The sequence below is a fragment of the Uloborus diversus genome, chromosome 3, assembly GCF_026930045.1.
Source record: "Uloborus diversus isolate 005 chromosome 3, Udiv.v.3.1, whole genome shotgun sequence".
In the NCBI taxonomy this organism is placed as follows: domain Eukaryota; kingdom Metazoa; phylum Arthropoda; class Arachnida; order Araneae; family Uloboridae; genus Uloborus; species Uloborus diversus.
Window position 1 is genome coordinate 207,053,704 of NC_072733.1, and position 141,678 is coordinate 207,195,381.

The 141,678-nt window shown below is 33.7% G+C and overlaps 1 protein-coding gene across 1 annotated transcript; it reads right to left on the bottom strand.

Annotated features, from left to right (window-relative positions):
• Window positions 1-61,536: 61,536 nt before the first annotated feature.
• LOC129219401 (nipped-B-like protein) lies at window positions 61,537-120,881 on the bottom strand. Its single transcript, XM_054853790.1, has 8 exons — window positions 120,579-120,881; window positions 101,363-101,514; window positions 95,930-95,988; window positions 94,974-95,057; window positions 89,518-89,619; window positions 85,370-85,461; window positions 80,648-80,713; window positions 61,537-70,681 (listed from the first exon to the last, which is right to left on the bottom strand). Exon 8 carries the CDS (start codon window positions 70,611-70,613, stop codon window positions 64,008-64,010), a length of 6,606 nt encoding a protein of 2,201 aa, XP_054709765.1. The 5' UTR covers window positions 70,614-70,681; window positions 80,648-80,713; window positions 85,370-85,461; window positions 89,518-89,619; window positions 94,974-95,057; window positions 95,930-95,988; window positions 101,363-101,514; window positions 120,579-120,881; the 3' UTR covers window positions 61,537-64,007.
• Window positions 120,882-141,678: the final 20,797 nt, after the last annotated feature.

The following is a 141,678-nucleotide window of genomic DNA, read 5'->3' on the forward strand; positions in this document are numbered from 1 at the left end:
GTGCTTTTAAAACTATTGTTACTTTTTTGCACAAAGGTATCGTTTGCTATTGTTACTTTGTTACACAAAGGTGTTTATTCATTTCAAATGTTAGAAGTTAGATCTTTCTTTCATCGCATGAACTAGATGAAGAAAGTGGACTCTATACACCTATATATTCCAACAAATCTTCGAAAGATTTCCAGAAATACTACTTAAATATTAGGGGAGACTTGGGATACTTGATCCCTAGGGTACATGATCCCACAGCCAAAAATGTACCAAAGTCGTTAAGTAGAGATTTGAAACCTGACAGTGTTACACGAGGGCAAATCAAAAAGTCTTTGCGCCTATTTTTATTTTAGCCAAAACACGGGTGTGAATACAAAGCAAACATATACATTCCCAACAGTGACAGTTCCTTGAACCGTACCAGCCGTATCTGCTTTTTGCTCGGAAGAGCGGAACTACTATTAGCCCAGCCAATGATGGCAAAAAAATAGGCTTTGTCGCAACTAATTTAGAGAAAGCTGAATTTTTGCAGGATGTTAGCAGACCAAGTATACACTAAAAAACCACAACGTCCCGACCCCCACCCCTCTTGCTTTCCTCCCCACCCCCTCCGAAACATTGCAAGAGCAGTGCTATGATTAAACATTTTCGGGTCGCAACTAATTAAGAGAAAGCTGAATTTTTGCAGGATGTTAGCACATAAAGTATATACTAAAAAAATACAAAGTCTCGAGCCCCACCCCTCTTCCCTTTCTCCCCACCCCCTCCGAAACTTTGCAAGCGCAGTACTATGATTATACACTTTTAGTGTAGCAACTAATTAAGAGAAAACTGATTTTTTGCAGGATGTTAGTACTTAAATTACATACTAAGAAACACAAAGTCCCGACCCCTACCCCTCTTGCTTCCCCCACCCCCAACCCTTCAGAAACATTGCAAGAGCAGAACTATGATTATAAACTTACAGCTCAAAAATTAATGATGTTGTCGTGGAGTTCCCTTTTTTATTTAATTCCTGATAATATTATAAACTAGTGGTGCCCAGCCTACGGTACGCGGGACACATCCGGCCCGCGAAGCTGATCCGTGTGGCCCGTTGTTTTAAAACGTTACAACTCGAAGAGTGCGATCAATGTCCATGTTACAAATTAGGAGCCAAATATTTAGAAATAAGTTTCTGATAAACAGGTTGCATTTAATAAAATAAGCATCAATGATAACAACAATTATTGATTTGCATTTTTTTTCTTTTCCGTATTTTCCCATTTCATTTAGAAAAGAGTAAAATATTTTTAAATTTTATATATGCCCGCGAGAACGATTTTAGTATGATCCGCGGCCCTCGGGAAGAAAATGTTGGGGATCACTCTTATAAACAAATTATATTACATACACTTTTTATGTAGCTAGCTCAGTTTCACCATTTTAATAACTTAATCATATACAGAAAACTCACTACAAAAAGTAACTTCAGCAAATTATAGCTTTTTATCTATACGTCTTGGGAAGAAATGTTTGGACGAAGTTTATAGTTAATAATGTAATGACAGTCATTTAATTGAAATGGAGCAACAGTATAATGACGTTCATTTTAAGTTTTACTACCATTGTACAATTTTTTGTCACAAAAGTTTATAGTTCGTTTGTGTCGCCGATAGTAGTCTACAAAATAACGGTCAATGTTTGGCTAACTATTGAAGTCTTGCATTAAATAAATCAAGAATACAATAAAACCTGTCAAGCTCACCACCCTTGTAAGTTAACCACCTGTCTAAGTTGACTGCTTTTTTCAGGTACAGAATTAGTCCTATATCATATAAATTAACCTCTATAAGTTGACCACCTGTTTAAGTTGACCACTAAAATAGTGCACCGCAAGTGGTCAACTTTCTTAGGTTTCACTGTAGTATATTTCAACTGATTATTTCCTCGCAGTGGATATTATTAATGCTTAGTATTACTTTTGGTTATTATTTTTTAGTCTTTTATAAGGAGTCATCTTCTAATATTTCGTTGATTTGGTCCGAAAATATTGTTACAGTGCATTCCACTACAGTGCCCACACATTGACGTGCAATCGAACCAAGCTTTACGACAGATACTGTTTGTAACTCATAATGTTTTACAATTGCAAGATATTAGTCAGAGAAATTCAGTTACAGCAGAAGTAATCGCCATGAGCTTAGGAATCAGTCTGTTGCTTGAAGTAAATTGACAACCCGACTCTTCTGAGGGAAGTTTATAACCTAACCAAGTTTGAATCTGGTGGTAAACCCTAAAAAGATGTTGACGTGCGGCGTCTGAAGTTGGTTAAAGTTTTGCTTAATCAAAATTTGACTTTAGAGACATTTTTGCTATTACTTGCTTGTACACAAACTTTTATTCAAACTTGGTTAGATTTTAAACTTCCAGCAGAAGAATGGGGTTGACAATATACTTCAAGCAACTGACTGACACCTAAGTCCATGACAGTTACCCCTGCTCCAAGTGAACTTCTCCTACTAATAATCTTGCAGTTGTAAAACATTGTGTGTTACAAAGCTGTAGCTGTCGTAAAGCTGGGTTCGATTGCACGTCTATTTGTGGACACTGTAGTGGAATGCACTGTAACAATATTTTTGGACCAAACATTTTGCAGACTATCAGCGACACAAACGAACTATAAACTTATGTAACAAAATAGTGCATTTTCGTTGTGAAACCTTAAAGTGAACGTAATTACATTGATGCTCCATTTCAACTAAATGACTATTGCAGATCATCATTGTATTATTATCTATAAGTTTTGTTCAAACATTTCTTCCCAAGACGTAATGATAAAAAGCTGTTTGTTGAATTTTTTTTTTTTTTGTAGTGAGTTTTCTGTATGTGATTAAGTTAGTAATATAGTGAAACTGAGTTATCTACATAAAAAGTGTATGTAACGTAATTTGTTTATAACAGTGGTCCCCAATCTTTTTCTTCCCACAAGGGCCGAAGATCATACTAAAATCGTTCTCGCGGGCTGGAGCACACATAAAATTTCAAAATGTTTTACTTTCTTCTAAATGACATGGGAAAATACGAAAAAGGAAGGAAAATTGCAAAAAAAAAATTCTTATCATCACTTGATGCTTCTTTTGTTAAATGCAACCTGATTTTCATAACCCAATTTCTAAATATTTGGCTCCAAATTTGGAACATTGTCACCAATCGTACTCTTCGAGTTGTAGCATTTCACAAAACAGCGGGCCACGCGGATTAGTTTCGCGGGCCGTAGATTGGGCACCACTGGTGTCTCATATTGTTAGTAGTAAATAAAAAAAAAGGAACTCCTCGGTAACATCATTAATTTTTGAGATGTAAGCGTATAATCGTAGTATTGCTCTTGCAATGATTTGGAAAGGTTGGGGGTGGGAGGGGTCGGGACTGTGTTTTTTTAGTGTATACGTTATGTGCTAACATCCCGCAAAAATTCAGTTTTCCCTACATTAGTTGCGACACAAAAAACGTATAATCATAGTACTGCGCTTGCAAAGTTTCGGAGGAGGTGGGGAGAACGGCAAGAGGGGTAGGGGTCGGGACTTTGTGTTTTTTTAGTGTATACTTTATGTGCTAACACCCTGCAAAAATTCAGCTTTCCCTAAATTAGTTGCGACACAAAAAACGTATAATCATAGTGCTGCGCTTGCAAAGTTTCGGAGGGGGTGGGGAGAAAGGCAAGAGGGATGGGGGTCCGGACTTTGTGTTTTTTTTGGTGTTTGCTTTATGTGCTAACATCCTGCAAAAATTCAGCTTTCCCTAAATTAGCTGTGACACGAAACCTTTATTGACTGGGCTATATCAGTCATTTAAGATGACGGTTGTTCTTCATACGTCCGCAGTTTATCAGCAGCGAAGTGTTATTCGTTTTGTTCGGAGCAAGGTACAAAAGCCCGTAGCAATTCACAGGGAAATGTACCTACAGTTCAGACTCACTCCACTGAAGAAGTTTCTGGCACTACAGAGATTCACATGTGGCGAAGAAGCCAAGAACGCGGTCCGACGATACATGGGTTCCACAGGCAGCCGGAAGAGTTCTGCAACAGGGGGATCTCTACTTTAGTCCCGAGATGGGACAAATGTCTGAACCGGTGTGGTGACTATGTGGAGAAATAGTGTAAGTGGTAAAGTTTACTACGCATATTTGTAAATACCTGTAGGGTGTTTTTTTTTTTTTGCCAAATAAAAAATAGGCGCAAAGACTTTTTGATTTTCCCTCGCTAAGTTATACTTGTACATAAAAACTGGCAACATTTTGTTTTTTTCAGCCATTTTGTTTTAGCTCAAGAAATAATTATCTGCATGTGTCAAAGTCAACTTTTTTTTTAGGAAAGCATTCAGAAGTTCACATTATTCGTTATATACAGCTTAAAAAAATACCGAAGTGTAATTTTAAAGTATAGACAGTCTTTAATAATTGAGACATATTTTTAGCAAATTGCCACTGATTGTTAATAATAGAACTAGTATGCTTAAAAATCGCATATTAGGGATACTTGATCCCTTTGTTTAGAGGGATACATGATCCCAGGCAAGAAGTATCCATATGACAATATAAAACACAATGAAATTAAAATAACTGTTGTTTACTTAGTTGACCTTAACTTTAAGCATTCAAAATTATGTTAACATAAAAAAAATTCATCGCAGTATGAGTGACAGATTTAAACAATCACTACAGCAAATATGCTAAACAATAAAATATCACTTCGCCACATAACACCTCAAAGATCTAAACATAAACTAATTCTACTGATGAATTATGTTTTGATCGGCCAAATGAGTTTGGGTAAATTGAAATAGAAGTCAAATCTTTGTTTGAGGAAAGAAAATGATTTTGCTATAGTTAAAATTTACAACAAAAAAGCGAGTTGCCCGTTATGTAAACTCAGTAGAATGCAAAGTTGGATTTCTAGAGTTTGTGAAATAAGTTTTCTAAAGTGAAAAGATAATATGCTTAATCTATCTATTTTTTCTGAAAAAATGTGTAAAGCTGCACACATCCGCTTGGGTTGTGCTGAACATTTTGAGAACTACGACAAAAGAATTGTTTGCATTTGACTTTTCAGATTTTGAAAACATATGCTAGGCTTTCTTTTCTTCTTTATAAGTACACTGATACTTACATTTTTCTTCCGTCTTTTTTTTAAATTAATTCAATTGATAAAACTCTTAATTTTATTATTGTAAGACAAGAAGCAAATAAGTTGATTTTTGTACTAGTCATCCATTTTTCTTTTTATTTCTTGTAATATTAGCTTCATTACGCTACTTTAAAAAATTTTTAGTTTTATTTATAAAATATATTGTTTACAACTGTATTGGAGAATAAGTAACTGATCAAAAGCATCATAAGTTCATTAAAGTTGTGTACATTTTTTTTACAAATGTCCTAGTGGTATTTAAAACAATGATATTTTTTGTTCACATTATTATAATCTAATAAATAAAATTAGAAATAGTGTTATTTTTTACAAACATTATGTAAAAAACTGAAATCCATAAATGAATTGAGTGAAAAGTCAGTGTATTTTCTCAGTGGGATCAAGTATCTCCCATGAAACGATCGTGTATCCCTTGATATGGGGATACATGATCTCTTTATGAAATTATTGAAAAAAAATATTTTACCAAAACTCTGTTTTATTCCAACTAAAAACAATACTGTCAGATAGAGGAAAAAATTACCTTTGTTCACGTACTTAAAAAAAACTGATAATTTGCAGCAGAGAAAAAAAATTGAAAACTAAAGTGGGTATCAAGTATTCCCAGTCCCCTCTACTTTGAGACTCATTTTGATTAGTAGAACTAATGCATGTAATATTTTTGCAAAACGTGTTTTACTCATCCATAGATTCATTTTTTTTAAACAATGACAACTGTTCTCTCTTGTTATGGTTTGACACATTTATTGTCATCAGAATAGCCCCCAACTCATAAAATTATACGTTTTTGGTTATTCAATTATACACTTTAAATCCTCAATATTCCTTATAGACATTTTTTATGCCTTAATATCCGAACTTGGAACGATGTCCCAAGTTTGGAGCGTATTTGCAGTTTCTCAAATTTATGAATAAAAAAGTTCAATTGAATTAGTTGGGTGGAAATGAATTTGTCCAAATAAGGCACAGGTACATAGCCGAGATGAATTGTGAAACAAATTCAAACGCATGCAGCTCAGTTAGAGTAGGTAACCAAAGTTATTTCCATACTTAAAAATCGCATATTTTTACGAAATTTTCAAAATCATAAAAATAACCCATAAACCTGATGCATCAACGTTCAATTCACTTAGTCTCGTACGATAACTATTCATTTATTCTGTAACATCATTTATTTCTTACTGGTGAAATACCAACAGATGTACCAGCCCTCAAAACTAATTCGGCAAAAAGTCCCAAGTTAGGGTACTGTCCAAAGTCTGAGCACTTGATTGTAGTTAAAATTTCGTAATATTAACGAAACATTTTCAATCTTTAAGTACGCAACATTAATGTAAACTACAAAAACCAGCCAGTAAACGTATCATAAATCTTGTGCTCTTATTGTAACACTTGACAATAAATCTGTTTAAAAAGTGGTTTCGTGGAGAACTTAAATTTTCTCCAACGCTCCCCCCCCCCCCCCCGAGTTGTTTCACTTTTATTGCCGGAATGCGGCACGTTGAATTACTCTTTCTTTGCAAAAGAGAAACTTTCCAAAAACACTTCCAGCTTAAGGTAGATGTAGCTGGTTTCGTTTTTGAGACGTTTTATATTAAAACCATCGGCACTTACTATAAACGTACCACGGGAAAAGTAACCCAAAAAATTCGTGTGCCGAAAAATACAAGAAAAATCAGTACGTAGTCCGAGGAAGAGAATTCTTGCGCATTGACCTGTCTATCGGTAGAGTCATTTCTACAACATCAGTACACGGGTCCTGAAACTTCAACTATGGTAAAACGAGAACGAAAACACATCCTTTTGATAGAATCATTTGCTGGAAACACAAAGCAACAGGAATTGTAACAGTAACGGAAATGTCAACCCTATAACCATCATATCAACTTAAAACTTCAACACGCCTGCGATAAGAAATCACTGCACATGTTTTTGAGAAGAAAATAAAAATTGCTAATTTCATTATGATTCCACTACTCGTGTTGTGCCCAAAACAGAATCACCCAAAAACTATTCAGTTCTTTGATCTGTTCCTGCCAAGTTCCTTTCGGACACTTGATTAGAGCAACAGTTTTTCACACCAAAGATTGGGAATTGAGTACCTGCTTCTCCGTTTTCTGATTTTTTTTTTTTTTTTTTTTTTTGAGCAATCACGATTGCTTATTGCTTTCATTTGACTGTTTTTGCCGTCCTCTATCATTTTATTTTCCCACATCCACCCTCCGCACCATCACCGTCGACCGGCTCCTCACGATGCTGCTCCTATAGCGAAAGCCATCTCCAGGTTGCGTCCATGTCCTACACACACGCGCATACATACACAACTACACACACACATACACACATGCATACATACAGACACCTACACATACATACACAAAAACATACACACACGCATACACACAACAACCCACACATTCATGCCTGCACGCAGACAAACACATATGCCTACACACTCATACACATATCCCGCCCCACGCACACAAACACTCATACACACAACTACCCACACACTTATGCCAGCACACAGACACAAACACACATGCCTACACACACATACCCCCTATACACAAACACATACCCCCACACACAAACACACACTTTTTTTTAATTATACGTGTATTATTTTTTAATAAAATAATGACAGCACACGTTTGTCATTACTATATTCTTGTAAAATTAATAGCGTTGAACATAGTTATTGCGCATTAATAATTAGAGAGATTAATTTCCAGAAATTCAACTGCAAATATAAGACTTATGTATTCTCAGGATAAAAAAAAATATTTGCCAGTAATTTCTACTGCGAGCAAAAACAGCTGGTGATGGTTCGAAATTCTCAATATGATCACTAACTTATTTCTTTTAAGCAATGCTCTATTCATCGTGCTTTTATTTATAATGTCTTACGGTTTCGACATTACTGATACAGTATTTTCTGTAACAATTTGATATGTACCAAAATGTCTGTAAAGCCCGGTTAATGAATAAACCTTAACAGAATTTTACATCATGTCATTCCGTTCAACTGCTTCTGGCCAGATCAATAAAACCTCAAGAACTATTGATACTGATTTCTGTCTCGTGTCTAGATTTCAATAACGTAAGCAAACTAAATCTAATTTTCTTTCAGATTTACAACAATGAAGGTTTATGTGCTAAAATCAGCTTTTAACCACAGAACTTTTATACATCTTCTAAAATGCGCCCACATCACAAATGTCCCGTTACTAAAATTTTAAGTTTCCAATTTTTGTCTTCAGATTAAATGTTCCGAAATTTACATCGATTTCATAATGCAGAAAACAGCCTTATTTGTTTTTTCAGCTATTAGCCATGTTAGTTACCAACTCTTAATTTGAATTTTTTTTTATCTTCCACTGTATCAGACAGACTAAAAAAACAGTTTACTGGGTAAAAAGTTTCGGTACCAGTTTAACTATTAACGAACTAAAATGCATTAAATTTCGCTAATTTAAACTACTTGGAATTCAACATCTATCCCGTATTTGCATTAAGATTTTTAGAATCAATAATTTCAGAAGCCCTTTGCGAAAATTTCGAAATAATGTTTAAATTCCTTTGCGGAAATTTCTAAATAATACTTGAATTCCTTTACCTTACACAACACTGATATTCACACACGCGATAAATATTCTTTCCTCAGCGTAACTATTGCATAGAAATTTTCTTCGTGAAAATTGCTACGTGACATTCCAAAGTGATTTTGTGTGTAATTCTACCTTTCAGCTGTTGAACACATATTTGATAGGTTTTATTTATATTGCGCTTCCCATTCCAGGAAATATGGCACTTAGCATTAAGATTTCTTTTTAACTTAAATACTTTTTACACACTTTGAATTTTATTAGCTTATTTACTCGCCATGACATTCTGAATTTCAGGTGAGTCTGAATAATTACAGTCAGATTTATATTCAGAAATTCGCTCGTCAATTAACGTGGTAAATTAGTTTCCTGTGCCGATCAGCTGCATTTCTAAATTAGTGTCATAAAATTTACTTTAAGTATCTCATTTTCACAAATTTTAGTAAAAGTAACTTCTTTACATCTGCTTTTGAAATATTAAGAGTATTGGTAGCAAACTCAAATAAAATCATTTCTTGGCTTTGATTTTAAGGCATAATGTTAACTATATTATTTGCTTTACAACTAAAATTTCTTTCTGATCCAAAACATTCAGTTGTATTAAACAGCGTCAGATCAAACAGAGGAATTTTTTTTTAATCTCAGCCTTGTGTAACATTGTAAAATATAAATAATAACCACTTACCTCGCTGCATGCATTTCTTTAGATTCAAAGCTTGACATTGTCCTGCAACTCCGACAACACTGCTTTTCGGTTAATACTTTCCATGGATCTGCGTTTATGAGAACGCAAACATTTAACACAAACACTCACACAAAACGGCATTCAATAAACTCAACAACACATATTAAAATGGTAACTGGCTAAAGGAAAAAGTAGCGGCAGTCCAATAATCGAGACAATGTTAATAATTTTGAAGTATTGCTGTACTCCGCATAAAGTTAGGACTATAAGTGTTGCCATTGCAAAAATCGACAGCGGTAATCTTCTTCGTGCTTATTGCACAATTTTTGCTTGAAGAGGTCTACAATCTAAGTGTTTCACCTACCTTATATATGATAAATAAGGTATATGGCATAGAATACATACAGAATGGTTCCATATGGTACAGAATAGATATAGACAACACATGAAAGAGTTTACAGCACAAAGAAGGGAACGTATGTCCGGGGCGAGGATGGGAGTCGAACCTACCGCCTCAAGTGTGAAAAGCAAAAGCAAAAAAAAATTTAACAGTCAGTCGTTTAATTATAGACAAAATTGCTAAGCAAGCTTTTCAAATCATTCGTTTCCAATACGGGAGACGTAAAGCAGAAATTGTTAATTTTCAAACTAAGATCGATTTTAAACTGCAATTAATTGTAGACGAAATTCCTATCAAGAGGCTACAAAGTTAACGTGCTTCAATTCACTCACGGACGATCCGGCATATTCAAACCATAATAATTAATTTCTAAACCAAAATTTGAAATCAATAATGACCTATACATATGTGCGTGTGTGTTTATGTATGTATGTGTTTTCAAAAACATTTTATCCCTGCCCCTTCTCCTATGCCAATTTTTTCTATTACAAAAATTTCTAACATTAGCCATAATCATTTTTGACTAATAATTTCCTAGGCATTCTTTGCTACGTTAAAGCAAGTAATTATAAACTTAATGGTTAAAGGTGGCGTTATGAGTGAAAGTTTAGTCCTTAATGCTTCAAATATAATGACATGATATAATAGATGTGTTTTGCGTGGTATGCTTTGTCTGTTTTGAGACATCCCAACCAAAACTTCAGTGAACCAGATGAACCAGGTACGAAGGCGTCTCAGTGGTGATTACTGGTCCGAAGGCAGAGAGGGGACAGCAAGATTTAAGATAGATAATATTCTTCATCTCTAAAGGTTGTCCTCTATGATCATCTATTCGTAAGCGCCATGTGATGCCAGGTACATGAAGCGTAGCATGCAAATAAACAAAATCTAAATCCAACAAAATCGCAAGCATAAAAAAAGCGTTTATTAGAAAAAGAATCCTATTTTTGAGATGTATTATCCATTGAACTGGTACATGATACTATAGGAAAACCTCGTAGACAATAATTTCATATCTTCCTAATTCTTTCTCCTTTATGATTACACATTTATTAATGCGGAATGATCTGGGGAGGAGGAGAACTGAGTTTCCATAGCTTACCTGTTGAATCATCGCAGTCTTTAGCTTTATATAACAGGTATTCATTGGACATTATACGCGGATTTGAAGAAAATATTAACCTCACACCTTGGAAATTGACTCGTCAAAATCCCCTGACAAGTGAAGCAAGGGAATACAAAAATTAACTAAAAATATTTCGGCTTTTGTTATATAACTCAGTCCTATTAATTATCCTAACGTATGGGTCAATCTACCGTTGTGCTTCAAATAATGTTTATCGAATCATGTGCAGCTTATTATTTAAAATTACAAACATGTTAGGTGTACTTACGTAACTACGTATTTATGTAAACAATTTTTTCCTACGTATTTACGTAAACAACTCTTTTATTTTACTACTTATTAATTTATTATTCATTTATTTATTGAGCAGTCAAAATTGTTTATTACTTTCACTATACTTTGGCGTTAGCTCCTTTCATTCACGTTGTGATTGGTAGATGACGAGTCGTATGATCCATTCATATTGCTTGAAAAATTATTTTCTGAAGGCTTTATGTAAACTCGTGACGAGTGAAAGTCACGGAAGCTAAATTATTAAACAAAAAAATCGCTTGTTTGGTATAACTATTGTCGTCTCTTTTTTTTTTTTTTTTTCCCCATGTAAAAATTCAATATTCATACAAACTTAACGTTTCTGCTACCTCTTATTTTATTTTTGCTTTTTATTTTATTTTATTTTCATTTTATTTATTTGTTTATTTATTTATTTATTTATTTATTTATTTGATTAAAACAATCGTTATTTAACACATATGTACCATCGCTAAAAAGGACAAAACTATTTTTTTTTTTTAAATTAAGACGTATAGTTTAGAAATTTATCTGTCGCCTCTTAGTTGGACAAGTACCTTTCAGAAAACCTTTTCAGCATTTATATTTATCCCACTAATTTATGCACTAGGTCAACGGAAAAAACTTTCCGTGTGTATGAGGCAAAGGGAAGTAAGGGATGTAAGTGAACAACTTCAAGTTTTTAGTAAAACGCGTTTAAAGATAAGGTCCTACGTAGGCTTTCACTGTTTTTTTTTTTTTTTTGAGCAATCACGATTGCTTATTGTTCTCATTTGACTGTTTTTGGCGTCTTTTGATTTTTCCCACCGCCACCCTCCGCACCATCACCGTCGACCGGTTCCTCACGATGCTGCTCCTATAGCGAGGTTGCATCCATGTCCTACACACACGCGCATACATACACAACTACACACACACGCACACACACAAACACACATACACCTACACACACATACACAAACACATACCCCCCCCACACACACACACATTCATACACACAACTACCCACAAACTTATGCCTGCACACAAACACAAACACACATGCCTACACACATACACATACCCCCTACATACAAACACACATACCTCCCACACACAAACACATGCGCCTACATACACACACTCGTGATTGCGAAAAACATAATTTGAATTCAAGATGACAAAATTTAAATTAATTTTTTTTTATAAATCATACTGTATAACAGAACCTACCAGGGTTACTAGTACCATCTCTTGCCCCAAGATAGAAGAGAAGTTTACCTGCCATTTTTACTAGTTATCTCCAAATTTTTAATTTTGCCACTTACATCCCTTTCTCACTGCCTCCTATGGTGCATGAAATAAAAATTCTTCGAAGAGTATCAAACCAATCCGGCATAACTTTATTTAAATATTCATATATATTGTGTTTGGCTTGCAAAACATAGTGTCGCATTTTGTTTCAAGAAGTTTTGGAAGTTTTACTTTCAGATGGCACAGGTAATACATGTAATTCTTCATCACAAAACGTACTAAAAAGTAATATACATATCAGGAAACATCTTATTCCTATTCAGAGTCACAACTGACTACAACTGTATTTATGTCGAGGACTGCATACTAAGTGCCTTGCCTCCATTATTTTATATACCGATAGATGGCAGCACCATCACCGGATCGAACAGTTAATGTGAATTTAGAACTAGTCCAGGAGCTAATAGCTACCTGGTGCTTGCACCCCCAGAGGTATCGTTTCACTTGGAGGACATTGAGACTACGAGCATATTTAACGTCGCCCAGTCCCCTTTAATGACGACGGTGGGTCTTCGACCATCGAGGTTCGAACTCAGGACCCTCCGGCCCCGAATCCGACACTCTACCGATCGGGCTACCACGGCCTATCAGGAAACATAGAAAACTCTTTTAAACCTACATTACAGTGTGCTTTTTCAGTAGTAAATTATGCTTACCTCTTTTTCTTTTTTTTTTTTTTTTTTTTTTTTTTTAAATCTGGATCAGTATCGTTATCATCATCATTATTAATGAACAGAAAATTGCCCGTCAGATATGGCGGGTAAAAATTGCTTCTGCATTTGAACGAAGCAATTGCCTGTTTGATGATATTTTGATAGTTGAAATTTTAACCCCAACTCCTGTGGATTAACCGTAAACTCCAGTAGATAGCGTTCATTGTTGACCCCTTTTTCGTTTCTTCATTCCCCTGAAATGACACAGTCTCAGCAGTAAAACAGTTAAGTTACCGGATCCAGTTCAGCCTCGTCTTAATAAAGCCTTTCCCTGCATGTTAAACGTTATCAAAACATATTATCAAATTATTATGCCGAGGGCGAGCATTCATTGCTGATGACGTCAGGAGCGTTACTCGATTATTGGCTATTATATAAATGAGGATCGTTGTATATTTGGCTTTGAGAGCACAGACATCACTTTAATCTTCAAAATCAAAATATTTCATGCTTTCACACAAACTAAGTCAATAAATCTTGTACTGATAATTATTTTTCTTCGTCTGTTGTCTAAAGCAAAAATTAATTAATTTTAAAAAAAGGAAATTTTAATTTTTGGCACCTTGAATTCAAATTATGTTTTTCGCAATCACGAGCGTGTGAGGCGTGTGTGTGTGTGTATTTACTCGCGCGTTTGTATGCATGTATGTATGTACGCGCGCGCGCGCGCGTGTGTGTGTGTAGTGTATGCTTGTGCGTGCGTGTGTTTGTAAGCGTTCGTATGTCTGTAGGCGTTCGTGTGTGTGTGTGTGTAAACGTTCGTGTGTCTGTAGGCGCTCGTGTGTTTGTGTGTGTGTATGTACGCGCGTGTGTGTAAGCGTTCATGCGTGTAGGCGTGCGTGTGTAAGTGTGTGGGATATGGACGCAACCTGGAGACTTTGCCCGCTAGAGGAGCAGCATTGGGAGGGGCCGGTAGACGGTGGTGCTGCAGAGGAAAGCGGGGGAAAAATCAAAAGACATCATTCAACAGTCAAATGAAAACAATAAACAATTCCAGATTGCTCAAAAATAACAATAATTTCCGAATGCAACCATTTAGTATATATTGTATCTGAACTTCTAATATGTTACTCCCATTCGCAAAAAGTAATCTATATATCAACAAAACATAATGCTACTGAGTAATAAAAATCTTCTAAACTTATTATGACACGTTTTTATTTCTAAAACCTGTCCTGCGTACGCTCATTTCTAAGTATGATTATAAAAAAAAAATAAATAAATAAATTCGTCTTTCAGTTAACAATAATTCAAGAGTCAGTGTCCTGCTATTAGGACACGTATTCATTTGCCCCTAATCTGGAACAGTGAAAAAGTTTCAGCAGTTTTAGCAAAATCTATACCGAACTTCAGGGAAAGAAATATGATGACATTATTTTATTCATGCATTATCAAAAATAAGTTATAATGTTTAAAATGTACATTAAAATGAAGGAAAATGTTCTTGTCAGTAACACGTGTATTTAAAGAGGTATCTCTCTAGAAACCCTCTGATCAGATCAGACTTATATATATATATATATATATATATATATATATATATATATATATATATATATATATATATATATATATATATATATATATATATATATATATATATATATATATATATATATATTAGGGTGGTCCTTATTTTTGAAGTTGTAGATATTTTATACGACGCCCCCTCAATTTGTTCCATTATACAAATAATTGATCCATGCGAAATTTTAAGTCAATCCATGAATATTAACACGTGCCCCTAGGGCCCCCTTTTTTGAGTTTTGAAGAAAAAATTGCGGATTTTCTCATGTAAAAATATTCCGAGGTTTCATATTTAAAGTAATTTTGAACATCAATAGATGTTGCTACTTCCAGACCAACCATTCTCTCACTTTCATTCTGTAAAATTTTACATATTACATAGGGTTCAAGTACACCAATGGAATTGGGACAGGCATACCGCTATTTGCGTTTGTTTCAAACCAAGCGGCAGGGGAACATTTCTTTCCACCAACATGGACACAAGGGATTCTAAAGGCCATTTATGAATGATTTTTGACAACAACAAGTTGCCTCCTCCAGGCTTTGGGTGTGTTGATTTAGAAATTTTTCTGTGTCTGTAATAGGTTGGGCAAATAGGGTCACTAGGTTTCCATGCTATAAATATAAGTAATAACAATTATATTTTAATTCGCTGTTCTTTAATTATATACTTAAATGTTTATACATTCTTATAATTTAAATTTTGAAAAATCCTCGATTACCTTATTACCATAAAAATAAACTCTATTTTCCTTATCTAAAATATAAATTTTAAAAAATTCCAGATCGGAATGATGTAAAAATCTATACTGTAAACTGTTTTCTATTTTAGTACATAGTCCTTTATTATCATCAAATTCCTCTTGCATTTCACAAGATTTAGAAACCGAAATGGGTATCTATCCTAACCTGTTGAGCCTTTTTTTTTTCTATATCTGGTGTACCACAACGCAAAAAAGCTTGACAACTATTGAGATTTGCTCGCATTTCATCAATGTTATACAAATGCCATATTAGGGACAAAGATGCTGCTCATTTATTAACAGCCTATGTAGATGCAGTAAATTTAAATCCAAATAACCTTATGATCAATCGTACATCCCTTAAGCGAGCAAGAGAAAATCTTCGAGAGGTAAAATCAGATTTCATGAATTTAAATTTAGGTTTTTAATTTATTCCCTGGGATACAAAGCTATATCCAGATGTAACTGAGAAAAAACGCCCGATAGGCTTACCATGATAGCTTCAGGTTCCAATGTTGAACAGCTACTCATAATTTCTGAGATTTTTCTTCAGTTGTATATATATCTTAGATGATTGCTCTTTATTGCTAACTGTTCAAGCTGTCGTGTTTTATCCAGCGGCTTACAATACCGGCCGTATAAATTATGCATGTAATTTTTTAGAGCAAAAGCTGAACGGTGATATATTGCATTTTGTATTGCTATCATCATGCACTTGAAATCGTACTGCAGAGTGTCTTTAAAGAAGTTCTTGCCTTTCTTAGTTCTAGACTCGATATTCCATTATTTAAGCGCTTCAAAATTCAAAAATTACACATACCACTTAAATTCTAAAAGAAGAATTTGATGACATATTATTGTTCATAGAAAGCGGAATTAAGAAATATTACAGAGAATTCTCATAACGTGTAATAATATTTCTTTGTGAAGTCCTCGCTCCTACAGGGATAGGTTTTCGGAAACCTGGAGCTTATCTGTGAGCCAGATGGGTGGCAAAAGGAATTTATTGTTTGAATATTTATATATTTAGGAAACAATTTAAATTGACCTTACATGAAGAGATTGCCCGTAAATGCTGTTTTACAGTTAAATGTTGTATGAAGATATAGTTTTTCGCAGCAACCCTTTTCAGGCCTTTCAAATTAATATAAAGTCTAGTATCTAAGAAACCTGCAGCGCACAAAATGATGACAAACATGCAGCAGAAGCAGTGATTTAAAAATTCATAAATCACTTATGGTACTTAGAGGATGAACTAGTAGCTTTGTCCGTATTGAATGAAGGAATTAACTTTGAAGATAGGAAAAGACTACTTCAAAAAAGTGCTTGGTGAATAGGAAGACGTGTCTGATGACTGTATAAAAAATTTCTAATAACAGTAGATGATTTGGAATACTTTCTTAGTAAAGATCTTCCTCTTTATAGAATCAATTACAAGTCAATAAAACTGTTTGATAAGTTACAAACACCAAAAGATGTTTTCCTATTTGATCCGGATTCATGACAAAATGAAGGAAACTATTTAAATGGAAGAGATGTCGTTAAAATGCTGAAAGTTGTGAATGATACAACTGAAAGAGGAGCAAAATTAATAGAAGAATTTCACAATCAATTTACCAAATATGAGTCACAAAAGCAATTTAGTATTTTACAGGCACTCCAAGACTCTCAGAAAAAAATGCACACAATTGAGATACATTAAGAAAAGCGTACGATTGAGGTAAAGTTTCTAAAGCAATATTTCATTTTTATTCAATGTAAAATCTTTAGACGCTATAAAGTAATTAAAAAGATTAATTTTAGTGCTACCTCGCTGTAAAAATATTTTGCAAACATAGGAAAAACGATGTACGGGGTCTGAAGTAAAAACTCAAAGATTTGTGGGAAAATTATCAAAAGTGTTAAAGTTCAACGTCCTAGGGGCACGTGTTATTATTGACCGATCGAGTTCAAATTTTGCACCGATTACTTTTTATTATAGTGTCACAAAACTAGGTGGCGTCACTTGTTGAATTCCGAAAAAAAAAATTTCCCATATAAATAAGGACCACCCTAATATATATATATATATATATATATATATATATATATATATATATATATATATATATATATATATATATATATATTGAAAACAAAAGGAAGACAAAAATTGAAGTAGAAGTTCTTTCAGCAAAACATCATAAAATTTTCATATTCCGGAGTACGTTTCTCAAATATGATTGAATAGGAACGGTACAAAAATAATGCACTATTAGTAAGATGCCAGGCGCAAAAATGTTCTACTACAACTTTCAGAAACGCGAGCAATCATCGGCATAGTTAATCAGTTGTTAATCAGCATAGAAATTCAGAAAGAGGAAAAAGAACATTTTAATAGAAAAAAAAACATGTTTTCAAAACCAGGCAGCAATCCTAATTGCGAAAATTTTAATTTGTCAGTGACAAATTTATTTTTCCTCCTCACATACTCTTGAAACAGCAGTGTGAAAGATTTTCAGATTTGCGGAAATGCACTTCCTTCGCCAAGAGAGGGGAGTAGTTTTTTTTTTTTTTTTCGTTTCTCTGTGCATATAATGTTAAAGAGGTAAAATCCGATTTTTAGACTTGCAAGATACAAGCTTCATAGCTTTCAAATCCAAAGTCTGAGCAGATTACGTATCCCAATCATTGGTCACGCGTTTATGCGAAACTAGCGCATCCGACCTCGATTTAATACACCTCTATTCTGAGAATGACGAATAAGAACATGTTAAGAATTTATCTGCGAAACAGGCACAAAATATTCAAGTGCAATTTCCATTTCGATTTCGATTTCGATTTCGAGTCTCAACTGACTACAACTGTATTTATGTCGAGGACTGCATATTAAGTGCCTTGACCCCATTATTTTTTATACCGATAGATGGCAGCACCATCACCGGATCGAACAGTTAATGAGAATTTAGAACGAGACCAGGTGCTAATAGCTACCTGGTGCTAGCACCCCCAGAGGTATCGTTTGGAGGACATTGAGACCACGAGCATATTTAAAGTCGCCCAGTTCCCTTTAATGACGACGGTGGATTTTCGACCATCGAGGTTCTGACTCAGGACCCTCCGGCCCCGAATCCGACACTCTACCGATAATTTCCATTTAATGGACTTTTTCCACCCTAGCACTGAAAATATTTCACTTCTTTTGCATATTTTAGGTTAACTAAAAATTGATCCATGAACTTAATCCTTCAATGTTTTAGCAGCGCTATATCATGTGCACTTAAAAAGTTTCCGTTTATATACGATAGTATAGCAAAACTTTGGTAATGTGTTGATTAAGCGAATAATTTTACTGCTTGGTACTTTTTCAAAAAAGTAATTATAATTTTAAACTTTGTAAGGTTTAGTACAAGTGGAAAACAGCATTCTTTCATATTTTAACTTTTTTTTAGTAACTACTGCAACTGAATATTGTTTGTTTGCTTTGTGATTGAGACTAAGAGCGTCAACGTTCACCAAACGTATTCTACACTATATGAAGAATAGTTTTAGGAGGCTTTCAAAATTTCACATTTTTGAAGATTTCTCAAGAAGTCTTAACAAAGCAATAAGAGAACTGCTGTCATTGATTTGTCGAATCAAAAACAATTTGTACTATGTGTCATCTTAATTTCGAAAGAGTATAAAACTTTTAAAAAGTTTTGTTTGCCTATTTCTGTCCTGATTTTTTTTTGTACTTCCAACGACATCTTAGAAGACTTCAAAATGCAGAATTTTAAATCTATTTTTCAAAATTTTCCCCCAGGTTCCCCCACAATTGGGATATTCTACGCTCCACTTAAAAGAGAGTTCTGACTCCCCCTCTTAAAAGTCAATCCACAAAGGATATCAGGAAAAACACATCAAAAACACGATCAAAAGTTTGAAGTATTGCTGTATGTATCACAGGAAAGAGACAAATATAGTAAAAGGGGAAAAATTAAAAATTGCCTTTTACACCACCGAGAGAAACGTTGGTCAAACTACAAAAGGGGACTCATACCTGAAATAGCTTAGGGCCCCGTTAAGTCTAAATCCGGCCCTGACCTCATTTGCTTGAAAAAATCATATTTTGTGAATAAAATTGATGCATATGTTATCAGTTTGCACTTAATCCTTCAATAGTCACAGTAATACACCTTTTCAGCACCAACATTTCCCCTGGTGGCGATTTTTTGTACTATTTTTTTTTTCTTAATTTCAGAAATCAAAATCCCATGGTCTATTGTGTATGCCAATGAAATTTGGCAATGTTTCGTCCAATACTTCACTCCCTAGAGGGCTCTGAACACCTCATGTTATTTTATAACCACCCTGTATAAGGGAAAAAAAATATCACTTAAAGTTTAAAACAAACTGACACAAATCATTTTATAAATTGTATGTCGCATTAGTACTTCAAAAATGCGATTATAATCATCGCAAGAATAAAAAGAAATACCAAATAGTGGTAGATAGTTTAAATTCCTTCACCGGTTTAAAAGAAAGAAAAATTCATTTTAGAATTGCACCTCATGCAAGCAGTTTTTATTCAGTTTCAGGTAAAACTCAAATGCTTGTTCAAAGTATATGGATTTTCTAATTAATGTTTTCAGGTTTCATACTTCGGTGCACTTGGTTGGAGAAACAATAAACCCATTTTGTTAATTGTATGATTTAATTAACGAATATGAAGTAGCAGTTAAAAGATCAGGAAACCGGAAACTGTCGTGCTCTTCTGGCGCCATCTGTGCATGATTTGTCAAAACAAAACGTTATGTCGATAGGAAGTTTTTTCTTAAGAATGCATCAAAGGTCTGAAAGGAAAGTGCCACTTTTAAAATTTGGTTTTCGTTTGAGGTTTGTGCATCAAAATTCAAAATCATAATATTGTTGCAAAAACTATCAACCCATTTTATTTATCATCTTATAGTGAAAATGAGATTCTACTTTTTTAGTTGCTGCTGCAGGCTAACCGTGCATTCAGTACGCTAAACTTGAATGGGGTAGGTGCAGGAAATTTTTTTAGAGACAAGTGTAGTTTTTGTTTTTTAGCCGTCAAGACACAAAAGCTCATCAATTGTAACCACAGGAGTTTTTTAAAAAATTGCAAAAACAGAGGTGGCAATTGCCCCCCCCCCCCCTTCCGTCGGGGAATCTCTTTGCTTTTTCATTAATCGTGAATGATGAAATTTTTCTCGAGAGTGAACTCAAAAATAAATTTTCAGAAAGTAGAAGTAAAAAAAAGGAACAAAAAAAACAGTCCCTTTCGAAGCCACCCACCTTGCAATTTAGCCCGAGTACGATACGTCGCAAATCACTGTCTGGACAAAGCGTTGTCCAGATGGTAACAAAGAGATGCCTAGTAAGCTTCAGGGGTAACTACGTGTTTTTAAATTTCTGTCTATCGATGAACTGGTTTTGACACTTTAGGGTGATGTTAACAGCATGGTGATTACCGATGGATGGCTCACAATCGTCACGAGGGGGTCATCAGGGAGAAAACATGCATTGGAGTTTTTCCTTTTCTTATACAATCCGCGAAACTGCTTCAGCATGTCAAAGTGCGCAGACACTGTCGCGTTTTCAAGTACTAAACTGTAATAATAAAAAACGGTAAATAACTGCAATTATCACTCAGAAGTTTGAAAGTAAGCCATTAATATAGTTATGAGGAGATAACATTTCCGGGCTTATTGGCCGTGGTCTAATTGGAGTAGAAATTCCAGACGTTTCGGCTTGCTTTGCTGCAGCCATCATCAGTGGTTTGAGTTTGGTGAGACTGAAGTGACTCATATCAGTCTCACCAAATTCAAACCACTGATGATGGCTGCAGCAAAGCAAGCCGAAACGTCTGGAATTTCTACTCCAATTAGACCACGGCCAATAAGCCCGGAAATGTTATCTCCTCATATTGACGCAAGCCGTGAAAGCCTTAAAGAGTAATTAATATAGTTATTTACAATTTCTCTAAATATTGTTGGTTCATTCTGCAACAAAACATATAGTAAGCGATCATCTGACGTTATCCAAAGAAGTTTAACGAAATTGATTTAAGGTTTCATTTTTTTAGTGTAATGATGTCATGCTGGGAAATGCTAAACGCGGGAAAAAATTACATGGATTAACATGATAAAAGCGAATAAATGTTTAAAATTTTAAATTTTTTTTTTTTTTTTTGTTAATAACTCATATTGATCTTGTTTGTCGACTGCAGAATAATTTTGTTGAAAATAGAGCAGAAATGTGATGCATCGAGTTTGGGCTATTGTTGGAAAAAATATCGAGAGGGGGAAGGGGGGAGATGGACCTTTTTGCAACATTAAAAATAGTATTAATAAAGTTTTAAAAGCAATAAAAAAATATGTTTTGTTTCCAAATTTCAATTTTTCAGACGTTATCGTATATAGTCAAAACTCATGTTTCTAACGTTAAGTATGGAAGTCTGCAAAATGCCTCAGACACTCCGCTGCAATCAACAGATCGTTACGAATCCAACTCAAAAGTCAACATGGTCAATCAAACCAACTTACTGGTACCAGACTGATTCTTACAGAATTCCTTTTTTAATTGCAAGTGCAAGCTATATTCTATTTTATTATTATATGCATATATATATAGTGCAAAAATTGTGGAAAAAAGGGCCACATTTGTGTAAGTGTATTTTTAGGTAAGAAGTCGGTGTTAGATTTTTTTTCCCCCTCCGTAGGGGAAGTGAATTAAAAACTGAATTTTGAAAGTAAAACAGATTTCAACTGTCAGGATTCATTCATTGATATTCACAACAATATAAGCATTTCTTTAAAAACCACAAATGTTATTTGTAGGTTTTTGGCTAATAACACGCAGTTTTTCATTAAAGCTTACGAAACTTTCAGAAAACTTGACAGCATACAAGAGAGGCATGATACTAAAATTTTAAATAAAAATGTTAAAATTTTTATAAAATATGTACTTTTAAAGCAATTAATTTATCCCTGCGCATGCGCAAAAGATAACAATTGACACTTTCATCATCTCATACCCAACTAGATTCCTCAACTCATAAAAAAATTTCAGTTCAATATGTCAATAATTTCGAAAGTTATCAGCATACTAATGAGCCGAATTTCAATAACTCTTGGATAGGCTACGCATCGCGAGGGATCGTTCGCAAATAAGTTGTTTTTATCATGACTCACACTGAACGATTGCAAGTAAATGTTACAAACTTGGGAACGACCCCTCACGCTTCGTCGCCTACCCAAGAGTTATTGAAATTCGGCTCATTAGATCGCTGATAACTTTCTGAATTTTTAAGATCTTGAACTGGAATTTTTTTAAGGGGACAAGGGACCTTATACATTCGGAAAATCAACCAAATTTCACAAAAATTGTTTTTGCGCCAAAAAAATAGAGCTTAGTACCAGCTTTGATAATCCATTTTCATTTTTGCGATATTATGATTTTTAGGCATTTTATTTACATTTTTAAAAAAGGGGGCGTGGTATTTAAAGGGATAAAAGTATCAGCTGATTTTTGTTTACACGTTTTTAATCATCATTTTTGGCTCGAAATGCTCCCACCGCATTATTTTTCACTGTATCGCTTCAAAATTTTTTGAGCACATTAACAGTCTTATACTTCATAAAACTGGGCATTACTTTACCCAAATACAAAAATTTACTATTTATCCGCTGTTAGCAAAGTAGCATACGTATTAAAAAAACGTAAAATTCTATTCATAATATGCTTTTTTTGTTTTCTAGTTTATATACGCACATAGATTGAATTCAATGCCCATTTATGTTCATACGGATAAACTACATCTGGAAAAAAAATATTGTTGGTTTTCGTTTACATGAATTGCGCCTGGAGTGTTTTCAATTCTGCCCATGTTGCGTTCCATATGCCTCACAAAACACCTTTTTTAACCCTAAAATTTTTAAATTAACATTTAAAATGTCTAATATTGATATGAAAATATTATTTTTGTTCTATTACTTCAAATACATGGTGTAAAATTATAAAATTGAAAAGTAAAATTCAAAAGTCCCTTGTTCCCTTAAGAGTTGAAAAAGTTAGTTGGGTTTTAGATTGTGTAAGTTTTAAATTGCTATCTTTCGCGCAAGCGAAGTGAAAAGTTAACTACTTTAAATGTCCATATTTTATCAAATTTTTAACATTTTAATTTCAAATTTTAGTATTATGCTTCTCTTGTATGCTGTCAAGTTTTCTGAAAGTTTCGTAAGCTTCGATGAAAAGCTTTGCGTGTTAGGAGCTAAAAACCTCCAAGTAAAATTTGTAGTTTTTAAAGAAATGCTTATATTTTCGTGAATATCAGTGATACCGTCTCAAAAGTATGAAACATGACTGCACGTAGTAAGCTAATTAATTTCTGAAAATTACAGCTTATTCTCATCAGCTATTTACAATGAATTATGAACAAAAAATTTTTGCTTTCTTCTGTTTGTTATTGAACACCGAAACGCAAAGGTCATAAAAGTTTCAAAGCAATTGGTCTTATATTTCTTGAAAATCCTTAGAAATGTGAATTTTTAAATATATATATATATATATATATATATATATATATATATATAAGGTAGGTGCGGGTATTAAGGCCTGTCGGGTAATAAGGCCTAAACAGCGAAAATATAATTTAAAATGGTTGTAGCCACTCAAAAACGCTATCGTAGATAGTTTACACTCCCAGATGGCTCTTCAAACTGGTCGCAACGCCATGCTCAGTTGTTTTGACCAGCGAGCCCAGATTCATTTTCACGGAACGCTTGTAAGACACGAATAATAAAAAATCGTCGGATTGAAATGTAAGTAATTTTTGGAATGTCATACTTTTATGCATAGTTTTGCGGTACAGTTATCTGTCTTGAATGCTTCTATCGGTATTTCATGTCTGAGTAAAATAATATGATCGAATTATTGTACTTTTTTGTATTTTTTTAAATTCGACGTCAGCGGCTAATAAGGCCTACGAAAAATGACCGTAGGCCTTATTATACTCCTTTTTTTTTGTAACGTAGTTTTTCAGCTGTGCATCTTATTTTGAACCTTTCTCAACATGGTATGAGTGTTTATTAGTAATTGCGGCTGTTTGCGACTTGGTTCATTCTTATTTTAGTGCCTACATCACGATGCCCCCCAAACGAGCACTGTGGTCTGATAATGACTTAGTGTCGGCTATCCAAGCTGTAAGAAGAGGTATGCTGAGCTCATATAAAGCAGCTGTGAAGTATAATGTTCCCAGGAGAACCATTAGAAACCATCTCCAGATCGGAAGTTTGAAAAAAACACTTGGTAGAAAACCTATTCTCAGTGATGACCAGGAAGCTGATCTTTTCATCAGAATTTTGAGGTTTGCTGAAGTAGGGTTGCCTGTGACACCACGTATTCTCCGACGCTTGGTTTATAAATTTTGTGAGCTTAATAACATAAAGCATAATTTTAATAAACTTGCTAAAGTTGCTGGTAAAGATTGGTTTAAAGCATTTATGAAAAGACACCCAGAAATATCTAGACGAAAAGCTCAATTTATGAACACGACCAGAACTTAAAAGCTTAACAAAGTTATTTTTAATGATCACTTTAACAGACTGAATGAAATTTATGATAATCTGGACTTGAGAAGTCATCCTGAAAGAATATACAACATGGATGAGAAAGGGAAAAAATATACAACATGGATGAGACTTGGTACTGCTATACCACCAATGATAATATTTAAAGGCAAACACTTGAAGGCAGAATTATATGACAATTTGCCACCGGGTTCTTTAGTAGAAAAATCTACAAAGGGCTATATGACTAATAAACTTTTTACAGAATTTCTAAGGCACCTATCTAGATTTAAAAGTGCAAAAAAGTCCCTTTTAATATTTGATGGAGCGGCTTGTCACCTAGACTTAACAATCGTTAAAGTCGCAGATTCTCTCTATATATCATTATACAGTTTACCTTCGAACACCACTCATGAACTCCAACCCCTTGATAAAGTCGTCTATCGATCATTTGAACACCACTGGGATGCAGAAGTTTTATCATTTATGGAACTAAACCCAGACAAAAAGCTCACCAAGGCACGGTTTAATGTTATTCTTTCAAATGTCTGGTCTAAATGCATGACACATAGTAACATTACAAGCGGCTTTAAAGTCACTGGTTTGTATCCATTGAATCCACAGGCTATTTCAGAAACAGCTTTTGCTCCGTCTGTATTAACAGAAATTCCAGCTCCCGAAGCAGACAAATTTCAAGAAAAAAATTCGTAACCTCGCACCTTCCTCACGCCAATAACCCCAAGCCTTCCACATCGACAGCACACGATGAAATAATTAATAGTACCCCAAACAAACCTCCTGGAACGACGTACGGCATGGTTTACGGTTCTAGTTCGGACGATGAAGAGGACAATGTACCACTAGCTCAACTAAAAAAAAAGCATTTCAGGAGCTTATGCGTACTCCAGTGAAAAATACTGAAAAAACATCAATTTTAAGAAGAAAATCTATTAATTATCGAGGAATTAAGGTCACCAAAGAACCGTTTGAAGAATATAGAAAAGAGAAAATAGCAAAAAATGACGTCAACCCTCAAAGAAAGACGATAAAAAAATACCAAAAAAAAACGATGCTAGTTGGTACTGTCACGCTTGTAAGGAGGATAAAATGATTGACATGAGGCCCTGTTCAAAATGCAACAGGTGGTATCATGAGCAATGCGTCGGTTTGACAGCCGATGACGAAGATATTTTTGAATGCCCTGACGGCTGTTATTTTTTTTTTTCTTTTTTTTTTTTTTTTTTTTGTTATTTTGAAGATTTTCAGCGCGAGTAATGCTTAAGGATATTACAAATTATCTCAATTACCAACGTTAATAGCTTATTTTAATTATTTACGAGAGTTAAAATATTAGGCCTTATTACCCTACCGTAGTATAATAAGGCCTAATTGCAAGGTTTTTTTAAGTAATTAATTTTATGTTTGTTTTCGGCAAGAAAGGCCGTTTTTGGTTATGTTCTTGCAGTAATTGAATGGTTCTTTAATTAAATTTGCAATTTGCTGATTCGGATCCTTTTCTTTCCATTTTATTCCAAATCTCCCTTAGGTAAGCCTTATTACCCGCACCTACCTTATATATATATATATATATATATATATATATATATATATATATATATATATATATATATATATATATATATATATATATATATATATATATATATATATATATATATATATATATATATACTCTGTCGCAAAAAAATATATGCACCCAGAAGAAATTGAGCTACACTCACGAAACTCGGCAGGCATGTAGTGTATAAGGAGATAAGAAGATGATTAAAACTTCAGAATAAAAGATAATTTTATTAAGCAGTTACAGCATGCAAAAGGTTAGAAATCAGTAGGTAGTAAAGCCACCTCTGGCAGCTATACAAGCCGAAACACGACGTGGCATCGCATTAATTAAGTCACTTATGACCCCTTGCGTAAGATCATGCCATAATCTTTGCAACTGCGTCGTTAATTCCCCTGTGTCCCGGGATGGCCGCAGTTGCCTTCCAAGCACGTCTCAGATATGCTCTATTGGCGAAAGGTCCTGTGACCTGGCAGGCCATGGGAGTACGTCATATCCCTGAAGACAATGTTGAGAGAGTCAAGCAGTATGTGGATGAGCATTGTCCTACTGATAAATGGCACCTGGGCGACTTGATAGTATAGACAGAACAATCGGCGTTAAAATGCTGTCCACGCATCTGAGAGCTGTCAAAAAGCCTTGGAGAACAACTAGAGGTCATCGTGTGTCCCGAGAAATCGCTCCCCACACTGTCACACCTTGTGAAATGGCTGTATGCCGCTCGACAACAAATGCCGGATCGGAGCGCTGTCTGGTGCGCTTCCACACACGTGTACGGTAATCATCAGCATTGAGACTGAATCGGGATTCATCGCTGAAGATCAGATCTCCAGTCTGTTACACTCCAAGCTGCCCGAGGTCGGCAAAAATCCAGTCGATACTGCCAGTGATGTGGGGTCAGTAGCAAGCGTCTTAATGGACATCGGCCCCTTAAGTCAACTTCGGCCAGTTGTCTCCAAATGGTTTCCCTTGATACCACCGGGTGCCTGGAAGGAGGTAAGTGGCTTCGAATCGATGCTAGCGACGTTGTCGGTGCCGACGTGACCGCTCTTCTGATTGCGTTCATTTGTGTTCCTTTAACGCCCTGACCCTCCGCGACGGTAGACTCTCCCATCCATGATCCACTGTTGCCAACATCGAGCAACTACCATATTACTCCGACCGAGGTGGCGGCCGATACTCCTGTTTGACGGACCTGCTTCTCTGAGGCCTATAATACAGCCCCTATAAACTCCGTCAGCTGTTCGTACTGCCGCCGGGTACGTCTTAGAGGCATCTTAAGTCACAATACAGTCTTCTGAAGTCAACAGATTCGATTGAGTATCTCTACGGCACAAGATCTCATGCTTTTAAACTCTCCCATCTGTGCAACTCACATGCTCATAGCGCGCTTAGCCTTGTTTCATTGGCGCTGAAATTTTAATCATTTGCATATCGGCTATCAAACTGCATTTTTGCCGAGTTTCATGATTGTGCCTCTAATTCCTCTAGGTGCATATATTATTTTGCGACAGAGAGTATATATATATATATATATATATATATATATATATATATATATATATATATATATATATATATATATATATATATATATTAGGGTGGTCCTTATTTATATGGGAAAATTTTTTTTTCGGAATTCAAGAAATACAGTATATTTTTATGTTAGGAGTAATCGAGGATTTTTCGAAATTTATATTTTAAAAATTAAAAGTTGCATAAGCATTTAGGTATGTTTATAACTAAAGAACATCGAATTAAAATATAATTGCTATTACTTATATTTATAGCATTGAAACCTTGCGACTCTATTTGCCACACCTGTTACATACTCAGGGAATTTTGTAAATCAACACCCCCAAAGCCTGGAGGAGGCAATTTGTTGCTGTCAAAGATCATTCATTAATGGCCTAGGCCATTCATTAATGGCCTATAGAATCCCTTGTGTCCATCTTGGTGGGAGGATACGTTCCCCTGCCGCTTGGTTGGAACAAGCGCAGAAAAGCTTGACTTAAAGGCCATTGGTGTACATGTACCCTCTGTAACATGTTAAATTTTACAGAATGAAAGTGAGAGAATGGTCAGTCTGGAAGTAGCAGCACCTGTTGAGGTTCGAAATTACTTTAAATATAAAACGTTAGAATATTTTTACATAAAAATGAGAAAATCCGCAATTTTCTTTTCGAAACTCAAAGAAGGGGCCCCTAGGGGCACGTGTTAATATTCATGGATTAACTTAAAATTTTGCAAGGATCATTTATTTATATAATGGAACAAATTGAGGATGCGTCGCGTAAAATATCTGCAACTTCAAAAATAAGGACCACCCTTATATATATATATATATATATATATATATATATATATATATATATATATATATATATATATATATATATATATATATATATATATATATATATATATTTAACTCATACAATTCGCGTAAACCTTTGCGTCAGAGAAATAAATTTATGTGAATTTATGTGTGTTTAAATGTGAAGCAATTGTGTACATTACAGTTTAAGATAGTCTTCATACATGACCGAAATTTAATTTTCAGCAGTAAGCGGTGCTATTTGATAATTTCAAAACAGTTTGTGCAACTTACAGGATTCAGCGCATTCTCGCCCTCTAAAAAATTATTAACACACATTTTGCGTTTCTTTAAATTTGTGATTGGTAAATAGTGAGTCACATGATGCATTGTTGCTACTTTCAAACATTTTGGAATTTTACATTAAGTGGTAGAAAGTAAGAAAAATTGAGAGAGATCCAAGACATTGTGATGAAATCTCACAACAGTAGTTTTAAATGTTTGAAGTTAAAAACGAAAATAAAAAGAACTATGTTATGAGATTCACGATGCATGATAGTTAAATTTAAATAAAATGGAAAAGGTTAGCTAAGGTGTCACTGCAAAATACCACCTTAGTAAAAAGTTTGGAAGGTTTTTTTTTTTTTTACTTCGGGCGCAGAATTCGGATTTCAAACAATTGAAAATATGAGGATTTAAACTAAAAATGTCTAACATCAAGCAGTCAAATGTGCAAATTGCAGAGAATCATTTCCTTTTCTGAAGTAATTAATGTAACAAAAATTAAATATCCAGCATTAGTAATCAATGTTGTTCATGAAAATATTTTTTTTTGTTTACGTTTTTTACTTAACAAAAAAATCAGCTTACAAAAATGTTTTTTTTTTTTTTTTTTTTTTTTTTTTTCCCACCTTTATAGAGAAGGCTGGGACTTGAAGAAAAATTGAAGTCATAGTGTAACTTGCGTTAATGGCGCCATCTACGGATGGTCTGTCAAAACAAAAGCTTTCAAATATGAAATGTATACTACACAAATCAGTGTTTGGAAAAACTACATTTTTTTTTTGTAGCGAACTACAACTACTTTGTTACAAATGTAGTTAACTATAACTACAACTACTTTTTCTAAAATGTAGCAACTACAAACTACTTTTGAAATGCAGTCGCTAATTCGCTACTTTTCAACAAAAAAAAAAGTTAATAAGTAAATAAAGAGGATACACACTAGGCTGTCCCACAAAAAAATTAAAGTCAATTTTTCACGTCGCATACTCTCTTGTATTTTTCCTCCTATTATCAAACCAATTGTAAAAAAAAAAGTTTCCCATACTTTGAGCAACGGCAATCCGTGCCGACTTGCGTCTGAAAGTATAAACCAGCACTTGTATTCCATGCCAAATCCGAAAAAGAAAAACCCTATAACCCACACCCCAAAAGCACCACAAAAACATTTATCCAGATTAGAAACATTTAAATGTCCCACACTTGGCATAAAATATATAATTTTTTCAAAATTTGATTTTTATCTGTTTAGCTTTTAAAAAAATGCATATAAATTCAAAAGAAATATCAAGTTAAAAAAATTTTAACGAGCACTTTCAGATCAATATTTGCAAATGAATAATAAAAAAAGTAATATATTTAAAATGAAAACTTCAACTTAATCTTGGAATCCATATCTTTGAGCACTATGTGAGAGATTTAAACATTGCAGCAGAGCAAATATTTCTATTTGACTTTACTTACCTATTTTACTGTTTTTCAACTTGATAATTTCGTAAAACTTCATTTTTAAAAATAAGTATCCAAAAATAATCAATGTTTTGGAAAAATTATAAATTTTGAGCGAAGTGTGGGATTCCTAAATGTTTTTGAATTTGAATAAATATTTTTTTGGTGCATGTAGGGTACATGGGGGATAACGTTTTATCAACAGAAATTTCGAGTTCCTAAAAAGAAGTTTTTTTTTGTCTGTGTGTTTGGCCTTGCTGGTTCACACTTACAGACGGAAGTCGGCACGGATTGCCGTAGTTCAAATTATATGAAACTTTTTTTTACAATTGTTTTGACGCAAAAGGAAAAATATAAAAGGTTGTGCAACTTGAAAAATCAACTTACGAGTTTTTTGAGACTCTAATACACACACCGTAAGGGGATATAATATTGCTAAGAACTGTCTATATTCAGTAAATTGCCGCCCATTAGCTAGGGCTAAAGCAGAAATACGTGAAATACACCGCCAGCTCAGTCATTTCCAGCCGAGGACTGCAGTTTCGTGCTTATTAGCACTCATCAGCCCGGCATAGGAAAGTGACTGAGCCGGAGATGGAAAACCTCTTAAGGAAGCCAAGAGTGCGAAACAAACTGGTAGCTAATATGGAATTAGCAGACCAGACGAGTGACCGAAGCAATGGTTCGGTTCAACTCGAAGATTGAACGCGAGGCAAGGTATATTCAGTAAATTGCCGCCCATTAGCTAGGGCTAAAGCAGAAATACGTGAAATACACCGCCAGCTCAGTCATTTCCAGCCGAGGACTGCAGTTTCGTGCTTATTAGCACTCATCAGCCCGGCATAGGAAAGTGACTGAGCCGGAGATGGAAAACCTCTTAAGGAAGCCAAGAGTGCGAAACAAACTGGTAGCTAATATGGAATTAGCTGGAAATGACTGAGCTGGCGGTGTATTTCACGTATTTCTGCTTTAGCCCTAGCTAATGGGCGGCAATTTACTGAATATACCTTGCCTCGCGTTCAATCTTCGAGTTGAACCGAACCATTGCTTCGGTCACTCGTCTGGTCTGCTAATTCCATATTAGCTACCAGTTTGTTTCGCACTCTTGGCTTCCTTAAGAGGTTTTCCATCTCCGGCTCAGTCACTTTCCTATGCCGGGCTGATGAGTGCTAATAAGCACGAAACTGCAGTCCTCGGCTGGAAATGACTGAGCTGGCGGTGTATTTCACGAACTGTCTATATTGTCTATTAAAGTGAAACCTGTGTAAGTTGACCACTCGCGGTGCACTAGTGGTCAACCTTAAACAGGTGGTCAACTTACAAGGAGAGGTTACGGTCTCGGAAATTCAGATCGGGATGAGATTTGGCAGATTAGTAGTATCCCTTAAGGGTACTCTCAGGGTAAAGTAATAAAGCGCACTAGCCATAAAATTCCGAGAAAACAGCCTTTAAAGATTTACGCGCAACTTATTAACTAGTAGAGATTGTCCGTAAACAAGCGTCCGGCGGTCATGTGGGCAGCGCGCTGGGCTTCCATGCTGTCAATCCGGGTTCAAATCCACTGCGAGTGTTTTTTTTTTTGTTCATTTATAAAGTAACTGTTACAGCTTTGTACAATTTGAATTGAAGATAATGCGAAATTTTTAAACACGTAAAGCACTTGAATAGAGAAAATGGAGATAAATTAAATCGATACAAGTTAAAATTTGAATTACAACGGCTACAAAATTACTGTGGAGCTTAATTTATAGATGATTTTTAACAATATAGTTGTTATTTATATACATACACCAGAATGATATTTATCATAAAAACATGGAAAACAAAAACTGTTTTGATATCTCGCACAATTTATAAAGGAAGATTGCTTACAGGATCAACTTTTTTGTGAAAGAGTCGTTGGAAAACATACTTCATTTACATTCAGGAAAATTTCTCTTTTGTCAGAATGTTTAGAAGTATACCAGGTATATCGAATCATTTTATCAAAAATTGGCGATGACAGTTGATGGACAATTGATTGTATTTTTATGCAGTCTTCACGGGCATTTATTTCTCTATTATTTTCAACGAGAAACGCGCAATTATGTATATTTTTTATTAAATTCTTTACCTGTCTATAAAAATTGACGTCGCAAGGTTGAACAAGTGGAGTACATTTTGGTGGAATCCCTTTAACTGAAAAGTTGGAGATTTTTCATCATCCTGGAAAATTTGGTCGTATAGTTCAGGTTTTGTTTGTCCTCCCGAAGAGTCGATAATCAATAGAAATTCTTCCTTTCCCACATAAAACTTCAAGCAAACGGTTTAAAAATTCGATGTATAGTCTTGTCGTTACCTTTCCTGATTTCGAAGATGTTATTATGACATTTTTATATTTTTGTTAGTATTTATCAATTGTTTTTTGAATTCGGGGGCCAAAAATACCAGTTGCTTTATCTAAAAAAACAAATACAAAGGGCAGAACTTTTCCAGACAGGGTAAAAGAATATTGAGCTGTATATGAATGCATTACTCTATTCATGTCGTGCCTTTTGACGAAAATAGTTTTACTTCCCTTTCGAGCCAAAGTCCTGTTGTACGCCGACTGATACTGACATCCTGGAAAAAGGAAATGGGAATTAAAATATTTTGTCAAAATCAGGCGCGGATCCAGAGAGAGGGTTGTGGGGGGGGGGGTCATGACCCATCTTTTAAATGACCAAATATAGAATAAAATTGCATTTTTGGGACATATTTTGAAAAAAAATTTCCCATTTCGCACAAAAATTACCCTTTTACCCCTCCCTTTCCGAAAATGACCTCCTCCTAAACCAGAAGCTGGATCCGCCCTTGGTCTGAAGATTGTAAAATAAGTTTTTAATAACTTACCAGTTTGGTCAGCATTGATAACATAATCGTTTTTGAAATTCGGTATCAACTTTAACGTCTGGATTACAAAAGTGTCTGCAGAAGCCAAAGTTTCTTCGATCGTCGCAGTTTCTCTTTTTGAAACAAATTTTGTGACTTTTCGCTGACGAATGGCATGCTTCCTTTTGAAATTTTTTTACCCAACTGTCAGATGTTTTAAATTCAAAATCTGTAAACTGTCGTGCTGCTGCTAAAGCCCACTGTTGCAAGTTCCGAGTAGTAACTTGTTGATAATTCTCTCGAGCTTCTAGAAAACGATCATATGTCCAAGAATTGATTACATCGTATTGATCTAATAGATTTCCTCCATTTTTTATTTCTTTCTCCCATTGCGATAAATATTCTTTTTTTTTAACCTTTTTTTTGTAAGGTTTGTAGATTCCATGAGGGGTGAGCCGTTGCTGTGTTCACAACTTTAATTTTGTAATCCAAAGGAAGATGCTCTACCTCTCTTCTTTTTTTCTCTTTTGGTTCGTATTCAGCTGATGAGCTTTGAATTTCGACTTGCTCAAAAGGTTCCTCCTCACAGTTTTCATTTTCATGAGCAAGTTCGTCATCAGTTACAAATATTTTTTCAACCAGCATATCCATAGTACGTTCATAAATTTCTTCGCCCATTAACACTGCTTCATGAGAAATTGAACTTGATGATTCTGCTGCAATCAAATGGTTTTCAGTAAGCAAGCTCTCGTAATAAACGACCGCATCTTTTAATCTCTGCTTCAACAATTCCTTGTGCAATGAATGTTGATCCATTTTGCCAACAGATTTTATTTGTTTCAGGATTACTTCAATAACCGACCATTTCGATTCACAATATTTTAAAAACTGAAATCCTTTTTCACGGTATAGAATGTTCCAGTCTAATATACAGTACAGACGATAAATAAATTTAATGATGAAAACAAATATGAACATTGCAAACAATAATAGATGGAAAATAAAGAGTTGAATATTCAATGAAAAATACAGCAGACGATAAATTTACAAATAACAGAATCAAGGAGCAAAACCATTGCTCGATAAGTACGGTTAGGTTTTTTTAAAATTTGACTACCTGCTTATATGCAATAAAACAACATTCTTACTCATCCACAAAGAAACTGATTATGTTTTTATTGCAAAAATCATTTACTTCGTCAAAGTTTATAATATCTAAAAATGTGTAATCACTTGTTTGTGAGAATAGTAAATAGAGTTTTGCAAACTGCAAAAAGCGGTAATAGTCACTTTATAAATGAACAAAAATGAAAAAACTCGCAGTGGATTTGAACCCGGATTGACCGCATGGAACCCCAGCGCGCTGCCCACATGACCACCGGGCGCTTTTTACGAACAATCTCTACTAGTTAATAAGTTGCGCGTAAATCTTTAAAGGCTGTTTTCTCGGAATTTTATGGCTAGTGCGCTTTATTACTTTACCCTGAGAGTACCCTTAAGGGATACTACTAATGTGCCAAATCTCATCCCGATCTGAATTTCCGAGACCGTAACCTCTCCTTGTTAGAGAGGTTGATTTATATGATAAGGGCTAATTCCGTGCCTGAAAAAAACGGTCAACTTACAAGGGTGGTCAACTTCACAGGTTTTAATGTATGTCTTTCTTTTCCAGAAATGTCCTTTATCAATGTATGTGTAAATGTCCTTTATCAATGCAAATGCTCGTATTTATTATAAGCCGGGCAGGGCAGTTCAATATCTTCCTCTTCTATAAGAGAAAGATATTGATATCTTTAGTTTTCGCTATTTTCGCGTGCCCGTCGTAACCACGAAAATTTAGGCCTCGCGAAACATTTTTGTTTCTCAACTTTCGGCCTGTTCATTTGAAATTCAAGAAATTTTCAACTCGCAAAATCACCAATAACTTCATACCTAAGTAAGTGCTTTTACAGTATTGGAACAATAATCTCTTTGAAATCTAAAACGTTCATCCGCGGCGCATTCTCAGCAGCTAGAAAAAACAAAGGAGTTACAAATTGGCAGTTATCGCTAATTCATATATTTTTCTTAAGTCAAGCTCTATTCAATACAAATATTCGCGAAAAATGAAAATTACGATGGCAAATAAACTAGTGGCGTCAAACAGATAGAATGTAAGGCATCAAAATGATATGTCTGAGGTTACTGGAGTACCAAGCTGTCAACACTTCACCTTCCCGGATTTCCTTTGCCTTTCACTCACGTTAGCGATTTTCACCGGAATTACATCCTTAGAAGGATCCACAAGCGTAGATGCTACCAGTACTCTTTTTGGATTATTGCTTAGGTTAGGGTATTCGATGAGGCCAAATCGGAAACTATTACTTTCTTCAATGGAGTCAGGTATTAATGATTCTGTTCTAGAGGGTATGGTGAAGTCCTTTTGTGCTATTATTTGATGAGCAGATTTTACGTCATTTTCTTCGTGGAAAACGGCTATGTCTGCTCTCATCGAGTGCAGTTCATTTGTCTTGAAGTCAAGGGTGAAGTCATATTTCTTTAAAAAGTCCAGTCCGAGAATAAAGGGGCTCGTGATATCAGCAACAAATGCCGTATGATGGTAGGTGGCATTCCCAAACACAATAAAGTTCACATTACCTTCAATCTCGATTTTGTCACCGGTCACAGTCTGGAGGGTAACGCAGGGCGGCGTCCATAGAATTTTGAGTCCAAATTGACGAGCCACATCGGTTCTAATGATGGTAACATTGGCTCCTGTGTCCACAAGCACTTGGCAGGGAAAGCCACTTACATATGCGAAAATGAAAAGTCCATTACTTTTGCCACTCGTCGGGGAAATCTGGAAAATTTTTGGGATGGGGCTCATTCGAATTTGCCGACCTCCGTCCCGCGAGATTGCCATGACTTAGTTTCCCTGGACCTGGGAGGGAGCGATGCTCTTCTCTCTCGTTTCTATGCACAATTTCTTCTTAGGTGGCCTTCTCCGCCACATTTCCAGCATTTCAGGGTTTGATTCTTTTGGAACTAAGAAGCTTTATTGATCGTAATGTTTCTCGCTATCTCTGATTTGATTCTCAAGTTCGGCCAACCGTGACGACACCAGATCAGATTCATCAGCTTTCACGCCGCTGATTGAATGGCGATCCTTGCGGGTTGCTTGCTGGGCGGCCTCGAATTTCATAGCATACACCACGGCAGACTTCAGATCTTTAACGCCCGCCATCCGGAGAGCTTTCTGGATTTCAGGATCCCAAACTCCGTCGATGAAGTAATTTAGAGCCAAGTCGACTCTAACTTCTACAGGGCAGTCACAGAAAGCCGGATAAGACAGTCTCCAGTTACATAAACTCCGATAAGTTATAATATACTTTAACTATTCCTATAAGTTACAACATAAAATACTTACTATGAAGATTGATTTAACTTAAAAGTATATTATAAGAGTTACAAATAAACTCCTATAATATACTCCAATAAGTTAAATCAATCTTCATTTAGCTTTTCACGGAATTAATTGCTTCCAATAATTTCTTCATCTGATCCTCCATTTCGCGAGTTATCACCATTAACTCAGGTCCAAATACAAATAGTCTTTATGAAAAAATGTCCAAGGTCACAGTTATTCCAAGAAAGTCCTGAAGAAGCCCCACGTTGGGTGTCAAAATTGTTACGAGTTCGGTGCAACTTCAAACTTTCTTTAAATGACGACACAGTTCTTGAGAAAACACAGGAGATTTATTAACAACTTTGTGCAAGAAATATCGTTAACAACTAATAAATTAACCATAGCAATTAGGCAAATATCAATTAACACCGTAAACTCAACGGTAACACACGTATTTACATCAAAATACACAAAAACACAGTGCAAAGGCTAATACACACTTTCCAGAGCAACGGCTGAGAACGATACTCCACACTTAGAAAGCAAACTGACTCTCTGCCCCATTCACAGGACTCCCGGCGTTATATACCCAGCAAAGAAATATCCAGAAAATCCTACCACGTTCTAACAATTCCTCATATTTTCTTTTTATTCATTCACGAATCTTATCAATCAGAAATGGGGGACCGTATTCTTCATTTAAATGTAAGGCGGATTTTTATTCATTGTAAGAAACTATTTACAGGTTACGTTACTAAGATAATTTTAGATGAAAGATAATGGAATAAACGCCAAATTTAGCCAGATTACTACAAATTAATCATTAAAATAATTACTCTTTACAGAACTTGTAACAATATGTAAGATTACAAAAGCAAAATCATCTTGCCTACGGATTAATATCACACTGTCAGATCAATATCCTGACATTTTCCTGTGACAATATGTATGTAAGATTACAAAAGCAAGCAAGTTATGTATGTAAGATTACAAAAGCATCATATTGCCTAGAGATTGATTTCACACTGTCATTTCAATATTCTGACTGTTTCCTGCCATGACAATATGTATGCAGCATTACAAACGCAGCTTACCTTGATATTTTCCTGATATTATGCTGCATACACCTTAACAGTCAATACTGTGGCAGTCCGCTGACAGCGTAAAGGGAGGAACATGACTACACTGAGGCAGCATTGAGGCAAGATGATTTTTCCTGATATGTCAACCTTTATGCAATACGGATGCAAGATATTTTGCTTACTGGAAAATTTAAACCCTTGTTAACCGCTATATTTTCCCTCAAAAGATGTTATTGGCGGCGCGTGTAAAGTGGTGTAAGTCACAAAACGCTGCATTTCATATCTCGCCAAATTTTGGTCGCACTAATGTCAAACTTTTACTGTTAGAATTATTTTTCAATGGAGATTATTTCCTTAACTATAAGTTAGGAAACCTAAAGGCAGTAGAAAAAGTTAAATTTTGCATTTTTTGACGAATTTTATTTATCGCTTCAAACTTTCAATATCTTAACTTTACATCTGATTTTGAATATTTTTACATTTAGAGGTATGCATCTAGGACTAACAATTGCGAAAATAGAGGTACTGTAGGTTTAACGGGAGCATCCTGTATATAAGAACATGGCAAAGAACTGAAATGGAATTTATGCAAAATTTATGCAGGAAGTTTGTATCTTGAAACTGATGCTGGTGTGAACTAATTTCAAAGCTAATAACGTTTTTCTGTTCCGCAATTGAGAAAAAAATCAAAATAGATTTTACTGTGATTGAATGCATCATTGTAATGCGAAAAACGTCGACAATGGAAACACGTTTACTTCTGCAGCATTTTTCATTGTGTATAAAAGGCTTCTAAAGGTAGGATTGTTTCATGCAACACATATGTAACTCGGAAACCCTGTAAACACCAAGTCGCTGTCTTTCACCAAGACAATCCGAATCCGATCCATCCCCGGCTTGGGTCATGGGAATGAACCTACCACCTCTCCTATGATGAATGAAAATTATGATGATTCATGCAAGAAGGTGGGAAGATGAGGGAGAACATTGTAAGTATCTGACCTAAACTCTTACATTTATACCCTGTTAAACAAGGCTTCTTAGTATTGTGAAAAAATCACTTGTTTCCAAGCACATCATAAAATTAGCTCCGAAACAAAATGAGTTCTGAAAACTTTTGAAATAGTATACTCTTCTCTCAAAAAAGATTCAACACGTTCTCAGTTTGGAGACACCACTTTACTCAAAACTGATACAACGAGTGCTTATCACTGAGACCCGACTTTTCCAAAACTGATACAACGAGTGCTTATCACTGAGATCCGACTTTTCTAAAACTGATACAACTAGTGCTTATCACTGAGACCCGACTTTTCCAAAACTGATTCGAACTGTACCCATTTTTAAATGACCATAGTATCATATAAGGCACCGAGAAGCAGAGGTATGTACGTGAACATTTCCAAGTTTTGAGCAAAACGCGTTTAAAGATAACGTCCTACGTAGGCTTTCATTGATTTTTGCTTCTAAATCTGCAATACCTATCAGAGCTACTAGTACTGTCTCTTGCCCCAAGACAGAGGAGAGGTTCCCCTACTATTTGTACTGGTTATCTCTAAATTTTTAATTTAGCCACTTACATCCCTTTGCTTCTCACTCCCTCATATGAGGCAGTAAGAAGTAATGGTATGAATGTGGACTTTTTAAAGTTTTGAGTAAAACGCGTTAAAAGTTCAGATCCTAGATAGGCTTTCATTGAAATTTTTTTCTAAATCTTGCTGTATAGCACCACCCACCAGAACTACCTCCTGCTCCAAAGCAGCGAACTATCCTAACATTTGCGCTAGTTTTCTCGATTTCTTTAGTTTTGTCACTTACATCCCTTTGCTTCTCACTGCCTTATATATCATATAAAAAAGCCAAATCCTATAAAGTTTACATTCATAACTTCTCTTTGTGCACTGGTAAAAAAGCATTTATACTGACGTCTGAACAAAATATCAAGCGCAAAATCCATACACTACCTACTTTATTTGCCAATAAATAGAACATAGCGGTACAGCCGGTTTTTTACTTCCATTTGCAAAAAAGGAAGTATTGTATTCGCGAAAAATAATTTCACTCAAAAATTTGCCTTAATTTCCATTTGGCCCACCCCCGAATGAATGTTGAGTTTTTTTTTCAACTTGACCACACGTGGCTAAGTGCCTAAGAACGCATAGACACCCGAAATATCCATTTTGATAATCCCCGAGGTAATTACAACGAGTTTTCTCGTGACGTCCGTATGTACGTATGTATGTGCGTATGTGTGTATGTACGTATGTATCTCGCATAACTCAAAAACGGTATGTTTTAGAAAGTTGAAATTTGGTACGTAGACTCCTAGTGGAGTCAAGTTGTACACCTTCCTTTTTGGTTGCATTCGAATATTCCAAAGGGGTTCTTTTACTTCTTTTGGGGGGGGGAAGTCATTGTAAATTTCAATGAAAACTCCAGTGTGTTATAATTTGGGAAAGACTTGGCGATATATCGCCAAGCTTTTGGTCTCCAAGTTTTGTCGCCCACTTGGCGACGAATTTAGCGAGATTTTTTTTTTTTTTTTTCAAATCTGGTTTCATTTTGGCCACTATTGGCAATATTTAGAGAGTTCACCATTGAATCACATTAAAATGTCCAATATTGGAAAAATTAATCTGTATAAACGTTTTTTTTTTTTTTTTTTTTTTTTTTGCTCCGGTTCGCAACAAAGAACAAACTTGGGGTAAAAATATTTAAAGTGTTTCTTTGCTTAATCCTACTACTTCGAAAATGACTTTATAAGTCATGGAAATGGAATAGGAATATTTCATTATTTTTCCATATTATTGAAGCATAGAATATATGAAGCATAGGCTTCAATATTGGCCAAAGAAAATAAATAATAAAATATTGTTTAAACAAATAGATCGCAAATTTCTTTTTGAAAACATTGCAAATGACCAACGAGTTCCGGATCTTTGAATGAATAAATAAAACATAGCGGTAAGATGGGCACACACATGTGAACAATTGTTTTCATTCCTTTATTTTTCAAAAAATATTGTCACTTTATCAGCACAGAAGGTCTCCAAGATTGATTAAACTTTTCTTTGTGTCATGGAATTTTTTGAGATTTTTAAAAAATATATATGTTTTCAATTGTTCATATGTGCCCTTAATGGGGGGAGGGGCATGTGTTTGGAAAAACTTGTCCAAACTTTGTCCAAGACGCTTACCCGATACTCATGACTTCAGCACCTTTTTTTTATTGTTATTGTAATATTTATTACAATTTTCATTATTCAACGTAATTTCCAGTTAAAGCAGGATTAAGTTGTTGCGTGTTTATTTTCGTTACAAATTGAAACTGATTTTGTAGCGAGATAGAGAAAAGTATAGATTTACTATGTTTAAATAGTGTCGAATTGTCGAGTTTTCTGATACGGGGCAAAGGCTTAAAGTTGTCGCTCTTACTCATCTTCCTTCAAGTTTTTATATCGAATTTTAACCAGAAACACACACAAACACACACACACACACACACACACACACACACACACACACACACACACACACACACACACACACACACACACACACTCATACACAGAAAAGCGGTAAATTTGCCATCCCCCCCCCTCAAAAAAAAGTTGCCGCCCAAGGCATGGCACCGGCTTGTCCCCCCCCCCCCCCCGTCCCCACCCCAACATCCGGTACTGCAAGGAAGAACACTTATTTTGTTCCCTCTTGAAAGTTTGTAACGTCGGTATTTAATCAACTGAAAACTGTATAATAAAAATTATAGATGAACTTCTGTATGAATCACGGCGAAGGGAAGGGGAGGGGAGGCTTTGAAAGTTCCTACCGATTTTATCCTTTACTCCACATATTAGAGTTTTTCAAAAAATAAAGCTTTTAGCAGAGGAAACTATCCTTAGTACTCCCTTGAATTTACCGATCTTTTATTCCCAAAAATCAACTTTTTACATTCTCGAATTTCCGCTGAGAAGGAGGTGATAGTCGAAAGTTGAGTTTTTAGATTACATTAAAAATTTCATTAACTTTCCTCTACTTAGTGTCAGTCAAGTTTATTCCTTTACCAGAATCTTGATTTTACTGCATGTCCTAGACATTTTACTTTGAAAAGTTTTAAATACCAATAGATGGCAGTGTGTTGCTTACGGTAAAAGTAAGGTTCACAAGAATGAACTCATTCGGTTTTGAAAACGGTCGGCTTGCTTGTTAATGTGTAATGCAGGGGTGCCTACCTATGGAGGGGCCATGACGAAGACTGCGGCTGGCATTGAAATTTTAAAGGAGGGGGTGTTTTTAGGGGTATTATCTCTCTTTGGAAGGAGGGGGGCTTCGTGGCATTGGGGGGGGGGTGAGCCCTATTTGCTCTCACCCCCCCCCCCTCCCAATGCCACGAAGGGGGGATGAGCACCCCTTGGTAATGCATGAATTTTGTAATCTCTCAGACATTTTATTTTCTTTCAGGGGTTACGATCTCAAATGAGTGTAAAATGTCTCGCCAGTTTATTGTTCAATTATTTGTTTCATGAATTTCAGGATTACAGTAACTTTGTTCACTAAGTGATGCTGTTAAACCTAGAAAGAATATGCTCGGGACTTTAACTCAGAATCTGTAATAGTCTGAGTTCCCCTTAACCTGATACATAAATGAAAGCTAAATTGCATTAATGTTTATATTTTTGTGTTTGGGATTCAGGTGCGGATCTAGAGGGTGGATTAATTAGGGTCATGACCATCCTCCCCCGCCCCCCCCCCCCCTGAAGTGACCAAATATTGCCTAACACTGTATTTTGGTGACCTCCAAAAAATCGTCTCAGGCCCCCCATTTGCGCACATAATTGCACTTAGACCCCCTTTTCCCGTTCTGATAATGAGCCCCTCCAAAACCTGAAGCTGGATCCGCCTCTGTTGAAACTAGAGACGTTAAATTCCCAGTAAAAAAGGGGAAATAAAAATTTTTAAGGAAAAATAAACTTTTTAAATGTTTTAAAACGCCTCATTTTTACTTCACGACACTACATTTCTATTATTTATGGTATTGCAAAGAATACTGTAATGTAGGAACAACCATTGGCGTAGGAAAGGGGGTAGTCCCAGGGTTTGGACCCTCCCTTGAAGCTCAAAATTAAGCTGCAATAATTAAAATTAAAGTTATTCCATTCCACTTAAAATACTTTTTTCATCATCTAATCAATTTAGCGTATGTAATGTTGCGTATGTAAAATTAAAATCAAATTACCTCTGCTTCAACTAATGTTTCTAAGTACCAGAGTTGGCTGATTTTAGGCAGAACACCCCCTTTGAAGAATTTCTAGCTACGCCACTTGGAACAGCGATATCAACAGTTTCAAAAATATCATCCAAACAGCAACTTCAGAATTATTGGGTGATGCCACTAGTTGTGAACAATGTTGTCAATTTTTTATTTTCTGAAATAAAGATTGAAAAACTGATTCGCAACAGAATTTGCTAAAAGAGGGCAGCTTTCAAGGGCACCCATATGGGGGGCAAGAGGGGGCTTAAGCCCCCCCCCCCTTTGAAATTAGAACTAGCTTGCTTTTAGTACTTTTTTATTTGCAAAAATGTAAAAACATTTCTTCTCCAGCAATTAATGAATGAGTTATTGAAAATTTCAAACTTTAGTAACTCTAAATCTGTACTGAAATCGGTTTCTATGTCTAAAATATCCTGCTAAACCATGAGAAAAATATCTAAGCCCCCCCCCCCCCCACCCCCTTAAAATTTTGCATATGGGCGCCCTTGGAGCTTTGGAACTTGGCGCAAAGTTAACCTGTACGAGTTTATCACTTTTTTACAAGTGAAAAACAATGGGGGCGGTTCCTCCTCAGAAATAGAAATATGTGTCATTTTACAAAAAGTGGGAAAGTTTATATTTCACACAGATATTTTATTCTACACTGATATATTTTTTTTCTGTTTAAGTTCTAAAAAAAGCTTACTTCCGTATTCTTTTGTACTTCTTTAGCACTAAAATTTAAAAATTTAACTTTGTAAAAATTAGAATTTTTCCCTATTAAAAATATAATTTTTCAGTGGAATATCATTGGTATTCCCCGCCTCATGGCTGTTATTCTCATATTCGAAAACAATCTACACAAAAACTGGTTAGAGATTTCAGCTCCGTTTTTTTAGCAATAAAAATGTATTTGTCTTAAGAACCTTTATCACAAAAGAATTTCTAAGCAATGTGAAAACATTATTTCAAAAAACGAGTGTAAACATTGTCCAAGGATTATCAGTCTTCCAGATGGCAGGAAACTAAACGTTTTTTTTTTTTTTCCTTAGAAATTTTGCTTCAAAAAGTGGCAACGCAACTGGAAAAGAAGCATGTTTGTTTATTAATTCTGATACAACTGTGAGCTTAAGTTCTTTGTGCTTTTTCTTTATTGATGACAACTGCAACTTCATTTTTAGGTAAGTGTTTTTTATTCCCTGTTTCTAGAAAAGACAACTCTTGTAGCTTCTAGGAAACCAGTAAAATATAAATATAATTATATTTTCATTTTTGACGATAAAGTGATAAGCCTTACACTCTTATAAGTTCTTAATAGAAGTTAAGCCTGAAGAGCTTCTAAAATTAATTTCCGAGACCAATTTTTATGCTCTTTTTTCATGGGTACGACTTTTATAGAAACGTGTGACTAACTGAAAGACCTTGGATGATAGAAGGGTAGGATTGTTTATTTGCATTTGTAAAAACCAACATTTAGAATATTTTTTTTTAACTTGATGGGTTTTTTTTTAATTAACAGATTAAAATATGTCATTCACCGTCATAACTGAAAATCACAATTACAAAAATACGATTGGGTAAATAATTGAAATCTACTTAAGTCATGTTTTAATTACGTAATCTTAAAAGTACTTTTTTTTCAGATTTAAAAAAAAAAAATCTTTCTTTTGAAACTAATGCATTACAAACTTTCCCGTTTTTGTAGAATCACACATTTTTCTCAATATTACATTTTCAGCACACTTAATTTCCTTTTTAATCTAAATTATATCTGTGAATATAACTTGAATAAATAATAATTATATCGGGAGTTTCTTTACTGATGACCTGCGATGCGACTCGCTTGCAACATGCAATGCTCCCACGATTTTTTTTTTTTTTTTTTTTTTAAATTAAGTTTTAGAACGTGATTTTTTTTTTCTTTTGGACACGGGGCTTATAGAAGTGAAGCCGATACTCTGGTTTTACAGCAAAAAATAAGGAAAAAAATTAAGAAGAAATCCAGAAAAGAAGATCGTTTTTGGTGTTTTTTATTTTTTTTTTTATTTATTTTTTTTTAACGAGCCTCCCAACTTGCAACAAAAATTCATGCTTTTTGAATTTAAACCTCTCTAGCCGCTTGGAAGAATGTTAACAGTTAATAAAATGCTTTCTCCCCCCCCCCCCCCGAAAATAAAAAGAATGGCAATGAAACTGTCGAAAACTGAAAAAAGAAAGTGGGAAGCACTATCTCCATGCCGAAGATAGTGTGTGATCTGAGCATGCGTCCCTTTTTTAACGGGACAATCTCATTTTTAGGCAACCTGTCCAGTTGACCCAGCACATTGTGATGGGACGCAGAAATGTCCCATTTCTAAAAGTTAGCAACTACTCAAGCAAATTGAAAAAAAAAAAAAAAAGAAAGAAAAAGGGTGAGAAACTTGGGCACAGATGATAAAATATAGAGCGACAATAAAATTAGTCTCATAAAGGAAAAAATAACAGTAACTAATGGAGTAAAGTAAACCCACGCGATTAGTGTGTAGAAAGTGGTTACCATATTTGGCAAATATTTTCAAATTTGGCTTGACTTATAAATCCCGCTCGACAAATTAAAAAGAAAAAAATTCAAAGTAGCAATTATTATATCACCTTAAAAATTCTTTTAGTAAAAATACGAGGAATGTGTATTCAAGTGTGGTTATACATTCAAAACTTTTAAAATTAAGGAAAGTTGGTGCAGTTCTCACTCATGCCAGCTATTTTTGGCTAATTTTAAGTTGTGTTTCGACGATTTTTAAAACTTTTCTTCTGACAACCCTGATTTGAGACGGGAATAGAAAAAACAAAGTGTCAAAGTTTTCATAATCGGTTTAATTATTAATAATGGTTGACTAAGTATATTATTGTATGTGTGTCTGTTGAAATCTGAGGTACCGTTCTTCTTTTCAGTCTGTTCGTTTCCATTCTTTACAATAACTTAATTAATCCCGATGCATGAACGTTCATATTGCGGCAGATATCAAGTCTAAATCTTGTTTCACTTGCTGTAACATGTCACGATCTATCTTAGAAACTGCGATTGTGATCTTTTGTCGTAAATCTTGCAAATCACGTGGCCCAAGGGGCACGAACTCACGATCTTTAGTGTAACACCACAAAAAAAAACCGCTTGGAGTTAGGTCCAGAGAGCACGGTGATTGTCGTCCACAGAAGGTGATTTATGTCATCAAAACCTCGTCAAATTCAACCGCTAGGAACCTCGTTATTGAGGAAATGGGGTACGTCTGTCAGATTCTGGGGCGCCCTATCTTATTTGAAAATGAAAGACCACATTGATGTGATATGTTGCAGCGAGTGAAACAAGAATTAGACTTAAGACTTAAAATCTTCCCGATTACTAAAGGTTCACTTATCGAACATTTGGGAAACAAAACTTGTTGTTTCTTTATTAAGTTTTCCAAGCACTCAAGGGGAGGGGGGAATCGCCACAAAACCTGATCACTTCGCAGCACCCCTAGACAATTCTTGCAGCACCCAGTTTGAGAACCTCTGTAATACCCCTACTAGCAAAATTTCTGGCATCAACCTTGACAGATCTTGATATTATACTGACGACGTCAATATTGACGCGTTTCATACTGCGTAAAGGTTGCATAAAGATTAAAAAGCAATATTGCAATAACAACACGTATGCAACATTGCATTCATCTTAAAATACCAATATTGATATTACCTTACAATATCAACATTGCATACATACCGACGCCGTCAAGATGGTATTGATTTCATGCTGTCGCCGTCTAGGTAATTAGTACACAATAGAACAGGTGGACCTTCGTTGATACTTGCGCATGCGCACAGTTCTTTATATTCAGCTTTCCTTGTATTGCTGGCATGTAATTTTCCTCCTTACATAAGCAAGGTCATCTTGCCTAGAGACTGGATTCATGCTGTCATGACCAAGGGCGGCAAATAGGGGGGTCAAGAGGGGACGGTCGCACCCCCAAATTTTTTAAGCAGAATGATAGAAAATGGGTGAATTCAATTTATGTAAATCGGAAATCAATGTTCATTTTAAAAAATCTCGCTGGTTCTCAGTAAATATTTGATGAAACTCGACGCATTCCCAGACTAGAAAAAGTGTTTTTCGTTATTTGGATGATGACTTAAATTCATGAAGTATTTTCCGGCCTTTTCAGAACATAGAAAAGTGATAGAGAACCATGGTTAATTTTAACTAAAGAAGACATTTCGTCATTTTGGCTAAATATTTCATACTTGTGTGCCAACTGTAACGATGGCATGTTCAATATGAGTGGCTCGTGCAAAGTGGTGTGGCTGCATGGTTTTCACAAGAAAGGTCCTTGATATTATTCAATAAATTTTACGCTCATTTTTTAAGTGTATATTTATTTGATGAGTGTTTATCTTTTTCTTCTACTAGAAACACGTTTCAGGTGCTCAATGCATTATATGCTTTCATAGAAACTTCTTAAAAATGCATATGATTATTGAATTTAAAAAAAAACATATCAACAAATATCTTTTATGGCGCTCTATAAGTATACAATCTCGGAGTGACAGAAGATGGTCTTCACGAGTTAAAACCATAAAATTTTTTCTCTATAACTTCAAAGCAGTGATTTGACGATTGGAAGATTTATTGCAAAACGATTCTTTCAATGGTGAAAAAGCTCATGCCCTTTACCATGTATGACTTTGTTTGAATTTTTATTCAATTTGTTTGTATTGAGGAAAGTTTTTGAAAAATGCTTTACTCTATCAAAACATTTCAATCCACTACCCTTAATTTTCAGACTATTCAAACCACAGTTCCATCTACAATTGATCTGTGCAGCATACTACCATAGTTCAATCTACAATTGAAACTGAAACTAGATTTCATATAGATGCATATTTCAATCAATCGTGAAACCTTTCAAAAAATTCTTCCTCCAAGCCAATTTTAAAAAGGTGCGAAAAAAAAAAAAAGTGACGAAAACCCACACACACGATGTAAAGTCAAACATTGTTTTCTTAATATTTTGTATGAAGTAATCAATTCAGTTTCGAATGAAATTAACACAAGATTTGATGATATTTTTTTTGTATGGTTGGCTCTATATTATCTGGATTGGATGTTGAAAACAAAAAATAAAATGTTTCAATTTTGAGTAAAATTTTTAGCACGAGGCAAGAAAAATTACAAGCAATATACCGACAGACCGGTTATCACATCCAGAGACTGCAGTTTCGTCCTTGTTATGGACTCATCAGTCTGGAATAGTGAATAACAGAGCTGGATGCAGAGGACATCTCATTGAAGCTGAGAGCGCCTATGAGACTAGATTATTCAATGATGTAAAATTAAGCCCTTCACAATTTTTGAAGTTGCCTGGGTGATTTTGAAGAGCAAGATATAAAAAGTGTTTTCATACATAACTTTGTTACTTCAATTATTTTTTTAACTTTTCCTATCAGCTCAGCTAGTAGAGAAAGATTTCTTTGTCTCAGGAGGTTAGAGAATTATTTTCGAAACACAATAGGCAAAAAAATATTCTATTTAGTTGTATTGGTAAAACAGCACGACACTGGGCACTGACAGATTAGTAACACGATTTCCTGCTCTTCCGAATTCCAAAAATCATGCATTAAAACTTTTCCAAGAGGTATAAAAACTTTAGTATCGAGATGTTTTGTGCGATAACGTATTAGAAAATGAATCAAAATTTTACTTGTTTCCAAACACAAATTTTTATTCATAGTAAACCGATTTTATGACCACTCCCTGTTAGATAATGGGTGTTTTGTACCACACTGTAGTAATACATATTTAACAAAACTCGACCCCCCAAATGAAATGCTGAAATGCCGCCCCTGGTCATGACAACATCTTGATATTTTCCTGTCATATAATTATGTATGCAAGATTACAAAAGCAAGATCATCTTGCCTACAGCTTGATTTCATGCTGTCATGACAACATCTTGATATTATCCTATCATATCAATACGTATGCAAGATTACAAAAGCAAGATTATCTTGCCTAGACCTTGATTTCATGCTGTCATGACAAAATCTAGATATTATCCTGTCATATCAATACGTATGTAGGATTACAAAAGCAGCCTACCTTGATATTTTCCTGATATTATGCTGCATACACCTTGTCAGTCAATATTGTGGCACCCGGCTGAGAGTATAAATGGAGTAACATAACAATACTGAGGCAGCATTAATTCAAGATGATTTTTCTTGCATGTCAACCTTTATGCAATACGGATAGGCAAGATATTCTGCTTACTGGGATAAAATTTCGACTTGGAAAATATTACGTAAGAAGGCATTTGCCCCCCCCCCCCCCAAGTAAGAGTATGTAGAGATTTTTTGACCCCCCTCCTCCTCGGGACCCTTACGTAATCAATGAATGGCCCTTTACACTTCTGGACAAAACTATAGTAACCACCTGCTTTCTACATAGTTGAATGGTGTGCTGAAAAAAGGAGGTAGCTTCAATTTCAATACTTTTAAAAGGTTTGCATTAGAGCATAAAACACCAATCAACATTTTTCATTTTCATACTTTAATAACTCCCCTTGTACAGTAATACAAAAACATGCAAATTAAAAAATTTGAAAAATGCGATTGGGTGTTTTAAGTTTGAATGCGGATCTTTTGAAGATTCAAGATACCTCTTTTTTGTAGCATGCCCCTCAATTCATGTCCGAATGCGTTCCTTACCCTTACTCGAACGGGCAATAAGAACTAAACACGAATCTCAAAAACTGTTTAGTAATCCCAAAACATTTTACACAAAATACCTGAAAATGGGTAGCCAAAACTTTGGCTACCACTAAGTAAGAACACATGTGGGACAAGAAAAGTTGTCAAACAGGTGAGATGTTTATTGAATTTTTGCATCTACCCCAGCAACGACCTTTGGCAAACGTATTGGAATTGATTTGTATGAATTCCTTTCATGAATTCTTTATTAAACTTCTCTACACATCTCTCCAGATTATGAAACAGTTTTTTCTAGTCTTCGTACTGTTTATCTATATACACAATCTCCTAAATTAGATATCACATATTCTCAATGACGTTCAGATCGGGGAAGCGGGTTGAGCAATCTAAAACAGGAATTTATTGAACGAATTTCAAGCACTCCAGCACATTTTTTGCAGTCTCGCCCTGTCTTGATGCCAAATCCATATGATAGCCAAGTGCGAATCCAGCATCTGGTTGTATAGGGGCCCCCAGTAGCGTAGCGTGGGGGGGGGGGGGCAAAAGGGGCACTCGCCCCGGGCGGCACTTTGCTAGGGGCGGCAAATTCTGTAACACTAAATTAACATCGAATTGCGAATTTCGTATCACAAAAATCATAAATCAACATCAAAAAGTTTTTTTATTTACTCCAGTCTTGTTTCATATCAGGAATTTTTTCTCGTTGAGACATGCATGCGGATTATTATTACTAGCGCTGATGTAGGAAGAAAAAAAGGGAGAGGACAACCTCGTTGGAGAGGATTATAGATCACAAAGATCGACAAGAGTCAGGGGCAGACTGGGTCCCCCGAGAGGGCGCCAACCTTGACAACCAAAGGGCACAAAAAAAAAAAAAAAACACGAAGGCGGTCAGTTTGAGGGCATAAAAAAAGAAAGAAAGAAAACACGTTTGAGAACACGCACACGTTCGAGAACACAAAATGAATCAAGACTTGAAAAAAGTTTTTTCCAACTGAAATGTCATTTTTCAATATTATTATTTTGAAAATACGTGTATTTTTCGCATAGTTGTTATGGAATGCATAGTTCTTTACGTTTTTCGGGGCCGCAGGCCCAGGCGGCCTGTGCGGTAATCAGCCCCCGCAGATACTCAACAGCTTTCATGACCTGTTGTACCACAACAAAGAGTCCCATAGCCACTCATGAGAACTTTCTCCAATGCATATAATACTGCCACCACAAAGACAAGCCAGTGTATACAGTCGAGTCCCGACTTACGCGAGGGATGCGTTCCAAGACACCTCGCGTAAGTCGGAATTTTGCGTTGTGGATCAAGGTATGTTTAATATTTTTTTTATAAGCATACCCAATTGTTTCAGACGTTTGTAAACATCCTTCATATTGTTTCAAACCATTTATTAACTATATATTGCAGTATCTTTTACAAAGAACCGACTTTTTTTGTATTTTGGAAAAAGCGTTATTATTTGACATAAAATTCTGTAATTTAGCACAAAATCAATGATTAATTGGGGAGAGAAACTTAAAATAAAGCAGTATGGGGTACTTACAGTATGTACACTACAGCTTTATTATAGCACTTAACAGTATAGATATAGTAAATATATTTATAATTTAAAAAATGAAGAAGGTTTATGCAGCGCGATCAGAATGATATCAGAATGTATTTTATCAACGTTCATATGTAAAATGGAAAAAAATAGTTAAGAATCGGAGCGGTTATTTGTATAAACTAAAGCAAAGCGTTGTCTAGACTAATACAGTGGGTGAACTTCCGCTTTCAGTGATGCTAAAGGGATGAAAGAACTTCCGCTTTCAGTGATGCTAAAGGGATGAAAGAACTTCCGCTTTCAGTGATGCTAAAGGGATTAAAGAATTTCCGCTTTCATTGATGCTAAAGGGATGAAAGTCCATTCACAAAACCAATATTTAGTGTCAACGAAGCCCATTCTAACTCTCCACCGCTCTTTTCCGAAAAATTTCATGTTGCAGGCGAGTAATTTGTGTCCGCACTAAAAAATTCATTATTCATGAAAAACTCGCGTTATAGCCATTTCGCGTAAGTCGGATCGCGTTGTAGCGGGATCCGACTGTAATCTGCTATGTGCTGTATATGAGGTGACCAACTGTTCGCTGGGAAGATGGCGTACCCTGACTAGACCATCGAAGCGATTATCGAGAAATGACGATAAATTCGACTAGAGCATCGTTTCCCAACCGGTGGTTCGCGAGAGAAGGGGGGTTTTGCGAAAATAATAGTGTAATGGCGGAATTTCAACATGCTTGCTTAAGATGAGTTCAAGCGGTTTTTTGTTCTTTTTTTATTCATTTGTTTCTGGCACATTCGATCCTCTTAGCATGAAAATGTTGCTTATTTCCTGACATATGTAACATTTAAAGAATTCAGTCTGTCATTACAAGGCGCGAGTTTTACTGCTTTCATTGAGAATGATATAGAATTGAATCCCTGCCGAAAAAGCTCCACTTTTAATACAATGTATTCAGATGAAATAATATCAATGCTTTGGTTTTCTTAGAAGCTTAAGAAAAGTCGATTTAACTTGATGGAAACATTACATGAACCATATGCAAGAGATTGAAACACCTTTAGTTAATTTTCGATGATTAGTTTCTGTACCATTTGAGTGCGACGAAGAGCTAGCGCACTTCTCTTGGTATGCCTTGAAGTTCGCTCGCGATACTATTCGTTACTATATTTTTAACACTACATAGACAACAATTTGCTTCCAACGTTATTGTTAAAAAAAGTGAAGGAATGGCTATCAACCTAAAAAGGAGACAGGAAGTGCGAAAAAATAAGTTCCTTAAGAAACTTTTCCCACGTGAAGTTTGCGACGGTGACAGGTACGCAGTAAAAAAAAAAAAAAATCAGCGGAATTAAATCATGCAACATAATTTATGCTGTATGTAAAAAAGGGATTCATGAAATTTGCAGAAATGTTCACGTGTAAGAAGTGAGCTTAAAAATAATTTTGTCGGCAAAAAATACTTCTGGTGTAATAATTAGAGTTAGTTATAAGCGTTTCTATAATTTTTCAATGTACGTATTTTATTCTGCACTTTTAGTATACCGACCAAAAAATAGTTCAGTATTCAAACGATTAAAGAATACGACGCAGTATAACTTTTATCAAACAGCTAGACTCGTTGTCTTTTTCATGAAGACATAAATTTAGAGACCTATCTAAATTTACTAAACGTAAAAAGATCATTTAGTTAATCTGAGACAGTTCTTTGAAAGGTAATTTTAAAGGTTATTCATCAACCGAAGTCAGATTTAGCTTTACAGATTAATGTAAACCGGCGAATTTACAGCTGTTGAGACCGTCGCAAAGCAGTTTTGGAGCCTAGAGTTGAACAGAAATATTTCACAAATTTTTCAAGTTCTTTTTACAATACCCTTCAGTGACCTCATACTCAAGGGGGCCTCTCGCGACTGCGATAATTGCGACATGGTAAACCGCTATTGTAAACGTACTAGTGATGGGCATAATAGAGATCTTTTGATAATCGAGATCTCGGGAATCGAGTACTTCTGATAATCGAGTGATTGATAATGGAGATCTTTTCAAGTCGATCACTCGAGTGATTGATAATCGAGATCTTTTGAAATCGAGTACTCGAGCGATCGACTTCTCGAGATCTTTATAATCGAGTACTCGAGCGATCGACTTCTCGAGATCCTTATAATCGAGTACTCGAGCGATCGACTTCTCGAGATCTTTATAATCGAATACTCGAGCGATTGACTTCTCGATATCTTTTGAATCGAGATGTTTTTAATCGAGATCACGAGATGTTTCAAATCGAGATCTCGAGACGTTTGAATCGAGTACTCAAGTAGATCATTTTCTGAGCTTTTCCAGAATTAAGTTGACTGCTACAGGGGTGCCCACTAAAAGGGGGAGGGGGGCATGGTGCAGCCTGCGCTATTGGCCGGTTTTTTCAGAGTGTTATTTCATTTTCGGGATTGGTGGGGGTATGGCGCAGCCAGTGCCACTAAAATTTTTAGGTCTAGTTTTTTGTGAGGGTTCTTTAAATCTCATTTTCGGAAGGGGGGTGGAGCTCTTTCTAGACGGATGCTCTGTAACATTTGAGAGGGTGCGCAATATCGCCCTGCGAAAAGGGGTGGAGGGGATACCCTTGACTTTTGGAACAGTTGAATTCCCGAGTTGTTTTGGCAGGAGTGCGCTCGAAATAGGAATGTGCCATTAAGCCTATCATTTAGGGGTATAATAAGGGGCGAACCCTCCTGGCTTTTAGAAGTTATTGCATTTATTGCTTGTCAACACTACTGTTAGCTTGTCAGAAACTAGGAGCTCGGCATTTGGACGACCCGGCTTGGAATAGTATACCTTTTATAAGTTTATGGGTAGCGGCTAAAAACTGGCAACGGGGCCCTTGACTCTTGGTGGCCCTCAGGGGATTCCCCGTAGCGATTGAAGTGATGCGCTATCACCCCCTCTCCCTTCCATCTCAATCTGTACAACGGGTTGATTTCTCAATTTTTAACTTTTTTACATTCATTTTGAGTGATTTATTCGAACGGCTATGCATTTAAACTGATTCTCAGATATCAAGTGATTATTTCGAATGGTTTCGATCTCTCAAACATGAAGTTAATAATGTAAACAAGTAGGGGAATCGTTGCTCTGCGCAAAAGACTCATTTATTCTTGTTTATTGCTTTGCCTTTTTTTTTTTTTTTGTGTTCTTAGAGTTATATTAATCTGACTGATACATGAGGTGGGATGGTAAAATATTTCTGGCTGCGTTTTCCAGAAGATTGGGATTCCCGGCGCAAGTGTGACGGGGGATTAGCAATAAAGGGGGAGGATCTACAGTAAGGGTGCATTTCTCTCTCCGATGGTTCATTCTTTTCACCCCGGTTGCCTATTTTTTAAAAGATGCTAGTTTTTCACCCTAGTTAGAGGTGCCATTTCGGCTCCGTATTAGGTGCCACTGGTGAACAAGCGTTTCACCCCTGAAAGGTGCCGAATGCAACCTGTAGTTTTAACAGTGTAGGCAGGGCCGTGTCCAAGGGGAGGGTTTTAGGGGTTAAACCCCTCCCATTGGGGGAAAATAATGATAAAAGCAATATGAAGAAAATGATATTTAACTTAGTTATAGTGTTAATGTTTATGTTAGTGCTCTTTTTTTAAGTCATTTTCTTTGATTTTTTTTCTGCAATTTACGAGTGCCCACTCTTCAACTGAAATTATATTTTAGAAAACCAGTTGCAAAAGAACCACTGAATAGACTGACAATACAAAACATCCAATAGGAATATTTTTTGGTATACAGCATGTAAAAAAAAAATATTTGTGCGAAATTTTTAATACCTTTTGCAATATGCAATGGTGTTAACAGATAAAAAGGCTTGTTTCTGAAGAAGCTGTAAAACAACATTCTATCTACTAGTGAAGCCGGAATTTGGGGAAATAGGGGAGGGGTCACAAACGTCCCTACATGTATATAATACTATACTTGTTATCTCTTCCTAGGAATAGTAATGCGCTTTAAAATCAATGGCTCTGGCCCCTAAAGTACTCCATTGCTTGATTATAACCATAAAACAGGAATGAATTATTTGGTACAAGAGGTGTTTTCAAGCCACTGCGAGAAATGATTTTTTAAAGATCCTGGACACGGGTCTGAGTGTAGGTATGAGTGAATCTTGGATACCTTCCACTGAAAGTCAAAAGGAAATCCGTAAAAGTTCAGAACTTAGCTTTAATACTGAAGCTGGCGGAGTAGTGTCTGAGGAGCAAAATACAAACTTCATGAAAATGGAAGCTGCTCTTCCATTGTGGCTAAAAGAAGTCAGAAAGAGGGGTGTTCCCACACTGCATATACCATCATCTTCATCATTTTAAAAATTATAATTAAGTTTACAATATCTACTGTTCAGTGCTAGTATAATGCAGTTATGTACTTAATGTAAGTGCCGTACTGTTTTAATTCATTTATCTCATTGATTATTGATTCTGTGCATCATAACAGTAATTTATGTTAAATAGTAACGCTTTTTATAAAATACAGAAAAAAGTCAGTTCTTTATGAAAGATACGGTAATATATAGTTGATAAACGGTTTGAAACAATTTGAGGGGTGTTAAGACATGTCCGAAATAATTGGGCATGCTTATAAAAAATTTCTAAACGTACTTTGTTTCACAACGCGAAATTTCGACTTGCGCGAGGGGTCTTGGAACGCATCCCTCGCGTAAGTCGGGATTTGACTGTATTTTCTTGCACAATTTACTGCAATTTTGCTATTTAGCTGCAAACGAACTAGTTTGAACCATTAGATTATCAAATTTCGATTGGTTGCAACCATCCTATTAGAAAATAGTAGGCAGCAAAAGTGTTTGCTAAAAGTGCTATTGGTTAAAGAAAGTTTTGAAAATTAGTAAAACAACCGGTCAGCGCAGGCAGCTATTAACAGGAGAGAATTTCAATTATCAAGCCAGCTGGTTGCCAATGATAGATTTTTCTTCTTTAGAGGCCGAGTTATACAACTGGTCGACAGCGTTAAAGAAATGTAAGGAATGTTCGTAAAATTAAATATGCTCGTGGTCTCAATGTCCTCCAAGTGAAACGATACCTCTGGGGGTGCTAGCACCAGGTAGCTATTAGCTCCTGGTCTAGTTCTAAATTCTCATTAACTGTTCGATCTGGTGATGGCGCTGCTATCTATCGGTATAAAAAATAATGGAGGCTAGGCACTTAATATGCAGTCCTCGACACAAATACAGTTGTAGTCAGTTGTGACTCGGAATCGAAAAATCGATGTTCGTAAAAAAAAAAATGCATGGGGTTAGCAAGAGTTCAAACGTCGCTGAGACGCCTTTATTCCACGACTCCGACTCAGTAGCTTTTGGCCATGATTAACATCATGTGTGCAATGGTGGATTTCAAGCAATTTTGCCTAACACAGCATTACATCAAACATTTATCATGTGTATTTTTGAATCTTCTTCATGGCTGCTCGAAAATTGCGACATAGTAAATCCGTCATTGGCATGCGAGTGTAAATTCATGAATAGAACAGTGCCTTTAGCAGTAAGTTACCGCCCCTAAGCCATTGCTAAAGTAGAACTACATGCAATACACCGGACAGCCAAGTTATCACATCCAGGGACTGCAGTTTTGTTCTTATTAGAACTCATCAGTCGGGATTAGTGAATGAACTAGCTGGAGGCAGATGTCATCTCATTGACGCTGAGAGTGACAACAAACTTGTAGATAAAGTAAATTTATCTCACCAGCGAGTGTCCACAGCATAGTGCGGTTCGACTGGTGAATTGAAGGCAAAGCTTGGGTATTTAGCAGTAAGTTACGCGCCAAGCCAGGGCTAAGGCAGAACTACATGCAATACACCGGACAGCCTGGTTATAACATCCAGAGACTGTAATTTCATTCTTATTTGAACTCATCTTTGTAGATTATTGAATAACCAAGCTGGAGGCAGATGTCATCTCACTGTTAGCACTCTCAGCTTCAATGAGCTGACATCTGTCTCCAGCTTAGTTATTCACTAATTGACACTGATGAGTTCAAATAAAAACGAAATTGCAGCCTCTGGATGTTATAACCAGACTGTCCAGGGTACTGCATGTAGTTATGCCTTAGCCCTGGCTTAGGGGCGGTAAATTACTGCTTAATGTCCAAACAATGCCTTCAATTCAAGAGTCGAACCGCACCATGCTGCGGACACTCGCTGGTGAGATAAATTCACTTTATCTACCAGTTTGTTGGCACTCTCAGGTTCAATGAGATGACATCTGTCTCCAGCTTGGTTATTTACTAATCCAGACTGATGAGTTCTAATAAGAACGAAATTGCAGTCTCTAAATGTGATAGCCAGGCTGTCAATAGGCTAAATGTGTACCCCGGTGTATTGTATGTATAACTGCCTATTTGTGTGTCTGTTTAGCGGCGTACAGAATAAGCAACTTACGACGCTGCGCTTTTCGTTGCTGGAATTTTTATTTAACTTCTGAATTCATTTGTTTGAATATGTTAATTTATAATTAATTTTTATAGACTAATTGTCGCAGCGCTTCTCATTATTTGAATTTCAACCACTCCTTTAATTTCCATTCAGAAAAAATGTTTCGCATTTAAATCTTAACTTTTGACAGTTTAACAGATTCTAAGGGTCGGCTAAGTTTGGTTATTGATTCAGCCTCCATTCCATATTTTTTGCAAGTTTGGTTAAACATTTGTGCTATTTATTTATGTTATAATTTTTCTTGATTGTTTCTTGTTTTTCAACGTTTGTATTTTTATGTACTCATTTTCATGTTATGACTTGTTTTTTTAAGGCTAAATTTAGAAGAAAAAAAAATCTCGACTTTAAAGTGTTTTCGTTTTTTCGTCTTTTCTATGTTTTGAGTTCTTGCTTTTGGATTTTATGGTTATTATTGAATTTACCTCTGTTAATTTTTAGGTGTTGTGTGGTTCTTTATTTCTCGCTTTTTCTCTCGCTGCACTGTAATTTGGACAATTTGCTCTTGTCTCTGTTAATCTTGGTGATTGAAATACTTCTCATCCTTTTAGTCCCTCTCATCTTAGAAAAATGTTTTTCTTCCTTCATTATTAAATGGTCAAATTCCTCTGCTAACTCTTCATTGGCTGGTCTGAAAGAAGATAGATTGTGTATAAATGACTTTAAACTTCTGTTTCGTCTTGCTTTTGCCGGGGTGTATTTATGGGGGCTGAATGATTTAGAAAAAAAAATCTATGAAATATGTATTGTTGTATAGATTGCGTTAGAAACTCAAAACAAAAATAGCTTTAACGAGACATACTCTTACCGATGAATCATTGCTTTTTTCTTCTGCACTTGCACTTAGCAGAGGTCGGAATGAAAATTTAAAAGTTAGGAAACAATTTTGATAAAATTTTATTACATCAAATATCAAGGCTAAAAAAATAAATAAAAAAGTTATTCTCAGCATATACTTCGTTTCTGTTTCATTTATTCCGACTCCCCCCCCCCCCCCCCCCCCGAAAAAGACGCTTCTTCGATTTTTTTTTCTGGAAAATCTGGAGCAATCTCAAGTTTGATCGTAAAATATATAAATTTATTGCGAATGCCTTCTTTTTTTAGAATTTCCTTACTTCAAAAGAAAGATGTCAAACAAAAATTGTCACACACATATATAGAAAGATATCTCCCTACTTCCAAACATTTTAGTGGTTGTCGAATTTCTCCCGACTTTTCTTCAACCACTTTCATTTTCTTTGATTATTGTAGGTTTTGCTGGTACGTCATCCTTGTTTTCTGCTATTTTAAATAATTACAGTGAGTTTTGTATTTTGGTTCAGCAAAATGTTACTTTTATTAATTTATATTCATTTAAACTCATTAATATTCCCATGAACAACATCATGCGTACACTGCTACTCTTGTGCTCATTTTGTAGAAGTTGAGTAGGTAGAAACAGGGAATCTAACTGTAAAACTGTTAATCATCTGATGTGATTTACTGAGTAATTAGAAATTTCCTCAATAACATAATTCTGGTTTATTCATAAAGGAATAAAAAAGCGAAAGAAATGCAGGGGGAAACCCTCAAACGTCTTATGTAAGCAAACACTTTTTGAATATGTTTTCATATAACTGAAACATTTTCATTCATTAAACCCAGAATTTGACAAGAACGAAATTTTAAAACATTAAAATGACTTGAAATTTGGTAATATACTGATAAATGAAATGAACTTTATATAGTATTTTAATATCCAAAGAAAAAAGTAAATATTTCAATAAGGCTAATCATTGGACTCAATCATTCCCATAGTTCCAATTGATTTTAATTTTAGAATTTAACAATGCATCTAAGACTTTCTTACTTTATTTTTAGTTCATTTACTCACTTCTTTTCTTCTTTCCAACTGCACTCTAGTGAGAAAATAGGGTTGACATTTAGAATGCAGCTTTCTTTTGAAACAATGAAAATTTCTGCATTTAATGCATGTGAAATAAAATGCATAACCAGACCTAATACATTATTATATAATTAAACCTCAATGAAACATTTTATTTAGAAATTAAAATCTACCTCATAACTGCTCTTTGCAGCAACTTCCTAGAAAAGAGAAAATAAATAAAACCTGTCTCAAAGACAAAAAAGGGAACACAAAAAATAAGTTATAAGCAAGCAAATTTACACACATACATTTACAAATAACTCTATATATATATTCCCAAATGATATAACCTATTGTATTTAGCTATAACTGATTTATCTGTGGCTTAAAAGTAAGAAAAATATGCTTTCAAAAAATTACCTGTAAGACATTTTTTGAAATTATGCTGCAAACTTTTTTTTTGTACTATACCTGTATATGACAATATTATACATTCTTAAAACAAGCACAATCAGAAATGTATTATATTTTTCTACCCAAGAAAATAAAACATAATTGAAAACTCAATTTAAACCTTTATAAAATCAAAACGTCTAAAACTGTCTGTTTTGAAGACTTTTCAAACAGAAGAAATTTTGAATTGTAGCCGACCCTTTTGAGAAATAGCCAAGACAATATTTTCCCCTTAAAATGAAAATTACTTGGGGGGGGGGAGAGAATTCGCTCATTTTAAAATTGAATGCTGATATTAATTTTGTTAATGTCATGCAATGTAAAACTTCATTTCTAATACCTACCAGTACTACTATGACTATACAAAAGAAAATATTTTCTGTTCAGTGCATATTTGAATGAGAAAGACAAGCATTTTCCCAGTTATTTCTAAACAAAAAGTAATTCATTGAATAAGGGTGATCATGATTATCAATTTGTCATATGACAAATTGTACAGATATTTGTAAATGCAATGGGCAAAGTTACTTTTGACTCATGTTAGAGCACTGCAGTTGTTTTTAATACGAAGGTTTTAATATTAACAATTTCTTCACATAATTGCTTAGCACTTTTGCAAGCTGACGACCAAGTAATAACGCTCAGAAGAGTAATTTTGATCTGAACATAGGTAAATGCAAAAAAAAAAAAAAAAGAGTTCATGATGGTTTCAGGATATGCTTATGAGATTTGATGTAATTCCCCTCTCCCCTGTTTGATTTGAGGGAGAAAAAAACATTGCTTTTCCACCTGTGTCACATTATTTCTCACATAACACTATACTTGCTTTCATATCAAATGTATTTATTTTGCTATTAAAAAAAGAACATTAGCAATGGTTTTTCCACTTCCTTTTTACCATATCAATTATTTTTTTATTTGTGAAAAATTTCCTAGAAAAAAATTAGGATGTTTTGAAACCAAACGTAATGTATAAATACTACTTTTGCAAAGTTGCAACTGATATGCTTATTAAGTGACTGAGCATATCCGTAAATAATTCTTGTTTTTGTTACATATTTTATTTATAGAGCAAAAATTACACTGCTTCTCTTTTTTTCCCTTTTATTAAAGTACAGTGGCCGCATATATGAATCATGTTTGTTCCAAATAGTTTTGGTTCCATAAAGCGACTGATGCAATAAAGCGGCTAGTTCAATAAAGCTGGATTTTGTCCTGTTTTTGTCGATTTGATTCATTAAAGCAGTCGATTCAATTAACCACAAATTCAATTAACCGGTGTCCGCTGTATATGAAACGTAAAATATGTGGTAATTATTGAAAGAATACAGAATAAAATTTGAATATAAAGTCTTCGGTAACATATTTATTTGTACACACAACTGTTTTTGGAATTTGTTTAGTCTGTAAAAATTGCACTTTTTGCACTAATGTGAAAAAAAAAGTAAAATAAATAAAAAATTGTATGCTAGTATTAGGAGCAAATTAAATTAAAGCAAAGGCAGAGGCTCAAAACAAGTATATAGTTAACAGAAACAAATGACGCCTTCAACAAAATTTTTACTGGGGGGGGGGGAGTTTTGAAAGGCATGCAAAACAAAAAAAAAAAGGGGGAAAGCTTAAGATAGCCAAAAAAAAACCCTTAATAAATATTCAACAAACTTAGTTACAATTTTACTTACAAAAGTAATATTTTAGTCCTGTAAAAGAATATTTTCTTTGCCAATAATTAAAATACTTACAGCATTATTTATTAATTCGAACATGAAAAATGTACATAAACTTTAAAAAATTCATGTGAGTATTATTAATTTAAAATGTTTGTACATGTATGTATAAAGAGACATCTTTGTTATGAATGCAAATTTTCTATAGACACAAAAGGAGAATTTAAAACTAATTTGTTAAATTTTTCCATCAACAGAACTTATTTTTGTACAGAAAAATACATTAAAAAAAGGAAAAAAAATAAATAAAATATTTTAATCTTGGTCATTATATACTTAATCTACAACAAATAGAATAGAGAGTATCTTCGATTGCTTTCACATTCATGTACAAAACTTTGTTTGCACACGAAGAGACATTATAAAAAGAAATAAATAAAATAATTAAATATCAATAATTATATTCTACAACAATTAGAACAAACTCGGATATTTCCATTAGTTTTTTACATTCATGTACAAACCATTTCTTGCACATGAAAAGGCATTTTGAACAGAAATAAATATTTTTTAATATCAGTCATTCAGTGCTTTCTTAATCTACAACAAATAATAAAACCATTTAAATTCATTTGTTTTTACACTCATGGCCCGATAATTTGTACATGAAATGACAACACAAAAAGGAATAAAATCTTCTATTAGTCATTATTACGCAAAGGAAATAAATAAAATCTTAGTCATTATATGCAGAAGAAATAAATAAAATCTTAGTCATTATATGCAAAAGTAATAAATAAAAACTTGTATGATTCGTCATTATAAAGCTTTGTCAATCTACAACAAAATTTTTGAGCATCATTGTTTGTGTGCAAAAGAGTTTTGTACACCAAAATAAATTATGGGAAGAAATAAATAAGGTACATTTGAGTGCTGATCATTATATGCTTTTCAATCTGCAACAAATAGAATGAAGTCGAGTTATCTTTTTTTTTTTACATTAACAAACATGGGACTTTTTGTCTTTGTTATCTAATATTCATCTTCAAAACTGTTAAAACTTTGAAACATAAAACAAGTTTTTTTTTCTTTTACTTTATCTACAAAAATACCAATTCCTGCCAATAAAGGTCTCTTTGGTAGAGTCACATTTTACAAAGTCATTGCATGATCTGCTTGGCAACTGGCAGGTTAAATGTTACTTTATACATGACCTGGTGAGATAGTAATGAGTTTTTAATCAATGGCTAACTACTTTCATCACAAAATTAAAAATAACTTATCTTACCCTTAATTACAACAAAGAAGCAAGTATTTAACATTAAAATTAAAAGAAAACAAAAATGTATGTAACAAACTTCCTAACTGCTTAGTACAAAAAAGGCAAGTCAAATTTCTTCACATAAATGAATTAAAATATAAAAAAGGAGTATTTAAAATGTGTGCAGTTTTAATTTTACAAAAGTGGATTAGTGAAGATTTAACTTGAAAACAGAAAAGAATATATGGCATATATTAGTAATTTTGAGTGAATTAAATAACTAAATGAAAAAAAAAAATGCTGCCAAACTAATGAACAGACTTTACAGGTACATAAGCACATCATTTTGATGTCATCCCATAAAAAAGGTCTTAAAATTCTGTAATTATTTAAACAAATAATCAATAATAAATAAGTTACATCAATTTATATTTTATAATAATACCCACACCTTCTACCAGATAGGCTATTCAAAAGCACTGTTAAAAATATCGTAGAATGTGTGAGTTTACAGTTTATTTCTTTCTCACTCAGCACAATATTTTCCTTGGCAATGGGCCTGGAGCTGGAAGGTCTTTAATGTTAGCCGTTACTCCACAGCTAAACATTATGCACAAGATCACTATGTGCAATGCAGAGGCTTGCATGGTTAAAAATTATGGACTGAGTTTCACTGCATGTCCCATCACGAAGAATCCATGTAATCTGGATCACTATTAGAATCGTCTGAAGCTGAGTCTATCACCCGTTTCCGCTTTTTTTTGTGCTTCTTTTTAACCTTTTCTTTTGGTATTTTTGGAGACTTTCTGTTACTCCGACTGTGAGGTGGCGATTTAATTTTCTTTGATATCACAATCTTTGTTTTTTCCACAGGAAGCTGCGCTGAAGAGTCAGTATTTTCATTAACTGCAGTCTTATCTACAGAATTTGTAGCAACTGGTGCAACATTAATGGACGCTACAGGTTTAGCCTGATTGTCCTCATCCTCATCATCATCCGAAGGATCAATTGTCAACATCAATTGCTTGAAATGGATATATTGTTGAACAAGTTCTTCTTTACCTTTGTCATCCAACTTTCCTTCAAATTCTTCACTTTTAATGAACTCCAACACAGTCTCTGGATTGAACCTCACATGTCCCTTGCGATTTAAAGGCCTTTCGTAGACCTTTGCGGATTCATTTGGTGAGTATTGCTGTATTTTATTATCAGTAAATCCATACATTTCCTTTAGAGTTTGTTTCAAATACAGAAGTAACACACAGCCTTGAGAGGCAATAATACATTCTTGCAGAATAGTTGTATCTTCAGGAAATCTCTCCAAAATTGCATCTACATCATCATCATCATCGTCAAAATCATCCGTTTCAGGATGAATGGGGGTCTGTTCATTTACCTGATTGGATTGCTTACTCACTAGCGATTCCCGAAAAGTTTGCAACAGATTGGAACCAGAAACGGAAAGCATTATATCCAACTGATGCATTATAAAGAGAGGCTCGTCTTGGGCCATGTATGGAAAATATGCAATATTATCTGCTATATACAAAAGCTCTGTTAGTGGTGTTCTTGCTTGCTCATCAAATAACTTTAATAATGAAAACAGAAAAGCCCTTCGACTCTGCCGTGTTGACCGCATCACAGAATATAAAAACCCATTTCGACTGACAGGACAATCAGAACTCCGGAAGCCTCGAAGAATTTCAGTCTGATTCTGTATTACCTGCTGCATTTTGTAAGACATTCGTACACCCAGCATAGCCTTCATTTGAATAAACCCGGGATATTTTTTCTCAATCTCTTGAAGTAATTGATCAGCTTTGGTTCGAATTATAGGGTCATCATCAGACCCTAAGCATACTAAATAAGGTACAATTTGCACTGGATGAACCAACCCTTGGCCAAGAATGAGCTGAATCACTTGCAGAGAAGCTTTGCGTACAGCTATTTCTGTATGTAGAACACATTCTAAAATTTGTTTTAAATACACTTGTATGACAGTGCTAGCCATACCTGATGTAACATCTCCCATTTCTTTTAAATCTTCAGATTTTGACGTTTTACTCCATTCCGCATCCTTAAGAATCATTCGCATTTCTTCTTCTACTAAGTAATTGGTTATATTTTTCAAAACCTGGCATTTCAAAATATATGAAGCAACAGGAGAAGTCAGAAGGTAATGATATAAAGATTTTACTTCAGGTCCAAGCATGAATTCGTAATGCCGGATCATGATGAAACCTAGACCCGTTAAAGCCTTTAAGCGTATGTCTTCATCTACATGCTGATTAAAATATAAAATACCTTCAAAAACACGGTCTTTTAGTGAAATCTGCCCATTTTGTTCAGGGCCAGCATCAATAGTATCAAAATCAAAATGCCGGCAAAACAAACCAACTGTATAAAGTGATCGAAGTAATTTTGGAACCATGCTTTTAAGTATTTCATTTTCAGGATTTTTCTCATATCCTTTTTTGCAAACTAAAAGAACAACAAAAAATTTATGAAAGCAATCTTTAACAAGCTGATAATTGTGAGTAACTCTATTAACAACAGCACCAAGGCAACTAACACAGCTTGGGAGTAAACCAATATGGTGACGAAGAATAAGTTTGACCATATCTTCTTCAATCTGAGCCAGAAAAGATTCACTTGGATGTTCAATTAATGGTACAACCAATTCCAAAGTTTGAGCAACATTTCTAAGAATAATGAAATCGGACTGAGTATTACATTTCATAGTAAGGTAGGGTTGAATTGTAGTAGCATGTGGAACAACAAAAGGAGGATAGATTTTGCTAAATAAATGTAATGTTGCTAAACAAGCACCAAGGTGGGTACTAGCACTACCATCCTGAGATGATTCCTCCAACTGCAAGAGATTTTCAACTAAACAATCTACAATCTGTTTACAAGATTTTACTACGGATTTGTAATTAGCATCTTCCTTATTTTTTAAGAGATTAGTAAGTAGCTGTTCAAACCACTCCAGTCCGGTATCTTTGCAAGCTTCAACAACATGAGTGATATTTTTGACTTTTTGAAGAATTCTTTCAGGTTTTTTCTCAGAAACAGGTGTAAACCACATGCTCTGAAAGACTTCCCCAACAAGCTTTTTAATGCCATCTTCATCATTGACGCGACGTATTATTTTCACACATATTTCGGGTGTTTTTGAGAAATCTGGCTGCTCTAAACAAATATCTTTTAGTATTTTAATTACTCTTTTTCGAACACTAACACCTGTGTCCAATATTCTAGCAGTAAGCATCTCGTAATATTGACTTATGAGCTCAGGACGGATTAAAATAAATTTGCCCAGTAAGTCAACTGCAGCTTCTCGAACACTTGTTGAATGGTCAAGTAATCTTCCATGCACACCTTTTTGCATATCTGTGCGGGCTAAAATGCTTGGATCTGCTTCAACAACAAGGGTTAAACATTTCATTGCTTTTGTCCTAACAGCTACAGCAGTTTCTCCTAATACTCGAAGAATCTGTGAAAGATACAAGTCAAAACTTTTAGAAAAATGTCTTGTTGACGCTAAATATTGAGATATTAATTCAGCTGTTTTATAGTCTATATGTTCTTCTTCTTTTACATTAACTTTTGGCTGCTCTTGCCTCTTAATAACAGTTAATAAAAAACGCTTCCTTTCTTCTGCTAGAGCAAGTATTCTAGCACTAACTTCATCATTTTCAAGGGTAGACTCTTCCTTTTTCTCTTCTTCCTCCTCCTCTTCCTCTTCTTCTTCCTCTTCATAATGAACTTGAGATGACCTCCTTCTACTTGTTCTTGCTCTATTCTGTTTATTTTTACTAGGTGATTTTTCTGACTTTTCCGATTTTTCAGGTTTTTCAGATTCTTCTTTTGGAAAGTTTAAGGATTTATCAGTTCGCTTAATTTCAGCAGCTGCATCTCTATACCATTGTGCTATGTAGAACTTTCGAGAGAATTGTAATGAGGGATCACTCGCAGCATTGGAATCAAGATACTGTAAAAGGGCTTTTTGTAGAATCTGTGTTTCATCCCGTTTTGCAGATTTCTTTTTGTTCTTTTTCTTATTCTTAGAGGGGCTTAAGTCTGATTCATCGTTTTCAGAAACTATCCGTTGAATAACATCATTAATCATGTCTTTTCGATCCTGACTAGTCACAGCATCTTTACGCAATCGGGCTGCTACAACACCAAGATAGTCTAGCGATGCTACTCTCAATGTCATCTCCATTGATTTATTGCTGAAATTTCTAACAAGAATTCTTCCTAAGACAGAGAGCAAAAGTTCAGATGCAGGCCATTCAGGTTTATTAACTGTGCTCAAAAGATCTTGAACAAAATTTTCAAATAATGGTCTGTAATCCATTTCTTCATTTTTTGTACCACATTTTTTTAAGAAAACAGACAAAAAATTAACTGCAGTGTTAATTGAAGCTTGGTAGGAAGTAGTAATTAATACATCTTTATCAATGTATACTTTTTCTTTTGTATCAGGATTTTTTGGGCGATCTTCATTCGGGAGTTCTGTTTTAAGTTCGGGCTCTGGTTCAGGTAGTTTCACAACACTATGTATTAATTGCAGAACTAAAGCGGTAAGCATCTGTATATTTTCCTCTGAATTTAAACGATAATTTCGAAGACTTCTTTTACTGGTAGGAAGACGAGCTATAGATGCTAAAATATCTTCTAAAATTAATTCTCTATGCTTGTCATATCTAGCAAAAACAGTTGTCACAAGACGAAGTGCATTTAGTTGCAGTTCACTAATTCCTTCAACAAAAAATGGACTAACACCGAGGGTGGAAACTTGTAATATTATAGTATCAGTTAAAGTTTGTAACTCAAGTAACTCTGCAAGCAGACTCACAGCTTCATGTAATTTGTTATATAACTGTAAAGTGGATTTTTCTTTAACTCTATGGGCATGAGCTCGCTTTTGTTTAATATTTCCAGCATAACCATCTTTTGACTTTGGATCAAGTCTATATGCAGGGTCAAATACTGGAAACACAGTATTTTGTAGTTGATATTTGAGAAAAAGAACAATTCTTTCAATCACATCTTCCAAAAATATTTTCTCTGGCATTTTTGAAGAAGTCATAACATACAAAGCTGTAAGAGAAGCATCAGCACTTCTCATTACTCTCTCCATTGTTAATTCTAGCCAGAGGCGAGCTTCTTCTTCATCTTGTTCTTCCATGATTTGAACAGGAAGTAGCTTTGCTCCATCAATGATATTCCTCTCTAAAATTGCAAGCAGCCGAACTAAGCGCTCTGTTGGAAACTGATTCATTGCATGTAACCTCTTGAGCTTAGCAGATTCATTACAAAGATCTTGTAGCTGAGCAAGGGGTAACAAGGCTTCTGGTGCTGAATCTGCATCTTCATCAATCACAACAGAAAAATCAATATCTTCCATAGCATCAAATATAACATCAACAAGACGAGAAAAATGCTGGTAAGTGTTGGTGTCCATTAGATCTTCAATTGATAGTGGCTCAAGAGCTTCTTTTTTAACTTTTTTAGATTTTAATTTTTTAACTTTTGGTGTAGCTGGTTGTACTTCTGGTGAAGCTTCTCTGAAAGATTCATCACTTTTTTCCTCCTCTGAACCAGGGGATTCAATATAATTAGTTTGCTGGCTAATACGTCTTCTTTTCTTGACTCTCTCACTCAGTGAACTGGTATTATTAATTTTTTCTGGAGAAGAATTTAAACTTCTTTTGCTTCCTTTCTCTTTACTGCAATCAGAATTTTTTCGACTAGGAACATGTTCATTGTTTTTACTTTTTCTACGTGGTGAAGATTTATTGCTTATATCAGACTCTTGGCATGATGATCTACGACTACTAATTTCAGAAGGTTTGTTTTGTGGCAGTGCTTTAACCAATTCTTGAGAAGGTACAATTTTCTTTGTTTTTATTGTAAATTGCCGCACACTTTTCTGGGCCAGTATCTGATCTTCTATACTCAGTTTTGATAATAAAACAACTGGCTCTGTAGGCGATTTTAGAAGAGTTTCAGAAACCAAAGCAAACTCTACAACATTTTCATTTTTATCCTTATGTTCAACTTGAGGTATAGGTTCATTTACTTTCCCTGCTTCAGATGTAGGCATTAATGCTGGTTGAACATTTGATTCTACAGTAGGCAGCATTATATTATTTACACTAACTTTTGCATAGGTGTCTTGAGATATATCAAATGAATTAGGTACAGGTTGCCATTGCTCAACAGCTGGTTTTCTCATACAATTAACATGGGAAGCAGCTGGTCCAACAATAACACTGGATGAATTTATATGCTGTGGAGTTGATGATGATGATGATGATGGAGATGACAATGAAATATCATTAGGATTATTTAATGGAGATATAAGGGGAGAACAGTTTGGTGCAACATTACCAATCACTTGTGCAGAATTTAAAATGTGGTTTTCTGTCCTGTCATTTTGTTTTGTATTTACGGCAGTGAGATCAACATCCTCCACACAATTCCCATTACTAAATGAATGAACTGCAGGTGAAGATTGAGGTACATTAACAAGATGCTGACTGACAAGTGGAGGACTAAATATCTGAGTGCTTTCCTGAAGACTGGGGCCAAGGGCATCACCAGTCGTTTGAGGAATCGCATTATGGTGAAGTGTGGGGGCAGGATGTTGACCAGATGATGCCACTGTATGTGCATATGGAGAATAAGCCCCAGACGATTTGGGTGGGACTACATTAAGTGTCTTGTTCTGCACAATTCTTGTACCTTGTGGTGTCGGAGGATGCTCGAGAGGAAAATAGTTCGGACTGCCGCCTTGAGTAGGACGTGGTTGACAAGGTGAAACAGCAGCTCCACTAAAAGCATGATGCTGCGGATGAACTGGAATATTTGGGCATTGCCTCTGCAACCACTGCCCAGAAGGGACATGATGATCACTGCTTCCACTTTGAGGTCCATGTACTGAACCTTTGAAAAGGCCAGGATTCCTGCCAAGCAAGTATTGTACAAGTTGTGATATCTGACCACTGTGGGATCCTCCACCGAAATAGCCATCTTTGACTTGAATATGATCAGTTGAAGCACAACCAAGAGCATCAATAAGTGGTGGGATAAGAATCGACTCTTGTGTATTCAAAAGTCTTCTAGCTTCGTCTGAATCTACTAAATGAGACAATAAGCTCTGGTGCCCAGTGACACCAGGCAATGGTGTAGGAAGAGGCAATTCTAGAAGAAGGTCTGTCAAGCTTTGTATACCCGCTAGAGTTGTGATAGGTACACTTGGTCCTTCCCCATTCATCATGACTCAGGCATGAGATCAATTTTATCTGATGATCATTTTGTCTGATAAGTTCCTTCAAGTCATGAAGGCTAAAAAGAAAGTGAAAATATATAAGTGAGAATTCAAAAACACATTACTTTCAATAATATATACAGCTCTATTAACTGAAGCGATTGAATGAAACAATATAATTAGTCACAAAGATGCAAGTTATAAATTTGTTTATTTTTCCTCCCTCTTTCTATACATTGACTTCTTATAGCAACTCAAAATAAGTAATATTACATAGATATGATTCAGAAAGAACACAAAATGAATTGCAAAAGAAGCCTTCCACTAATATCTAGCTTAAATAAAATATTGTGTAATGTATCATCGATGGTAACTATCATTCAAACTATTCATGGAAAACACAGCATAACTTCAATTTAAGAATACTTGATTTACTGATTTCCTCAATTTAATGATGGATTTCACTGGTCCGGATTTAGCTGCATTGAATGTATATGCACCTCAATTTAACGATATCCTTGATTTAACAATAACTTTTTCCAGTCCCTTGAGAATTGTTAAATGGGGTTATACCCTAGTAGCACAATTGGTTGGGAGATGGTTGGTAAATGTGGTTGGCCAATGGTATGCAATGTCTGCTTTGGCAACTGTTACCCAACCAACCATTAGCCAACAATCTGCTACAGAGCTAAACAATTTCCCAACGATCGCCCATTGAAAATATTCATGGTTGGCCCAACGATGCCCAAAAACTGAAGGCAAACGTCATCTTCATTACTTTTTCCTAAAAATGAAAGTGACTACATATTACTAAAATGTTCAATGATTAATCCAGTATTAAGTTTTATCAAGTTCATGAGGACTATTGCATTTAGGAATTAAAGCATTCTAGATATTTGGTCACTATTTGTAATTCAAGTGTTTAGCTTAATATGGAATTTATGCCAAACCTTAGATCTACAAATCCAGAAATAAATGTTTAGTGAGAATGAACTTGTAAGCAATAATAAGTTCATGGTTTTCTTGAGTGTTATAACCAAGAAAACTACAAATGTCATCAACAATCTTCAGCTTTACTATACTGAGGAGATAAATAATTACATTAAGTGTTCTGTTAAGTCAGAATAAATTAGATTTTTTATAGATATCATTTTATAATTTACACCTATGAAAAATCTAATTTATTGAGACTTTGCAGAACTTACTAAACACACCACATATTCTAGGAATAATTAGTACAGAATAACTTTGCAATGATGCCAACAAAATGCATAACATTGGTTTCAAACTTTTGCACCTTTTTTTATCAGACAATGAGCTCTGTTTCAGAAAAGATGTGAAAGAATCTCTCAGTTAGATTGGATAGCATTAGACAATAAAAGGTTACGCAAAATGTCATATTAAGTTATTCTTGTTCCGGACTTTGTAGCAGATGTGGGGCGAAAAAAAAAATCAGGATCCAATATTACAAAAATATCGGGACACTATACTGTTTCATGTTCATGGGTGTGTGTTTATTAGAAACATTGGTATAAAAAAGACAAATGTAAATTGCAGGGCCCCCAACTAGTCTGTTTTTTAGTTTTAAGCCCCTAAAAGTTCTTTTTTTTTTCTTCAAAACCTGGTCCCTTCTCCCCCCCCCTTTAAAATTTGAGTTTCATTTTGAATTTTCCCAGTAACTTCTATCTCTATTTATTTTTGAAAAAAAATATAAATATTTTTTCCACACCCTTACCATAATTTGAAATTTTTGAATCAAATTGGACACATTAGCCTACAAAACTACTGGTTGGGGTAAAGACGCTTTTCAATCAGGTAAAAAATGCAGTAACTAAGCTTGCACAAATGAGAAATAAAGGCTATAGTGCTGAAATAAACTCTTACAGAGATCAATTGAAACCAGTTCTACCATACACTCATTTTCAGATAATGCAAGAGAAGTTGAAATCCATGGAATCTAAAAGTTATAAAGAGCTCTGCATTTTAAATCAGGATTCCCACTCTTCCAGCAGATTAAAAAATAGGCCTTTTCATGGCACATTTTTAAGCTATTTAGGGCCCACTTCAGGCAAACCTCCCACACCAATAGAGAAGTTTTCGATTTTTCAATTTTATTTTCATATGATAGAGTAACATGTATGAACATCATAGGTGAAAAAAATTTTGCGATACGATAAGTAGTTTTTTTTTTTAATTAATTTTTAAAGTTCAAGCTCTTGTGACGTCAAATGGCATAGGAAGTGACGTCATGCGCTCTTCCATAGGGGAGAAGCCGAAGGTCACGCATTCGACTTCAAAGACGAAACATAAAAGGCTTATCTCCTCACATTTAACTCCTCGCATTTCTGGAACATTAAACCTCTCATCCTCTCAGAAATATTCGAATATCATCATTGATGTTACATGAGGAAGATTATTTAGATTGTGCTTTAACGAATCCAGTCTCCATAGTGTGTTCAAAAGGATTATTGAATTTCTAAAAAATATAAATATCAGCGTGCTCAAAATGTCCCTAGCGAAAACATGGGATCTTCGGCGGAAGGCTGCCCATTCGCGCCCTGTGACGTAGGCTCGTGACGTTTCAGAAAAGCGCACTTTTGCGCGTGGATTTGTAAAAATTCATTAAAAATCAACCACGGTTTTTTAAAATTCGGCGATGGTGAATTTTTTAGTTTTGAGGGTCAATTAACAATATCCAACAGCCAAAATATGAACATTTAATAGGTTGCAACTTCTCTATTCTCTTTGACGTCTTGAATTTATTTATATGCATTTTTTTTTATTTATCATTCATAATTGATGAGTAATTTTGAAATGCGTTAAAAAGCACTTTTTTTTAAACTAGACAGCAGTGCATTAAAATGTTATAACTAAAGTTCTATGGGAGCTATATTGTTGTATGACAGTTCATTTTAAAGACAATTACATGCACATTAATTTAATATGTTTATGTAACTTGAATAATTGTTGAGAATTTTTTTTTTACATATAAGATAGTCTTTTAAAATTTTTGGAAAAAACACGTGATTTTTATTAAAATTTAATGATTACAGAGAATTTTGGGACCATGAAAGGATCATCAGTTACAGCAAATAATGTAAGACACAGTGCTGCAATTTTCGCTAAAACTTTTAGAAACAGCTGAACCCTTCATGGTCAAACTGAAAATTTTTGGACATTTTTATAAATGGGCATTAAAAATCAAACAGTATTGAAGAGAAATTCTAGGACGCCATTGCAAAAATTTTCGAATTTTTCTATTTTAAAATTTTGTTGTTATTTTCCGTAACTGCTGAGTCACTCATAGTCCCACTCTGAAACATGTTTGATGGGATGTATACATTAAAATACACTTAAAAATTATATATTTTAAAAAAATTGAAGGACATTATTTTTAATTTTTAATTTTGTGAAAAAGTTTTTCTTGAAAATTATTAAACTATACATTAAACTCCAGATCATCCGTGGGGGGAATTATCGAAAGGCTTTCACACATTCAAAAAAAAATTTTTTGGCAATGATTTACTGAATGTAGAAAAATGCACATTTTAACGTAATGCAAAACCTGTTTCTAGACATCCCTACTTTTTTCTTTCCCTTCCCTTCCAATGGCATGAAACCTTTCATAGTCCCTGAAAAATAATTTTTATATGTACACGACCTACAGGCGTAATCGAGTGACCTCGCCAATCTTGTTCAAAAAACTTTCTTTCCCCAATGCATTTCTGTGTAACCTAGCTTGATATGTTTCAATTAATCTGTTTGCACCATTTGCTCTCATATGTGGGAAATCCATTTGCTAGAACGAGTGATCCTTTTTGAGTTTATACATACATTTTTTTCTAGTGTTATCATTTTAGTTAGGTTGCAAATATTACTGATAGGATGCAAATATTAGAGATCTATCTAAAGCTATTGCATAGACTAATATTGTCTTCTACTTACTTTGCGAATTATCTATTAATTTAGTTATCTATGGTTACCGTCCCACCCAATTACGAGAGTTTACTGTATATAAAATTAAAGTGCACGAAAGTACCTTTAAAATGAATTATTATACAACTCTGTTGCTTCCATACAACTTGAACTAAACACTTTAAAACACTACTAGCAAGTAAAAAAAAAGTGCTGTTTAACGAATTCCAAAATTAATTACACATCACTTATGAATGATAGATTTTAAAATATATACATAAATTTAAGACATCAAAGAGTAAGGTTTCTGAAAGTTTCATGAAAATCAGAGAAATCAAGTTGAAAAACCCTGTAAATGCAGCAACAAATTTTATTTTTCCAGAAAGATAATAAAAATCAATATATCGTATCTCAGAAAGTAATTAAGTGCCTGTATTTTGAAGTAAAAAATGGTTTTTATGTGCTGCTAAGAAACAATCCGGTAATTGGACAATTAGAGGAAACCCTTTTGACCAAAAAACTCACAGAAAAAAGAGCAATGAGAGGGAACAAAGGGAATTCCATTGCAACTTTCAACGAATTTATCTTGCAAAAAATTTAATGTGAGTCTCATACAGTGAAACATAATCCAGAATAGTTTTCATTATTAGTATACAGTGCAGTCTCTATTCTAAACACTCATAGGGCTGAACAAACGTGTTCAGATTATGGAGGGTGTTCTTTATACAGGGGGAATGTATATGTATTTTATTGCGTTGATGGACTATGTTCATCACTTTGCCTCATAAAATATTAAAATATAGCTGTCAGTACTATGCCTGAAAAAAAAGAGTATTTTTAAGCTGCCTTTGCATTGTGTATTCTCATGCAATGTACATTTTATCACTGAATTGTTTTATGGAAAAGTTTTTCGAGTTTGAAGGAAATCGTACTTTAAAGGTTTTTAGTACGACTTGATACAATGGTTGGATTCTTGAAATATAGTTTAGTGGCAGAAACTTCAGGCTCTATGGAATGCTTTTGTATGATGCAGCAGCATTCTAGAAAATATTTTTCTTTTTCCTCTCTTCATCTTCCCTAAATACTCTTCAATCCTTGTGATAAAATTGTGATTATATATCTCAGCAAAAACAACCCTGTTGTAAAAATTTCCCTGCCAAGAAAACCTTTAACTCTTCCCCACAAAAAAGAAAGCCCTCTTCCTAAACCAAAAAACCCACAGCCTTAAAAAGTCATGATATCTAGTTTGCCCGCCAAGTATCTGCCAAACTATCATCCTTCCAGTTCTCCTTTTTCATCACACCTACTTCTGTTAGAACCTCCTCCCACCTTCAACTCCTCAGAAATATGGATAGATCCTTCAAATTTTTTATCTTGTTGGGCAGGAAGCTTTTCTAATTGAGGTGGTTGCTTAGTGAGCAAAAAGCTTTCCGCCCAACTAGATAACCAATTTAAAGGATCTATCCATATTTCTAAGGAGTTGAAGGTGGGAGAAGGATCTAACGGAAGTAGGTGTGATGAAAGAGAACAGGGAGGATGATAGTTTGGCAGATACTTGGCGGGCAAACTAGATATCATGACTTTGTAAGGCTGAGGTTTTTTTTTTTGGTTTAGGAGGAAGGCTTTCTTTTTTGTGGGGAAGAGTTAAAGGTTTTCTTGGCAGGGAAATTTTTACAACAGGGTTGTTTTTGCTAAGACATCACATCTTTTTGCATTGATATTATTACTTTGCCTGTATTTTTAAAATTGAGGATTTCAAGTCATAAATATTCAATTGAAACAACGTTGTTTTGTGTTTTTAAGGAACAATAATGGCAAGCTTAATTTTACGTCATGTTATTTTCTGACCAATAAGATTCTATGTTCGTTTGGTGAGAATTGGGCCGTTTAAATTTTATTGCAATCCTTGTAGCCTCTCTGTTGCAAAAACTGCTTGGATAATAAAATACAATATTTTAAATCATATTGTCTTCAAGTATTTTACAACTTCACAATAAATTCTATTACAGCTTCTTTATTTGACGGATTATTCAACATTTTCATGAAGTTATTTTTCTTATGTTTTACAACTTGGGGGACATTTATTAATTACATAAGGGTACCGAGAGGGAGGAGGGTTGGAAAAATCTCTACATACCCTTACTTGGGGGGGGGGTCAACCATATTCTTAAGTAATATTTTCCAAGTCTATATTTTATATTAGAAATCGTGTGGTTTAGTGGCTTCGCAGGGACCATATTTCACTTGCGTCTGAAAGGTAAAAAACGTATTAAGATGAGCTGATTTTTCTTTGTTTGACAAAGAATGATTAGTGTAAAATATAATAAAAGAATCGCACTGGCATGTTTTATTCTTAATTAGTATCGCATCATAAACAAAAAATGTCGAAAAACCATTCAGTCTAGATTCCAATGTCGTAGTAAATATTTCTTTACACGAAAAGGCTTAATTTAAAAATAGTGAATTTAATAACGATTTCAGTGATGTAAGAGTGGTTTTTATTATTTTGAAAAACGAAATGGCAGCTTACGTAAGAATGGGGGGAGGGGGTTGAAAAATCTGATGTACCCTTACATGGGGGGAGGGAGGCTCAAAAATTGCCAAAATTATCCTTATGCAATTAATGAATGTCCCCCCCCCCCCGGCCGGCTATTCAGTTTTTATTTAATGACTTCTTTCTTAAATCGTGGATTATTTTACGTTTTATAGAATAATTTTAAATGTTGGGTGATTTACCTTTCTTTTGATGGAACTCTCTTGCTTAATGCCTAGTTGTTTAAAAGTTCACTAAAAAGACAAACTAACATATGTTATGACCAAGCAAAAAAAAAAAAAAATCCTATCCCTTAACGTCACCAAACAGCCCAAAAGTGCAGTTTTAGGCCTTGAGTCTCGAAACATTTCCAAAGAATAACGCCCACCCCATCCCTTTACATCTCATCTTTTAGCCTAATATTAAGTTTTTAAAATTTCAATACTAACAATTTCCTGAGGGCAGTCAAGCCCTGACCCTTACTTTAACATGGTTAAAGATAGTCTAATTTTTGTATTAAGGACATCAACTTTGAACTTTAAAATTCCCATCGCATCCAATGTCTCCAAAAATAGCTTAACGTTGGGTTTTTGAAAATGAAATTTCAGAAAAATTCTAATGTAAGGACCCCAAATGTGCACGAACCTAGCGTCATCACAGGTGGCTCCAAATTTCGTTTTTAGAAATTTCCAAGAGAAGACCGCAAAGCTTTCTTTTCTCAGGGATGAAGAACTTGAAATGAGCAACAGTTTCAAAAAAGATTTCGAGTGGGAACCCCCCTCCGAACTCTCTCTCTCTCTCAAGACGTTGTCCATCAAACAATGGCTAACGTTGTGTTTTTAGGACGTCATTTTCAAAAAGTTTGGTAGGGAGACAGGAAAACCATCTGACTTCCCAAATTTTTGGAAATAGTTGGAAACTTATGCCGTCAAGTCTACAATTCCGTTTTTGAAACTTCGGCATCGGAAAATTTCTTCAGAGCTCGCATACGTTCCCTATTCTCTTAAACATCATCAAAGATAGACTAAAATTGATTCCAAGTTTGAAAATATTTCAGGAGGAAAATCCTGTTTTTGCTGGAGCTAGGGGAGGCCCTTACACCACTAGATACAGCCTACATTTATGTGCTTTTCAGTTTAGTTGAAAAGCTTTCTGGACAGCGCCGCTGAACATTCCCCAATGTCTGCACGTATCCAAAGATAGCCTAAACTTGTATTTTTAAGACTTCAATTTCAGAAAATTTCCTTGCGAACTCCCAATCCCCCTAACGTCACCAAAGAAAGCATAAAACTGATTTTAATTTTGAAAAAAAAAAATCTGGAGGGAGCTCAAAGCCTCTTTTCTATAAACTGTTACAAAAAATTGCGTAAATTATCAATTTTGACGTAACTTTTGGAATTTTTCGATGGAGCTCTGAATTCCTTTTTTTTTTCTTTTCAAGAAAAATAAGGAAAAAAATTTTTTTTTCTTTTTTCAAATCTTTTAAAAACACTTTTGACTCTTTAGTGTATGAACTATTTCCCATCAAAAGGGCGGCAAATTGAGGAACCGCCCCGGGTGGCAAAAGGCGTAGCTACGCCACTGGGTCCTGGGGTTAACCCTGTGGACATTTTACGAAATTATAGTTCTAAAACACGTTTTAGCAATCATTGGTAATGGTGGTAAGAGAGGAGGATCAAAGACTTTTTATGAAGGATTGGAATTCAGAGACTTGAAATTTTAAAGGATAATTAACGCAATGTAACATCAAAGACGCTCTTCAAGAATTCTTCTTTTGGAATTGAAGTCCTATTTATACTCCTCGGCAATTCTTTAAAAAATATATTAATAGTATTTCTAAAAATTTAACTGTTGGCCACTTCAAATCCTAAAAGTTTTCTAAATTGAAGTTCCAAAACTGCTATTTTAGATGACCTTAGATCGTTGTTGCATCGGGACTATTTTGAAGTGGAAAGCTTAATATGGATGGGTAAGGTGGCACTCCCTTTGAAATCGAAGTTTCAAAAGCGTGATTGTTTGTGGAAAAGATGGGGATCAAGATTTTTCCCGAAATTTTTTTGAATTTAAAGTCTAATACGCAGTTGTAGACCATTTTTGATGACATTGAAGGAAGGATTGGGGGTTGAAGAAGTGTTTCAGAATTGAAGTTCTAAAACTGGAATTTTAGATAATTTTAGATGATGTTCCGAACAGGTAAGTTAGAGAGCTTTTCCCCAGTGATATTTAGATTCCCCAGATAGATAATGATTCCCCAGTGACAATACCGAAATTTTAGATAATCTTTGAGGACATTGAGGGGGGGGGGAGTTGGAGGCTCCAGTCTAGAGGGGGCTGCACAAATTTGTCACCAATTAACAGTTATCTTATACTTAACCTCAAATATGTTTTAAACTTAATCATAATGAGTCAAGTTCTTTTTAAAGCACATTATATGAATTTTGTTTTAAATGATTGAAATATTAGCTGTATGTAAAAAGATTGAAATCTCAAGCAGGTACCTAAGAAATGTTGCGTTTTTTTGTTTTATTATTATTATAGTGTTAATAAGAAAATAGATATTTCGCAATTAACTTAAATGATATAGTCAAAATTTTAATAAAGGCTATGTACAAATGATGAAACATCAGAACATTGAGTAATTAGCAATATTAAAAAAAAAAAATATATTGAATACTTTTTAAAAAATTAATGGAAATTCCATAATGCTCATATTTAATCGCAATACTAAATGTCCTAATTAATTTAACTTTTCAGATCAATTTCATTTTCAAAAATGGGCATAAACTTAAGATATACACTGGTGAAACTTAAGGACATTTTTACTAGTGGTTTTGGCTTAAATTGACCAGGATGTAAATGGATTAAAATATTCAATTGGATGTGGCAAATGACAAGCATGCAAGTCTTCAATTACATAAAATGAAAATAAGAAGGGTAGAAAATAATGGTGAACACCAAATTATTAATGTCTAAGCGATAGAATCACATAGCAAACGAAATCAAGCAAGTTTTATTGGAGTGGATGCATCAGATTTTGATATGTGTCAAAAAATCAGGGCTGATGCTTAAAAAATTAATATGTGTAAATTTTGAGCCTAATTCGTAAAATTTTGTAAGTGTGTATTTTCTAGAACCCAAAATCCATGATCAATTGCTAATTTCCATGATTTTTGAGCATTTTTTATTGAAAAATACGACTTTCCATGACCGATTTTGCTTGTGATAGAAATCTAAGGTTTTCCAGGTGAATAGTATTATTTATATGAATTTGAATAATACAGCAGTATTGATTAAGTGAAACAAATGCAGAGACTGAACCTATTGAGATGGCTCTATTAAACTATCGATTGGTGAAAAGTCACCACTCTAAAAAAGTAGATCTCTCTGATTTTCAGTAAGTTTCACATCATCTTTTGTTAACATTTCTGGTCTTAAAATTCTTCTGCAGCTCTTGTATCTAAGCCATTTTTGGCCTCTTATAAAAATGCTTAATGTCTTGCACACTGTTGCCATCTAAAATATTACTTGCAATTACTAACATACCAAGATGTCCCATTTGCTGGTACAGTTTAAAAAAATAAATAAATAAACTTACCATCTGAATATAATCAATAGTCTTCCAAGTAAGAGTCATTAGTTCTTGGGGTGCAGCACAATAAAGCTTTGAGGAAGAGAAAAACATAATTTCTACAATGAAATCAGTACAGATAAAATTTTATCTGAAACATATAAGGTAATATGGAAAATGCAATTACTTAATTATTAAATGTGACTTGTGTTTTTAGTTTAACAAAGTGGATGCCAAACTTATTGTACGAATTATCAACTACAACACATAACAAAGTCATTTTAGTACTATATTTCTGTGTCAAAAAGTTTAAGCGTTGTTTCTGATTGATATCAGTGTTAATTAACTTCAAGTTTGAAACAGTTAATAAAATTTATTAGTTGAGAATTTTTCAAAAAAGTTTTCAGCATTGTGTACAACTGAAATATCATTTCCTTATATTTAAAAACACTATCCTCCACTAAAAATACAATCTTCCATAATTTCGAATCAATTTATAGTACTTAAAATTAAAAATTGCCCTTAATAGGTACTGTAAAAAAAAATCTGGGAATTTACTTTGAAAATATTCAGACTTCTCTTGAAATCCAAAATGCAACACATTTGACTTACACTAGAACACTCCAAAAACATTATATTTTGTTTCTAACTCTTTTTAAAAACTTGACGACTTTCAATGCCTAACCATTTTTTGGAAGGGCTTTTGACTGACTGTAGGAACCTCAAGTGCTATTCCTAATATCCAGATTCAAGCAGACATGAAGCATTTTAGATCTTGAACAACATAATACCAAACCCTAAACTATCGATCTTTCAAAACCTTGTATATTTGCTTTGTTAATGCTTCATTAAATAATTTTAGGGTTTAAATAAGAGTCAACACAGTGCCTCATTCATTCTACGATAAAAACAATTAGTCTCAGTTGTGGCAACTAATTGTTTTGGCAGTAGCATAGTTGTGCCATTATTGTAGCATTCTAGTTTGCAAGCAAGTATAAGTAACACCTAACTATTAAAGGTCATTTTAGAGCCACAAAATTTGGAAAAACTTTTCAAAATTATGTAGGCAATAGTTAATGATGTTAGGCATAATACTTATTTGGAACTTTTTTTCTATACCGTTAAAATTGTGTGCTTGCATATACTTCTTTAAGCTATAGATACATTTGACTGTTCTGATTTGTAAAACAGTTCTTTTCTACTTTTAGCACTTTAATTGTTATCAGAACCACAGCAGTTTAGTTCGTGAAAGCTAAAATTCAGCACTTTTTGGTAACAAACAATAACGGAAAATTTTTGCTTGATTTATTTACAGAGCATGGTTATCAGCATGGCAAATATATATATATAATAAAAGTGAAAAATATTGAAAAGACCACACCAAAAGCCCATAGATGCGCAAGGCAGCAAAACTAAAAAGCCAAGTAAATATAAAATAAGCAAGCTTAAACATTCTCTTTTAGTTCATAGTTAAAAAAATTTTAGTCTTTTGACCATATTTAATGAATCCTCCACGGCTGATGAGTTCTGGATTCATGCTTTATCTTTTCCTACTTAATAGCTATTTGCAATTTTCCTTATCACTATTTTTATATAATTTGTTTAATAATTGGAATTTGGCTTGCTTATTTTATATATATATATATATATATATATATATATATATATATATATATATATATATATATATATATATATATATATGGTGTTCTGTTTTAACCATAACCTGCAAGACCTTAATTTTCACAACTGTTAGTCCTAGGTGTATACTTCCAATTGCAAAAATGTTCAAAATCAGTTGCAGAGTTAGGATATTGAAAGATTGAAGCAAAAATGAAAACAAGTCAAAAAATACAAAATTTAACTTTTTATATGGGCCCTATATCCTGTAACTTTAGTTGAAAGGTATTAAAATAAATCACTGTTTTTTGCTTGCTTCTTTTATGAAATTTTCAGACTGAAATTTTTAAAGAAATTATAAGATAAATTTTTTTTAGCTTGGGTTAAAATAATTTGGAAAAATATACATTCAGACTTTGTAGTCCATTGGAAAATTCTTTGAAAGGTCAAGTTTTAATTATGGTTAAGGATGCAAAATGATTGCACACAAAAAACCTGACTTTTCTTCCAGCCATTTTTCAACTTGAAAACGTTGAGACTAAGATAAAATACACATTTAAGTTTAAGATTTCAATACATAATTTGTAAATATGGATGTAAATGGCTGTGAGGGTACAAAAAGAAAACATTTCATTTGTTTGATAGAAAAAAGAAAATATAGCATTCAAATATCTAAATAGCTGCAAAAATGGAAGCAATGTTCTGTTTATTCAACTATTTACTAAATGATTAGTTAAGGAAGAAATCTCAACTTTCCAAAAAATTTATCAATACCTAAAAAAAAAAAAAAAAAAAAAAAAAAAAAAAAAAAAAAAAAAAAAAAAAAAAAACTTTGAAGATATTTAGACAATGAGAACGTTTTGGCACAACTTAGGTGCAAAATGGGCTAAAAAATATATTTTGGAACACCTAGGAGCAGCAGGTGTTTGGGGGCACAGTTGGAGCAGGTTTGGGATCATTGTAGAATGATCCCAAACTTGCAAAGAGAAATACAGTAAACTCCTGCTTATCTGCGATCGGATCATCCGCAATTCGGATTACCCTAGGGTCTTTTCACATTTTTTATCAACAATCATTAAATGTTTTTTAAACTTATGATTGTGTTAATGTTCATTCTCAGCTTTTAAAGATTTGTATTTTTTCCATTCAATGTTACTAGATGCAATACAGCAATGTTTTTAGCTATAATTGAAATGGATGTGCGAGTGTTATTCATATTTTTTATTGTATACAGTAGTATTGTCTTTTACCTATTATTCAGATTATCCGCGGTTTTTGCTTATCAGCGGTTATCGTGCCACCTTATGCTGCAGATAATCGGGAGTTGACTGCAGTTAAGATGACTGAGCTTTTTCTAAATTAACAAATTGGAATTTTTTTTTCGAAAATTACAGTGTACATAAAGAAAGAACATTGTATTTTACAATAAAACTTGCATTGAAATAGCTTTTTATACTTTTGGCAGTAAATTTTTGCTTTAAAAAAAAATTGGAAATTTAATTTTTTTTTTGATGGGGCAAAGTGAAAAATGAAATGTTTTTGTAATCAAATATTTTCTATTTGATTATAAAAAATATTTTTGATCAAAAGAATCAGTAAATAAAAAGTTCAATGAATAGATGAAAAAATACAAAAAATAAGAATAATTAAATAAATTAATTAATGCATGAGCAAAATAAATGAGTGAGCAAAAGGGGGAATTAATAAGAAAATATGTGATTGAATGAAAAAATAAGTGAATTACTAAATTAAGGTATGTCAATGAAGTAATTAATAGAGAATACGTAGGAGATAAATGAGGAGTAATTTATCAAAAGGGAACATATCCACTTTTCAGAAAAATTCATTTTATGACATTTTTAAAATCTTTCTGATGACCTTTATCAAATCCCTTACTCTCAAGAAGTCCAAACATGGAAAACCCTCTTTTATTAAAGGGCAAGTGGCTTTTTGATCAAAAGGTAACAATCTGTCCTCTGCACGTTTTATTTTGAACAAAAGGGGATATATCCTATAAGAATATGTAGTAAGAAGACTTTTAGATCCAAAGGAACACATGTCAAAATCCTCAAATTTTTATCCAGTACTTTAAGGTTCACATACTTCGATAAGAGAATATGAGAAGGTGAAATATTAGAGTTTTGGTGAAATTGGAATTTTCACCATTCAGGTTTTCATTCAAAAGAGCACATATCCAAAATTAAGTTGGCGATATCTCCTTTTTTTACACAAACATTTCTTACCCTGGATCATGATTTGTCATGCTTTTGTGCTCAATTCTGTACTCAGAGAAGTTGATAAAATTATTTTGCTCTTACCGTAATTCAGTTTTCTCACCTCCTGAACATTTTTGGAAAATAGATATGTTCCCTTTTGATAAATTAGTCCACAAATGATTGAATAATTAAATGAAATTAACTATTTCACTTTTCCCCATTCACTTTGACCTTATGTACTTGTCTAATTGTACGAAATATTTAAAACACAAATAAGTTTAATATTAACTAAATAAATATTACACCGTACATTAGTAGGTCTCAATTAATATTTGAAATGTTAATAACAATAACTTTATCATTTAATAAAAACAAAAATAATTTTTGACTTACAACAAAATATTACAATATAAGAACCGGTTTTTGAAAACTGCTTGTACTATCACATTCTTTGATTTTCAAAGATAATTTTTTCTTGACTAGAAAAGACTACATGCATTACTACATAGCTACAATGTTAATAGATAGGTGCCGCTAAAAGCAGAGTAAATATTTTACCATTTCACTTTGTCCCACTATTTCAATTTGTCCCACATTCCCCTACATAGTTCACTTCCAGTTTGTTTTGAGCCAGTATGTAATACTTCTCATTAGCTCTTATGAAATTATAGTAGCTAAAAGCTTTTCTTATTTTGTTCTTTATTTTAAATGAAATTACTGTACAGAACTTTTACAATTTACTTATGTTTAGTTGTAAGTAAGATGCACTTCATAATGATGACATAAACTTTCAAGTGAATTAAATAATTTTGTAATTATTCTTAACACTTATTTCCTGCTTTAATTTTTGATGAGCAGCATAGTTAAAAGTTATTTAACATTTAAGAAAAACTTTAAATGCTAATTTTCTTACCTAGAAATACAAAGCAAAGCACTTGATATTGCATAGTCACTGAAGGCAGGCATTGCATTCAAAGAGTACAAAACAGTTCAATCTTGATGTCTCTTAAAGAAAAAATAATGCAATTTCATAAGCATTAAGAATTAAACACAAAATCAATCCAATGCATTCATTAAAAATGTGTAACATCAAAAACTCTTGAAAAGGTGCAGTATGTATAAGAATGAAAAAGTTTTATATATGCTTTATAATAGTAGTATAACTTGGAAAATTTTGGCAAAATCATGAACTTCAATAACAAAAAAAAAAAAAAAAAGTTTGTAGTCTAATACCTATTAAAACATTCCAAAACAGCATTACACCCACTAGGGCCTGATTGTGACCCATAATTTGAGAAACTGTTAAAGAAATCTGTTGAAAAATAGCTCCAATATTCAATACTAAATATTATATTTAAAGTGCAAAACATCTAAGGCAGCAACATGCCCTGGAAGAACATTTAGTACATAATATTAAAGTAAATGTGAAGATATTATAAGAAATAAAGATATAAATATTGCAAGGATGAAAGGAATTGACCCAGAACAAATGTTGTACTGTTTTAAACTTTGGAAGCAGCTGTTTAACTTTTAAGGGTCACAAAACTGTTAACTTTGCACGTATAAAAGAAAGGTTATATTTATGTCCAGAGTATAAAGGCCCAAATTTTTATCTGTGTAATCACATCACAGCAGGTAAGAAAGGTTCGCTATTATTTAATCTGATTACCCTTCTAAAATAGCTCCCTTTCCATTTAGTTTATTTGAGAGGCATGTTTTCTCCCAAGAAATAAAAAAGGAAAGAAGGAATTTACACATACCACTTAACTTTTACAACAAAACTCAAGTTTCCAAAAATAAATAAATAAAGCCATTATAATCTAGAAAAGGTGAAAATGAGTTTCAACTCTCAAAATAATTGAGAATCTTGAAAAATGCAAAAGGATTGAAATCTTGAAGACAGCAAGCAGTTTTTGACGAAACAATACTTTCAAAAATGGCATGTTTTCAGAGAGAAAGCATACATAAAAATAAGTTTTAATACAAGTTAAAATTTTAAGACACTCTTTAAATTTTCATGAACATCATTCACTTTATGAAAGTCATTAAAATACTAGTAAGACAAGTAATTTCTAGAAAAGTATATGTTGGAGAAAAACATTTTCAAAAGAATCAAAATAATATGTAATGAAAGAATACAAATCAGATCTTTATGATTTTCATACTATTATATAAGAATGGTCAATTTTTATAATTGTGATTTATACGCATGGATTTTTCATTTAACAATATTACGTAAATTATTTCAAAATGAACTTGACATTACCTCCACAATCTGAAAATTTGCATATCTGGAATTTGGCACTTAGTGCATTCTAGCAGTTTTGCACAAATGGCATAGTAGAAATTTCAAAGATTTGTGATCCCTGACTCTTCCTTGAACATTTTAAGACATTACAATTTTCCCTGACAGTTACAAATTCTCCTGGTGTGTGGCAGTGTTGGGCATTAATCAAATATTTTTTCAACTACCTTGTTAATTTATTAAAAAATTAATTGCAATTAAATTAATCACAATTACACTATTAATTGCACTTTGCAAATAATTTAATTGGATTATGGTACATTAATCCTTTCTCACAATTAAAATTGCAATTAATTTTTTGAATTGTTTTATGAAACAATTGAAACTAACAATTAACTTTATGTAACAACAGGTGCAGCGCAGGGTACAGAGTCTTAAAGTATTATTTGATTTCGTATTCTCATTTGGTGCTGATTGCTCAACAAATCATTTTCCGTGTTTGTGTTTTAAGTGTTTTAAGTTTGTGTAAATCAGTTTTAGTTTAACCTGTAACAGGAGAGGTGAGAAAGGAGAACATAAAAGGTCACGTGAGGTCTCAGAGACCGCTGTTTTAAATTTTTTTTTAAATCGTGTACATAAGATACATTTCTGTTATTTCTCTCAGATGTTTTTTGGACTTTTACTACACGAAAAAAAAAATTTTTTTTGAATTTTTAATTGAAATATACCTTTTCTGAGGAAATTTTGCTGGAGTCATAAGATTTCTTGAGAAAAGTCACATGCTGCAGTAAATAATTTATTACTCATAATAAAGTTACTGTTGTAGTTGTGGTTTCAATAAGTTTCATTAAAGTTACTGATGATTTTTCTGCATTGATCTTTTATTTGTTGCTAACATGTGTGTTTAAATACTTAGATAGTAATATGGTACCCGTCCAACGTCCATGTTCCAGGTAGACTTGTAGCCTGTACAGTATATTATACAAAACCAATGTTTTTTTTAAAGAGTTAATTTTAATTAAAATTCATAAAACAATTGGCAATTGTTAATTGTAGTAAACTACAATTAACAATAATTAATTGATAACTCACTACTACAGTTTACAATTGATCAACTGTTATTTGTTGTGATTATATTTACCAATTGATCAATTGTTAATCTTTAATTGTCCATGCAATCAAAATTTGCCCAATACTGGTGTGTGGCAACCCAGATTTAAACAGTTCAAACTTTAAAAACTAATTTAAAACTAAAATGTGAGGCAAAAAGTTATGTACATACATTTACTAAAAAGTTATATACATACATAAGTGGCAAAAAGTTATGTACATACAATTAATTTCAGATCCAATACTGTACTCATTTGATACTTATAAAATTGATTACATTAATTCAATACAATATCTAAACCAAGTATCAGAAATAAGTGGAATTGGAATACCTCTCTTTGAGAAAAAGCATTCAATTAGTGATATGCATTTCATGAAATTCTTCACCGGGAAGATAACAACACAACCGGGAAGAACAACCAGGAAGATAACATCATTTGAAATTAATTCATGCATTCGCATTCTTAATACATAATATTAAAAATATCACACAGAACATATGCGACAAGACGCTTTTTAGCTAGGAGAACACAAAAATAAATGTCAAACTCTGAAGTCAACTCTTTCAAAGCCAATTTAATAAATAAATACAGCAAACTGACATTCATACTTAATCTGATGTAAATCCAATAAAAATAAAGGGTCATGTGAATCTAAACATTTCTCTTCATTCTAAACATTCTCTTCTTTGCTGGTGCTACAGCCTGTTGCAGGCCAAGACTGTCTCTTGAAGTCTTTCCCACCTAACCCTATCCCCTGCAATGGCCCTCCATCAGTTCACTCCTACTACCTTGAAGTTCTTTTCTACCCCATCCAGTCCCCCCCCCCCCCATGACAGAGGGTCTCCCTCTTAGGCGTTTTCCTTCAATGTTGGAGAAGGTGACTCTTTCTGTGGGAAATGCATCTACATATCAAAATATGTGGCCTAGCCACCTAATGCGAGATGCCTTTATAACCTTCAAGATTTTAGGTTCACCATACTTTTTGTAAATTTCATGGTTATAAGCTCTTCTCCAACAGTTATCTTGTTTTATTGGTCCAAAAATCTTTCTTAAAATTTTTCTCTCAAAAATCAATAAAAGCTTTTTTTCTGCCCTGTAGAGAACCCAACATTCACTCCCATACAGGACAACAGGTCTTATCAATGTTTTATATAGAATTAATTTAGTTTTAAAGCTAATGTAATTTGAATTTAATTGAGTTTTTAAGGCCATAGAAACACCTATTAGCCATGGATAGCCTGTTTTTAATCTCAATATATAGGTCATTGCAGCTTGAGATCATTGTGCCCATGTATTTAAACTGCTTCACATTCCTAAATGTACAGTTGTTTACTTTCAAAGGGGTTGTATCTACATTTCTGCTTGATGCAATCATAAATTTAGTTTTATTTTCATTGATGGTTAGACTCCTCTTACTCGATTCTCAAGTGTGAGATAAAAGCTTCAACAACAGCTCAATGTCATCCGCAAAAGCAAGTAATTGGCCTGTTCTTTGTAGGATGGTTCCGCTAGGATTTAATTCAGAGTATCGAACAGCTTTTTTTAGAGCCAAGTTGAACAGGAGGAACCAGAAAGGATCACCTTGTCGTAAACCCCTCTCAGTATAGATAGGTTTCGAGAAATGCGATAAATATTCTCTACTTTCAGAAAATTGCTTATATGCATGTTGTGATATAAAACCAAGAAATCTAATTTTAAACATACCTATGAGTAAACTTTCAAGAACAATTGCCATTTTGAGTATTTTCATTGGCCTGGAATTAGCCCATCTTTCATCTTGTCATCAATATCACAGCAAAAGATTTGCTAAAAAAAAATAATCAAATAGTTACATTCAAATATTAGCAGCAAGTACAAAAATGCAAACTTCAGCAAATCAGCAGGTACAACAAGCATGGGTGAAAGGGAAAAAAATACTAAGGACTGAAATCAAATATATTTTTGTGACTATCTGAAATCATGTATTTTCTAAAAATTAACGTCAATGTTTAGAACATATTAATATTCAGTCCCCTTTATTTTTTGTAACAATTAGATAAACATTAGTAATAAGAATACATAATAATTGAGGTGGAAATTGAAGCTAAACATTTTGAAAAATAATTCTTAAGCACTTAACAAAAAAAGTAGTGTATTTTGACTATTTCACATGCTAGCAAAGGCGATAAAAATGCTCCCAGAGTCAAGAAAAGACATCATACAGAATTGAACAGCACAGCTTCTCACCATCCAAGAAACTTTTAGAAATGTTTTCAGCAATGGCAAGAGTGCTGGCAGAAGTGCATCACCAAGGAGACTACTTTGAAGGAGCTTAGTGTTTCAGATTTCCTTTTTTAATAAATTTACTTTTGTGACCAAAGGTTCAATACAAATATACCAAATACAGTGGGCTGGCTCTCTCTACAAAAGTGGGGGTGTTCATTATACTGGACAATGTATGTACCGTCTGAGTAAAAACTTTAAGGACAGTAATTTTTTTTTTTTTTTTGAGAAATTTTAGACATTAAACTGAGGATCAAAAAACATGAGTAATAATTATTAACCTCAAAAAAAAAAGTAAAAAAAGACAAAAATATTATTTGTAATTTTTTCATTATCAGAAAATATTGAAGATCAATATTTGAGCCTGAGTAAAATCTTTACGGCCAACATAGAAAAAATAGCATATGAAGAAAAAAATACAAACATCAAGAAGCTTGTGTAAGAGCCATTTCTTCGAATGACTTCAGATATTTTTGTTTGCATAGATGAAACTAGTTTTTAACAAAGTTCGGGATCTGTTGTATACCATTCATCTTCCACAGTAAATTTCAGTTCTGTTGATGAAGTAAAATGTCTCCCATTTGCATTAACTCTTCTAGTTAAGTCGCCGCATAAGTTCTCGACTGGGTTGAGATCTGGAGACTGAGCTGGCCATTTCAAAGTTTCAGCGTCGTTATCTTAAAACCAATTTTTTCTACTGTTACTCAAATGGATAGGTGCATTGTCTTGCTGACATTTCCAATTTTCTCCAACAATAACTTCGGCATTTGGTAAAAGACAACTTGCGAGGACATTTTGATATGCTTGTGAATTCATTTTACCCGAAACAAACACAATTAAGCCCATACCATTGTAAGCAAAGCACCCTCCATGTCATGATAGAGCCTCCACATAATTGGCGCTTGGAGAATATTTCTTTTCATCTTCGTAAATCATGCAAATAGTACTTCCATCCATCCAAGTTCTACTTCTTTTCTTTAGAAAAAAATTATTTGTATCCATTGGTTATTTCCCAGATCACGATTTTCTGGCTAAAGTTGAAATGCTCTATATTGTGCCTATTCAGTAACTGAGGCTTAGTCAATTTTGCTGCATAAATAAAACTTTTACACCTTCTAATTGTGTTATTTCTCGTTTTTTGACAAACATTTAAGCCAGTCAGCTGAATAAGTCTTGGTTGAGTACTTTCCAGTTGATGTAAGTTCGCAAACTTTTCTTTCATCATGCGAGGACAAAGCTCTAGGTCTTCCTCCTGTGTTTTTTTTTTTTTACCATAATTGTCTTTTAATCTGAATAAATTGTTGACCACAGTCTTAGACCTTCCTATTTTCTTTGTAATAGTATGGCTACTCATCCTCGTTGAAGAAAAAGTTTCAATTTCCCCTCTTTCTCTGACAGCTTCTTACCTTTTGACACCTTCACAAAGAGCCCCAAAACTTCGAAAAATTAAGGAAAAAACTACAAGGGTTTGCCAATCTTATTAACTACTGTGATATTTATTCCACTATATCTACATTTGGTGTTTAAGAAATATTGGGGGCCTACTCAGTCTGAAATACTAACTTTGAATATGCTACTGTTTTTCTGGTAATTGCATACTTTAAAAAACTTGTCTGTTGTGTTGTTTCTTACAAATGAACATTAATACTTAATAATACATTAATATTAAAATCCCTTTAATTTTATTTTCTCACTTTCTCAAAATTTTTTACTGGCGTTAAAAGTTTTTACTCAGGCTGTATATATAATCTATTGTGTTAATGGACTATGTTCAGTACTTTGCGCAGGGAGCTATACCAGTTACTGAGATAGAGATGCTGAATTTTGGATTGGTGGCTAGTGTAATGTCTAATCCAACTCAGTAGGACCTAAACTCTTGCATTTATGAATTTATTTTTTAATTAAAAAGTTTAATGAAACATTCAATAATAAAATATTACAATACAGCCATTGGTGCAATACCTGGAAAAGAAGTTATTTTCAATCTGCTTTTGCATTGCTTCATGCAAGGTAACCGTTATCATCCAAGTGAAAATGTTTCCAGGTGATTCTCAACCGCATTTTGCTTGAAAGTATCACACTTTAAAGGTTTTGAAAACTACTTGATACAATGGTTGGAATCCTGAAATGTAGTTCAGTGGCAGAAACTTCAGGTTCATATTACTCAGCTGAATGATGTCATGTCAGGGCCATAACCAAACTTTTGTTTTGGAGTGGGTTTTACCAAACACATTTTTTGAAACATTTATATGGTCTATCATATTTAGTTTCATGTGAATTCTATTGATTTTTGTTACAATAGATTATCTAAATGGAGGGAGAAGATGTTCTTACAAAACGCCATACTGTTACATAATAAATGAATTTCTCAATAACTACCAGAAACACACCGAGTTTGTACAATTTTTCAGTCATACTAATTTCATTTCACAAATAAAATTGAAATAATAATAACATTACTTTTGTCAACAACATATAAATTAATAAAATAAGTAAATAATGGAAAGCATTTCTTTGGATGAAAAATTTCGGAGGGGGTTTGAACCCTATAAACCACCCCCTTGCATTGGGTCCTGTGTCATGTGGTGTAGTAATATCCAGGAAAATAATTTTCTTTTCCTCTCTCCATTTTCTCTAAAATGCCATTCAATCATGATAAAATCAAGAATGTATTTCAGGTATTCCAATTGGGTTTATAGGAATTCCCGAGTACCGATTGTGAATATGTTCAGTACATAGAGAGGCAATAATTGAAGGGAGTTAAAAATAGTGATCTTAATACTGGGGTGTTCATATTATAGGGTGTTCAGAGTATAGAGAGGTCAGCCCATGTTCAGTCTATGGAGTTTTGCTGGGATCATCCAAATGTGTTCAGAATATCGGGGTGTTCACATTAGAGAGTGTTCAGATAGAGGGAGTCCACTGTACAGCCAAATTTCATTAAGCCAACAGCCTTAGTGACATGCCGAGAGTTGGATACAGTCAAGGGTAGCAGTTTAACGAGGTTTCACCTTCACTAATCCTTCATAAATGCATGTTTTTATGAAAATACATTTGTAATCATGAATATTTTTTTCCAAATTAATAATTGGCAATAATTATGTAGGGATTTTACTATTCCTACAAGTTTTTTTTTTTGTTTTAATTTGTTTTTTATTACTTCTTTGCGAGGGTTCTTATCTGCGGCTAACTTTTTTCTAGCGCCATTTCAGAAATATAGTTAGGAACAAATTGCTGTAACTTGAACTTTTATTGTCAAACTTGCAATTACATTTTTTTTTTTTTTTTTTTTTTTTGTGCAGGCTTAAGATTGCTTTCAACATCTTTACAGAACACAATTTACTCTCACTCAAAGAACACAATTTACAGAAATCTGATACAAACTGTCCTTCACTGAAGCTTGCCTACGATGGCAATCACAGGTCAAAAAAATTCTGATGGGAACAGAGAAAGTGGTGAAGAATGAATGCTTTCTGTGAGTAGGGAAATGCCAAAATAAAAAGGTGGGAAAATGGATAACCTCAGGTTAAGAATGGTGCTTTTTTTATTGAATGGAGGTAATTAAAGCAATTTAGAGCCGGATTAAAATGACTAAGTGAAAATTGCAAGAAATGCTGAGAAAGTACTGTAATAAGGCTGCAACAACTTAAAAAACAAATTTCTATTGATATTAATTAAATGCAAAAGCAAGAATTAACAACTAACATAATTGCAAAATCAAAACTTTAAAAAAATGAGTTCACAAAACCGAACTCTTAACTCACTAGTATAAAAAATCATACATTTACATTCACAGACATGTTTCTTACCCTTCCTTTTTTTCTTTTTAAAACATTATTGAGCCTGCAGTGATTTTTTAGAGAGTAATGAGTGTATAAAAATTTTACAGTTTTAAATGGTTCTTTCATTTAATGTTTTAAAATATTTTGTTAGCTACAAGCATCTCTAAACAGTTTTCTTCATATTTTAAAAGCATTACTATTTATTTCAGAAACTTAGGCTTTACAAACAACCGGCCAACAGCTATTGATAGCGATCTAAAAGAAAACGGGAAATTCAGATATCCAGGACAGCAATGACCTCGAACATAGAGGAAACTTTGTTTGCTACTGGATTAATTTCAAAGGCATGGATAAATCTCTGAAACTTCATCAAAAATGATCAAATGAGGCTGGTCAAATGAGGATGATTTGAAAAATTAGGACAGTTGATGTGAAATGACTCACATACTGTTACTTAAGATGCAGATTAGTACAAAATCTATATTGAAAAATCTGTTTAACATAGATTTTGACTTATTTTTTGTCCCAGCAGAGAAAAAATTAAGGCAAACGAAAAACAGTAGCTTTTGCATACAGTAATCACAATTGAAGTTATATACCACAAAATAAAACTATATGATTCTGATTCCCTGATTTATTGCTTTTAGTGCCAGGCAATTTGTTCAAGCAATTTGAACAAAAAAAAATCATGTAATGACATTAAGAAAAATCAATTAGCTTTAAACAGATACAGTAGAATCTCATTAGTCTACCTAATAGGGGATCCAGGTCGTCCGAATTAACAACGGCATGGATCAAACAAAATTACTTATCAATTGAGCCAAGGTACATGAACCAACTAATGTACTCAGTAAAAATTTTATTCTGAATTCAAGAGAATGAAATAAAATACTAAGAGAAAATTATACAAAAATACAAATTACGGCCTACAAAAATATTATTTCGCCAATTAGCCTTTCTTTTTTTGTTTCTCATTGTTTTGCTAATACAGTATGTACATCTAAATGGTTGTCTGGATCGAACGAAGTCTGGTTTAATAGAGTTTGGATTAAATGAGGAGTTACTACATCTAATAATCTTTCAAGGTAACTGCACAATTGACATAATGAATTTTACATTTTTAGAGCTGGTTAGTTGCAACAAGACAATTTGCTCCTGAACAGGGAATCTTATGCAGCTGTACAAGCACTCCAGAATTACCTGGAAAAGAAAAACACATTACACAGTCAGTTTTAAGTAAAAATAGTAAAGAACTGCACCATGTCTATGTCACATATTAAACCCCTTAAAGTTCATGAAAAATCTTAACATCAAATATATATACAAAAAAGAAATATGCAGGATGTTTCAAAAAGAACTCCCCTATTTTGAAACAACATAACAGCAAAACCGTGTCAGATAGAAAAGTGAAAAAGATGTACGTTGCACCAGAGCTCTGGAAAATTTTATACACTGATTTTCAAAACCAGTTCAAAAATTCAGCGAGCGCTGTGGTCAAATGTTTCTTAATTGATATGTGAGAAAAGGCTCCTCTACTTTAAAATGACTTAACAGCAAAACTGTGTGAGATAGAAAGGTGAAACATGAGGTATGTTGCACCAGCAGGTCTGGAATTTTTTATACACTGGTTTTCAAAAACTGTTTGAAAATTGGATATCAGAAAGTGTTGTAGTCAAATGTTTTTTAATTGGTGTATGAAAGTGTGCTTATTGAACAGAGGTCAAATCTAATAGCCCACATCGAACCCATTGGTTCGATATGGCTGCCTTTCATAGCTGTAACATCATGCAATCAAATGGTCATATTACTTCATCACAATGACATCTGACCTCTGTTCAATAAGCATTCATACACTAATTAAAAAACATTTGACTGCAGCACTCTACGAATTTTTGAAAACTGGTGTACAAAAATTTTTAGACCCCTGGTGCAACATACAACTTGTTTCACTTTTCTATCTCATATGGTTTTGCTGGTGTATCATTTCAAAATAGGGGAATTCATTTTGAAACACCTTGTATATACACAATGAAAAACAATAGAAAAATATTATCTGCAATGAAATAACTTACAGAAAAATTGCATCGAACTCCAAACTTTCTTCTGATGTAAAACATTTAAGCTGAGAAGTCTGAAAAATAAATTATATTTTGAGAAACAAACAAACTTATCAGGTTATAATGATACCAAATTCATTATTTTTTGAGTACCATTTCTTTCTTCAAATATTATTTTCAGTTGCACGACCAATATATCATATTTATGTGCTTTTAAAAGTTGAAAATAGATTGTGGAAAGATTGGGGAACACCACAAGATTGTGGAAAGAAACATTTTTGGAAATTCATAAGCAAATCAAAATATCAATCTTTGCGTGCAAATCATAACTATTCCTTGGTTAAAGAAAAACATTGAACTTATATTGCATAAAAAGTAAATAAATAATGAGAATTATTTAGCGTAACTACAGGGTTCATACCTTACAGGGAGAAAAAATTCAAACACTTTTCAAGAGTCAAAAAATATTTTCAAGGTACTACCATAAGTTCGCACAGTGTATGTAGATTTGGTTCAATTTAAGCATGTAAATAATAGGGAATAATATAAAAAGTACAGGAAAACAATATTGCATTTTCTACAACAAGAGAAACTTTGATAAAATATCTAATGAATCAAAGTTTTTCTAAAAAGTCTGAAACACTCGGTCATAAAAAGAAGATAGCAGCTCACATAGGGTTTTCTAGTTTTGCCATCTTCACATTCAAAGTACATTTTCATGCCTAAATTTAAAAAAAAGAAAAAAATCCATGATTGTAGCGCAAAGAGTGCATTGTTCTTTCACAGGAAGAAATCAAAATACTTAAGATCAGTATTGTAGCCAGGAGAGAGGTTTTGGGGCATTTATATTTCAAACATTTGTGTTAGAATATAAATTTAGAACTGTAATAATATTTAAGGATAATTTTGAGTTCATGAAACTCACAAGCTGAAAGATTTTAAGAGAAAACAGAGGGAGGATTTTTAAAACTAACACCCTAAATTATTTAATTGCTTTTGATGAACACACTACTCCTTTCTTGTGTTCAAACAGTTTATAAGTAAAAATATTGTGAATATGTTTAATTAAATTGTTGTTAATGAGTTATAAGTTTACTCATAAGCTAGTATTATACTAATTATTTCCAAAACCTTACTTAATAGATATCATAGACAATAACATAAACAAAGTATGCATACATTATTTCAGCTTTGTATCAATAATGTGATTGCATTTTAAGATGAAATGAAAGGCTAGCAACATATTTTCATCTTGTCTCTTGAAAACATTTTCAAAATTAATGAAAATTGCACTTCAACTGGACGTGGGAAAAAAATAATCAGATACACAATGTCTAAATCTTTTAATCAATAAAATAAATTTTCTGTTTGAAATTTAAGTGACTCATTTTTTTTTTCCACCAAAGGACCCAAATCTGTTTCATTAATAGGTCCCTGGGACCCAGGTTACAGATAGCTAAGTGCAAACACTGCTTTGCTAACAGTTGCTATTAGTTAAAGAAAGTCATAAAAACAAATAAACTAGCGGGTCGATGGAGGTAGCTATTGCAGAAAGTGAAAGTTCAATAAATAATAAAGCTAGCTCGTTGTCAGTTATTTTCTTATTAGTAGGTCTCTATACCGTATTACCCTGCATTAGCTGGCATGACTCAAAATTTGGGGGTTGCCGATTTTCAACACTTGCCTGATCCATTCCGGCATGCTGGAAAAAAATCAAGGTTGGGGGGGGGGGGGGGGGAGGAATGCTATAAAAATATATGTACAGCTTAAAAAACTAACATAAGTTCTATACATATCTTATTAATATTAATAAACTGTTTAATTTTCTAAAAGTTTTAAGTAACCAGTCATTTGTTATTTTAAAAAGAAAAATATTATTCAATAACATCTTCAGAGAGTGGGTCTACTTCTGTTTCTCCCAGGACTGAAACCCCTGAGGGAAGCAAATGCGATGGAGTAGAGGGTTTGCCAAATAGGGAAAGACCACCTTGATGAAGATAAAAGATAATAACGCATGGTCTAGCCAACATAATTATTTTTTTCATAACAACTCATCGAACTTAAAATTTATTGTTCTTTCATTTTCTTCTTTTTTTTTTCGTAAAAGATGGTTACTTTTCGGATTTATTTTTTACCTTAGGGTGGTTTGCTTTCCAATTGAAACTGAATGGGAAAATTTACTTTTGTTTTGTTGTGAAATAAACCTTGAATTATACAGCATGAAGGAGAATTTGAATTTCTTGGCATGCTGGTCAACATGGCTTTTTTTCGGCATGTCCGCAAATGAGGGGTAATACAGTACATAAATCAAACCAATTTGTAGCGGAGAATCAATGAAAATTAGAGAGAGAAAAAAAAAGAGCCCGGAGTTGGCATGTTTTTCGATGATCCGACTCCTTTACTCCAAAATCAGTTTGACTCTGACTCCATAGTCCTGAATAAGAACATTTAGAATAAGATACATAAATCAGAATATTATGAAATCCATTAAAAATGCTTTCAAATGCATAATCAAATGATTTATTCAGACAAATTTAAAATTACTGATGATTAAAAAAGTAGAAAAAATCAAGAAAAAAAATAAATGAATAATAAAAATAAATATTAAAACGGGAAGATTAAAAGTAGCATATGATAAAATAGTTTTCAACTTTCAAAAGAAATGAAATATTCGCAAGATGCAAAAGGATTGAACTCTCAAACATGGCATGTCGCTTTCGACGATTCAAGTATTTGATGTTGGCATGTTCCAAAACTGATTTATTTTTCATTTATATGTGGTTGAAACAATGAAAATTCGTTTAAACTACAGAAACTACTTTTTAAAAGTTATCTCCATTCACATTTTCGGTCACGATTTCTTGACAGATTTTAGATTTATCTCAAAACCTGCCAGAAAACCATTAAAAAAGTGGGTTTCTAACTAAAACGCTAAAAACTTTCATGCCTGAAAAGCCTAGTCAAAAAGAAGAGCAGAGCACATGAGACTTGGTTTTATTAATTTTTATATTCAAAGTATATTTTCAAGAATCAAGAAGCTTAAAGTATATAAAAGAAACCTCCATGAGAGCTTCAAACTTTTATGGGAGAACAAACAAATGGCCGTTAAACAGACAAAGGCACGCTAGAAAACCGAACTTTTGGATATGGAACTTTTCACTACCAAGAGCAGAAAAATTATTTAACTTATAACAATATTTAAGTCCTGGTTTATTAAGATACCCAGATCAATAACATTTTCTGCCTGACTGATGATTGAACCCTGTAAACCATAACTCTTACACTTATTTCCATGACATAAGTGTAGCACTTGATATTTCCCTACATTAACTGCCATACCCCACTTATATGCCCACTTAGTAATATAATCTAAATCCTCTTGAAGCTGTTTTACCTGTTCTTTATTTTCTACAATCCCCAAAACTTTTACAATATTATTATAGAAAAATAAGATTTTATTTAATTTATTAATAGAAAATTATACTATTCTGCAGCAGCAAGTCACTTTTTTAAATATAAATCAAGCTCAAACTTTAGCAAAGAACTGAAAATTCAGGAAAAAGGAACATACAAAAGGATATTTATTGATGATCAGGAGAGAGAAAAAAAGCTAATATAACACGCTGAAGTAACTTTCAAATGTCAAACTATGTAAATATACTAAAAAAATTCTTGATTTGAAAATATTATTTCCATAATATTGGTATGTACTATCACTTTAATCTTAATTTTTGATAGATAATCTAATAAAAAAGCAATTTTTATGATAAAATATGGATTTACACTAAGAAATTTCTTTGTATGATTATTTCAATCTTACTACTTTATAAACGTGAAAGTTTGTATGTGTAGATAGATGTATAGATGTTTGTTACTCATTCGCACAAAAGCTACTGAATGGATTTTAATGAAACTTTTTAATGAAACCTTAATACATGTGAAACCACCTACGGGCTGGTTCACATGAGAATCATCAATGGTAAGAATTAACTCGACTAGTGAAACCAACTCATTTGAACACAGACTGGGGAATGTTGCTTGCTGATGCAGTACACTCAAGTCCCAAACGAAATATCGTAGATAGCTTAGTATTTCACTAACACGCATTGGTTGTACCCATCAGGAGTTCAAACGCAGGGCAATCGCATCAGGTGAACAGGCCCTAATAGTATACTATGAAAAATAGCATCTGCAATATTTATTGTTTAATGATTGTTTTAAAAGTTGTTGCGGTAGACTATGAACTAGGAGGATGAACAATATATTGTTATTTCATTTGTTCAAGGGAAAGTAGAGGCACCAATTATAACTACAGAGTTTAATATTGTCAAACAAACTCTTCTGTTGGAAGTGATTCAAATGTCATCTTATTCTGCAAGAAAATGCAATTCATGAAATTTGTCCACTCTTACATATGAAACTTGTTTGGATTTTGGATGTAAAATTTATCGAAAGGATGGGATAGGATATAAATGGTAGAGGAACTTTCTATTTGATAAGTGTTTTTTTTTTCTAAATTTAGTTATTTTAAATTAAAAGATAGCATATTTTTGATCCACAAATAAGAAAACTTATTAAGAACATGAATTCAGAGAAAATCTTACAAAAAAAAAAAAATGCGGCTTGTTTCATCAATTCTAGAATTTTTAAACAATCATCAAGCTAAGAATGCTGAAAGTAGTGTAAGACTCTTAACAAAAACCATGAAAAAATGGGTTTAAACATTACTTAACCTATTAATTCACGAAAGGAAAAGTTAATTTATCGTTTTTATAAAAAAAATTTTAATAAAGAGCCAGCTAATTTTTCTATTCAATACTTAAAATCTGCTATGTTTTTGTTCTCAATATACATTTTAAGTATATGTAGAACTATATTTTTACTAAAATTCAAAATACAGGCAAAAAAATGTGTTTAGATTTGATTTGAAACTTTCAGTTTTCATTCATTTATGGCACACACACACAATTAAATTCATCATAATTTTTAAATGGTACATGTTACAAGAAGAAAGTTTATTCGCATTTAGCAGTAGAAATTTAACATGAAATTGTATTTAACTCAATGTTATAAAACAAAAATAATATATGGGTTTAATAAATTATCTAATTTTACATAATGTAAAATTTGAGTGATTACTTGCATTTTTTCAACACCATATAAACTTTTATTTTTTCCTTTACCTCATAAAATAACCCCAACACTTCATGAACAAAATCATTTAAAACATGGAGCAATTTTGTGCGAGATCTTCAACATATATTTTTTAGTGGATGTGGTCAAACTTTGGTAGTTTGAAATATCACAATAATTTCACTTTTCTACTCTTGCTATTATCTTTTTTCAAATCAAAGCAATTCATGCTAAATTTGAAGCTTTAAGTACTTGCAGCCCTGTTCTCTTTTAAGCTTTACAAAGAATAAAAAGACAATTTTGTACACATATTACCTTTGTTTAAACAGCCTCCGAAAGATGAACTCAGTTACTTGACATCTTCTTTGGGATCAGCATTCTTTAGCACTAGTGTGCTCCTGTGGCAAAATGGTAGAGGTCCAGAGAATAAGTAGATATTTGCTGATGATTTAGTAAAAGCTGGTCACCTAAATTTGAAGCACAAATGTTAGTAAAAAAACTGGTAAGTATGCCCACGTAGAATAAAAGTTAGTATGAGTTTTAACATATAAAAATCAAATAAAAATGCAGCTTAAGTTACGCATGCTTAATGTAAGATTTAACTACACTATATTTCATTGTTAACAAGAATAACTTTTGTCTCAAAACAATAAATCCTATAACTAAGTCTGCTATTATGTTTACATTTATGATTTTACAAATTATTATAAAAATGAATTTCATTCTTTAACGTAAAAGTCGATCAGTCAATAGGACACCAAGATTCATCAGCATAAATTTATTTTACACGAGGGTGATTAAGGCTTCATTGTGGAGCCGAGGAACTTCACCATTTTTGCGGAGCAACTCCGCAAAATGTGGAGCAGTTGGCAACCCTGTATTTATACACAACTCTCTAGCCTTCATACAATCTTCTTTAGACAAAAATAGTATCCAGCCCCTGGCATTCGTTTAAATTTTAACGTCTTCAAATCATGTTATTCGCAATTATGATTGCAATAGGAGCTCTTTTAGAAACAAGAAACCCAACCATTTGGGGACTATCACAATTAGTGATTGCGTAAAACATAATTTGAATTGAAGATGTCAAATTATTGCCAGAGGCTGGATGTATAATTTATTTTTTCTTTAAACTCTTATGGTTTTAGTGATGTATTATTTACTGCCATTCTTTGTCTGTATCTGTTTTTAAATATCCCTTTATTTTATTTCGTAACATTCAGCATCTTTATTTTATTGTTTTCCCAACATTTTTAATATTTTTTTTCTATAGTAAGCTTGCTTGCCTTTCTCAAAATGTCACACTTTTGATATGTTAAATTTTTTCTAGCAAGGAGCTTACAGCCAATTTAATAATTAGCTATTTTATTTGGACAATCAAGTTTTTTATTATACGATTTCTTTGGAAAATTTTTCTTTATAATGGTTTTACCTTGAAGGGAACCATGTAATAAATTTCGGCCCTGTCTTGCTTTGTTAATTTGCTGTTTTTACTATTTAAATTGTCTGCTGTTCATTCTTGCTGCTTTCATCAAATGTTTTTACATCCAATAGCTCACTTTTTTGCACTGAAAAATGGGCTCCTTGAAACCCTGAAATATGTTTATGCAAATTTTGTGAGATTTAACGTTGTTATACTTTGTGAGCAGTGTGAATCAAGAACATTCTTAAGAGAGCCGAAAAGCTTGAGAAACACTGATAATGTTCACCCTAAACATATAATTATGACACTTTTTGCCATCTAATTTCTTAAATGCTAACAACTTTTTTCAAACAAAAATGTATTACTACATAGTTCAGTTTTGAAAAAAATTTTGCACATGCTTTCAATTCTTTTATTTAATACATGAAGCAGAATTAATCCTTTTAATTTAATTTTTCTATTTCAAATCAGTATGCACATACAGGAGATATTTTGGCATGAAATCGTTTTTGTAATTGAATGAACACACTTTCTGAAATGCAAAGACAAATAACTAATTCAAGTTCCTCTTCTCTTCCAATCAGATCAAACCTACCTAGGTCTTAACCCCCTTCCCAGGTCAATGACACCAGACTAGTTGAAACCTGATTTTTACATCTACACTTCTGTGGTCTGGATTTCTTACAAGCATAAATAACCTGACCAGAAAATAAATTTTCTCCCACGCATGTGTTATGGATAACTTAACTTGTTTTGCTTCAGTTAATCTGTTTGTACAATTTGCTTGTGTATACAATTAATATGTTTACAGTAATGAAATTTTTTTTAGCTTATATCTTCCCCTGAGAGCAATACTAAGACATCTAATCCTAGGAATAACACTAAGATATCCAACTGTTGCTCTGAGGTGACAATATGTACAGTAGTATTACTTTTAGTTATGTTCGCCAGGTTTCTGAAATGTTCAACTGGGACATCAGAATACTATGCTCCCCCCTCCCCCCTCCCCGCCAGCATGAGCCAAAAACAAGGGTATTAAATTAATACATGACATAAACACACACACAGATACATTTAAACTTTTTATTTCCTACACGTTAATATTTTAAAGTTACTTCAGTAAGAAGAAAAACTTTGAATGAGGAATAAGAATTTGAACAATATTTACATATTTTTTGCATTGGCCAGGATTTTTTTATTCAGCCTTTTTTTGTTTTCAATCTTGTTGCAAAAATTTTTACAAGCTCATCCAATATTAATTTTACAAGTCAATGTTACAAATCTGTACATCAGAGCCAGACTAACGAGATTGCTACTTTACAGTAGATGAGAAAAACATTTGTTTGGTGCATGCAAAGGATAGGATGTGCGCTCTGAGCAAATAATTAGATTTATTTATTTTTTTTTACAATTAGGTTTGAACGGCTCGATGTGGACTAGGATTCTACATACAATGCAGTAATAAACAGAAAATCGCGATTTTCTGGTTCTGTCTTGGCTCTGAGGTTCAGAAATGACTAAGTTATTATTTTAAATAATCCTTCACAGTTAAATATTTTTCGATTTTTTTGTAATCAAATTTATCTTTTTCCGGGACATGAAGGAAACTGGCCGTGATGCCGGGATTTTGTCTGAAAACCGGGACGTCTGGCAAACCTACTTTTAGCTATAGTAAATATATATATAAATGAGTGTTAATTTTCTTCACTTTTGTATACACACTAATATCGACTTTTACCTATTTTGCATATTATCTGCAGTTCCCGTGTCACCTTATTCTGTGGATAATAAGAAGTTCCCAGCAAATGTTTTACTTGCTGCATGTAAAAATTTAAAATTTTATGAGAAAAATCAGGAATCTCAACAATCAGGTTTTACTTCACTTCTGAGGAAATAAATGTTGAAAAATGAAAGGAAACAAAATATAAGGAGCATGATTCAAAAACTACATTAAATGCTTATACTTTCTATACTTGTGTATGAAAAAATCATAGTTTTGCAATCACGATTTTTGAAAAGGATTCGTTTTTAAGTTGGAATTTTTGTTAAGTTGCTTCCATACTAAACTCATACTGCAAAAATTTTACTTTTAAATTTCCTGCAGCTTCACTACATGCATGCAATAAATAAATATATAACATCTTTTTTTTTCTTGAAGGTGTTTTTCTGCGACAACGCCATAACTTCATCAATAATTGATTAAATTTCATATGTAAGGCATTTTAAAGATTTTTTTTACCACTTTCAGAAAAAAATAAACAGGAAACACATTGTTCTGGTTTGTTGAAAAAATAGGTTTATTCTGTATTTTACTAAGCATTTATATAACGTATAGCGCTCCACGAGTGGGACTGTGTGGCTCAGATGGTTAGAGCATCGTCCTAGAGACGCAAACATTGAGGGTTTGATTCAACAGTAGGTTTTGTCGTTGACAGTTTTACAGTTTCATTAAAATCTGAAAAGCATTTATTTTAGCCTTGTAAATCGCAGTATCATAAATAATATTATGTAAGAGGTTTTTTCCTTGATGCTTCCTTAACAGTTCATAAGACTAAAACAGTAAAGCATTTTCTCTGCCAATGGTAAGAAATAAAAAATATTACATGATGACTATTTTTCAAAAAAGCACAGTTGTTAAGCAAGAATGCTACACATGGTCAGTTAGTCTACATATGGCTGCATATGTGTTTGTTCCTTATAACAAATCCAGTTTATGTTGGATTTTTACCCAATTTGGCACAGAGGTACTTTGATGCTCTGGAACTCGTAGGGAGTCTTTTTCCATCCTATGAAATGTGATCCCATCCCCTCTGTGGCAGTTTATCAATCCAGGGGGGGGGGAGGATTTTGCCAGAAAATGTGTGAAACAAAATGTTTATGCCAATTAAGAACAATGACTGAATTTTTGGCTTTTTTGAAAAATCCAAAGTGGTTAAAATTTAATTTGAGTTAAAAACCTGCTTTTTTCAGAACACTGAAGGGAAAAATTTTACATTTTCTTTCTCTCTTATTTAAGCTTGATAGTTGAACACAAGGGTGTCCCAAAAAAAAAAAACGTAAGTCGATTTTTCAAGTGGCACACCCTCCTATATTTTTCCCTTTAGGTCAAAACATTTTTTTAAAAAACTTCATGCAGTTTGAACAACGGCAACCCGCACCTGAAAGTGTGAAACAGCACTGTGTACTAGGCCGAATCGAATAAAAAATCCGGAAATTTGAAATTTTATGTTGATAAAACTTTGCCCCTATAGCCCCACATGTACCACAAAAATAACAAACCAAATTAAAAAACATTTAGGTGTCCAGCAGGAGGCCTAAAAATTATAATTTTCTTCAAAAAACTATTTTTTTTCCATATATTATTTTTAATGTAAGGTAAATTTTAAGAAGTTATCAAGCTGAAAAATATAAAGAGTAAAGTTCCGTGTGAATTGCGTGAAATGGAAATTTTTGCTCTCTTGCAAAATTTAAATATCCCACATTGTAGGGTAGAACGGGGCTAGTTTACGCATGGGGTACGTTTACGCAGTGCCCTTTTTTCAAAACAAGTTATAAATGGAGAGCCAACAGTCATACCAAATTGATGCTACTCCCTAACAAATATTCTCACAAGTTTTTGAGCATCAGTCGAGATTCGGTTTAGCATGAGGATAGAAAAATTCTGTTTTCTACCGAGGCGAGTAAATTTTGTGTTGAACGTTTTGAAGTTTGTAAATAAATAAATATATAAAAACTAGCAGAATTTTATACTTTTTTTTTTTGAGGATTGTATTTATGTGGACAGAAATGTTATTAAATTTTTTTGCACGTTAAAAATAAATCCAAACTTGCCGACGGGGAACGTTTACACTTTTTCATCGGGGCACATTTACGCAGGTTCTTACTGTGTGTCTTACTACTCTGTCTTACTTTTAAATGGGCTTCAGACACTTTTTTCGCTCTGTACTGTATCAAACCTTTAGTATTTTCAGATTATTTAGTTTTGAAAACCATCATTAATTTTTACTTCCTTTTACAAAAAAGGAAGTACAGTCAACTCGCGCTACAATGCGATTCGACTTACGCGAAATGGCTATAATGCGAGTTTTCCACCAGCATCGAATTTTAGACCTAACGTGAATTCCTCGCCCGCAAGACTAAAATTTTTGGAAGGGAATCACGGTATGTAAGTTACGGTTTTGTTATATGCTACTAAAAATTGTTTCTACGTGAATAGACTTTCATCCCTTTAGCATCACTGACAGCAGAAGTTCCCACATCGTACCAGTCTGAAAATCACTTTGCTAGTGTATAAAAGCGAGAGAAAATCAATTTAAACAAATCCCTAATAGTTATATATCATTGGAAAGCTTATAATCCCTAGAACAAGAATCTAGTGTTGCTTTTTTCTCATATTAGGTTTATGTAGTGGAGGAGGTGATGGTAAAATGTCTATTTGTTGTGTTTTTTAGCAAGAAAAATGATCATTTTTGTACCATATTAGTAATGCAAATTACGATTCTAAATTTAAATGAAGTAAATTTAATATTGATATAAAAACTATAAAAGTAAAATAAAACCATGTTTGGGCTTGTTTCGAACATAAATAGTCTAATTAAGAGCATAATTACAACATCATGTATTATATGTAACGTCCCTTACAAAAAGGTAAATAAATTTTCCTCACATTGCGAAACATTTTTTAAAAAGTTTTGTTTTTAATTATTTTCTTTATTTTTATAGGTTGAAGAAACTATAATTCCCAAAATTTCAATGATTATAATAAAAACCATGCAGAAACAGTCATGTAACGGACGTTACATAAGTTTGTAACGGACGTTACAACTAGAATGTAACTTCCGTTACACATTTTTAAATGCAATTATAAAAATGTATTCAACACATCAAACAATTCATAAAGTCCATGGTTGCCAACATGTAGCCAGGGTTGGACTGGATCCTGAAAAAGGCACATGCCAATGGGGGGGGGGTATAGACAATCATTTTCGGGGAGCAAATGGCTAACGACAAATTAACATAAAACGATATATATATATGTGTGTATATATAATTGAGGTACGCCTAATTTTTTAAATCGTGATTAAAGGGGCTGTAATTAGAAGTGTTTCACGTAAAAAGAATCGAGAAAAAAAGAATTTTTACCAGTATTTTGGTTCTACTCAGTTGTTTACCCATTGATTCATTGTGGACTATTTCTAACAATCATTTAGATCCTCAATGGTACTTTTTTTCCTTGTACAAAAATATGCAATATCAAGATGGCATCTCTTTTTACCAGTTTTCGTATCAAATGTGATAAAATAAAGATTAAAATTGTAAATACAGTTTGAAGTTAAATAATGACATACTCAATATTTCATTAAGCGGTTTAATTTTCTTTCATAAATAGGGTGCTAAGGGGCTCTAAGCCTTAGCTAAATCGTGCAAAATTTTATTTCTGAAAACAGCTTGCAATGATCTTTGATGATATTAGGAAGTGGAAGAGAATTTCGGAGGTTCTTATCCGGAATTTTTTTTAATGAAGTCAAGGAGACAGATTCGTGATCTCTTCCCCAAGCACTTCTTGATATTAAAACAACAAAAACAAGATTTTAGACAATTTTAAATATGATGCCATGGAAAGGGAGGTGTGAGAGCTCTCCCCAATCACATTCTTAGAATTGAAGCTCTAAAAACACAATTGTAGGGACCATCTTTGAGGTAGGAAAAGAACGACGTTCAAAATTCTCTCTCCCTAGAAATGTTTTTATATTGAAATTCTGACCCAATTTTAGACTATTTTTTTGTAATGTTGGTTGTCAATGCTTAAAAACTCTGGTGACTGGGCTTGAAGAGTGTGAAACTTAGTACCATCCATAAATCTAGTCACATTGACTCAAGTTTGAAGGTTAGGAGAGTGTTCAATCCCTTCAAAGATGGAGAAACTCAAAACTACTAATCAGCAGGAATAGATTAAGAAGGGGTCCATGTCCCCATCCCTCCAAACCTTATGAGCTTTGGAATTTTTTTTTTGGAGAGGAAAAAATGTATTTAAAAAAATGACGAAAACTAAAAAAAATAGTGAATCTTATCAGATGTGTTTTACTTTAAATAAATTTAACTCCTAGTCAGGGCAAAATTTTTTCCTTTCCCTTGAAACAGAAAAATTTATCTTTATTTTTAAAATGTTCAGACATTTTTTCATGATATCAATGTAGAGACTCATTCAACTCAACTTCTGACCGGATGTAGTAACTCAGGCCATGCATGGGAGTAGATCAATGGAGCAGAATGTGCCATTGATTTTTTTGGGGGGAGGGTATTATCTATTTCGGTTTGGCTCTCTTGTGGGCCTCTCTTGGGAGGATGGACACCTGTGAGAATTGAGCTAATTTGAGAATGCCCCCTCCCCCCTCCCCCAAATAATCCAGCTAAATCTGCCACTGTCTGCCAAACATCGGAAATATTTATATTATAGGAATTATATTAATAACAGTTATTTTTAATGGTGAGATATATCCTGGCAAAGTCTAAGAAATAATTGAGGGTACAGTCCGGGAACTTTTCTACACTGGTCTGAAAAGAACTTCAAATGAGCAGGAAAAAACAAAAATGCAGAATGGTATAAGGTAAATAAAGGTTTCCGGAAATATCAGCACTCCAGTGAGGCTAGTTTCAGCTGAAGGGTAATTTTCATTTAATGTAAATAAAATGCAAATATGGTTTTAAATTCATGTAATATAAACATTCTTTTTAGTGAAGTAAATGTCACCAAAATATCATTGTGCAAAAGTGTTTGTCGAAGGTATTTTTTTAAACATTATAATTAAGTTATAGGTTTAAGTTTTTACAATTATTGTATGAAATGATTGACTATGACTTTGTGATTTTATTATATGATCTATAAGAAGTTAAAGTATCACATTTCAACTATTAATTTATCATTCAGTATTTAATTTATCATGTTCGTGTCATACAGTGTAACATCCGTTACAGCCCCCGTAACGTCCGTTACAGAGATTTTAAAAATGTTTATCACAAAAGAAAATAACTTAATTTTAATACCAAGGTTCTGATAAATTAGAGGCATGTTTTTTGATGTTAAATAAAAAAATTAAACAAATTTACATAATAGATTCACAGACTTTTTAATGTGATCATGCCATAGTACAAATGACGTTCCACTTTATGTAACGTCCATTACAGTTAATTTTTTTTTTTTTTCTTTTTTTGCAACTTAAATACAAAAATAAATTTTGAAACCTGGTCAAAGTAATCTTCAGTCTTGGTTTTAACAAGAAAAAGTAACTTGCTCCTATTTGAAAGCATTTATATGCATCTCACAATTTTTTTATAATTGATTTTGTGTGTGAATGTAACGTCCGTTACAACGGAAATCACCCATTCAGAAATGGGGGGATCATATACTTCAGTCAAATCTTAGGGGGTTGTATGTACATTACAAGAAACTATTTACAGGTTACGTTATCAAGACAATTTTAGATGAAAGATAATGGAATAAACGCCAAATTCAGCCACATTACAACAAATTAATCACAAAAATAATTACTATTTACAGAATTGTAACAGTATGTATGTAAGTATCTCGCATAGTTCAAAAAGGGTATGTCCTAGAAAGTTGAAATTTGGTATGTGGACTCCTAGTGGGGTCTAGTTGCGCACCCCTTCTTTTGGTTGCATTTGGATATTCCAAAATTGGTCTTTTACGACTTTTTGGGGGAAAATCATTGTTAATTTCAATGCAAACTCAAGTGGTGTTATAATTTGGCAAACACTTGGCAATATATCGCCAAGCAATTGGTTGCCAAGTTTTGTTGCCAACTTGGCAACAAATTTGGCGTTTTTTTTTTTTAATCTGGTTTCCATTTGGCCATGTTTAGAGAGTTAATCATTGAATCACATTAAAACTGCCAATATTGAGAAAATATATCTGTATAAATTGTTTTCTTTGCTTCAGTTTGCAACAAAGTTGGGGTGAAAATGTTTAAAGTGTTTCTTTGCTTACTCCGAGGCACTATTATCATTAAATTGGAGTAAAAGGAAGTCATGTGATGCACACATCAGCTTGTTAATTAACAGATTTGTATCTTATAGCTTAAAATCATATAGTGTTGTCTTCATGCCTGTTCAGCTTTAACTTTATACACCATTCAATCTGCAATACATTTTCTTCATTTTAAAGATGGTAAGACATTATGTTCAAAACACTAACAGAACAATGTTAGATGTCAAAATAAGGAAAAGGCTTATCAATAATCCAAGTATTTCTCCCGTCCACATCGTCACATATGGACTACCCCAACTGAGACCATTTGAAAAAGTAGGACCAAAGCTTAGGAACCAGGAAAAGGTTGTTCCTCTTTTTTTTTTTTTTGCATCATCATCTTTTTTTCCTAACTGATGATACTCCAATTAAAGACAAGAGCAGTGAGAAGCTACAAAGAAAAAAAACAAAATGGGCAGAACAAAAAAAAAAAAAAAAGAGGAGAAATTACTTTAAAATTTACAAGTTTCTATTGAAGTAGAAATAGAAAAAAGTATGAAGCCAAAATCAGTGACAGGGAAAAAGTTAGTACACTCTGAAAAAGGGAAATTAATGAAGGATTTTTTTATGAAGTAGAAAATTGTGCTTGCATCTATTGTTTGAAAGCACACAACCAATCAAAAAAAGGACAAGACAGGGTTCAACATCTTAGATGTTAAAACGCAGTCCCCTGACAAGTATGCGAAAAGATATACTTTATTTTTGTTAATAAAATCCAACAGTGATGAAGATGATGACTAATTAGTTTGTTTTTAATTAGCAATAAGCCTTATCATTTTAGTTTAGCTTATAAAATGTTCTTCAGTTAATTATTTGTGATTTTCTTATTTTCAAAGTGTTTTAAGATAAATAAAACATTTAAATTTGGTTAAATGTCTATATTGCTTACTCCTTGGTATCATTTTTTATTATGCGTAAACATGCTGTGGTTGTAGCAAGTTTAGGCAACCGACTCAACATTCCAAATCAACAAGATAAAAGATTTCATAATCATTCATCAAATGTATGACAAGAGTAAAAATTTTAGTTTTGAAAATTAATCACATGCTTATTTTCCAAGAAATGAAAAAATGAAGTCTGGCTCTGATAAGATAACTTCTGATCAGTTGAGGCTTAAATTATTTCATTTGTTTAAATCAGGGTGATGGGTTGACGATAATGATTGTTGGCGTTGTGCCAATTTAAGAACCTTTTTCAACTCAAACACAAATGAGTTCATCCAAGGTCCAGCATCTTACTTCCTTTTACAAGTATTGCATTCATAAGAAAATTTCACTCAAATATTGGTCTAAATTTCCATTTTCCTCACCCCAGAATGAGTGTTGAGTTGTTTTTCAGCCCACCCGCACGTGCATCAGTACCTAAGAACGTATGGAGGACTGAAATATCCATTTTGACCATCTCAGAGTTAATTACCACAAGGTTTCTCTTGACGTCTGTATGTGTGTATACGACAAAAACGATACATGCGTATACGTGTAAAATGATATGCCGTAGAATGCTGAAATTTTGCATATAAGCTCTAAATGGGTTCAAGTTGTGCATCATCCCTTTTTGTCGAATTGGAATGTTCCAAAAGGGGTCTTTTGCCCCTTTTTGGGGAAATCAATGTCAATTTCATTGCAAACTCAAGTGATGTTATAATTTGGCTAACATTTGCATTATATCATCAAGCTTTTGGTTACCAAGTTGTTGCCAACTTGGCAATATATCAACCAAGTTAGCGACAAATTTGAAGAAAAAATTATATTTTGAATCTGGTTTCAATTTGGCGCTATTTGGAGAGTTAACCAACGCATCACGTTTAAATAGCTAATATTGGGAAAATTAATCTCTGTAGAACCCTTTTTTACTTTGATTTGCGACAAACTAACAACTGTTGTGTCGTTAAGTAGAAAACACTTAGCGACACAACAACTACTAAATTGGACGGTAAATAATGCAATGATAAATACGTTATTGTGTCGTCTATTGTACTGTTTTTCCAATACACTGATGTTGCTTCTCCAACCCGGTTACTTCCAGATACACCTCCTTTTGAGACAGCAGAGTGCTTGCACGTGTATCCTAATGGCTGCACAATTTAACATACTATGACTTTACTTTACCTCGACAGAAAAAGAAAACAAATAAGAGAGACAATACTGGGTGCATGAAATTTTCAAAGTTAGATATATATTGAAGGTGATTTTATACACTTTTTCGGGATGGATGTGTTGTTTCGAAAACATAATCAGAATGTTTTTGTTTTGACTAAAAATTAAAAAATGAATTTTAATAACCTTGCCCAATTTAATATAGTGAAGGTGTAAGTATTTTTTCTTTAAATATTTGCTGAAGAGAGGTAGAATATATCCCAGGGCAGGCAGCGCCTCCCTTTTTGAAGGGGACTATTGTTAAATTTTTGAGGAGATGGCTTTTTTAGATGGTATTGCTTTCTTTCTCCCTTTTGCTTTCAGAATATACATTTAGCAATGAATAATACAAAACTTAAATTAAAAAACAAAAACAAAGCTCCAATAACAAAAAATACTGCAAAAGCTCTTATTTTCGCGATTCATAATTTTCTGAGAAAATGAAGTTATTGGTGATTCCGTAAGCTCAAAATTTTACGAATTTTCTATTAACATAAAATTTTATGATATAAATAAAACTGAAAAAATTTGTGAGGCTTCAATTTTTGTGATTGTGACAGGATCGCTAAAAAGTGCTTTTACAGTCAGGACCTGAATAACCAAAAGTTAGGCCCTAGGCCCAAAATAATTTAGAGGCCCTCTGAAGGCTCCATAGTGGAGTGCAGAAGTTGATTTACAGGTTTTGGGCCGGTCCAAATGCAATTTTAGGGGCCCCTTTGTCTATCACAAAACCATGTAAATCATTTATCATGTGTATGCCTTTATGAATCCCTTTCGGGGTCTTTCATAAGTGCGAGATTGTAAATTTTGCTACCGGCAAAATGAATAAAAATTTTCCTTTAAGAAAGTTTTTTTTTATAATTAAAAACTCATTATTTTTTTATTATTTTTAAAATACATGTATTTTTCATATAGTTGTCATGCTATGCATACAGGGGTCTGGCCAGAGGAAATTTGGGTCCGTTAACGGACCCTTCACAAAAATCAGATCAACCAAAATGTACCTTTCACAAAATCCCAATCAATCAAAACGAACCCTTCATACAATTCTGATAAACCAAAAAGGATCTTTCACAAATTGTTTATTGAAAGATGCATAAATTATAAATTAAATAATGCATAAATTATAGGGATCAGCTTATACAGAATCGGCTAATTTTGCAAAAAAAAAAAAACATTGGTACTCTTGTGATGTTCTTGCAAGCGATAAATAACTAATAGAAATGCCAAATAGATGTCAAAGAAATACAATGCGTGTTGTTCGTTTCTTAAAAAGAAATCAACAGCAGTAAGTCAGTTTTGTTTCAAATAACTTAGCATGTTTCTTTTATTATAGCTGTTTTGCAACCGAGTTGGAGTCCATATAAAACTTCTCCGAAAAAGCAAAACATCGTAAGTAAGCAATTTGCTCCCCCGCTCATGATTGCTCATGATTTCAACGACAATAATACTGTCAGCGAAATGAGCTTAGAACTGCAAAAGGATAGTAGGGGTGGGAAGAAAATGTGATCACTTCAAATAGAATTACCAGTTTTAAAATTATTGCCATCTTGTTAAAACCTTTATAGTGAGTTGATTAGAAAATAATTCCTATCATTTTACCAGCTTGACAATATTTGCGTTTTTACGGTACGATGTTAGAACATTATTAATAGTGGGAAAAAATTATATGGGTTTGAATTTTCGATGCTAATAAGGATGATTAACTTTAATAAACTTTTTTATTTACCGTTTTTATATTTTTTATGCCTTCAGTTTGAAAAATGCAATCTGTTTACATCCGATATGAGAATCGTATTTTATTCTTTTTTCAAGCTAACTTCACGTCATAAGGAGGCATAAAAATGGAAAGTCTCTTTATTTCTGTTGCAACGCTTATTACAAGTTTTTTTAAGCGAAATTTCATTTTCTATTATGAGTCAAAAGTTAAAATGTTGAATCGATGGTTTAAATTTATTTTTGCTTCCGCTGTTGTTTTTATCATAGGCCTCTTAAATGCAATTCTAAAGTAATTTAACAAAAAATATTTATTTTACAAGCTGTTTTTATGCCTTCACTTGGAGGATTGCAATCTCTTTGCATCCGCTATGAGAATCGACTTTTTCGAATTTTTGATGTTTAGTACGTTTTGTTAAGGGGTAAACAAATAAAATCTCTTTTTATTTTTATTAAAAGTACAAAATTTTTATGAGTTTTAAACAAAATTCTCTCTTTAAGAGTGTCTGCCTGTTTTTTTTTTTTTTTTTTTTTTTTTGTTTGTTTGTTTTTTTTTCAATTATTTTAAATACTATACACAACATTTCTAGTAAAATTAAACACAATAAAGAATGGTATAGATATTGATACTTGAGGGGTGCCCATCTCCCAGAGAGCGAAAGTGTTAAAAGTGAAGTAATAATTTTAGAAAACTTATCTAGTGAATGTCATTGAAAAAAAAAACATATGAAATAGTATATTAAATTATCTAGATAGAAATACTTTAGGGAATTTAAATATGCTAAACTTCCAGTAACCACTTAGCATAAGAATCTCATTTTTTTAACAGATAATTGGCAGATAATGCACAGGAAATTACATTACTTAATTATGCAAAGCATCAAATTTCCCTGAATTATTGTTATTTTTTTGAAATTCCCTGATCAGTTAGGACTGTTTCTTGATTTCCAAATTCTGTCGCCATTTATAATATTTTTTTTTCGAAAGTTAATGTGGTGTAACTCAATATATGAATTAAAAATGGCGGGAATTCGTCATCAAGAAATCTAAACACTTCTTCCTGCGCATTTTCCCTCTTAGTTCTGTATTTTATAAAATCCATTATGCTTGTTTCATACGCAGGGACATTCTATGAGTTCACACAGAACAGAGACATCAAACTTGTGAAGCATCTCTCCTTCAGAAAAATTAAACAGACAAATGGTTATCGGGTCGACGCAAAAAGAACGACGGATGCGTTCCTATACAAACTGTATGACAAACTAGATTAGTTTAATGGAGACAATACAATTTCCTCAAATCCGTAGGTAGAAATACGTGTAACATGTGTTAGCATATTTTGCGTGTGCCAATCTCAGATAATGACAATCGTGCACAACTTATTGCTGTTATATCGGTAGTGGAAAAGCGCTCTGAGGCGAAACATTTTTAAGTTTCCATACTTACTCCAAGGCACTATTATCATTAAATTGGCATAAAAGAAAGTCATGTGATGCACATATCAGCTTTTACAGAATTTTTACATGCCCCAGGTATGTCGAGTAATATAATTTTCGAGCCCTGGTAAAAAAAAATAATTTTTTTTGAAAAATAAATTTTGAGCTAGCTGGGAAATACATATATAAAAGTTTTTATGTAAACTGCAAGCGGATTTATCTTTTTTTTTCTTTGAGACATCAAGCTTTTTGAGATAAGGAGATGCAAGCTACCAAGGTTTGACTATCCCATTTTACGGACTATATGAGGCACTTACGAAATTCAGATGAATTTTATACATGCAATCATTGAGATTCTGAACCACAAAGCTTGAGGTGGACATCATTTTGTTGGTTGCAACCTTATTTTTTCCATTGAAGAATTTTTTTTTTTTTTCGTTTTTTTAATGTTATTCATTACAATGTCCGGTATATCCTCCCCTCAGTCCTTGAAAAAGTATTTTTGTTATGGTTATAGTTATATTGCGGTCCGCCACTCAGCCTTTGGAATTAGCTGTGGCCCTAAAACACTTGCAAATTTAAACTCCTGTTTTACTCCTTGAAATATTGTCTAAATAAGATTGTATATAGAAACGTCATTACTCCCTGATGAATAATTCTGGTGTAATATGAATTAATCATCAAATATTAATGCACTATGTTCAGTAAGTTACACCCTATAGCCAGGGCTAAGGAAGAAATACATGAAATACACCGCCAGCTCAGTCAATTCCAGCCGAGGACTGCAGTTTCGTGCTTATTAGCACTCATCAGCCCGGCATAGGAGTGACTGAGCTGGAAAACCTCTTAAGGAAGCCTAGAGTGCCAAACAAACTGGTAGCTAATACAGAATTAGCACTGACCAGTCACCACTGTTTCGGTCACTCGTCTGGTCAGTGCTAATTCTGTATTAGCTACCAGTTTGTTTGGCACTCTAGGCTTCCTTAAGAGGTTTTCCAGCTCAGTCACTCCTATGCCGGGCTGATGAGTGCTAATAAGCACGAAACTGCAGTCCTCGGCTGGAATTGACTGAGCTGGCGGTGCATTTCATGTATTAATGCACTACTTAATTAAAATAATTATTTGATACAAATTTTTTAATTACAATTTAGTTTAACTTTTGCAAACAACATAATAAAAAATTTTTAAATGCTATTTTCCCCTTGATAAAATGTTTGGAACCACCTTTGACTCCGACCATGTATGTCCCTAGCCAAAAAAATGTCCTGGCTACAGCCTTGGTATGTTTTATGTCATCAAAATAAGTTACACACAAACCTTCTCACTTGAAGCATAATTAGGACTCTGACCTGACTGTCTAACTATAAACTTTGAATCCTACCATGACAAAATCCTTTAGGGCAGGGGTTATCAAACCGGGTGACATATGAGGGGTGGCCCGTGGTGTCTATGATATCAATCATATATGTGCATATAAATAGCTAGAGTAGGGTGCCACCAGAAAATTCTAATCCTTTAAAAGGTGACGTGAATTGAAAACCTTTGAAACCCCTACTTCAGGGGGACGGCTACAAAATTGTATTGCGCTTTGAGGGATTCATGAAATTAAGATTTTCTGGCAATGTAACAAGAAGTGTGACATCATACATTTTGGTAGGAAAAAAAAAACTTTTGTCATAATGAGTTGCGTTCGACGAAACTCACCGGTTTACTGGTAAGTAACTGGTTACTAACCGAAGCGTTTTATAATCAACCAGTTACCATTCTAAGCAGTCGATTGGTTGATTGGAGCACGTGATCATTAGCTGTCACGTGATTAACTAACCGGTCGCTCTCGTCGAACGCAACCAATGTGTTCATTTAATATAGTGTGACACGAGGAGAGAAAAGGTGAAGTGTGATTTTTTATGACAGTCAAAAATGCTGAAAAAAAGAGTGACATTTATTGAGACAGACCCATACTCTTTTTTTTTTGTGGTTATGCATTTCAATTTTGGAAAGTTGTGCCAATAATGTAGTATACCAGATAAATATTAAAGTGAACATGCAGGAGATAAATTAATGGATATTATGCAGTCGAGCTCTACCATTTTTATTTTTTAACCAGAGATCTGCATCTCATATAAAAATGATACTCACAGGCCAGAAATAAAATTCAAAAAAATATTTTTTTAATCTATATTACTTGGAAAAAAAAATAGAAAGCAAGAATTGTTATCACTATGTGATGCTTATTTCATTAATTGCCGATATGTTTTCTGGGAACCTATTTCGGTACATTTGGCTCTAAATTTGACTGTCACAAATCATGGTTTTCAATTTGTAACATTGAACCAAACAGGCTCACAACTTTGCTGGCCGAATGTTGTAGGTTCAGGGCCACCAAGAGCCAAGGCGGGCCCCTTGTCAGCTTGGTAGCCGGGATCCCCTCCCCTCATATAACTTGAGGAATTTATACCACTCTGTTTCTGACTAGGATGACATGGTCTCCTGTTGCGCCTGTGTAGGTTGGGAACCACCAATACAATGAAAACTCAAATATAACACTGGAAAATTGGCATTAAATTTCTTTCTTAATATTTTAATAAAAAGTTATATTGATAAAAGAAAACAAAATTATTGTCGTTAATTTCTATTATTACTATTCATTTGATTCAAATGTGTGTCAGTTATACTTCAGCGTCAGTTACATTGTAAAAAAACTTTTACAGACGATGTACTAAATTGGCTTTTTTTTTTTTTAATGATTTATTATTAATACAAACTTCTGTATGTAAGAACATAATTTTAGAAACAATTTACAACTCTGGGTCCTCAAAAGCCTTTTACTGGAAGAAATTTAAACAATGAACATCATGAGACGTGCCAAATGCATTTAAAAAAAAAAACAAGAAACCATTTGCAATATATGTTGGTGTATTTGCACTGTACTGTACATAAAATTTGACTGTGCAAGTCAATCACTTAAGAAATAACAATTCCTAGCAACATGTAACCAATATTATATACTTTCAAAAACTTTACATGTCAAAAGCACATTTTATGATATTTATTGCACAAATTATAACTTAAAATCTACATAGAATAACAGACTACAGTAAAACATGCCTAAACAGGTCAGGACAGGCCCGTCATCACAATTTTTTGTAGTGGGCAAGAGTAACCACTAATGAGCAAATCTTTTGTCTACACAAGTCAGAGGTTTTACATTACAATCCTAAGGGGTAGGGAATGGCATGCATTCCACCAGAGTTGTAGCCACAAAACAATTATTGGATTTTTTGTTTTCTATGGTCAAAAAGGGAATTTTCCGAGTTTCGGCTGGGTTTATTCCCCAAATCCTCCTATGGTTACGCCCCTGCATCCCATGACACAACTGCCATTGACAGCGTAGATTCAGGTATAAGCGATGGTACAAAGGAGCATTGACTGCCTGCTTTACCCACAAGCCAGTCTCGACATAGGACACAGCTCGATATCAGTTGTAGGTGGATTGCGGGCAAAAGGTATACTCTTATTATATTATATAATCAACGACAAAATATGTAGGCACATACTATATAACAAATACATAGTATTTGTTCAAACCTGAAGGCTAGCACAGTTACTTTCATAACGGCCAGAAAAGTTCTGCGTGGATCTTTTTAAAACTTCAAATGAATATGAAAATGAATGGATAAAAGCATATTGTAAATGAAGGTGTAAAACCATGCCAAATCTAAATAAAGGAAATTATACAGTAATTGTGAATGGAACAGAGTAGTATTCATTCATTAAAAAGCAAACGATTTCGCCCTTGAAATTTAATAAATATCTTTCATGCAATAGCACAGCCAGAAATTCCTGCTGGGTGGGGTGTTTGGAAATAACCGCCAGTATTTTTATATATGAATTACTCTATTAGGATTGGCAATATATTAAAATCAAGGGGTCGGAGCCGGGGGGGTTACCCCAAAACCTCCCCCCCTGGCTGTAACACTGCTTTCAAGTCATCATGCTTCAAAAAATTTTAAATAAATACATTATATATATTCATAAAAGTTACTAAAATTTCTTCACATTAATTACAGTCGCCCCACCCCTCTAAAAGGGCAAAAAAGTAAGTATAATTCCATTGCACTGCTGATCACCATGGCAATGTTTACATTTTATTATCACTGTTTATAAAGATATAGAAATCATTTTAAACGTTTCCGACTGATATGACTCAATCATTTTAGTAAAAAGGAGAGCAAGAATAATAATTTGAGCAATTTTGGGGGGGGTCACGAGCAGACGTTATTATAATACCACTTCCAATGCATAAATTTTAAACAATTTGCAAATGAAGACTGCTCTGACGATGAAATCGGGTTCAAAATGCTGCCCAAATTCAATACTTTTGACAACAGTTCAAATTTAAAAGAAATAAAAGAAAGCGGGTTAAAATAGACTGGAAAATGTTTAAATGTTTCTAACGATCCGATGTTTAAAATCGTAAATCCCAAGAGGAGGATCGATATTAAATAAAATTCTGGATCAACGCATTAGGTAATTAATAATTCCGGAAGGAAAAAAGTGGTAAGCTTTAATAATGCAGAGGGAAATGTGGACGCGAGCAATGTCAACAAAACCAAAATATTGTACGGGCGATTAGGCCTAATGTTTTCCCCTCAGCTGATACTCCAGCGGCTCCCAAACAAACCACACATATTTCGGAACAAAATCACAACGGATTCGAAATTTGGAAGCCACGATTGAAAGCGAGTAACACCACAAAATACTAATTGCGACATACCTGTCTATTGGAATCGGCACTTGGATAGAAAGTTACATAGACATCCTGTTTATAGAACGCGCGGGGTCAGTGAAACCAGCCATCACTAGCGTCACTTTGCGAATTTAGCAACCCACTTTCGTCACTTATCACAATAGAAGCCAAAAATGAATCCCTTCGGAATCCGACTTTTTCCGTTTTTATCGGCGGATTTAATTTATTCGAAATCACCGCGGGCCGACGAATTCTTGATGTTTGTAGCAAGGGTTACTTAATCCGTAGTTACATATCACACTCCGCCATTAGATGATAACATGCGTAACCTCGATCGCCTATTTTTTCTCTTTTCAAAAATGAAACTTTGAATTCCAAAAATCACAACAAAACAAACTTTTTTGTTTTTTTCATCAAACATTAAAAATTCGCCATTTTTCATGCTCAAGGTGAAGGATAATATTTTGTTCGATGCAGTTTTCGATCCATTCATAAAAAGTGAATTTTTACCTGGAATACAATTAATATTCTCTGCTGGAAATAGGGATCATAAAAAAAGATTTTCGGCATGAGGTAAGAACTATAAATTCATAAATTGTAAGAAAAGGAAGAACATGCCTATTTTTTTTAAAAAGAAATAAGACTTTTCGTTTTTCATGTTCAATAAAGCGTAGTATTTTAATAATTTGATTTATTTCATTCAATTCGAATAAGTTTGCTATACTATCAAAGAATATGCAAAGTTTATATGATGTTATTTTCTGAAATTATAATGGGAAAAAAATCGTATTTCTTTCAATGATGTATAATTTTGAATCTGCTAAGAATAAAAACGTGAGGAATTGCTGCATGTTACTTTAGAAATTAAATACCAACCAACAACATAGTAATCTGTGCTATAAAGTCTTCGTTGTACATTAGTTGAAAAACAAATATTTAATTTGCATATCACATTCTGCGAATAAAATAGAAAGAATCAAAAATAGTAAATTAGAGTTTCAGAGCAGGGTTTATTTAAAGGAAGATTCAATGCGATAAGGCCCGCTCCTTCGTTAACTACATTGTAAACAAAAAACAAATGAAGTTATCATCGCTAATAAATTTATGTACTAAGTATATTTATTTTTTTCAAATGCGTAATAATATTTAAGAGTGCATTTTACTTTGCAGTTGTTATTTATTATTGCCAATGGAGTAATAACTACTTTTATGCACAAATATCGGGCTTTTAGTCTTATTTACAATAGTTTCCAAACAAGAAAAGAAAAAAAAATGCTTTTTCTCATAGTTAAAAAAATCATAACTGCATCTTCAATATAAAAATCCAAGAGTTATTTTCCAAAGATTGCAGGGTCAGGGTCCTTTTTCAGTGGCTATGATTAGGCCACAGCTGTAGAGGAGTGAGTGTCGGGTTCGATTACCGCCCTCACGAAACTGCAGTCCTCGGCTGGAAATGACTGAGCTGGCGGTGTATTTCATGTCCTTCTCTGTATTTTACATATTGTTCAGTAATAAGTATAGCATTGGATTAATGAATACAGAAGCAATCGAGAGAAGGTGCAATTAATACGCATTCCTTAAAACCAAACTTTAGGCGCAGGGCCTACTCATATGAGTGGTAAAAAAAAAGTTTTGCTTCTTCAGAAAAACATTGTTCCTCTTGAAACGATGACACGATGAACAATAAAATAGGCTTTCCCATTACATTTTATTTGCAATTAATTTAAAATTTAATTTTGATCACTGGACACATAGTCATACGTTACTAGACTGAAGCACACTCGCTTCTGAGGGAGCGGAGAGTTTTTCCGATTTTTAATATCGTTACTCAGTTTCGCAAGTGACGCATGCGCAGAAGCACAAATGTAAGGCAGACGATAGTTTCTTGGAAATAGAATCATAATTCGTTGTCGCTGTTTGTGTTTAGTCAGTTTAGTGATGGACGTGGACAGAGCTTGGTATGCAGCTAGAATTCGTTGGTGAGGTGCTAGGTAATTAGGTGTTTCGTCATAAACGAAATATCCTCTCTTGAACACTGTGGATCAGTTACGATGCTGTTATGTCTCAAAATATAAAATGAGCCTTGAAGTACATACTACAACAAATAATAAGCGTTGTGCTAAAAGTCAAGAAATCTGGTACTCGAAGTTTTTCAGGCATCCAATTCAGAAGGAGAAGCTCTTATTTTCAAGGCATAAATACAGCAGAAGACCGTTATAACGCTGACCTATATAACGCAATTCTCTATAAAACGCACAATTTTTCAGAAGTAAGCAGTATGTTTTGAAGTTTAAAAAATCCCTCTGTTTTGCTTTGCAAGCATTAAAATTGTAAGGCAAATCAAATTTTGAAATAGTTTCTCATCTTTCCATCTTAATTCAAAGCTTTTAAAGGAAAATTAGTACTTACAGTAAATAGAAAATGCCAGATGGCTCTTGAAAATGCAGCTGTTATGCAAACCATGAAACTAGCAGAAGTGCAGGATAATGCACTTTCTTTTGATTGTGAAACATATTTATTTGTGAACAACTAATTGTAATATTGGTGCTTTAATACTCATTGCAGCTAAAACTCATTCTGAAGTGCTAATATATAGATATATTCTGAATATTAGTTTCAAAATTTGAAATGATCTATATAACGCAAAAACCTGTATAATGCAAAAGCTCTGGTCCTAAGGTGTGCGTTATAACGGTCTTCTACTGTATGTCATGAAAACGTCGAAAAATTGGCGCCTACCCCTGGCCGCTTTCTGTTATTTTAATTTTTTCACCTTTTAATTGTATGAATAATTACTGAATTACTTTCCTTATTTATTGCTGTAAGCTATCGAAAATTGTGACCAGAAGAAAAACATCCATTCAAAATCTGAACGTAAGTAAGAAGCCATAATCCATATTTTATGTTTGAGAGGGAAAAAAAAAAGAAATTATTTTAAAAAAAAGTGGGAACCGTAAAAAATTGAAGAACTCAAAAATTACTTAAGTTAGGAATTTTACCAATGAAAGGTAATAAATGGTATTTTCAATATTTTGCTGTCTGAAAACATCTAATGTGCTAAAAATAAACAAATGCAATGTTGCCAGAGCCAGATGGCTGTTTTTCTCTGAAACTTTTTTTTTATAGACCTTTGATTAATGGGCCATTTCACATCATTTTTTTCCAAATGTCGAGTCCGCAACGTGATACTTTTTTTGCCATAGCTATTAAATTTGCTGTTTAATTAGCGCAAAATGTTATTCTGGTTAAGTCCTACTAACATGCAAACTCAAAATAACACAATATGCTAAGCAAAGAGTAAATTAAATAGTTATAGCAAAAAAATGTCATGTTGCAGACTGTACAGTTGGACAAAATACTGTTAAATGGCCCTGATATATTTGAATTAAAGGTAATCTGTAGTAAAGAAATTCATATCAAATTCGAAGAAGTATGAAAATGTATTTTTTGAGATGTTCAAAGCTAAACTATGGAAGCATTATTTTAAATACACCACCAGCTCGGTTATTCCATCCGAGGACTGCAATTTCGTGCTTTTTAGCACTCATCAGCCCGGAATAGGAATCACATGAGCTGGTGGCGAAAATCCTCTTAAGGGAGCTGAGAGAGCCAAACAAACTGGTAGCTAATGTAGAGCAGGGTGGCGACAGATCAGGGAAAAGTGAGGGAACTTTATTAATCAGGGAAATATCAGGGAATTTCGAAAAAATAGAAAAAAATCAGGGAAAATTGATTTTATGAGGAAAAAAAAAATTTTTTTTGCTGTACAAAATTAAGTACTCTAATCCCCTATGCATTTTCCACCAATTATCTGTTAAAAAAAAAAAAGCATTTTTAATTTAATTGCTAAAATTGAACTTTCAATCAAAAAAAAACTTTGCTTTTTGCCGTTATACTATTTGTTGTTGCCGCAGATTATAAAGGTTTTCTTTTCTTCAGACTTAAATGATTCTTTTATTTTATAACCAAGTTGTCTTCTTCATTTATATATTTTGAAATTACAGTAAACTCCCGATTATCCGCGGAATTGGGTGGCACAACTGCCGCGGATAATAAAAATCGCGGATAACCGCAAGAAGACTAAAATGGGGGACAAATCATGTAAAAATTGTCCTATCTCAAATTCTTAACTGTATTGATGCATAACACTTTCTGCAAACAGTGAAAATATATATCGAGTACAGTACAAATGTTTTGTATTTTTGCACAACCGAACTTAACATCAATAACAAACAAGTGTATGTACGATGAAGAACGCAAAAAAAAATAAAAAAATAATAATAATAATAATAATAAAAAAAAAATAAATTAAATCAATTAATCAAGCAAAAACAACTCAGTGTAAATTTACAATTTTTCAAAAAAAAAAAAAAAAAAACAGCCACTCGTATTCGTTTTTTACTGCGAAAATACATGTTCGTGATTGTTGATCGATTCGCGGATAATCCGCCCCGCGGATAAACCGCTCGCGGATAATCGGGAGTCTACTGTAATTGCTTTCTTTTTTCTGTTTTTTTTTTCTTGCATTTCAAAGTTTGTTACAAAAGCAATCTAAACTTTTTTTTCGTTACATACTGAAATCATTTGAAATAGAGTTAACTTGTGTACTTAAGTAAATATCTTTATTTTTTTACTGTCAAAATGCTGTATTCTTTCATTAAAACTTATGTTCTTAGAGAAACGCTCCCTATGAATGGATGTCAAATGGTTTTACATAAATATGTTAATTAGTTATATAAGAATAACTACATCACTTCTATTCCTTCACTATTCTTACAACAATTATTATACTGTTTGAAAATTTAATTCAAAATAATTTCAATTACTTTTTAGTTCTATCATAAAACACATGTTTTTAAGAGTGATTTTAATAGTTTCTTAAAATTCTTATGCTAAGTGGTTTCTGGAAGTAGTTTTTTTTTTTTTTTAATTTTCTATGATCTTTCCATGTAGAAAAATTTTATATACTGTTTTGTAGGGGTTCTTTTTCCAAAAAAAATTGACTTGTTATGTTTTTTTAACCATTTTATTAAAAAAGTAGCATTTTTTAAAAATATATCTTTAGTTCAACAACTTTACACAACTTAAAACGTTTAAAATACTGCATTTTATACAAACATACAATGGATTTCAAGTAGAGCAAAGAAAGGAAACCATTATCATTGGTAACGTAAATCAGAGAAATTTGGTGAACTTAATCAAGGAAATCAGGGAAAAGTCAGGGAACTTTTTTTCACAGTTCCTGTCACCACCCTGTAGAGTTAGCACACCAGATGAGTGACTGCAACAATGGTGCGGTTCAACTCAAAGATTGATGGCAAGGCATGGTATTTTGCAGTAAATTACCACCCCAAGCCAGGGCTAAGGCAGAAATACTTAAAATACACCACCAGCTCTGTTATTCCATCCGAAGACTGCAGTTTCGTGCTTTTTAGCACTCATCAGCCCGGAATAGGAATCACATGAGCTGGTGGCGAAAATCCTCTTAAGGGAGCCAAGAGAGCCAAACAGAGTCCTCGGATGGAATAACTGAGCTGGTGGTGTATTTTAAGTATTTCTGCCTTAGCCCTGGCTTGGGGCGGTAATTTACTGCAAAATATGGAAGCATTGTTTAAAACCAAGTATTTTCTATGTTTAAACACTTGCTTAGTTTGACTTTTTAGTTAATATAGTAAAACATTGAACTGACCAAATGTGCATGAAACCTTTCTCCATATCACCCTACCTCTTTGCGATACGCCTTAGCTTAAGGTGTATGAAACTGGAAAATTTTTCTTTTTTGACCATAGAAGCTCTTGTCTAGATCTATTGTCTCTAGATCTCTAAAACTAATCTTCTCCGTTCTCCCTAAAATTACTCAACCTCCCCCTCCCCCATTCTGAAATTTTTTGGTGGCTACACTACTGAATCTGACTTAAACCCATAAAGTTAATAAAAAAACTTCAAATTATGACTGCAAAATATTCAACCTTTCTCTTAGAATTTCAAAAGATTGCTTAATCTTTTGAACTTTTTTCCCAGTAATATTTCCTTTTTTTATTTTGTTGTCACCTTATGTGCATCTTTCAATAAAAATAAAAAAAAAACATGAGTACAGTGACAGATACAGAAATAGTTTTTGGGTAGATGCACCGAAAAGTAAAAAGTATCCCCCCTCCCATACAAACTCGTAGAAAAAGTCTCATAAGGTTAAAAACTTTTAAAATGTCCCTAAAACCGACTAATCTACTGTTAAATACAGCAGTATTACTTACTAATTCACTTGGAAAGTGGTGGTAAAATATCTTTTTTAACATTTTAAGCGAATTAACTACTAAAGCTTTTATAATTTCACCAAAATAGTATAATAAGGCAATGTATTACTTAGAATCAGTGTCATAATGATTAAAAGAACAGCTCTAATGCAGAATAATCACTTTTTTTTATCTAAAAAGAATTAATGAATGAGTCACGATATTATATACTATTGAATTTGAAACTTGTATGTTTTATGTATTATTTTACACTAAAAACCAACTGCAATATTACTCCCAAAGCGAACTGAAGTGATATTTTTCAAATATACTTTGTGTTTGTATCTGCTTTTATTTTTTTATTATTTTAAGAAATAATTTTAAAAATTTTACGTATATTATGAAGAAATAAATTTAGCAAAAAGTTGATGGTGTAGTTAAATTATTTTCATTCCTTTGGGAATGCATTGACACTAGTGATGTTCCGGATATCTGAGGGAAAATAAAGATCTGTATCCGTATCTGTTACTTTTTTGACGGATCTTAAACGGATCTTTTCTATTCTAAAACGTCTTAAATATTTGAATAAAAGACTCTTAAATTCCGTTTACATTAGGTTTTACTCCCTGTTCAAATTACAAGGAATCATTTCGAATGTCTCCCCCCCCCCCCCCCGTCGCAAAAAGGAAAGGGTAATAAGTTTTTACAGTGTGTGTCTTTGTGTCTATTTCTGGTATCATAGCTCCTAAACAGATGAACCGATTTTGATAGTTTCTTTTTTCGTTCAAAAGGTGACTTGATCGAAAGTGTTCTTAGCTTAACCTCGTTTTCGTAGAACTTTAATTACCAGAGATATTAATTAAAAACCGACTTAACTTTTTTCTCAATTATGGTAGTTAATATTTTCCCGTACATTAAAAATATATGCCCTAATTGAAACAAAGAAGTTTTCTGTGTTTGATAATTGTTTGGAACTTCCAAGTTATATACAGTAGGAGCTATAATCTTGTTAAGTAAATTTTAAATGCAATTCTAAGCCTTTATATGCGGGATTGATAGCGATTTCATAGTCGGAAAATAAGGAGAAAAAGCTCAATGATTTAAAATTTCTATCTGCTGTCAGTTCCTATTTGTTAACAATGTGTGTTTTGACCTGCGAAATTTATCTTAATACATAGAGTAAAGAAATTACATAGAGAGACCCCGCTATACTAAGAAATTGAAGCCAGAAGTTGCACCGCTTTATCCCAAGATCTTTAGCTTCTTGGGATACATCTTGATTCAAAACATTCCATTACTGAATCTCAATTGGTTGTTAATTTAAACTTAGATATCGTTGCAAGTTTATGAAGCACGTTTTTGAAATTGCTTTAAACCGGAATTAAAATGCAAACCAATCCGCCAGCTATTTTATACGGTCCCTTTGCGAGATTGGTAAAAACTATTCTCGCGAAGCGATCATGTTATCATAACCCCGCTCATCATTGCACTGCTGTATCCCATAATTCCGGCTTCAATTTCATCTTCTTTTTACCATAGACGGGGCCTCTCTATGTATATTTCTTTACTCTATGTCTTAATATTAGGTCGGTCCTCTGGGACATATTGTTTTTTTTTTTTTTAAATAATTTTTAATTTAATATTAGTTTTTTTTTATTTATTTGTGGTTTGTGTAGTTCCTAATTTTGGTTTTTCTCGACATCCTTCAAAAAAAAAAAAGAGAGAGAGAGACTAAATTCTCTATTAATTGTTTGTAAAGGTGTTCCCGGCTCTGTTATTTCGTTGGTTGGAGTAAGTTAGGTAGAATGGGTCAGCGCTGCATTTATGCTGAAATAAAATGCGAAAAATTATTTCTTACCTGTCCAGTAGCAGCTTTACACTCTTGCTCTTGTACCCTAGATCTACCAAGCAAGCTAGAAATAATTTTTCACATTATTTAAGCATTAATGCAGCGCTGACCCATTCCTTCCCACTCTTCCTCAATTTTAAGAGATTTCTTTAAAGAGTAAACCATAGTCTTGATTATATTTGCACCGTAGATGAAATTTTTTGAAGAAACAGTGCAAATACATTGACGGGAATACCTTCCGTAACAAATTTTACACTTTAATAGTTGAATTGGGTTTTAAAAAAAATTGAGGTCCGTATCCGTGTCTGCGGATCTTAACACTAATGATCCGGATTCGCGGATCTACTTTTTTAACAATCCGGCACATCACTAATTGGCAACCCCCCCCCCCCCGCCTCTAACCTCTTCTAAAATCCTTTACTGCATGAGTATAGATGTGAGATAGCTGATGCAAAAAGAAAAAATAATATGTTGAACATTTTTGTTTGAAGTAATATTGATGCCATTAAACATACAGTAATTGTGAATTCCTGTTTTCTTTGTTATTCAGAGACCACCCAAATAGAGGAGTGAGCAGGGCAGTCGCTCCGGGCACAATCAATTAAGCTTTTGCTGCATTAAGAATTTTTTAGTCTCATTCTTTTTTAAAAGCAAACACATTTGATATCCAGAATGACCCACATATGTTCAGATTACATTTTCAATTTGCAATAATTAAAACAAAAATATTGGGTACTTTTCCGTTATATGCCATCCATCAGTGTGTGATCGTATACAAATCAACACAAAATTTTCATCGCGAGAAGTGAAAGGAAATAATACCCAGGGCACCAATTTAACCTCTGCCCCTTCCTTTACTCTGTGCATACAGATGCCAGAGCTCATGCCTTCCAAGGGGTGCCCAACTAGGGGGGTCATGGTGCAAACTATGACATTGAAATTTTTAGAGGCAGTTGTTAATGGGTATTTTCTCTCTTTTGGGAGGTTCTCTTGCTCTTTAGTTGATCATTGTATTGGGGGGGGGAGGGGCACAATGTTTTATATTTATTTTATATATTGTATGCGGATACCCATTTTTGTTTTTATATGCATTGCGTTAAAATGAAAAGACTAACTAAAACTAAAGTATTTTATTGGAAACTTTTGCAAGTGAAGTATTTATTTTCAGAATTTATTTTGATTTTATTGATTTTTTTCTAATAGAAGTATTTTTTGAAGATAAAGTTGAAACTCTCTAATTAGGTTAAATTTCAGTATAAAAAAAAGCTTTTATTCTTGAAATATTTTCATTTCACACTCTAATGTTTTTTCGCCTGTTTTCCGATATAAAATCTACTTGAAATGCACCGCCAGCTCAGTCATTTCCTGCCGAGGACTGCAGTTTCGTGCTTATTAGCACTCATGTTTTCCATCTCCAGCTCAGTCACTTTCCTATGCCGGGCTGATAAGTGCTAATAAGCAAGAAACTGCAGTCCTGGGCTGGAAATGACTGAGCTGGCGGTGTATTTCACGTATTTCTGCTTTAGCCCTGGCTACTGGGTGGTAATTTACTGAATATAAAATCTACTGTTTATGTTTTTTTCAAAAGGGACAAATATACATTGAAATTGGTATAAATTGAATGAAAGGAAACGTAAATTGATTCTTTGATACTGTTAATCATACATAATGCGGTATAAATACTGGTGTCTTTTTGGTTGATGTGTATTCGCTCATGACTTTTGTTGTCTGTTGAGACAACTTATAGCATTGATGAAGGGACTCCATTGAAGCCTTGAAACAGCTACAGTAAACTCCTGATTATCTGTGGAGTAGGGGGGCATGGTAACTGTGGATATGCAAATTTCTTGGATAATCTACAAATAGGTAAAAAACCATACTAGTGCATGCAATGCAAGATTCAGTAACACTTGAATACATCTTAACTATAGCATGGGCGCCCATATGCAAAGTTGCAAGGGGGGGGCTCAAATATTTTCCCCTTTTCCCTGTGGTTTAGCTGGATATTTTCCCTGATTCAGGGATTTTCAACTGATTTCAGGACAGATTAGAGTCATTAAAATTTGACATTTTTAATAGCTTATTCATTAATGGCTGGAGAAGAAATGTTTTTACATTTTTGCAAAGAAAAAAGTACTAAAAGCAAGGAAGTTCTAATTTCAAAGGAGAGGCTCGAGCCCCCCCCCCCTTGCCCCCCTATATGGGCGCCCTTGAAATATAGCTAAAAACAATAACAGCGTATAAAAAAATATGTAATAACTAAAAAAGGTTTTGTTCATTATTGTAAACAAACCACTAACATATGACAACAAATCTTGCTAACAGATTAACTGATATAGATCAAGCTAGGTGACACCAAAAGCATGTAAAGAAGTGGAGGGGAAATTTTTCAAACAAAACTGATTTGGGCACTTGTGTATGTGCATAAGTAGTGTAAATCTAATGCAGTATGTAGTGTTAATCTACAAGGTGTATTCGAAAAGTTCAGTGATTGGTCTCATAATTGAAAAACTCTCTGCGCTGGTTAGGATCTTGTACGCACGCAGACGCAGTGGGAGAAACGTCATCTAGAGCCATCTAACGGCCATTTTATGACATAAGAGGAAGCACACGCTATGAGCAACTTTTAAAACAGTAAGTGTGAGAAAGGTTATCAGTGCTGCATGGAGCAACGTATAAGCATCAAGTTTTGCTTCAAGCTAGGAAAAATGGCGACGGAGACACATGAAATGTTAGTGAAAATTTACGGTAAGGAAGCAGTGAGTAAAAAGTGTGTTTATGAGTGGTTTAAACTCCCGGCCGCACACTGCGATCCGTGAAACCCAATTCTTCGCCAGGCACTAGGTTAGTTTTGGATCACCCTCCATATTCTCCTGATCTGACTCCCTCGGACTTCTTCCTGTTTCCCCTTCTGAAAGGCCAACGCTTTTCCGACATTACTAAGATCCAACAACGGTGCTTCGAGCCATACCGAAAGAAGCGTTTTCAGACAGTTTCCGACAATTATACACGCAATGTCAAAAGTGTATTGCGGCTAATGGCAAGTGCTTTGAAGACCTGTAAAGCTACTTTGCTTGTTTCTCTTGTTTCCTTTTTTTTTATTTCACAATTCACCGAACTTTTCAAACACACCTTGTGAAACCATGTTTCAATTAAATGTAGATCTGAAGCAGTAAGAAGTGCAGATCTGACAATGAGGTTTTCAAAGACTTTGGGAGGTTTGATTTCATTGGAAGCACTCATTTACGTGCATAAATAGTGTATATCTAAAAATCTGTTAGTAACGGGGAGGTCTAAAAGCAGTAAGTAGAGCAGATTTAAAAATCAGGTTTCAACTTGTCTGGTTTCGGAGTCTTAGGAAGGTTTGGTATCATTGGAAGGGAGGTATAAGAAAGAAACAGAGATGTCTAAAAATAGATTTTGCTCTTAAGTTAAAGTGAATGCCTTTATCTTCATTCAGAATGATCGCCTTTTTTTTTTTTTTTTTTTTGGAAAGAGTGAAAATCTCAGGATAATACGTCCACGGCCCGCGGATGCGGATAATCGGGAGTTTTCAGTTTTTGCGACATTTTCTTGTGCTTTATTGATGTTATTTCATTATAATCTTACAGGTCTAATTGTTTATTTTATGTTATAGTGAATACTGCTGTTAAAATGCTGAATGATTATTAGCTTTTAATAAAAGAAAAACTTTTTCCAAGGTCAAGGTGCCAATGATTTAAATCAGTAATTTTATTCCATGATTGAAACTGATTATTGATTTAAATTATTTTTTAGCCTAAACCCTAGAAATTCCCCTGAAAATTATAAATTCTGGCTCTTTCTTATAGTCAGTAGAAGTTTTCTCATTTTTGATTCCCTCCGTACTATTCAAAGTCACTTCTTACTCAACCTAAAAATTCAAACGTTTGTTATTTGCTACTTCCAGGCCCGTGTCCAGGATTTCATAAAGGGAGGGGTTGAAACCTTTTCCCTTTGTAACTTACGTTGTCAAAGGAAAACTAACCACGCGTGTTGAATAGTTCATTTTAGTTCGATAACTAGGCTTTTTTTTTTTTTTTAATACGTTTTGCGGTTTTTTTTTTTTTTTTTAATGAAATCTTATTTGTACAGTTGAACATTTTGTAAAAGCACACATATTTCTTTTATTCCACCTCATTTTCCTTCTTTTTTTTCTTTTGTTTTTCCATCAAATAACATTGAACAGGAATTGAATGAAAATAAAAATTTTATTTAAAAAAAAATGCTGTTTCGCATAGAAACATTTTTCTACTGTGTGAAACGACTAATTCATCCAACACTTAAGGCGTACCATAAAAAAAAAACAGTAAGCAAAGTAACCATTTTCCCTGCCCCTAAGTTTTGGGGGGGGGGAAGGGGGCTACGTCATTGTCTAATATTCTTTTAAATAATTTTCCCCTGCATTCTTACAGCATTCCCGGACTCTCCAACCATTCCATTTTTTCAAGCACTTAGATGCGAAGGTACTTGGGAATCCTACAATTGAGGAAAATATTAATTGTTAAAGTTGGGAAATATTAAAGAGGGTGAATACTGTATCAGAGTTTAACTCTAAAATTAATTAATACTTAAAATACGTTTTGGAAAACCGTTTAATGATTCATTGATTTTTTTTTTCAATGGGAGGGGTTTAACCCCTAAAACCCTCCCCTTGGACACGGCTCTGGCTGCTTCCCAAATTTTGTTTTTATTACTAGCTACTTGATCCTTCTAATGAAAACAATCTGGCTATCTTAAGCACTATCTAGAAGTAGCGTGTGAAGAAAAGTATTGGAAAATGTAATGAGGTCTGTTACTGTGTGTATAAAGAAATAAAAGATGTTTTGAAATCTGTATCTAATGAAAAAAGTTTCAAAATGTATTCAGCAATAATACATTTAAACTGAATAATTTATATTCTTTTGCAGAAAAGTAGACAAATAGAAATGCAACTATGGTCTGAAGTAACTGAATACAGATTTTTTTTTTAAATCTTGATTTATTTTTTAAATCTTATTTTCGTCAAGAAAGTCGGATTTAAGTATTTGAAATACTTTTTTTTTCTAACTGTCGTCATTTCTTGAAACATTCCCCGATCTGTTTGTTCTCCCCTTTCCCCACCCTTTTCTTCTAGTATACTACTATGTCATTAAGTTTGATTTGAATCAAATGCAACTGTCTCAAAATTGGTTTTCATCTTATTGTACCAAATCTTTTAGTGAATTAATACTTGATTTGTAATGTTTTTGTAATTTTCAAAAATCTCTATTTTAAATTTAGTTGTTGTTATACTTATCTCGAAATTGTCTAGCAGGGCTAGACAATCCCCATAAATCAAAATATCTCCAAGAAGTCCAGGAAAAATTGTGGGTTGCAAAGGACCTCTCCATTTGTAAAACCCAAGCAAGTCAAGATGTGGGCTGGTAAGGCCTCACCAGCAGAACACCAGTGGCATTCCGGAAAGACTTTGAGACCCCATAAAACCTGAGGGCTCTCGTATGACCTCTTAAAAATCTGGTTTAGGCGGTCTGGTGTGATCTACGTCTGAGTTTGAAGGATTTACCTGGGCATTTTGCAAAGTGCCATGGGTGGGTGGGAGGAGTTTTCACTTTTTTATTTAATTAAATTTACAGTCGGACCTCGATATATCGAAGTAGCAAATTTCTGGAAAAAAATTCGATATATAGAAATTTCGATATATGGAAAAGATTTTACTTTATCACAAAAATCTCCTAAAACATTAAAATTAAAGCTAATTTTTGTGAATGAAACCTAATTTCTAAATTTATACGAGCATCAGATTAAATGAAAGTTAATAATTAAAAAAGTAACAGAAATTACATTTTTGCACCTTCATACATCTTCATTCTTCGGCAATTCAACTTGATCCGCAATATTAGGGGGATTTTCGTTTTGACAAAGTAATCGGATAAAAGTAAAAAATCATTCTACCTAACTTGAATGATTTTTACTGAAGCTAAAACGACTAGGAATGAGAATCAACAGACAAAAGGGATAATTTGAAACTTATTTTACAGTGCTACTGGTTAAAACTAAGATTTGAAATAAACTTGAGGGAATTTAAGAACTCCAGAACGGAATGACCTATCTACACACCCCTCAACCCCAGATTCCTTATGAGTTTCGTAGCAATCTTTCGTGAACATTTCTCTCCTCTAACCTTCTTTTTTCAGGAGACGAACAGCTACAAGTGGAAAAAAAAAAATCTGCGAATGTCTCGCAAAAAATTTCGATATATAGAGATTTTTTCGATATATAGAAACAATTTTTCTATGTAATGAACATAGAAATTTGCTGGGATTTCGATGTATAGAAAATTTTGATATGTGGAAGTTCGATATATGGAGGTTCGACTGTAGTTGTATTTCTTAATGTCAATAAATTAATCACCGAAGTCTTTTTAAAGAAAACGAAAAAAGAACATGATTTTTTTGCTCCCTGTCAGTGGCGCAGCCAGAAAATTTTTCTGGGAGGGGTTTTTCAAAATCGAAAATTGTTGCTTTCTTTTCCATTCATTTACAATGCGCAATTATTCAATATCAAAGAGTTTCTGTAGATTAGTAATTATTCATTCAAAGTACTTGCTTAAAAACAATTAATAATTCGTATTGATATCCCTATGAAACGAAGAAAGCGGGGAAAAAACACAGAATATTAATCATCAGTTTTTACTTAATTTTTATATTCATTTTCTGTGTTTTTTTTTTTTTTTTTTTCAAGAGAACATTTGAAACCTCTTCCCCAAATACATTCATGTTTTATGACTGTCAAGTGCTAGCTAATAACGGTTTCAATCTTTTGATGAAAATTGGTAAAGAGTCTCAGAAAATCTGGTGCGGTAGGCTCTCTCTCTGTAGGCTTCCTCTTTCTGTATTTCACTAAAAAGGATTTGTGCAGTGATGAAAGTTCTGAGGGACCATGATACCCTGCAGAGCTTTATTGACAGGGGACGTGGGGTGCTCGTCATGAAATATTTTTATATTAAGAATTGAAAAGTAATTTCTGACTGCTTCCCGATCATTAAAAGCAGTAAGATATTTTGTTGAAACCTATTCCTCGTGGAAAAAGCTCAAATACTCTGCTTTTTTCCCTTGATTTTGACAGAGGAAATGAATGTGCTTGTGTTCTGGGAGGATTTTAACCCCAAAACCCCTCCCGTGGCTGCGCCACTGCTCCCTGTTATGCTACTTCATACATGAGTGGCATGAAACACAGATGATTTGGTTATATTTACTACACAAATTTTTCTGTTATTGCTGTTCGGTTTATTACCTAGTTGGCGGGAAAAGAGTAATTTAATTAAAGAACGAAACTACAAAATAATTGCATGTTTTGTATTTACGATTGAGTTACTCCACGTCAACCCGAACTAATTTTTCAAATCTTTCCCATCTGACCAGTGGCGCAACCGGGGGGGGGGGAGGGAGGGGGTAGAATATTGAATTGAATGTCTTTCAAAGCTATTCTTTATTATTGAGGAGAAGAAAATATCGCGTTTTGGGAAAGCAGAGTGATTTTAATAGGAAAAAAAATAATGTTGGGGGAGAGAAGATCCTGATTTCTTGATGAATAATTAACTACAAGTTATTGCTTATGCTAAATAATGTTTCGGATATACAACAGATATACAAAGTAAAACAAATAATTATGTACTGAAAATTCTGACATTTCTACTTTTTTTTTTTTTTTTTTGTAGTTTCTAGTTTTAATTCTTGAGTTGGAAAACAAAATAAACAATTAATTAATCATAAATAGTAACCGTCCCCCCCCCCCCCGAGTCTCCGCCACTGGTTCCAAGAAAAATTATTACAGTTTTTGATTAAGTGAGAAAATTTTCTTTACCTTTCTAAATTGACAACATTTGTCTTAAAATGTAATGATAAATCAATAGCTATATCAAGGAAATGATTATCGTTACTGGTAAAAAAATTGATGAAAATTATGAAAAAGTAGCTACTTGTGTTATAAAATTTTGTTTTTGAACCTTTTTTCAGTACATTGGTTTTTGAAAAATTCCATAATAGTCAATTGCTTGCTCAAGGTCTTCTGGGAACACTTTTCTAACTCCTTTTCCCCCTCCTCGTCTGCCATGTTTTACATTAAATATTTGTCAATTTATTATCGTCTGAAATGTTTATATTTCTTTGTGTTATCTAAAGTATCGACTGCGCCATTTTTTTTCGAAATGGCAACGTTAAAATGAATAAAATAGAATAGTGGAAATGTTTTGATGGAATGTGAATGTTGTTTTTCTCGTCCGTTGCTGGCGAACAAAAATATTTGCGATAGCTGATATACATTATTCGATTTTATCCGGGGTAATTATTCGATAAAGCAGGGATCTTTTTTAACATTGCGTCTATGGGAAAATATTCGGTTCCGTTAGGTTTTATTCATATATAAGCGGGGTATTCGTTTATTCTGTCACCCGATTAAGCGGGGATGACATTTTTTTGATTGTAGAATTACACTGTTAAAACTACAGGTTGCATTTGGCACCTTTCAAGAGTGAAAAGCTTATTCACCAGCGGCACCTTATATGGTGCTGAAATTGCGCCTTTAACACGGGTGAAAAACTAACACCTTTAACCCAGCGTGCACCGCTTTAAAAAAAAATGGAAACCTATGGCAAAACATTGGCGCCTTTCTGTTTCCCGCTGACCCCCCCCCCCCCCGTGTTGTGTGCATTTTTGGATACAATTGTGTACATTATTATTTATTGTTTTGAATTATAAAAAAACTAAGTCTTAGTACATTTTCCACATTGAATAGTTCTGAAAATGATTAAAACTTGAACTTTAAGGCATTTGATCACATTTTAACTTTCCAACATAGTTTAGAAGTGTTCATGACTTTAATTTGTCTATTCGTGCACTGTTTCGTACATCCACTTGGATTGCTCAGTGATTTTAATACGTTATTGACGTTTACTGCAGCACGATCGTACGGAAAATAAAGAGCGTAGGTACTTGTAAATCATTTACTGGAACAACCATAAATATTGTAACGGATCCGGTGCGACTTCCAACTTTCTTGAAAGGACTACACAGTTCTTGAGGGAAACACAAGAGATTTATTTACACTATGTACAGGAAAGATCGGTAACAACTGCTAAATTAATCATCAGCAATTAAGCAAATATCACACAACACCGTAAACTCGACGGTTACACACGTATTTACTTCCAAATACGAAAAACAACACAGCGAAATGCCTCGCAATAAACAGAGCTAATACACTCTCAGTACAAATTATCAATCGAAACTCTTTTTATCATGCGTAACGGCTTTTTATACACACCGAAAGAGACCTCTCAACTATTCCAGAAAATGCTACACCGTTCTACACTTTCTTATTTCTTTTCATTCACTCAATGTGAAGTTTTTCGACAAATAAAAGCCAAAACAAATTTTAACGATCTTTTCGTTCTCACTGGAGTGACGAAAAAAGCTCACTCATTCGCTTCAAGCATTTACGCTGACGAAAGATTATAACTTAGACACAAGATAATAAATTTTAAAAAAAAATCCAGACGGAGAAAGAATTTCTTTTTCAAACCGATTTTTTTTTTTTTTTTTTTCCGTGCTCTTCTAGAGGTCTGTTTTGTTTATACGCAGCACCGTTAGAATTTCCGTTCACTTACTGATTGCATCACATTGTTAATAATAAATCTCTTAGTTAAAAATCCACACGATTCCTGAAAACACATGCAAGTAAAACCACATAATCAAAATTAATAGTTGAATTAACTTTTCAAATATCATCTAATTTAAGCGTTTTGATTATTAAATGTTACTTATCCAGTGCTGATAGATATTTTTAGGTAAAATTTATGCATGATAGAAATTGCAAGACATGTACATAACGGCAAGCTGAAGAATCAACGTACTGCTTTTTAAATATGTTCGAAAGCCTTCAAAGCAACACTATGATCAAATGTCTGTACTTACGCAAGATTCTGTAGTCCCGGAAGTGTTTAGTTTTAATCCAATTTCAGACTTCATTCAATGTGGAAGTGCATCTGCGTAGTTACTACGTCCGCCATTGATTGTGGTTGAATGATGTCAGAGCGCATGCGCCGACGTGTCACCCTTGCATTTGGAAGGTCCGTCTTCACATTTATTAGCGTCATTCACCTTGCTCACATTTCCTAGCCTCCATTGCACCCTGAAGCACATTGTTTTCACTCCAGGGAGCCGAATGGTATTCCAGAGGCACCCGTAGTTTTGACAGTGTACAAAGTTCGAGCTTTTGAAATACTTATGTTCTGAATCTATAGCAACCTAGTATCCAGGAAAAAATTCTCCTACCGTGTTTTGTAAAGACATTGCATGCGTGCTTCACAAAAGTTGATCACTTTTTTAGAAGCTCCCCCCCCCCCCTCCCGCTATTTATTTATTTTTTTTTGTTGAATCCTAGATTGTCAGAATTTGAATCTTGGAAGCTGAAAATCAGTATAGGTTAATTCCAATGGCATGTCTGTACCTTTATAAAATTTCAAAAAAATAGGAGATAGTAGTGTGGGGACCACTAGGTCACTTAACATGGAACAATTCGATTACTAGCAGTTTCAATGCAGAAAAGATTTTTGGCTTTTGACGTAAAACAGCAGCTGTCAAAGAGCAAGTAAAACTTCTCTCTGAGCTTCGCAACCTAAAAGTTCATGTTTGTAATTATTCAGTGAAACTTTATTCCTTATTCTACATTTTGGGTTTGTATTTTTGTGCTTATATCATGATTATTATTTTGCCAATTGTATTCTATTTTTGCTGAAATTCACTATCTTATGCTTTCTTTTTCACTGCTTTCTATATTAAGCCTAAAATGTTGCTTGATTTTTTTTATGTTATTGCGATTGGAAAACTATTTCACTTTGATGTACATTCTCCATAAAATTATGAAACTGTAACAATTGGCATAGTAATATTTTATTCTTACTTTTGTTACTTATCAGCAGTTCAGTCAAATAAGTAACTGGGAAAGTTAAAAATGAACTACAAAGTGTGAAAAAGGAAGTTAATTTTTAGTAAAAGGTTGCTGACAAACCTATGAGCAATGCTATAACGATCATATTAAAAAAAGCTCTACAGAAATGTCATTTATAGGAAGCAAAAGTTGCTCAATCCACAATTAGGAATTACAATACCGGTATTCGGTATTTTTTAAAACGTGATACCGGAATACCGGTGTTAGAAATTTCTTAAAAAATGATCAAAATATTTTGTTTTGTGACATGATTTTATAATGTTGTGCAAAAATTGTATTATTTCTGAAAACGTATTATGAACAAACATAAAATGAAGGAACAAATGTCATAATAAAAATTCAATAATAGTTAGAAACTTAATGCATCCATTGAATTTTCTCTCACCCTGGAACTAGTTTTGTGCACACACAAATTTCCTGCAGTTGAAAAAACGCTTTCTGAATTCATGCAGATCGTTGGTGCGCGATACACCTCCTCTAATTACGTCGAAGTCTTTCACCTTCAAATAATTCCGTGTCTTGCGTGTTCTTTTTGGATAAATCCTTTTATCTATGTGTAAATGTTTCTTATGTAGCTGGCTGGTGGCCTTCTACTCCTGGGGACCCACTTTTTGAGCTGGGTGGCCAGTCGGTGGATTTTCGAGATGTAGAAAATCTTCAGCGCCTATGTCGTATGATTATGCGGCATGGAAAAGATCCCTTGAGTATTCGTTTGACTTAGAATATCCCTCGGCTACATTAAATTCCTGGTGCAATTTCGCATCAAATGAGAGCCCAGGTGCCTCCATCTGGTGGAAACTGGGCGTCAAAAACACTACTGTGTCATGCATCAGCGCCTTAATGGTGGCACACGAAAGACTATAGGTCTGGTTATGGCTCAGACGCCTCTTGAGGTGGGTCTCTTATACAGCTCCATTGGAAAGAAAAAAAAATGTTTTTATGTATTGTTCGCATTATAATTACAGTGAAATTCCATCACAACAAACTCCAAGGGACTGATAAAGTTTTTCATTGTAACGGAGTATTCGTTGCAACGGAAACGCTCTAAAACTCTTTATTTTGATAAAAGTGTTGATTTTGCAAATCTACACTTTACTATTATTAAATGTGCAACATTTACCGTTACTAACGATTTAAAATATAATTAAACACATTATTTATTCTGAAAAACAAAGAGGAAAATATTGAACACTGATGTTTTATTCATTGGTCGTCTTCACAAAAAGTTATTTTCTTTTGCACGAGAGATTTATTCCCAAAGGGCATCATAAAAGATTCTAATTTATGAACTTCACTTTACTGACCACAAGAAAAGTTGAAATCTTGCTGACCCCCTTGCGAATTGGCAGGGTGCCTCACGTTTCGCGCGCAGAAATCGACTGCGCATGGACTGAGCGAACTTCCATCTTAAAAATGACTCTGTTTCGAAAATACCAACGGAGATTCCACATTACGACTTGTGCAAGTCGTTTTTTAATTTCCGGAAACATCAATAAGTAAAAAATATTCAAACTGACTAAAAAAAAACCTATTTATAATTTTAAGTAATTGTTTTATCAGATAAAACTTTGAATAATTGTAAAGTAGAAATACATGAAATACACCGCCAGCTCAGTCATTTCCAGCCGAGGACTGCAGTTTCGTGCTTATTAACACTCATCAGCCTGGCATAGGAAAGTGACTGAGCTGGAGATGTGTAGTAATATTTATTTTAAATGAATCATTTGTAGTTTAATTTTATGTTTTCAAAACAGAAATTTTTTTATTAAAATAAAGGCTCTGACTGTCCCTCCCTTTTGCATTATAACAAATGAACCGAAAAAAAAAACTTATCAATTTAACCGAACAACTAAGTCCAGTGCTTTTAAGCTTTGTTTTAAAAAAAAAGAAACAGATTAATTGTATTTTTTTTTCCGAAAGCGATGCAAAAAAATTGAAAAATTGTGTTAGAACTTTGCCTTTGTTTAAAAAAAAAAAATCTGTGTAAGAACTACAAGATTTTGCAACAGCAAGGAACGTTTCTGAAAACTTAATTTTT

What these genes read in the sequence shown, in the direction of transcription:
- LOC129219401 (XM_054853790.1), bottom strand. Translation starts at nt 70,613, where the DNA reads ATGATGAATGGGGAAGGACCAAGTGTACCTATCACAACTCTAGCGGGT.